The sequence below is a fragment of the Amblyomma maculatum genome, chromosome 4, assembly GCF_055883805.1.
Source record: "Amblyomma maculatum isolate TAMU_Amacu chromosome 4, ASM5588380v1, whole genome shotgun sequence".
Classification (NCBI taxonomy): Eukaryota; Metazoa; Arthropoda; class Arachnida; order Ixodida; family Ixodidae; genus Amblyomma; species Amblyomma maculatum.
The window spans coordinates 48,507,335-48,649,596 of NC_139347.1; the positions used below are offsets into that span (position 1 = coordinate 48,507,335).

Sequence of the window (142,262 nt, forward strand, 5' to 3'; positions counted from 1 at the left end):
TTTGCCTCCTCGCACTCGTGCAGACGTATTTTTAGAATCGTGAAGAACCCTCAGTCGGCCTGTCCGATCGCGCGAGCATCGTCTGCGCGCATTACGCGACCATGCAGACGAGGCTGTGTGGCAGTGCCGTGCTGCGTCGTCTGCTGCCAGCAACAACGATATGGCGTATTACCCAGCATGCATCGCTCCATGCAAGCTCCCTATAAGAAATAATTGCTGTTTAACGCCACTCACGTAACGAAGACGTGGAAAACTTAAAACTAGCGCCTCTCTATAGTATAGTATAGCAGATCAGCACAATATAATTGAGCCAGGCCGTGAATTGAACACACACCGGGAATTTGAGTCCATCTGTGCTCAACACTACACATGTGGAAGGTGTATTTTGGAGCTTTGATATCAGTCATGACAATTTACATTACCACACACATACACACATGATTACAATTGAGAATTGATTGAATATGTGCAAGCACGAGCAACGAAGACAAAATCTAAACGAAGACATCACCATGTGCTTTACTAAGAAAGAAAAACTAAACCGCCAGAAATAAATTGCGCATTCTAAACCGCATTCCAAACTGTTGATCCACCTGGCCTTCTTGTTGTAACATATCCCACGACTTTAGCGATAAAATGTGTAAAAAACATGTTGGTCATTGTCAGTGACATCTCGGGCGTCTGGTAGTTCCGGGCCTTCAAAATGTTTGTTGTCAGCAGCTCATTGGCGTGGTTGGGGAGAAAGCAGCTCCGCTCTGACGACAAAAGGCGGTCGTCCTATTCGCAGTACTTTCGTGTTGAAGTCTCGGTTTCTTTCATCACATGCCAGCTATGAATGATGGGATGATGTTTCCTGCTTATAGCCCCGTCTTCCTGAGCTATTAAACAAAACTCGCCGTAATGTTACGAATTAAGGTCGTGGTTTAGAAAACATAAGGGGAGGTGTACAGCCCCCCAGGGTGTGCGTGTAGTCGGCGGTGTCGAACTTTTAAATGTCTTCCGGCTTTCGTCGCACGGGCAGGCGCGGGGTGGCATTCGCGACGGGTCATAAAAAAACGTTGCCTCAACGGCATTGTAACGGCCGAATTGGTTTTGTGCGTAAATTTATGAAAGATCCAGTGACAGTGCCCCGCGGCCAGGAAAACGCTGCACCTGAAAAATTGGGTCCTACTCTGTATTGGGCTTCTGTCCTAGCGCATAAAGGTTGAGCTTAAAAAGACCTTGTGTTTTTTTTATCCTAGTACCGGCTTGGCTGTTCTTTTAACATGCGAATGCTGGCTTAAAACAGCTAGTGTTTTGAGAACACGTGCACTATAAATGACTGGACAAGCCCCGTGATCGCGGCTTTATATCAATAATAACGATCGATGAGTCTAAATCGTTTTGGTAAAGATTGATTTAATGTAACCAGGCAGGCAAGGAATTTCCTTGGGGCAGTGATACTTCAGCCTAAATTGAGTTTCTTCACTTTATAATTGCCCAGGTGTTTCAAAATTAACCAGATTGATGGCCAGGACATACATGTCTGGGATGGAGCGCAGCTGCTCTAAAGGGCTCAAAAAAATTGTTTCAAATCATATTTCGACTTTGAACACCACTGTACGCGTCGAAGCAAGCTCTCTTGGCTCAAAATTTTTGACAAAAACACGAAGGGCTCCGCGCATGTCTGATCGGATTTGCGCCACCTGCTTCGCGCTTTTGGCCAAAATGGCCCCCATGGACAGCGACACGACTGTAGATTATGGTAACCGCTCATATATAACCTTATTGGGCGTACTTGATACTGTACGCATCAAATGACCCACGCGATCGCCGCGAGCACGTGCGCGGTCGATGTCGCCGCCGCCGCTCGTCAAGATCCTGGCAGGATCCAAGGAAACAGCGTAATTGCTTAGAAGTGAGTGCCAGAGTTAATGCTCGTTTCGCCTCCTGCCGCAGAGAAGGCTTCTCGAAATTCCTTTTTGTGCGGAGAACCGCAGCTATAACGTCACACGCGAGAGATTATATCGCTTCCCGCAAGCTCAGTTCCACGGTGCAAAATAGACGAGCTCCATAATGACACGGAATCTGCACGTCGATGTGATGTGAGAGAAAGTTTACGAAGCGATGCTGACCTCTTCAACTGAAGCGCCCTCCGACGGGACAAGCTCTTGGTGCACCCTTCTCGTCGCATTGTTTCGGATTCCATAGCGCGTGCACGTTCCGCTGAGTGATCAAGGTTGGTAGTCGAGCATGTTCGAAGAAATCGGCAGTCAAACTGTCTTTGGTGCTCACTCTGTTTACAGAATTGATCATTTAGAATTAACTGAAGTGACGCGCCACAGAAGGCATTTCCACGGCAATGACACGTCACCCCATTGGGGCCAAAGAAACGCTGCCACTTTCTTGGCTACTTCCAGAATCGGAGGGATTGGGATAGTACAGTGACGACTAGTAGTATCTTTTTTTTTTTTAATAACGTTGTTTATTTCCTCAGTGCATAAAGGAATATGTAAAAATAAGAAGGGTATTAAATGAAAGAAAAAAAGGTTGGCAGTAATAAAGTCCAAGAGGGAACGATGATGAGGCCCTCGCGTGCAGGCAATGTAGGATGACACGTAAGATAATGAGGTTGGCAGTAATAAAGTCCAAGAGGGAACGATGATGAGGCCCTCGCGTGCAGGCAATGTAGGATGACGGGTTGTTTGGCGAGAGAGAGAGAAGGCAGAGAGGTTAACTAGGAAAGCTTCCGGTTTGCTACCCTGCACTGGGGAAGGGGAATGAGGAGTTTAAAAGAGAATGATAGGAAAGGTAAGGTGGCGAGGAGCACAGTCACAGTTTCTCAATCAAGTTTGTGTCTCTCATAAAACACATAAGTGCTTTGAAGGCTTTGCCGTTAGACGCCTTCTGTGGCCATGGGCCGAGGATTTTCTCCTCTGTGAAAGGACGGCTGTCAAGATGGTCCAGAGCCGAACGCAGTGCATATCCCACTGCTGTCAGGTACTGATAGTATCTGTTCGTAGGTGTCATAGGAAAGTGCATACTATTTAATAATTTGCTTATTTGTATGTTTATATGTGTTATGCATTGCCAGACAAGAGGAGCAGGAACAGGTTTACTTCCACCCACTGCGGGAACGGCTGGTCAAGCTTCAACAGATGAGTATGATGAATGTTTAAAGGTCAAGATAAGGTTCGCGTACAGTGCTTACATACATGCTGCTACCCGTAACTCAGGTATGTCATAAAGCAACGACTGGTACAAAACAAGCACGTATATAAATTCACATGTATTAACAAATCACTGTACGTTACTAGCACAACTGACTTTTCTCTTGCCATTAAAGCAATTATCTTACGTGTCAGCTGCAAGTATATTTATTCAAGCTGTTTGAAAATACGTAATGCGATGGAGGTCTTCGACACTGGCGCTGCAGTCTGCTCTTTTTTTTTTTTTTTTTCTTCGCAAGTTTTTTCCAACGCTTTTTGCCAATTCTTTCCGCAGGGTGCAGAGATGCGCATCCATGGCGAGAACCTTGCTCGATCGATGACGCGATGACTTTTCGCATTAATCAAACAGCAAAACTGTCATTCAAAATTTTGGGAAGGGGAGGATATATCGCCAGAGGCGGCCAAAATCCTCACCCAAAGAACGCTGAATAGGAAAATTCAGTTAATTTGGACACTCGCTCACGCTGCCGCCCCTGGTAACGAGGCGGCTCACGAGCTAGCCCGAGCTCTCTACTTCCGGGTAGCCGTCGAGCCCCCCGAACACTGGGCATACGACGAGCGTCTGCAAAATTACGGAGAAATCATCGACTGGGACGTAGGCAGGTACCCCCGCCAGATGTTAGACTAAATAATAGAGCAGCTGTCGCGTGGAGGCGGCTACAAACTAATACGTTCATGAACCCAGTCTGGGCGTTTCACGCGCTACCAGACTTTAGGGACAATGATCTGTGCACACACTGTGGGGCGAGAGGGACCCTCGACCACATAATTTGGGAGTGCCCACAATCTCCAGGGATAGGACAAAATATTACAAGTAGAGTAGCCTGGGATACCCTGCTACGAAGCGCGGACCCTGCGATCCAGCACCGCACCATCTGGCGGAAGAGGCCGCAACAAGCCAAGGGCTACCTGCCAGCCTCTAATCCGCGGGCGCACGACTCCCCGTCTTCCCCGGCACGCGTGCCGGGGGCGGGGAAGAGGACGCCCATTTCCGATGGAATTAAAAGTTGTACAACCAACTACCTTTCTTTCTATTTGTGTCTTTCTTATAGGGAGCAAGTTGCATTTTAAACAGTAAGGTGAAAGGTATTATTAAGCAGTTCCTCTATGCTGAGTTCGGAATGTACCGACTCGGATTACAATTTGAAAAGTGCTGCACGACGCATCACTCTACCTTGTACACGTATCCATCTGCAATTTGCTGCTGTTTTACCCCGGTAAGTATATGGCAAGTATATTGTATGAAAAATCTTGTCCTCACATTGCATGCACGGATACCTTACATGCTGCACAGCCACTGTGCGTCCTCGAGTCGGTTAGGGCTTAGATAATGAAGGGACTGCACTTACTGCTAATAGACCTTAAGATTCGTTTTGAAGTTATGACTTGCAGTAATGTGAGGGGAGGACTAATTATTGTTGCAGTAAAATGAGGTTATAGCTTGTACGGGGAAAGTAAGCGCAAAAAAAAAAAGGAGACAAACACAACGCTTACTTTCCCCGTACGATCATGAACCAACTAGCCCAGCAACAAGTTCTACTTCAGGTTATAGCTTACCTGACTATGCCACTCTGCGAATGGCCGTACCGTGAGCCTAGAACAACGGTGGGATCTGCCCAATTTGACAATAAGGGCTTTTCTTGCGGTAAGGGTGAAAACGTACGCGCACGTGGCATATATTGTACTGCATGTTTACGGATCGTGAGGGACGCGAAATTACAGGAATTAAAATGCGCTCAGATACTGAACGGCATCTTCCCTTTTATTTTATGCGCCTATAACACCGTGTACCTGTTTCAAATGGGCTTAGTTTCTTCTCCCCTCCGGGAGCTAAAGAAACTGATCCCCTTTATCAAATGGAGTCCTACACCCGAAGCCCAAATGCGGGTGAAAAAAAGATCGTCCTACGCCTGGCGGAGACCTCTGCGGCCACGGCACAGGAGAGCCGGCATGGAGGATATCCTCCCTTTGGCTGAGCCCCTGCCCCGAGGTCCACGTCGGGGTCAATAAAGTAATCTCTCTCTCTCTCTCTCATAGGCTCGTTATGTCCCGCAATATTTTGCTTGAAGTGCCAAAGCGGTCCCATTTTGATATGCGCCATAAACTACTTTCTCGTCATGTGCTTAACGGAATCTGTACACGTTGGTTCGACAAGCTCATTTAGTCCTTCCATGCGAGATATGCGCTGACACTTAAACAAAATACATAATAATAAATAAATAAAAATAAAGAACAAGAAGGCTTTACGAACGAATGACGCGAGATCTTTCGGCTCCTTTGTAAATGCGCTTGCATGTTCCATTGTCCTTTTTTTTTTTCTCGTCATTCCGTCCGTGAAGCCTTTCTCTTTTCTTTTCTTTTTTTTTTCTTACTTTCGGCGCTCATATCAACTGGAAGGGGTAAATGTGCTGAATGTAAGGGAAGCGGCAAACTAGGGCGGCTTCCCAGGAAAGTTCTCTCTAAATAGGGTTAAAAGGTTAATAATGGTTTTCACTGCCACCACCAGTGAGTGACAGAAGAAAAAAAGTGTTGGAAAGGAAGTGGGGGGCACAAACTTTAATCACATCCCCCTACGTGGGTATGAGCCATCAAATTAGAGGAGAACAACAACAACTGTAATCACCGCCATGGTCGTAGCCAATCCCCCTTGTGGGCATGTGCCATTTTTATGAGGACGACAAAAGCAACAACAGTCATTTTTGAAGCCTTTCATAGTGCTAGGTAATAATCTAAGCGTTACAGTTGCGCATATAAACGTGAAGCATTCGGCAGCATCGGCAGCAGCGTGATCATTTTATGACCCCTTGATCGCGGCAGCAGCTTTCGAAACCTTGTTATTGACGTTTATGCAGTTGAATGAGCTTTGTGTCATCTGCTAGGAATGGTAGCAGCTAGGGCAACGAGCATAAATAAAACTTTCAATTTGGCTACTAGAGCGAGCAGCCTTCGGATGCACTCTTTCGATGCAATCCGCGGCTTCACAAAGGCGTCTCATCGGCAGCGTCCTACATTCCTGGCACAAGAGCCGTACAGCTTTGTTGTTCGAATTAAATGTTTTTCACTAGTTACTGGTTCAGTCATCAATTGCGGTTTGCTGTGGGACAACCTTTTACGCGCTGCCTTTTTTATTTTTTGTAAGCTTCGCGCCTGTGATAGGCTTAACCACGTGGTTTGCCTGAAACGATCCGAATCACAGCGTTTGAAAGAGGCAGGGTCAACGGGCGCCATTTTGCAGGAAAATGGCGTCAAGGGAGTTGCGTGTGCTCGCATTCGTCGTTCGCAGTTGAACGCAGAAAGGGGTGCGCGCTGCCTGGTGTGGTCCTGAAGTGAAGAACGTGTGAAAGGTTTATACGGAGACTAAACTGTGGTAAGATTTCAGCGTTCGAAGCATCGTTACCTAGTGAATGCAGTTAACTTTCAGCCAACATACGTTGATGGAAGATTCTTGTTTGCCGAACGTTCTGTACGGCAGCGTATGCGAGGCTGCAGGCCAGGACAGGGCATCTGCTATGACCGTAGACTGCCCTGCGCCCATGGGCTGGTCTATCTGTTCTTCTGAAAAATGCGAAACGAAACTCTTATAGTTGCGCAATATGGCAGCGTCGAGAAAGGGGTCTGTCCAAACATCGATTGCTTTAACTTGTACGCTGACGCGCTTAGCACGTTATAGTGCTTTTAATGTGTACCAGACGTCCGCTGGCGTATATGGCGCGTCTGTCAGCACCGGCGTCGACCTGCTGGCCGGGGGCCGCGCTTGAATGGCGGTTGTTTGTTTCGCATAGGTTCGATAGCCCGCATTTGAGGACGCGCACTGTGGTAGTGCGTATATATACCTTGATGAACGTTGCTTTTCGCGAGCACAGCTGGGGGCGGGGGTGTCGAGCTGTGCGTCTTGTCGCCGACATGCAAAAAGTACACCCCAAGAAAATGTGCCGTCAGAGGCGTGCACGTTTTAACTTTGTTTTACTGCCCATACAGCTGCTTTGCATTGTGGTCCGCCCAGTCGCCATACAGGTTTAAAACACGATCTACGTCGTCATGATGCTTGATTTGATGTCCCATTAATACACATTAGCTAGCATAATTATGCCTTGCATGTCCGGCTCTATAGATATAGTTGCCGTACGGTAGGGCGATGCTAAAACTGCGATAAATTTAGCAGCGTCACGTCACCTAGGTACGTGAAAGGGGCCTAGGCAAACGTGAAAGCTGTAGTAACGGCAACGCGCTGTACTTTCCTTGGACCAAATTTCACGATCGACTGGGGCTCTGGTGCGGAATTGGGAGAGATAATCCTTAGCTCTTCCCTGTGCTACGAGCACGTACGCACCCGTTATGGCAGCGCAAGCTTCGACCACTCTTGGAAAGAGAAATATTTGGTGTCTGTACGCAACGAAGAGCTGCCAATACCTCCCCTTCCTACCTTCCCCATTCCCCTGGGCACTAAAGTGTCGCCATGAGTTTTAGGTCGATCATAACATGTGCCCTCCCCTCCCTGTAAATAATCCAAAGTCCTAACCACCACCACCTCGATCCTGTCACTTAGCTCCGTTCCTACATATGGGTACGTGACCGCGGTCTCCTGATGAAAATTGTCATATGATATATACCTGTCAACTGGTCCTTGACCGACGGACATATCAACCAATAGGACTGGGACTGAACAGACAGGTTTGTGACAGTTTTTCTGTGATAGTTGCATAATTAAATTTTCCCCTGCACGTTGTCCCCTGCACGCGATCGTATGCGAGCTGCACGCGTGGTGCTGTGTATTGCTTAGGTGCATGCATTCACGATACGATCGACTGTTATAAGCGTGAGTAAACACAGTATAAATTGTCTGGCACGCACCGTTATAACTTCTCTAAGTTTTAGCAGTTTTAGCTCGCAACGAATCCGCACCACGCGATCACACGCACGCGCGCGTCGTGGACAGCTATACGTTAAAATTGTTCGACCTTGACTGTAGTGGATGACACATATGTAACTATATATGGGGGTTCCAACACCAGCTTTATATAGTCTGATTTTGGAATATGAGCGTGTATCTTTATCGGTTATTTAATTCAGCTCTGCTTCCAACTAGCGAGCATGTATGCATGCATAAGCGTACCGCGGGTCGGTTAACATCCTTATTGCGCGGAAAACACAGGAATGAGTCATTATTCTGACGCTAAAATATATGTGTGATTATTTGGATATACAGGTTGTGGTCACTGACCCACACGAGGACATTAATGCACACAGCAACGGCACTTCGCACGCGAGCTGCGAGCACTGCGAGCACATGCTCGGTGCGCTCCCAGCCATGACAAAGAAATAATGAACAAAAATATATCTGGGGAAGAATAGCCAGCAAATAAAGTTTATTATAGCAGCTCACACTGCGGCTGTAAGGCGTCGGTTGCAGAAGCGTAGACCTCCGCAAGTCTGGCAGGCCATGCGGAGCTTCGGGGGGTGGGGGTCGCCCATGCTTCGCGCGTGTGCCCGCGGTGCGCGAGCTGGCATGCCGTGGTGTACGCACAGCGGAGTCGTGTGCGAGTTGTTGAAGCTTACGTGGGTGGCGCCTTTGCATGAGGGACCTCGTGAATGTAACGTTTTAACTTTGGGATAGGTACCAGAGTGATCATGAATTGTGAAACGGTCCAGGTTGCAACCCAAGCCACCGCAGGAGCGGCCGGCGGCCGATCTCGTCGCTAGGCCTAATAGTGTGTTGCCGTCGTCGTGTTTTGCGTTCGCGCGTCGCGCCTACTGTTGGATATCGGATCTCATCAAACCGTCAGTCTCGGTATGTGAAGGCCGTTATTTATACTAGATCGCCTTGTCGTTTGACGTTTCACTTTAGCGTGCGCATAACGGCAACAGTTTATCGATTTATTTCCATTGTGCATTGTACACAATTACTGATGTGAGCGAATGTCTTGCCGTGCATCGGCGATGTTTGCTCATCAGGCATAACCTTTCTTCCAGTTTTGTGTGCCGTTTACGAACGCAATATGCGTTTTGGTGTGTTTTCCAAAGTAATGATCAGCGTAGTATTAAAAGGCTGCCGTTTAGCGCAGTTTTCACCTGGCCAAAGGCCCAGTGCTGAAATATCTACGTTCCGCGGCCATTCCGCATACTGTTGTACCAGTTCTTTGAACTAGATGTAGGGCTTTGTACCCACCATTGCTTTCTGCACGTTTCAGATGCTAGTTGACAGCGAATTTTATCTGTAGACTTGAGGCTTTACAGTGTGGATGTTTGTAGATATCAGATATATTTCGGGATGTGCTCAATGGCCGTGGTCCGCATGCCCGCTGGCGTTTCCGCCATGCTTCTCGGACCACATGACAGAGACCTTCATTCTTATGGCGTTGCCGTCCCGAGTACCTAAGAGCATCAAACACCATCGTGCAGCTGGCAGTGTTGCATGACGTTCCATAAGGCTCAGCCGTAGCTGTTCAGTGGCCCACGTACACGTCAGGGTTAGCGGGGACCATGACGAAGACTGCACGTGGCAAGGATGTGCACTCAAGGACCTCCTTGAGCAGAGCGTTCGAAGTGTCAGTGACTGCCACTGCCGTTGGATTTCTGTGCACAAAGCACAGTACTGGACTTGATCGTGTCGCCTCGCCAGTGAATGCGATGTGGTCGTGATTTTCGGACGCGATATGCCAGGGACATTGCCTCAAACTCTGGAGGCGCTCCAGTTATCATACCAACAAGCGATTTGAGAACACGTCGATTCTTCTATTTCTTCCGTTTTTGCTTTTGCTAGCGCAAACTAGTAGACAGATTGGTGCATTCTCGTTTTCTTCGCGGTCGCGTCGCATCCGTATCGCGGGTAAAAAAAGACAGCGTGAGGGTAAACAAGGAGTGCCATAGCTGCAATTCGGGTTACAACGTGCACTCTGTGTTAAACGTGGAACACATTGTTCCTTTGCTGGTTGACCAGTGACAAAATTGAGCCACATAATTACAAACCGTGAACGAGGTGCATGTCCTTGCTGCATGCATGTTTATTTCACTTTCTCATTGTAGATGACAATGCTTCTAGTTTGTCCTACACATTATACAAACAATGAAGGCATTAAAGTTGGGACAGTGAGAAGAAAGGTCGACATGAAGTGTGTCTTCTAACTCATGCTGACCTGTGCATTGTTTTGGCCATAGACAAATTAATCCAGCTTCATATACTTGTAGCCTACCACAGTGTTTGCCATTTGCAGTTATTTTCATGACTGCCAAGAGATTTTAGTTGGATTTTTAATGTGTGTTTACAAGGAAGCATTTTCGTGCGCTTCAGTAACAACATGTTTAGAGGAATTGGGATTGAACTTCTTGGCATAATATTTAGGTAGTAGGGTTAGCTGTCACTATTTTTGATGTAGGGCATCACTTTCTCATAATAGGATCATTGTTGCAACAAAAAAGGTCAGTTAACTTCTGAATATTACTATTCACGTACAGAAGCTGCGGTGGCATCTTTTAAATTCAGGAGGACATAAGCAGTGTTGTTGGCATAGGCCTCATTTTGAGTTTGGGACATAAGGCCATGAATGCCAATGGAAATGAAGTTTCTTTCTCATCATTTGTGACAAGGACATTGACTTAAGGTGTTGCATTGTGGTTGGCTGTCCTGGGTTGTTTCCGCACGACAGTGATATTTGGTTGGAGTGATCGTAGCCATATATTTCTTGAACCATGGATGTTTGATTTTCCACTTTATTTGTGATTATCACTACTACCATGCCATCAACCATGATTGTTTTCTAGTTTATCTGAACTGATATATTTTGCTGAAGAAACCATGTGTTAGTGAAACTCTGTATGCACTCTACTGAATTTCTACTAGCAATGTTGTTTAAAAATGTAGTGTGCCTGGATAGTTATAACGCAGGCAGGTGCCATTTCATCTTGTTTCTGTAACATTGTATGCATTGGGCTTGGATCAGAGCCTTGCATGCCAGAGCTAAAGCTGGGCGTTGTTGAAAAAGTGAACTCACTTTCCAAGGAAATGTCAATGCAATAGGATTTAATAGATTGTCACAGTATCACTGGCAAACTGTTTGAAAGCCGTTCGTGATGTCTTGCTTAGAATTACTGCTAAATACAGTATGCCCCGACTACACCTTCATATTCAGCCAATTCACTGCAATACTATACTTTGCAGTGAATGGATTGATCATGGATGCTGATGCACTTAAAGCAAACAAATCTTGCCAAAATATGCAATGTAGACAAATTGGAGTATGTATGAAACCAGTGGCACTTCTAGAGTGTCTAGGACACTTGTAGACAGTGTGAGCATTGAAGCAAAATGTTGTAGAATTGGGCTAACACAACTATATTACAGGGCAGCTGGTTAAGTTATTTTGTCGGCCTACTGAAATAAATTTTTTGGATACAGTTAATTTTTTTGTATATGTAAGGCTTGCTCAAGTAAAGGCCTACTTTGCTTTGACCAGAGTGCTGAGAAAACGGTGTTATTAGTAGCTAATAAATATACTTTTAGACAGTGATAAATTGGGGTGAAAAAATGTGCAGAGAACAATGCCAAAATGTTTTTTAAGATTGTTTACTTGGTCATCGTCACACTCTTTATTGCTCTCGTTTGCAAGTGTGTTGAAGAGGAAAGTGCAAGGTTGCTAAAGACAGTTATGTGAACAGCATTAGTATCAAAGAAAAATGCAATTAAAGCGTAAAACAGGGTGAGTTAGCACTTGACATATGATGACAAAATTGTGTGTAAAGAGACATGGACCAGGGAGTAAAAGTTACAAAAACTCGTCCTAGCTGTAAGCTAGTTTTATCGGCTGGAAGGCTTGAATATGTCAACATGGCACACATTCAGATGCACAGCTTGACATAACCAGTCTGAATGTATATGTACCAGCACTCTTTGCTTCCAAGATTCTAAGAGGAATCAGTAGAGTGCTTATATGCCTCTCCAACACCAGTCATAGAGTGTATCCAGCTGATTTTGTTCCTTTGCCCATGTGATTTTATACTGTTATCTCCGATTATTACGCTGGTATATATAGCTATATTTAAGTTATTGCATGATAATGACAAATTACAGTCACTACATTGTCTGCTGTAGGGCCATTTCATTTACCGGATAAATGGGCAGAAAATTAAATGACAAAATGAATTAGTATTGCATTTTTATATGTAAATTTTGTTGATCACTAGATATGAAAAGAGTTTGAGTAGAAAGTTGTGCTTTAGCTGTCGGTAGATAATGGTAAAGGCACACTCATATGCTTTAAAGCAGACTTTGCCTAATGCAGTAATTTTCAGTGCAAATCAGCCCTTTGCAGCGACAGATATCTTTTTAGCGATGAGGTCCTTTTTTATACTAGTGAGGGGAAACTTGATCTTTTCTTAAGCTCTGATATTTAAATTGTGATGTTGTAAAGAGTTTGTAAAAATTTAGCCACACAAAAATGAGTGCTGGGAAAAGTTGTGTTCGATGGAAAGGCAAGCAACATGTGTCGCAGGTGCCAGCGTTAATGTTAAGTTCAAAACTTGAGTTCATTGTTATGTGGATACAAATACATTTCAGTAGCTAGTCATTGCAGATGTTCTTAAATATATGCGGCTTAATAAGTACAGTCTGTAGTGTATTATTACTCAGTGTAATGCAATCCATGTAGCCAAAAGTGACATTAGTTCATGCGGGTCCTTGAAACCCTTGAATTTGGATGAAGTGTTTTCAAGGGCCTTGAGAGTCCTGGAATTTTCGTGTGGCCCTTGAAAACCCTTGAATTTTGGTGTGATGGGGTAGATGGTCACAGAAAAATGCTAGTATCCTTTAAATTTTCTGTTTTCACAAGTTATCTTGTTGCAGATGACTTTACTGGAAGACCACCATGAGGCAGCAGGTGTTTTGTGTGGGTGTGTCAATGCGGGTGTGTGTTAGTGTGGGTGCAATTCGAAGCAGACAAAGTCCCATGTCATTGCTCGACGGCACACATGACTACCGTAGCCTGGTAACCTACTCCAAGAGCATGGTTTTGGTGTGAAGTGAAAGGAGACAGTGCAAATGTAGTTCAGGCATGGCACCCAGTGCGCCATAAGCGTGGGGAGCTTACACAGTAGCGACGCAAGTGGTTCACCAGCACACAGCAAGCATGCGTTTGTCGCTCTGCAAGAGCAGCGCAGGCTTCACCTAAAGCCATTCCATAAAATTTTCTGCCCACTGCAAAAAAAGTAAAATTATATAGACTTCAGCATTGCCAACAGCTGTGCTGCCACATAGGAAAGTTTCCTCCATACGTGCAGCAGAGGTCGAATACTTCTTGGACGTAGATGGGAGCTGGGCACCTTGCTCTCTAGTCTGTGCATGCTTTTTCACAATTCTTCAGCACGTAGGGGAGACTTTGTTCTTGTTACTGGACAGACCCTGTTCCCCCTGCATATTTGTTGCCCACCAATGGATCGAGAATGTTGCAGTCACATTGCAGTTACAGCTGTGGTATGCCAGGCTGTGTCTTTGGTCAGACATCAATAAGTATGTGCAGGCAGCAGTGAAGAAAGAAGTGAATCTTCCAAAATGTGTGGCATTTCAAAACATATTAACATGCTGTCGAGAGCCACTTGTGCCAACAGAGCTCAACTTTGCATTAAATTTAGCCATGGTCTTGCAGCATTTTCTTCTGTTATACCAAACAGACAAGTCATTGGTATCCTTTTTGGCGTAGACCTTATCTGTGCAGTTAAAAAGCTCTTGCGGAATTTTGTCAAGGCCTTAGTTCTGTGTTCGTCTACAGGGATAATAAGCATTTTTAAGATGGCTGTAGAGCATCCAAGAAACCACACTTCACTCAAGAAGGTTGATATTGGCCACAGAGCAGAAAAGGTTCTGAAAAGCTGCAAGTTGAGCTCGAAGGAGGCGTTCACATTTAAGGGGTTCACATTTAAGCAAGCAGTTCCTCTTGGCAGTAACGAAAAAAATACTAGACAAAACCCCACTGCAGTCTTCTCTAGTTCCAGGCCTTACCTCGCTAGACCAAAGGTAGATGTGCTCAAAGCCTGCAAAGAGCAAAGAGGGCTTTAAAAGAGCTTTGGATGCATTGATAGCTGCAAAGAGGCTAACAGAAATGCAGAGGGACACTACAATTTCAGAATATTACAGATATTCTGCTGGATCACAAGCACAAGCTAATACTTTTCAACAGAACTTCACATAGTTTGGACAATTTTTATTACAATTATAACTTCATGCTACAGGGAGCTCTGGAGAGTTCATAAACTATTGCTTATTCTCAGTTATGGGCAGGCAAGTGGAGCGAGGGTTCAGTGTGAATCGCAAGCTGTCATGAAAAATATGAAAGGTGTTTCTTATATATCCCAATGGATAGCATGCGATGCTGTGGAAAGAGCACGTGGCATAACTAACGTGAACATTTCAGAAGAGTTGAGAATGTCCGTGGCTTCTGCAAGACAGTATTACCGTGCTTTTCTGGAAGCTAAAAAGAAGCAGGAAGATGGAAGTGCAAAGTAGCAGAATAAAAAGAGATGTCTCGGAGAAGCTGTCGAAGTCGAAGATTTTAGGAAAAAAGAGATTGGAAGCGGCTCTTGCAGAGTTGAATGCTTCTGCAGACACCAATGCCAACAACGCAGAAGCTAAATATGAATTGTTAAGTCAAACAGTTATAGGAAGACTGCTAAAGAAAAGGCAAAGGAGATTGTGAGCATCAGTGCTGAACTTTAAAAAAAGGCCAGACTTTCATGAAATGTTGAACTAATGTAGAGGAAATTAGCTTCTTTGGTCTTGTGAGAAGTCTCTTGTGCAATCAATGTTAGATACTTGAGATGTAAGAAACATTTCTTAAAAAAAAAAAATGGTTTGCTTGAAAAAAATAGTCTTGGGTCCTTTGAAGTCCTTGAAAATCCTTGAATTTTGTGGCTGAAAATCAGCATGAACCCTGCATTAGTGCAAAAAAACGAGCATTACAATCGCTCTTGGTATTTACTTCTATTGTTCATGTTTGGCAGTTCAGCATTATTGTAGCAGAGCGTCATCAAGCGGGATACCACGGTTAGTGGTATAGTCACTAGCCGAGAGGAATTTCCCATGAAACATTGGAATCTTGTACATTGTCAAAGTCTTGAATTTTATAAAGAAGCTGCAAGGCTTTAGTAGGGAAGGCTTTAGTTTCTTTGGGTGTTTCATTTGCACTAGAAGTAATGCATATTATGTTCTGTTGGAATGGGAATTCTGTTTGCACAAATTGGAAAGAGAATGGAACCTCTGAAGTTTTTGGTGCATATTGTGTTCTGTGGAAGCGGGGATGCTATTTATATAAACTAGAAAACTAACAGGTCCTTTAAAGTCTTGCGAATACAATCTAATTCTGGTTTATAAGGAGGTGTTACTAATACGAAGACTTTTCTAACAAATGCTTCCTGGGTGTTGCCGTGTGCAAGAACGGTGGAAGCAATGGTATTAGTAGTTATTAAATAAAAAACTGTTGACTGGCGTTAATGATTTGTAATATTTATGTTTGACTATTAGTTTGATAAATGGTGGTTAGTGTTATTCAAGATCTTATAAAAGCCTTGAAAGGTACCATCTATGTTTGCCAACAGCAGTCTGTGATAGAGAGTGAGAGAACAGACATGTCATTAATGCAGGACTAAGTTGAGTGTCAAGATAAGTCTGTTTTTGTTTTTTTTTCTATGGCTTACGAAAAGAAGTAAAATTATTTTACTGATCGAGTTTATTTATATTTTATTCAAAATACCTTACGGGCCCCTGTTTGGAGTATTGATTGGTGGTTTGTAGATTTTAACGTCCCAAAGCAACTCAGGCCATGAAGGGATGCTTTATTGGAGGTATCCGGAAATTTTGACCACATGAGGTTCTTTAACATACCAGCTGGAAAATAATAAAAAATTCAGTTCATAACATCGAAACATAACATGCAAAACCTAGTGCTGGGATGAAAACAGTAGTCGTCAAGTGCAGCTCAAGAAATTTGTCCGAAAATGTAATTGAGAACTGCAATTCAGAAATTGAGGTACAATTGTATCGATGGCTTGGATGTTTGGGCAGGCCCAAAACTTTTGATCATTAACCAAAGGATTTTTTGAAAAGGCAGTGTTCAAATGCAAATTCGGGAACCATGAGTAATTTTCTAATCCTTTGGTACAGCATTTTGCCTAGTGACCAGTGAAGTGTATTTAAAAGAAGCATTTGAGCTGGAAGTTTTTCAGTGCCAGCTTTGTTGCAGTGTGCAGGCCAGAGACAGCAGAGCAGGGGAAGGCGCCCAGGAGGGGCTGGGCGATGCAGCCAGCGCTAGTGTGCTCGCCTCCGCACAGCAGCTTTTCATGCGCCTCTGGCTGGCGCCTGTGGAAGCACGCCGAGGCCTGTCACCCGGCCTTATTTGGGCTCACATCGTGCCATACTCCTGTAGCCATCTCATTGCGCCAGAATCTTGGGTGAGTCACTGTGTGCTGTAGAGATGCGGATTCCATGCATATAGAACCGTCCACCTAACTTCATATGGCACTCATGTTCTGTTCCCATGTGTGCTGGCATAAAGCAGTGTCGCTCAGCGTAACAACGCCTGCAACGTGTTGGTCACCACTGCTGATCGAGTTGCCTCTGGCCATCCTCTGTTGCTAGTCGTAGTAAGAGCAGCAGCACATGATGAGGAAATTTACACTGCGCTCCGGGAATGCCCATCTCAACAGTTGTCTTTACAGTTGTCTTAAAATAAATCGATGAAATGTGCTTTGAAGCATATTTTCACTCGGGAACAGAAAAAATAGTGGCCAGTTTGGCGTGGCTTGGCCAAATATGAATTGGGTGCGCTGGCACTCCAGTCTCGGGTTGCACTTACTCACTCTCGGCACACAGCCCTAATGCACCGCATTTCGTGAAAGAGCAGCTGACACACTCAGAAAACCATTGTCAACATTCAATGGCTCTCATAAAGGTAGCTTCACAACAGCCTTTGCATAGCCACCAAAGTGGCGCGTGAGACTTTCAAGAAAAGTTTTTGAAAAACATCGAAACATGGACATGCACAACAGGTACGCTGTGTGGGACAGCATAAAACGTCACTTTAACCAAGTCTTACGAGCGTGCATGCGTGGCAAATGGGTAGCATGTCTGACTCGAGATCCAAGGGTCTCAATGAGTTCGATTCTTGTCTCAAGGGTGTTGCCAATGCTGGCGCCTCCTTTGGCTTTGGACATGCAGACAGACATCGGTGATATTGGTGAAAGGACGCTGTTCCGGTGGGTTTAATTCCCTTCCCAAAAGTTTTGCCCAACTTGGCAGTGGCTTCTGAGAGAGAATTGGCAGAATTGGTAAATGGGGGCTCAAGTAGTTGTGCGCTAAAACAATAAGTAAAGAAACCTTTTATTCACAGACTACGGATGTTACACAACTGCAACAGTGCTGTGGTACCTTGACCCTACTGCTTTACTGAAATAAGGTAAACCTATAGTTATTTCAAAGGGGGCAGGCCTTCAAGGTTGTGAGCTACTGTAGCTCAGCCCGCCAATGCTCAAAAATAAGGGTGGAGATCAATCACAGCATATTTCTTGCGAGCACTCTGATTGTGTTGGCGATGTGTGCCCCGACAAAGAGCTATGGCCCTACTGTTTATGCAGAGTGCAAGGGTGGCTTTTGCTGGCTTTGCAAAGCCTATAGACAAATAAGCACCATTTCTAGCATCAGATGCATAACTGGTAAGGCACGAAAGGAAAAATGGATGACAGAAAGAAAGCAATACGGACAGGCGCTAGCTCGGAACTGAAGTTTATTCAAGAAAGACTTTAAAATAGGTAAGAAAGCGAATGAAAAAATCAACAACCAAATACGAAAATAAACACCCAAACAAAGGCTGCAATCTTCTTCAGACACCCACACAAAAATCTAAAGAACAACTCTGGATTATCTTTGAAACCCCAGCGATGCGGTCAAAAGTTAAATTTTTCCTACTCCAGATGCCGCACGTGTACAATTAAAGACACAGAAGAAAAAAGAGCACTCTACTACTTGGGAGAAGTTCTTTTCAGACATCGTGACCAAATTGTTTGCGAGATAATGGAAGCATTTTATATACGTCCAAAAAAGGGGGGGAGGGGGGGATAGGCAAATCAAACTTCAGCATGTTTGGCTAATAGGGGGTTTGAATTTTTGGCTGCATTGTTGGGGTTTCAAGGATAATCTAGAATTGTTTTTTATTCTTTTGTGTGGGTGTCTGAAGAAGACTGCCATCTTTGTTTGGGTGTTTGTTCTGTGTTTGGTTTGTTTTTTATTCGCTTTCCTACTTATTCTTGTTTTTCTCTAATAAACTTCAGTTGGGAGTTAGTGTCTGTCCGTGACATTTTTTTTGTGTCATCCACATTTTCTTTTGCACTTTACCAGCCGAGCATCTCAACCAACTGGCCCAGCTTTCTGCCCTTCTAGCATCAAAAGTGCAAATTGAACTGGCTGCTCTGGAGAAGCATATTTGTTATTGCTCTGAACTTGCTAGGTAGGGATGCCAAAGAACAAGTTACTTCACCTGTGCTGAAGTGATCAGTGGAATTTGCTGCAGTGAGACATTGTCGCAACAAATGTTATAGCGGGGTGGCTTTGGCCAAGGCCTCTCTGTATGGTGTGATTAGAGGATTGAGCCGAGTGATCTGAGCTGGACATGCATGTGCATTTTGTATGATCTGGATATGCGACATGTACAAAAGACAACATTTATGCAACAAGTTACAGATGCAGGCGGCACATACGCTAGCCGCACCCGGTGAGCTGTGACAGTCCGACACAGTGCCTCTCTTCTTGGTACCCTGTGATGGCCGAAACAGGAGCAGTCTTGTTCTGATGTGTTGCTTTGGCCGCTCTGTTTTTTTCTGTGTCTTGCTGGGTTGTGGGCGAGGCTCCTCAGGTAGTTTGTGGTGTCTTTGCAGCAGGGTAGCCGCTGTTCCGTGTGAACCCTCTGCTGCCCAGGGTCTCCAGGCACCAACTGCTGAGCACATCCTGTCTGCTGGTGGTGATGGTTGTGCCAAGAGTGATCTCCAAGGAATGACTGGATTGGTGACAAAGCACTCAAATCCTGGCTCACAGGTTAAGGTGAGTGCGTCTCACTGTGCCTAGCTGCACTTGTAGGGTGGCCTTCTGACGAGCTGTCAAGTTGTGAATGAAAAGTTGCCTTAGGCAGTCCTTATGTGGCTGCCTCCTCACCTTACTTTGCACTCACCCTTGGCCTTCATTAGCTTTTTGACGGCAAATCGCTGGTCTTGTCTGATTTACGTTTCTCTAGCTTCCAGGATTTTTTTTTGCGCTGGGATTTTTGTGATAACTTAGGATGTACTAGACTTGGCACAGATACATTTTACTGGTTGGCAATCACCTTTATGAATCAGTAGTACACTGGGGAGAGGAAGGAAAATAACAGCATAGAAACCATTTTCGTGCTGTTCACTATGCCATGATGATAGCTTGGAAAGTCATTCACTCAAGGTAACATGTGACAAATATCACTGAGCATTTGAGACCCTGACCACTGTCTTTTAACACCGGAAATACTTACATACTACCTGCATGTGTGGGATTCTGCAGGACATTCAAATTCTTGGAACCACAGGGTGTGCGCTCATATGTGTAATGGACTTTTTGTTTGAGCATCTGAAGTATGATTAGAGTCCGTACTTTTACGCTTGCTCATTTAACTCAATGGACTTCCTCATGGTAATGTGCCTACTGTGATGTCGTTTGTATTGAAAAATCAAAACCTAACTTTTGTTAACAGGCCACCAGCTTGCATTCCACTCGTCTGCATTCGCTTTGCCCTTCCATCACACTAAACGTGTGAGCTCATCATGGACTTCTTGCTGTTTGTGCGATGGAGCCTTCTTACAAGGATTCACTGCAGTATCTAATTTTTGGCAGTTTCCTTTTTCTTTTTTTGGCAGGTGGGGGTAAGGGGAGCAGTTAACCTCGCTGTCAGATAACTATACCATTCCTCCTAGTCTTGTGAGGTCCTGATTAATGAGGTCGTACTACCCATAATCCTGTCTTTAGATTCCAGTCATGCATGTAATTTTTCGTTTGCGGATTTTATTTTGTGAAACATTTTGTATGATCATGGCAAGAGGCTGCATGCATTTATGCTGGCCATACTTTTCTGTTATGGTGCTAAGTCAGTCCAAGTTAATTTCGGCTCAAAGGCCAGGGCCTATTTAAAAAAGAAAATGACAAACATTTATCTACCTATCTTATTGAAGATTTTTTTCTTTGGGAAACCGTTGAATAGTATTTAGAGCATCCTGCATGAGCGTAGCAATGTAGAACAATGGCAACAGCCCGAGAGCACTGCAAATTTGAGGGAAGCACGGCACGCTTTCATGGAATGAAAAAAAGAGAAAGATTCATTAAAATCTTGGTGATACAAACCTGGCTAATATGAACTTTGCATGTTCTGAACACATTTCCACGACACTGCGGATTTTATGAATCCTCGAACCGCTATCGCAGCCTTGAGCCTTGAACATCATTGACTCCACTATCGGCAGTTGCACTGTACATTCCATGAGCAGTTTTCGGGTGCACGTGGCCCGCACGTCACCACCGTCACGCTGTACACAGTAACGTTGTGATCCTAAGTTGCACCACGCTGCCTGAGCAGTTTGCAGTAGCGGCCGTACATGCTCCATACACCGTTCATTTCATGATTGCTGGTCGCGCCACACCCGCAAGGAGCAATTCATGCTGGTGCGTGGCCTCGTGTCGCACTTGTTGCATTATTTTTTCACACTGTACGCACCGCGAGGTTTGCACCATCATGTAACCTTAACATTACTCATAATATTATGATCGTCTGGTCACACTGCATGCACTGCAGGGCAAGCCGTCCATGATTGGAATAAAGAACAGCGCGCAGAAGACTAGGGACTCGAAGAAAGGTAGACATAGGACGAGTGCTGATCCATTCTAATGCCTCTTTTGTTCTTCATACTGTTTTTATTCATTTTCATTTTGCGAATTTCTGGATTATACCAGTTTTTTTGTGACCGTGTGCGACTCATATTACCAAAATTCTACTTAGCAGTGTACAAACTACTCATGCTCTGCTATAGGCTGTTTCTTTGCTAACACATTCTTTTTTTTTACCGTGGTACCATTTAAGAAACTGGGATGAAGGAGCTCTTTGATATTAATTGTGCCCCAAACATTCTAACTTCCCTTTCTTTAGTGATTTGCTAACCACACACTCGTCATGCAGCAGAGGCTGATCCTATTGACGATAAACTAACCAGCAGCATGGGCAGATCGAAACAACTTCAGCTCTTGTAGAAAGTGAGAGATGTTTCCACTACTAGTTGTAAACACAAAATATGGAAGTGCGACTGTTTGGATGGAGTAGACATTCGTTAGCCTTCACTTTCTGTTTGAAAACAATTTAACTTTTTATCCTCGCATTAGCATCTTGATCCGAGAGTCAGCAAGACCATAAACGCAATGATGATGCTATCATTTTGGTGAGGGTATAGTACATCAATCTGTTTTGGTCCTGATGGCCATCTGCAGCGAAACTTTTTGACCTATAGAAAAATAATGTTTTTCTAGTACTCTGCCAAGTCATCAAACCTATAGATATGATTTTTAATAGGAGGGATTGTGCCAGGAACTCCTAGCAGAATTTGTTTTTCGAGCCCAAACTCGGAAAAAAGTCACTTTTACTAAGTGTTAGGAGCCGCGTAAATGGGGTCCACTTGGTTCCACAGATGTGGGATTGTAGGGGCTCAGTGCTTTCCATAGAAACCGCAAAGCAAGGACTTGTTCTAAATGTGGACAATAAGCCTGCGCGAATAGGGGCTTTCTAGTTTGAAGTGAATTTAAACCATATAGTAACTTAATTTCGAAGTGAATATTTGAAATACTACTTGCACACAAAAATGCTAACTGCCTCAATGTGCATTTCCAATTTAAATATTTTCTAAGTGTGTGCGGGTATTTGAAATTTCAAATATGGATCGAATATGTTTGTTATTCAATTCATATTCACATTAAAAAAACTGATATCTGGAAATTTTAATACTAGAAAATTACTGAATACACAGATAATTTTCAAATTCACCACAGTTTCACCGCACTGTATGCTTCACTGCAATGCTAGAGCGTGTGTACTATGCAGTGAAGCGTCCTCAAAATGTGACGAGTCATTTTGTGAAGCGAGCCTTCCTAACAGTGTGCGCAAAGTGAAGCGCTTGGCGAAACTGGGGAAAAAATGTCATTCTGACTTTGGTTTTATCTCAATGCAGTGCAGTTGTTCACCAGATAAAAAAGCACATGAAAACAAAGCAACCGCAGAGCCGCTCCAGACTTAAATCGCAAGATGCGCGGCTGTGAAAAAGTAAACAAATTGTCCAGTGCAACGTTTGGGCTGCTGTACACCGTTCATATTTGTCCGGACTGCTGTGAATGCCATTGTCTGCTGATGCGTGTAAGCCTCTCTTGTCTGCGACATTCGGATCGTTCCTGGTCTTGTCGCATTCATGCAAGCATACCTTTGGTATTTTGAAAAAGGTGCAGAGAGAAAGAGAGAGAAATAGCTTTTATTCGCACCCGTCAAGAATGACGAGGAAGAAGGCTTTAGCCAAAACCCTCATTCATTCCCCTAATCATTAGCTGGAATCCCTTGGGACTAGGCGGCGACCAGGGTGAGACCGATGACTTTGCATTGCTCTTCTGCTTCGGGATTGAGTAATAAGGTCTCCCAGGATTCTACATTCATCTTGTCTGAAATTCACCTTTTCCGCCTTAATATGTGTTCGGCTGTTACAGCCCACGATCACACAGGAAACCATCGCTTTGGTGCAATTTGCACGGCCCGCTCCACGGTCGACTGCTGCACTGTACAGGAAAACAGCGCTTTCGGTGTTTAGTGCCATCATCTCCTCTAGAAAGATGCCTGCGGCATCGCTCGCTTACCCATTGGAGTCGCTGTGCCTTTAGTTGCAGGTGGTTGTTGAGAGATGGCGCCAGATACGCTCCTATCTCCGCAAAGAGGGTTGGGGTGGTGTGGTGTCTAAGTTGCAGTGACTGTACGGAAAAGGCATGTGCAAATGCGTGTTGCCGGTGGACTCCGTAAGGATCGCAAGCTACCACCTCAGGTGGAAAGGAGGCATACAGCAGGCATCTTTCTAGAGGAGGCGATGTTCATGCAAGCTCCCTATAAATGCTTAAATTGCATTTATTTTTTCCTACAAAGACATTTCAATAATTTGTTCTTTCTTGGGGATGCGACGTCTGAAAACCGAAAAATCGCGAAACTGTCGATTTTTGGAAGATTGTATATTCTGGTAGTACGTTTTATAAACTATCCTTTCTGTAATCCCCAGTGCCGAACTCGTCGTAGAAATACTTGTAATTAGGTATATAACAAGCTGTGGCAGCTGCGGAGCTGTGAGCAAGCGCCGAAAATGCCCAAACTTTGCGCGCGAGCCATTCCTCTCCCGTGGTACCCATGGTAGCGAAACGCGAAAACAAGCGCCGCCATCTTGGCTTTGTTTTGGTTGTGAATTCTTGCGCTGTCAGAAGAGGGCGAATACGGGCTGGTTGTTACATGATCATGAATGAAAAGAAACTGCTACTAAGACTGGACCCCCGGGACCCCGTCTTAGTAGCGCTGTTTCTTCCCGTTCGTGATCTTGCGGTTTCTTATGCCACCCTTGGCGACGGCAGCACAGTCAAGGTATGGCTTGCTTCCGACTGGGAGCCTCTAGGCGGCTTTCGAGTTTTCCTCGCTCGAATTCAAGGCTGTGATTGGGAAAAGCACATGCTCCGCGAAAACGTCTATTGGCTGCTGTGCCCGCTGACACAATGGTCTCCGCCTGCAGCCCCCGCGCGTCGTGTGCACAGGCTTGCTCTCATTGTCGGCTGTCTTTGCACTTCGTGCGTTCCCTTCACCTTTCGCCATTGTTGCAACCGCTGTCTTTACGATCTCTCGTCGTGCCCTCCAAACGGTTTCGTGCATCATGTCAATCGTTGCGTGGTCGCTCACAATGCCTCGAGCCGTGAGTCTGCAACACGTGTTCGGTGCATGGAAATGAAGGTCGTCCACATGGCGAATTGCGCCGTCAGCGACTTCGGCATCTGAGCATCTGCTACAATGGAACTTAGAAAACAACAAAATTAAAAAAGGGCCTTGACTTTCCCTGTGATACCTATCCAGAAATTACCACAATTAATTTCACAATACCAACACATTCTGCAAATTTTCCAGGCATAGACCCATGTGACCCATATGATATACTCCTGTAACTTAGAACCAGCGTGCATAGTTCTATGAAAAAGTAGTTATTCAAATTTTCTGCTGTGAGGCTATCCTAAAAATTTCATCGAGATATCTCGACATACAAAAAAGTTGGCATTCTCTCAGTCTTCTAAGGCCGTTTTCTCAGAATCACTTTTTTGCCTCATGTGGCATGCTTAGTACAGCTGTATCTCGGGAACCACTTAACAAATTTTCATGAGTTTGCCTTTTTTTTTTTTAATTCCATACCACAATAAATTTCTGAGGGCAAGGCAATTTCATTTTTTTTTTTCAAGATATTGTGCCTGGAATTTATAATTAAAATTTGGCTAATGCAGATCTAAATAATAATACTGATTATATGGCTGTGCTAAAATATTTCAGCAAAGAAATCCAGAAAAGGGGCTTTGTCAAGCCCTGGGGTAACTATCCAAGAATGACCGTAATGAATTTCACAGTGCCAGCGCATTTTGCAAATTCTCCAGGTCTGTCCTAAGAAACCTATGTAAACCATTTTGATATACTCCTCTAACTTGAAAACTAGTTAATCCAGCTCCAAGAAACTTGGCAGTTCTTCAAGTGGCTGGCTGTGCTATGACCCTACCCTGAAATTTTCATTCAAATATCTCAAGAAATAAGAAAAAATTGGTGCTCAAGTGTAGCTTCCCTCCTTAAGAGATAGTTGGACATGCACTGCATGCTTGTATCTTGCTTTTGGAAGCACTCCTTTTAAGAGAAACTTCTTGACTGATTCAGTCCAGTAATGGCATACTAAATAATGCCGCATTCTTTGCATAAAACTTTTCCACCATTGTTTGCCAGCCTAGGAGATCCACAAATTAAATGCGTCTTGCTTTTGGGTGCGTCAGGATCAATGTGTTATTGATCAAAAGTGCTGCAGGTTAGAAATGTTAGTGCTCTGAAAATTGCTAAAACTTGAATTTTTTTTAGTGGTCGCGTCTCACACGACTTGAGGGAGCCTTGTTTTTCTGGCGTACCGGCTATGATCCAGCAGGCTTAGATCTGGGTGCCGCGCTCGCTCCTGCTAGCATCTGCTGAACACGTAAGCCCGCTCTTACATGTGTACAGGCATGTAGGTGCATGGCGCGTATGCCTAAGAAATGTCCATGGAGTCGGGGTTGTGCATGTGCTGCAGTGCAATTCTGGAGGAGATGCATTCAGTTGAAACCAGCAAGCGTTCTGCAAGCGTTCGCTTCAAACGAATACTTTGAGGTTTCGAATACTAAACATTGAAATCGAATTGGATATTGAATACATGATTATTAAATGGAAATTATAGATTATCAAATATTCGCACGGGCCTAGTATACCGTGAGCTACATGAACGTCAGTCACATGAACTTGCAGCACTGCATATGAGTGATTGCATGTGATCAGAGGCCATCTTTTATTTCATGTCTGCTTTCATCGTCCTGTCACAGAAATGTCCTACTGCTGCTAATGCAGCTTTAGCAAAAACAGTCTTTTTTGGCCATAATCACAATACACAATGGAGTTTTTTGATGATTTTACGAAACAAAGCCAGGATTCTACCGGAGTGGCATGTGGAAGAAAACGGAGCACCATTCTGCCACTCTTGAGAAACACATGTAGCGGGAGCATTTGTGTGCAGCATGCTCATTTGTGCCTCCAGTGTCTATGCAACGTGTCGGTGAAGTAATTGTGCCTGAAACTAAAAAATAAAAAAAAAAAAAGTTTTTTTGTATAGTATTGCAGTGGGACTGCCATGCTGCATTTCAACCACTAGACCTTTATTTCACTCTGTCCGTTGTTTGTTCATTGCCAATGGGTTCGTCAAGATGAGTGCTCTCTGTGACTCGTACATACTTTGTATAGTATACTATGCGGTATGCTGCCAGCAGGACATGCGTCGCCTTATAGAGGGATTTTTTTTTACATTTTTGAACAAAGCCATGAAACTCGGGGTTATTGGGATAAATAATAATAATAGTAATGACAAATATATTTCTGCCTGAAAAGCTGCACATATCTGCATATAGTACCTTTAAAAATGGCATATCACTAGAAAGAAAAATTGGGGCAGGGTCAGGTTCATCATTGTCGAAATTGTTCATGCTGCCTTCCTCTCCTCAAACTATCACTCCAGTATGAGAGGGATATTTCACAGTAGGCACATTACCATCCACCTCTATGTAGTTCCAAGACGTGCCACACTTTCCAAGTTGTTTTCCAGTTGTCAGTCAAGTGTTATTTTTTTTTTTTTGTATACATTCAAACCTCAGTATAACAAAATGATACATAATGAAACAATGGGTATATAAATAAAGGACAGTAGAATTTCCTTGGTTTAATTTCGCTGAGGGTCAACACGTGTCGTATCGAAGTAATTGTGGGGCTCTGCAACTTCGGCTTAACAAGGTTCAACTGTATACTCATGTAAGGGCTGCGCCTGTGTAATGGCCACACCCCTGATTTGGGGGCCTGTAATATGAAGGGAACAAAAAAAGAGAGAGAAAAAAAACGTTTTTATCTGTGAAGAATTTTGGGTATATGGCATGTTCTGCTGGAAGCTAATAGATGATGACGGCCTGCATTACTTGGTGCAACCACTGACTTGCCGTCCCACACGCCAGACTCGATCTGGAAACCACGGTCACACGGTGCCAGTGCTAATTTGTCTTTAGAGCTCAGCATTTGCACTTGAATGAACAGTTCATTACGCTGTGCAAAAACACGAAGGGGATGCATTTATGCTAGTAGCACATTTTCTTGCAGCACCATGCTGGCCCCCAGGCTCGGGCATCAGCAATACATGCATTGCGGTAACTTGTTGTTAGCCCCGTGTCACGAGGCCTAGCATGCCTATCAGTGAAGCCACAACTGAGGTGTTTTGAATCCAGCCAACTGTTACGCATAAAACATCTTGCCTTGTCGTCAGTTCATCATCGAACAATAGCCTCACTGCAAATTGAATGTGTGATAGATCTCTTCAAGGACTTCGACGTCGGCGCATGAGGAAAAAGGGGGTCGACCAAAGGTCATCCCCCACTGATGTGTGCAGGTCACATATATGCAGTACCACTCAAAAACCATTGGCCAAACAACATTCGCCAGCAGAGTAATGCTATGATCAAGCAATCTCTTGTAAACCATTTTGCTGTCTGCAATTAACTCTTGTTGATTGTTGGGCACACGTCATGTCTATGTTTTGAGTTCATTATATTTATTCGAAGGATTGCTTGGGGTTGTGGCGATTTATCATAAAAACCTGTGTCGCAGCATAAAAGGGTGATGTGTGACTTAGGCTGTTCTATAGTGAGAAAACTTTAGTGGAAAAGTTCTGGCCTCGTATAAGTAAGAGGCACACCGCGACAGAATCGCAAAAAGGTGCTGCCCTTACATGAGTATATATCGCAGGTTTAACTAATTCCTTGAACTTTGCTGTACATGAGCAACTAAAGTGTTTTAAGTATTGCTGTATGAATGAAGCGACCATATCAGGCTTATGTTGGTGGTTCCCTTGTGCATTTTATCAGTTAATTTAAGGAGGCTGGTACTGCCAAAGCTTTTTTCTTTTGATAGGCGGTCTATGGTGAAGTGCGTTGAGCAACAGGGATTCATGCTTGATGGCTCTGCTGTACATGTTTTGAAAGAGGAGAAAGGGGAAGCATGAGTGGTGATGGCTCCCATGTCTATATGTGTGCATGCATGAGGAGGGAGTAGCAGCGACGCTGCATGGCGGTGGTGGTGGTCAGGCGGGTGGTGGCATGGGGCCTGTTGTTCCTCCACCGTGCGCGTGTTGTGCGTGTGGGGCACCCAGGAGAGCGGTGCCGCCATGGCAGGTGGTGCTGGCCGGGAAGACGACTGGCAGATGCCCTGCCTGGAACCCTCGCCCGAGCGCCGGTCTGTGCGCAGTGCTGCCAAGCGTTGGGGTCCCCGTTCACCCGAGATGCCCATGCTCGTGCCGGCCATAAGCAAGGCAAGTCTGTGTCCTCCTCTCTGCCACTGCTGCCGCTGCTGGTCTACGGGACTGGCTTCGTGTCTGCGTGAGTAAGTACTCCACGGGCGACTACCCCCTCTGCAACACTCGGTGCGGTGCGTCTCTTTTTTCTGTGGGCACCCATCATGTGGCTCTGCACTGGGATGCACTCTGCAGTCACCAAATTCACTGAGTGCACCTACAATGCTGTTTACTTACCGCGCATGCAAGTCTAGCATTGCGGACTATTTCCTCTGGTTTCGTAGAAAACGGTGCAAGAGAATCTGGCATGGTTGCATATCGTATTTCATTTATGCTTTTCTTCACATTGCTTGTGCATTATTTGCTGATAAGTGAAGGGAAAAATTTGAGAGGACTTCATTGATGTGAACTTCACTTTGTTTTACTTGATCCATTCAAATGAATTTTGGTTTACTTCAAGAATTGCCAACAATTGACAATTAAGCGCAGCACTGACAGTACACATTGGAAGAGGTGTGTTTGCTGGTTGGTCACGTAGACCTGCTGCGACACTATGAAGCCAGCACTGCTTCTAAATTATTGCCTACAGTAAGGCCGAGAGGTTGTTGTGAAGGGAATAGTTATGGTTGCACAACCCCTTGCAGCCTTTTTTTTTTTTCTGTAGGGCAAATCTATATTTTTAAGTTGGAGCTGTTAAAGAGACACATTGAGGGGATTGCTACATGGAGGCGTGCACAGAAGATGTGCATCTCTCGCCTGACTTTTTTGCTCACTTTCACTGACAAAGTAGTTGTGGATACCAGTTGTACATTCAGCTTGAAGTTATTGCACTGGTGGTAACTGGTAACAAGGTTAGACCTTTGGTAATAAGCGATGACTAGTTCGAAAGCACCTTTGCTCATCTTTAGTGCAGAGCACACGAACCTTAGCCGCAGCAGGCAAGTGACATGGCCAGTCCGTTGTTGTACTGGTGGGCATGCTGCAGAAAATGTGCTGCGCACAACAATTGTGGCCACTGTGCAAGGTTTCTAATCCTACCTGCCTTGAATTACACAATGGTAGTGTACAGTACCCCTGAAAGTCTTTTTTCAGGGTTTTGCTACTTAACTGTAAGTGTGTATAAACATCCAAATGTGACAGTGCAGCATTTGCCTGCACTTTTGCTTCTTTTAAGCTGTTTTTTGTACACATTTCCTTTCCCCTTTTCTGAGCTAGGAGTGTCTCAGACAGGGGCGGATGTGACCGCAAAGTATGATGCAAGGGATTCCTTCCCCAACTAGTGTCGAGGGGGAAGATGACCTAGCAACGAGTGCTGGATCGAGGTAGTGAAGCTGGCTCTTTTTGTGGAAATTTATACACACACAAAGTGCAGGTATTATAGTTTGGCGCTGAAAACCCGTCCACTAGACACCTGTATTTGTGCGTGCCGCTGTGTTGGAATACTGGGCCACAATCTTAGGACAGTGTTTTCTCTTTCCTTTCTGAGCACACTCTTCATTTTGTTTTGTGCTGATACTAAGAGGGTAAAAGAATTTTTTTTTTTCCAACTATGGAAACGTTTCTTTTTTTTTTTGTGTGTGTGTGTGTGTGTGTGTGTGTGTGTGTGTGTGTGTGTGTGTGTGTGTGTGTGTGTGTGTGTGTGTGCTAACATATGAAACACCAATTTTGAGTCTGAAGCAATATGACATTGCTAATGCGTTGTAGCTGCGAGGCAAGTGTCGCGTGAAATGCAAAAGGGGGGCCAGAGCATAGCTGCTCTTGAAAATGATTGTTCATGGCTGATGAGCAGTAACAAAGATATACCCTTGCCAGAGATTCGTGAAAACCTAAAGTCATAGCTTCCAAAACAGTACATATGGCAAAAAGGTTTACACTGACGAAGAGGTGCCTTGTGAGCAATTTGTCCATCAGAGATGTGTGGAAGGGGGCTCGTATGGTGCCAGTGGCAGCTTTATTGCTGTTTTTTTTTTTTTGTTTTAACTACCATATATATTTTCTTTTTCCGCGGTTCGGACAAGGTGCGGCGCCTACACAGCTGGATCGTTGTTCTTATGCGAAATGTTTTGGTTTTTACCCTTTTTGCGACAGCACACATTTTTATGCCAAATTATCATAGCTTTGGGAATCCAACTATACAATGCATTGTAAAATAAGTGGTGGTCTAAGTGAACAAAGCACAAAATATGATGGGTACTCAGACTTCCAGGTTGCTCTCCGAGGAGCGCCGCTGTGCTTGAAATGTGCCGTGTTCAAGCTTGAATTCAGCGTTTCATTAAATTTATTTTTAAGCACGTTCGAATTTATGAAAAAGGTCATCATGATCTCTGTAAAGTATTACATTCATGTTCAGCGTTCTGTACCTGGAAAAAAGGACAAAAATGCGTTGTGTGACCTTTTCAGCCCGTATCATCTGTTCATGCTGAGTATAGCATGCTCCATTCGCTCACTAAATGTTTGTGAAGGTTACCTTTATCGTGCAGCCTCTGCATGGGTGTCTAATATATAGTAGAGTGAACATTTTCTGGAGGTTCTGCACCGCGAGGAAATGAACATATTGCATATGGGCTACTCCGCGCGATTTATGGCTGAGACAGCGAAGAGCTGGACGCATACAAATCACAAGAGGACTTCTGTACAAGCCTTTCACGTGTTACACTGCACAGCACGGGAGCGACAAGGGTTCCCCTCTGTGCAGTGAACTGTCGCAACCGACATGCGCATCACATTTTAGTAAATCAGCTTAAATTGGGTTATGCGGTGCACCGAGCTTCTCCTCTCAAAACGTCTAGTTTTACTTACCACCGCTTCATAGCCATAGCTGGGAATACAGCCTTGGCTATGTGCTCTTGACAGCTCAGATGCTTTTGTTCTTAAGTTATTTATTAAGTAAATGCGGCAGAAGGTGGCATGCATGTCAATATTTTCATGCTTAACATCAAATCAATAAAAGGATTTCGAGTATTATTAAATAAGTTTATTTTACTGTACTAACTGTATTGCAAAAAAATTTAACATGGCTTAGCTCTGCTATGCCTGGATATACGTAGCAAAAAGCAGTGACTACCTCGGGATCAGAAGAAGTTAATTTCTCCAGTCTTCTGCGCCATTCGTCAGCAGCTAAACTCTCCTTGGGTTCCATGTCATGCGCATCCAAGTTCGTCGGCGTTCTATATGGATGGATGGGAAAACATTTATTTCATCAGCTTTAAGAGGTTCAGTTTGATTGCTGGCTGCGCCAGATGGCCGCCAGTTGTGTCCTGTCGGCGATCTCTTCGGCCCACTCAGTGACCCGAGCCTAGATGACCGGGTCCGAGCAGCGCAGCACGGCCTCCCACTCCTCCAGAGATGGAGCTGGCAGCAAATCGGTGGGTGGCGGATAGGCCGCGCACCCCCATGTAATGTGGTCTAAAGTAGCGTCGACGCCACACTCTTTGCATTCAGGGTCAACCTGCTCTTTGAATATATATGCCCCAATAAACTTTGGGGCAGGGGAAGGAGCGGGTTTGTAGCTGGCGCCAGAGTATCTCCTGGGCCTTGCTTAATGAATTATGTGGTGGAGGGAAGATGCGCCTTCCCAGGCTAAAATGGCGAGTTATATCATGGAACGAGAGCAAGCCCTCCCTCGCGCCCGCGGGAAACGAGGTGCTCACCGCCCGGCCGACGAAACCTCGGGCATATTCGTGAGCCTTCTCATTCCCGGGATTGCCTGAGTGAGCCGGAACCCATACCAGTTCTATCGTCCTACCAGGGACTGGACGGTAGCTTTTAAGGATATTCCTGGCGGCAGCCGACAGACGGCCCCTCCCGAAATTCCGTACGGCTGTTTTGGAATCACTGACTATAACATCTGCTTCGGTAGAAGCGATAGCCAGCGCGATGGCCGCTTCCTCTGCAGCCTTGGAGGTTCTGGTGTGTACAGTAACTGAAGCTAAGATTTTGGTAGGCGTGGACTCACGGGCCCCAGTCACCGCACAAATCGCGAAACCGCGGTCCGTCTCTTCATATTCGGCCGCATCTATTTAAGCAACCGAATGGTTTCCTTTGTATTTGGTGTGTAGTGCACATGCGCGTGCTAGTCGCCTGCCTTCGTGGTGAAAGGGGTGCATATTCTTAGGGAGGGGCGTGATAACAAGCTCCTTCCTGATTGCTGTGGGTATTTGCCTGGGATTGTCCGCCAAGGGTTCGGCATTGGTGCCTAGACTAGCCTCAGCAAGACAAGCCTCCCGGCTTTGGTGCGCGCCAGTCTGGAGTACTGCGCTATTAAATGCGCTTCCTTGAGTTCATCAAGTGTGTTGTGCATTCCAAGAGCTAAGAGCCTATCGGTTGAGGTGTTTCTCGATAGTCCTAGTGCTGTCTTGTAAGCTTGCCAGATAAGACATTCAACCTTTTGCTTTTCGTCTTGGTAAAGGTGCAGATAGGGCAGGGTCTAGACTAGCCTGGTGATGACGAAAGCCTGAATGAGTCGACAGGTGTCGCGTTCTTTCATGCCCCTCCTCTTGTTGGCTATTCGCTTGATTAGTCTGGCTGTTTGGGTGACTGTTGTGGTCAGTTTATCTAATGTTCCTAAATTTTTGTGGTTACTCTGAATGAACATGCCTAGGATTCTGAAGGTGTCTACTTGTTTGATTGGCAGTCCTTTGAGCTCTACCCTGATTGCAGGAGGCGGAGGTCTGTTCTTTCGATTGGGGCCTTCTTGAACTACAAGGAGTTCGGACTTAGAGTGTGAACATTCAAGACCCACCCTTAGAGCGTAAGGCTCAATGGTGTCAACTGCTTCCTGAAGCACACTTTCTATTTGGGCATCACTTCCCCTGTTCACCCACAGGGTAATGTCGTCCGCGTAAAATGTATGCTGTAGCCCCTCGATGGCGGCGAGTCTGGGGGGCAGTGTTATCAGTGCAATGTTGAACAGGAACGGTGACATCACAGAGCCTTGTGGTGTTCCCTTTCTGTCCAGAGATATGGGGTCTGATTTGATCGCGCCGAGAGTGAGCTCGGGCGTTCTATAATTCGTTTACAGGAAAGGAAAGGCGCAGCATCTGTCACTTGCGGAATGCAAGAAGCGCCGCCCGGCAGCGTTGGAGCGCACTCGTTCCCGCTTGGTCCTCATAGCTAACGGCAGAGAGTGACGTCACATCCTTGACGTCACCCTAATTTAGTTGTACTTTCAGATTGCGCGCCAATGGCAGTATCTGTCACGCGCGGAATCCCGCTATCATTCTTACGGTACACAAGCGGAATTATGAGCAGCTCTTCACGACCCATGGTGTGGCACAGCGGTAAAGTGCTGGCCTTAGGATTCAAGGGATGGAGGTTCGATTCCCGTATGGATACTAAATTTTTTTCTTAATGAGGAGGAGTCGCACACCTCTTAAGCGTTGCTAGGCAATGCCGGCAGAGCTTTGTGAGGGGGCTGCGCATTTGGCCTTGGCTGTGACGTCACGGTATACGTGAAGTTTGGTTCTGACCCTCGTGGTGAAGCTTTTTGCTTCAAACACCTGCGCCTCTCCTAGTGATGTCACTCGGCGAGTTCGCGAATGCGCAGCTGTGGCTAAAAGTGATCACACGCACGCCAGACCCGGTGCTGACTAGTCTAGTGAAACGTTTTGCTTCAAAACGCAAATGCATGACATATATGTTACATTTCTTAGCACAGCAATGTTCAATATGCATGTATGTATTATGCTCCAACATTCATGCATCCAAGAGTAAATGGCTGAAAACTTGTATTAATGTGTGCTGTGCTGAGGGCCTGCATGGGCAAGCTATTCCTGACCTGGGTGCCCGTGACTAACCCAGCAGTAAGAGAGATATTCACTGGCCAAAGCATTTTGTGCAAGGGAGAACCCCAATTTAAAGGTAAAATTAACCAAGCATGGTGGTGTATGCAAGATATTTTGAGCCATTTATATATAGCTGTTGGCGATCTTCATTTTAGAAAACTCCCATGCTTTATTTCCCAATGCTACAATGCTACATTATGTGGTTGAAAAGAAAGTACTAAAGTGAATACTACTGTGTTCTTGTGGCACCTCTTGAAACCTATGGTATTCAGGATGTAAAACCCCTGCTATTGCTTCCCATCAAGGCAGGGAAGAGCCTGTAGCCATTTTGCTGTTATGTACCTTAGGCTTGGAGCTTAGTTAAATGCGAACCACCAGCTTGTGTACATACAGACACCTTCAATAGATGGCAACTCAGCTGTTGATGCATACATACAGAAATGTGGAAAATGTGTAACTTATGCCTTTTATACAATGTGTTCAAGGTAAGGCAGTTAATTACAAACAGCTTGGCAAAAAGTGAGCTTGTCTTGTGGTTCTTCCTAATGGAAATCTGAAACTGAGGGAAAGTATGTTTGAAAGCTTTGCACACAGCTTTGCTACAGGCAACACAAGAGAACTAAATTTGGGCACAAGGTCAAGCAAAAGAAAATAGCCAAAAGTTAAAAGTAACTCATTACACAGGCAGCTTTATCATGCAACTGGGAAAAGGGAAAGTTTCTCAGCTGTTAATGGTAAACCCTTATTTTACTTAGGGTAATAACACCTTATAAGGACATTCATTTTGCAGTATCGTAAGCACTGTGCGTCAGCTTTGTAAATATTCATCATCATCAGTCATCTAGACACAAGAAGAAAACAGTGTTGACCGAATGCTGCTAGTTGGTAGCTGCTGCTTCAGCCTGTCTCACAAGTGGTGGGGGTGCTGGGTCTCACAGTATATTTTCCACAGCATGTAATAAATTAGTTCAGACTTTACTTAGGGTAATAACACCTTATAAGGACATTCATTTTGCAGTATCGTAAGCACTGTGCGTCAGCTTTGTAAATATTCATCATCATCAGTCATCTAGACACAAGAAGAAAACAGTGTTGACCGAATGCTGCTAGTTGGTAGCTGCTGCTTCAGCCTGTCTCACAAGTGGTGGGGGTGCTGGGTCTCACAGTATATTTTCTACAGCATGTAATAAATTAGTTCAGGGCAAGTCTGTGAAGGAGAGGTATTAATTTTGGCACATCACTGTGGCTGACTTTGAATGCCGTAGTGAATTTTAGTAAACCATTACCAAGACATTGGTGACACCAAAATGTCTGGAATATCTCAACACAATGCTTTCCTAGATGTTTAAAATGAGGAATTTTATAACATAACTACTTAGGGTATACTGTATTATTATAACCTCCTTGAGCGAACCACCGTATGGACGCGATGCGCCACATCGTGGCATCCTATATGTCTGCGAACCGCAGCTTTATGTGGTGAGATATCACAGTTGTGGTTGCAAGTCACTTTGCTAATATTTTTTACTCGCGACTGTACACATTAACCGTTCATATGCATGTTCAGCCCCTAGACTGCAGTAAATAAACTCTGCTTTGCTACACAGCGACAATTTGATTTTATACCATTTGCCTCAGCTGACACTTGCAATGAAACGCGGAAAATTGCTGGACAATGTGGACTTGCGTGTGTGTTGTCTGAACTGAAGCTTTTTGTGACTGCATGATTGACTTTGAGCATCAAAGGGATGCTAGTACATATTTCTTATCTCTTCATTACATGATCACCTTGCCTGTAACCCTCTGCCTTCATGCACAGACCATGAATAAACCTAACTACACCATCCACATCCACACGAACAGAAACTTATTGTAACATCTTGTAATTTCTCCACACTTGCTGCTTAGTTGCTCATATGCAGATTGATCTGCTAGTGAAACATTCATTATTAGGCATTAAATTATCAAATGAGTTCTCACATAACAATGTATAAATCTTACATAAAAACATGCATTCGCAATGCAGCCTGCAGTCAGGCAATGGGACTTTCGATCGACAGCTGATGGTGGCATTGTCGTATAAGCCTTAATTCAAGGCACCTTGCATATAGCACAGATGCATGCTGAAAAATTCGTTCACTGCTTATAACGCTTCATCACTCTGTGCTGGCATAAGCCAAGTGAAACATATTTGCGAAGCTTTTCAAGACATGTAAAGACTGCTCTCACTGCTGCCGTTGTGAAGCATAGTCTATATGTTGTCCGAGCGAGAGCTTGATGCTAAGGAATAAGAAAAAAAAACTTACTCTGTCAAATTTTCTAGTCTTCTCAACACTATCAAGCACTTATTGCCAACAAAATGCTGAAGACAAAGCCTGAAGTTGTCCACGAAGCTCACCATCGGCAGTCTGCCAGCAGGTCGAAATGGCCCACTGTTTCTGCCGCATCAGCGGTCTCGGAACGTCATCCCATCCCAAAGGAGTCGCTGCTTTTTGAGGTAGCACTCAACACCACTTTTCCAGCGATGTGAGTGCTAGTATAAAGAAAGTGGAGGTCAGAACTGCACGCCAGTAAGCAGTGGGTACGTTCTATCTTCCATTCCGGGCAGCCCCGGACTACTTGCTGACAGGAGCTACAGGAGCACGGAGGACAGGAGTCCAGCTTTTGATTTTTCTTGGGCAGCCCAGCAGCTCCGCCCACGAGTACAGCTCCCCGGAAAGTAATTCCAGGCTGGCGGCCATATTGAGTTAGACTCCACGGGCGTTCTGAGTACTTTTCATGCTCCTGCAGACGATATTGTCACATTCTGTGACCAGGGAGTGAGACATGAAAGCACGGAGCTGAGGGAACGTTGGAAGCGGCAAACACATGAAAGCGTGAGCAGCTCTTCGTTCTTTCTCGTTCAACGAGGCGCCACCTGGTAATGCTAAATGGCATTGCTCTCCCTTCTGTAAAAAAAAAAGGAAAGCATTGCCAGGTGGTGATATCATGCATTAAACAATGACACAAGCTCCGTAGCTGGTTTCTAAGCAGCTGTAAGACGTTTCAATCTTACACCTGCTCTTTTTTGCCTTGAATATCACTACACATGGAAGCATCTAGGGCCCCGAGCACGGACTGTTCGTTCTGTCGAGAAGTTGCAGCCCAGAAAGTGTCGCAAGCGAATCACTTAACAGTTGTCATAAATACTTTTGCAAACGCTTTTGTCTATTTTCGAGTGCAGCAAGCTGGACCCTTGGAGTACTTTGCGGGCATCAATGGCAAGAAAACTGCTAAACTGCGTTGTTTAAAATGCTTCACATTCTGGCATGTCACGCTATATTCACACCGCCTCTATTATCTATTTTTAATATTACATGCACGGCAAAAGATAAACTTGCATGTGGCGTCACTGCGAAAGAACCACGTCATGCAGACTGGTGGTCGGCATTGTCCGCTATACTCCATTTCATACATAGCAATCAATGCAGCCGAAGGTACGAAAGTAGTCTGCCACAAAAACAAAAAAACAAACATACACAATGTATCGGGGCTGAGTGGTTTGAAGCGCAGACATTTTTATCTTTGCTCATTTTATGAAGAGTCGATATTCGACCCCTCCCCCCACCCTTTAGTGTAGGTTCTTTTATTTCATTTAAAATTTGTCTCCCTTCCCCTCTTCCTTTTAAAAATCATTAGGTACTAAATTGCAATGCGAGCTATATATAATTGCCTATTTTTCGTCAAACTGAAATGACTAGATTTAAAAACACTACACTGTTTACTTTTTCCGAAGGGAGAACACAGTCTGGTGTGTTGGCGAGGGACATAATGAGAGGTGGGGGAAACTTATTACCTGCGTGAGCAACATCTGGTTATTGTTGGGTGGAGCCACATGCTGAGCAACTGCGTCTTCCGCCCAATGTGGCTCCAGAATCAAGGACTCCATGCACCTGAAATTTGGCAGTATTAGTTTCTGCCATCTCAAACCGCATTGCGCGTGCCAGCTTCTGAATATCTCGGTTTGCAGCCAAAATCGATATTTCTACGTGGACCCACTGGTAACACACTTCTGGTTGTGTGCACACGGCGATTTCCACCCAGGGAGCTATCTTTCAGATGGCTTCAACTCCCTTCGCTATCTACTTTGCCACCCCGCCTCCTCTCGTTTAACCCTGCTGAAATTACCACAAAGTTTCTCCCTTTCTTATCCTGCAGCCAACATCTTACATGAGCCACAATTGCTTCTGCAGTCTCGCCTGAAAGTGCTGTGACCTTGACAAATTGCATTGTCTTTCAGCCGTTCCTTTATAGCTGCTTCACATCTGCGCATATTGTAATTGCCTACGTCAATGACATGGTCATTTCCGCTTTCCTGACCTACTTCCTGTGCGTCACCCTCCTTTAGGTGCTGTCCAGTCTTTTCTTTCTTTTGTTGGTCATCGCCCTGACTTGCCCTCGTGACTCCTGCATAGCTTTTCAGCTCGCTTTCCTTATCGCCTTCCCCTGCTTGTTCAGGCTTGTCGAGGGCAGGAAATCCGCTGTCCTGTTTCAGGTTTCCTCTATTTTGGAACCGAACGGCATGTCCGGCTAGCTCGTCGCAGCTCTCTCATCTTTCTCAGTTTGCAGTTATTTTTCCAGGTGTCGAGCATGTTCCGACAACATCTTGTGCTGGCCCAACATTACGTCCATTTTTCTCTCCATTTTACAGTGCTCACAGACATACTTGACCTCATCTTCTCGGACACCAGCCTGGCTCTTGATCTTACAATCTCCACCACATTCTTCACACTTCACCTGAGTCATTTTCTCTGCCATTGTCAGCTCACGCTCAAGTTAATTGTACAGAGTTAACCGCACAGTGCAAAAGCAAAAAAAAAAAAAACCCCGAAAAGTGTTACACGTGGTTGAACACACGGTTACGTGCTGTAGAATCTAGACAAAAACAACCAGCCACAAAGGAAAAAGCGCTAGAAACACCAAAAGCGTAAAAAGAGGCTAAAAAAGAATAACTTTTACGATATTAGGCTGACTGAAGCCGGACCTTGACAAATAGCCTAGTAAATAGCAAAAAACGCCACACATTACACGTGGTTGAACACGTGGTCACGCGCTATACAACCTAGGCAAAGACCACCATTGACACAAAGGAAAAAAATGCTAATGAAACACCAAAAATGTAAAAGGAGGCAAAAGAATGACTTGTTCAGCAGAAATTAGGCTGACTGAAGCCGGACCTCACTCTCTAAGCACTGCCGAGAAAGCCCGGCCGATCTTTTTTTCTTTTTTAATTCTGATAGATTGCCGCGTCATGTAGCCGCGACCATGCCGTAGCGTTTCGCTAAGTACGATGGGCTGTTCATACTACGTGCGCTCACTGCGCAGTACTGAAACTAGGTAATGGCTAGCGATTTCTTGCTCATAGGGCTGATACTCTTCTGGTAACTGTTGTGTGACCCTAAATTATTAAGATCCGACATTTGTGACGGCTTGACCGGTAGTTTGGACCTAGGCTCATATTTCGAGTTTGCGTCGTTATCGAAATGCTATCTCACGTGACCTCGAGTCATCTGATTCGTCGAAACGCCGGAACTGGGTGTTCCCATTACGGAACCGTAAAAGGTAGCAGCATCACATTCCGGCGTTCCTCCAATACCAGTACACACCGAGAACGATGCAAACTCGGAATACGGTCCCTAGTCTAGTAACATTGGTTTGGACCAGTGCTCCACGCATGCGATCATCGTGGTCGACGACTTTCAGCAGGACGGCTTTTCTACGCGAGTAGTGGCAAACAGTATGTTCATCTTGATGAGAGGTTCTTTGCCACTGGCAACAGGGTTAGGACATTTTAAGGAAAGCACTGTACTCGCGTCTTTGGTGCGTAGCATGTTAGGCCTAAATGGTGAACGCCACACGACGCTCGAGCCTCTGGAGGGCTGCGCATCGCCACAAGGTAAAATCACCCAAGGAGTTATGTTCATTTTGATGTGAGGTTCTTGTCCATTGCCATACTGGCAGCAAGATTAGGACATTTTAAGAATATGGCACTATACTCGCATCTTTGGTGGGGAGCACGTTCCTAAACTGGGTGAACGCCACACGACGCCCGAGGCTCTGATGTACTGCGCATCGTCGCAGGGTAAAGTCACTCGAGGAGATGCTGTGCTCGTGTGGGCGCGCCTCTGTATGGCTTTTTTACAGCATGTCTTGTCTTCCTGAAGCGAAAGCCGATGGGTACGAGGCAAGTTAGCAGACTTGAGACACTGTGTGCTCGTGGTTCCAGGCTGATACCCGTGTTACACGGGCAATTTCAACTGCCGTTCAGTTAAATCACAGTTCAGCGTTCCAACTGACGTTAAACTGAACGGCAGTCGACTGTAGTTACACGGAACATATCGCGAATCTCAGTTGACCCCCAGAATCACGTGATCCTCCACATGCAAGCAATTCTTACTAAAAAAAGTGCTTTATTTTTTAATATATAAATTACTTTGTACAACATTTGCACACTTTATATTATTAAATTGCACATTTTGCACGCGTTTTCTTTTTCGAGTATGGAACAAATGAACTCGACACAAAGCCAAGTCAATCCATTTGAGGTGCGTCTGGCTTCGCTGCTTAATCGTCGTTTTTTGGTGCCGCTTCGCGCGCTTGTGTTTTGAAACTCATTTGAGTATTTAAAGTTGCAGGCTGGGACTTGCGTTAGCTAAGGCAGCAATCTTTCATGTGATTTTAGAACGCACAGCGGTTGAAAATGCCGCCGACTCGGTCGATGCGACGCGTCCGCTGACAGCCACCTTGTCAGTTGACTGGTTCAACTGGGACCGCCGACCTCAGTTGAACTGAACCGCAGTTGAGATTTCAACTGCAGTTGGCGCTGCCGTGTAACATCGCTAACTGCCGTTCAGTTCAACTGACCGCCAAATGAACTGCCGTTGAAAACGCCCGTGTAACAGGGGTATGAGTCCGACGTCCGACGTGCAGGGCCACGCATCCACACGGACAGTTTCAACTGCCGTTCAGTTAAATGACAGTTCAGCTTTTCAACTGACATTGAACTGATCTGCAGTCGACTGCAGTTGCACATAACATATCGCGAAACTCAGTTGTGCCTCAGAGTCACGTGATCCAGCCACATGCAAGCAATGTTCACTAAATAAGTGCCTTATTTTTTATTAGAATTTACTTTCTACAACATTGCACAATTTATGTTGAATTGCTCATTTTACGCGCGTTTTCTCTTTCGAGGACATGAAAACTGAACTCGACACAGAGCCAAGTCAATTCATTTGAGGCAAATCTGGCTTGGCGCTATCCGCTGACGGCCAGTTGACTGGTTCAACTACAGTGCCTAGAATATACAGTATATTTTAGGCACTATAGTTCAACCGTTCAATTGCGACCGCCGACTTCAGTTGAATGGCCTCCTCAATTTGGCTACACTTTTTGCACCAGTTCAAAAGTGCTGCACTCTGGCACTCGATTTGAGAAGTGCAGTGAGCGCTACCTGCACTCGCGTCCTCGATTTGGCAACGAATTGGAATTCCAATCGCAGAGCAGGAGCACTTCCAGAGCAACGTTTTCTGCTCCTTTCGGAGCAATTGTCTTTTAAACGCAGATCCGGAACACGGATCGCGTCTTCCAAACGCAGAACGGGAGCAATTGCCGAGCAAGGGTCGCTCCGCGGAGCAGTCAAAACTGCTCCGCCGAAATCGGGGGAACCGACCGGAAGTTTGCGTGACGTGGCCTTCCGAGCGACGCTTGCGCGCATCCATTTCCGGTGGCTCGCCGCGTTGGCTTCTGGTCTCTGCAACGAGCCGATAGCAGACGATCAGTATTTGCCGCCGCCATGGATGGTGATTCGCGTCGCGCTCTTGCGTTCGCTTTGCTTGAGGACAGCGAGTCTGAGAGCAGCAGTTCCGACTCATCTGTCGAAGAATCAAGAATCAACTATTTATATGTCCATCGTCCGTGTAAACTCAAAGCCGCGCACGTTGGCTCTGAAAGACTGCAAACATTCGGTACGTGAACCGAAGTTTTCTTCCATATGAAAGAAAGTGCTGAAGGAGTCTTACCGTGTGTGTCCGCGCTCGGCTCTTCGAGCAAGAAGGACATAATTGCGTAAACGGCTGGTGTAACCTCCATATCAAAGGGAAGAAAGGCTGCAGGCTTGCAAAGCATACGACGCGAGTGCACGAAAAGCGCGGGCAAGTGCAAGGAATGATGGGTACTTTCTCCGTCTCCGTTAGCTCGCGAGCGCCACCTACTTGCTCCGGCCAGAGCAAGAGTATTCGAAACGCAGTCTGGGAGCGTGCTCTCCGCTGGATTGAGGCGTTTTGTGATGGAGCGTGCGCGCTGCTCCAGTTCTGCGTTTGGAATTCGCCATAAAAGTGCAAACGTTCTCTGCACGTTGACACACTCACCGAAGCAAGTGCAAGCGGTGCACGCGCGACAGCAGCAGTTGACACAGTTGACATGCTCATCTGTTTGAACGGCGTGGAGCGGGAAATATTTCCCGTGTTGGATGGTAGCGGCTGTCACGCACTGGGACACGGAGGATGGCTACTCTACGATACCGACGTGTTCTGAAAGCAATACGTTCTTTGTCGGCCAGCTAAGGATTCTTTTTGAAACTACAGACCGCCTCCGCGTTAAGCATTACTTTCGAGTGCGACAGTGCGGGCAGGCTGGAAGAGGGCCGAGATACGGCTGCTTATGCAGCACCCCGACCACCAGTACCTTGGAAGCCTGTGCGGCTGCCGATGACACGGGCACAAGCACTGAAGGGCAGCTGCTGCCCGAAAATGAGAGGGAGACATAGCCTAAACACAGCGATGAGGCGAAGCACGAGAGCTAAGTTATAGGCAGTGCTTTTTGCCTACGAATCAAGTAGCCTTCCTCAAAGATATTTCTGTTTCTTCATGCTCACAGCCAGCGGCATGCGGTGTTATCACTGTTTTTGCGACGCGAGACGCGCCCAGATTTATCTCGTCTTTGATTCCGCTCGCACCTGCTTCGACGTTGTTCTAGTTGTAGTTAGCCCTTTCTCGAAATTTCCATGTCGTCGACTTAAAATTGAGCCCAGCCAAAAGCAGCGAGGATTCTGTTCTCGACGACCGCCGAGCGCGCTTGCTATCGCCGCCACCGAGTGTGCAGTTTGTGGGCCCACAAAAAAAAAAAAAAGTGTCTCAATTCATACAGAACGAAGGAAATGGTGTGGATCAGGCTCATTACGGATCGATATCATTACGCCGTCAACGCAAACTGATAGCACGCCGTCGCCGCCGACATTTCTGAGTAGCATTTAAATACGTCATTTCGGCGCTAGTTCCCGCCTAGACACTGGCCATCTGCTCTTTGGCTCGCGCGCATCGGAAGTATTGCTCGCGGTCTTCGACCGACACCCTCTGTCAGCCTTTGACCTTTGGGCATGTGCGCATCCGGACGTGTCGGCGCTATAAAGGTGCCGTTTTTCTTTTTTTTTTTTTTCTTGGGGGGGGGGGGGGGGGGGGGTCAATTTTAGATTGGATTGTCAGACTGAATGGGGCATACAGTTGTACAGTGTTGCTTGGGAGCGGTGCCGGATAAGAGCCAAAAATAGAAGGGGGGGGGGGGATCACGAATTTTATAGTGCATTTTTTTTAGTGTGTGTCATTTATATGGAGCATGCACAGTGTCATTACATAGCTGAAGTTCGTCCAAGGTCGCTAATTAAAGACAGAAAAAATAAAAACAGTCATTCGATCTCGCTGAGAGTAGATGTAAGCATGAAATAAATTTAAAGGAGGATGGACAGTGCAGAAATGGGCTTTGTTTCTGCTTCAGCACGTCTGTTCTGGTGGCGAGCGTGAGGCGTCCACAAAAATATTTTTGTGCCCTTTCAATCCGCCTTTTGCGGGAGGATGTGGCACCATCATGTGGGAGCGGGCGAGAAACACATTCGACGGCAGTGTAGCAGACGACGCGAAAGCGCACCATACGAAATGGCCACGCCAACGCTGGTAGAAAGTGAAAGCTCCCCCCTTTTTTTGGCTTCGGGGTGGAAAGTAGTGACAGTGATTGCTGTATATCATGTTCACGCAGTATGGGGGAATGTTACAGCGTTTCCACAATCCACTCATAACGCATGCATATACTATCTTTGTATTGTGAGAGCGTGTAGCGCAGGCCGTGTTCGACGTGACAATGAGACGCTCTCAGCGTGCAGGTTTTCGGCAGACAGGAGAGCGCGGGGGCAGAGAGAGAGAGAGGGATCTCAAAGGGCAAAGCAGCCAGGGGTTTGTTGATGCTGCAGAGCTAGGTGGAATTGTCTCCTGTGACATACGAGCGGCTCATATGCGTGGGGTTGAGTTACCGAGCACAATGCGGTCACCGCGGCGCCGGCATGGTGCAATGAGCTTCGCTTCCTCCTCGCGTCATCTACATGCAGGACGAGCGGCATTTTTCTGGATGGATGGATGGATGGATGGATGGATAAGGCTGAACCCTTTGAATCGGGCAGCGGCGCCACAGGCTGCCTAGCCGTGAATAGTAATATATAGTGTGGACCTATTCTTGCCTTCCTTTCAGCCACCAATCAGCTAACCTTCGTTTGGTTATTTCTACCCTTTTAAAGTCTATTTTCCCTTCATTATCCTTAAACCCCAAGGCTACGGATGAATCAGCGCTGCAGCCGGTTTCTACCCTCAGGAGACAGAACGGATGTGGTCGCAGTGGTGATAAGGTTCTCGGTGCACAGAGAATGGTCATTCTGTTGTGAAAGGATCCACAACCTTTCTGCCTCCGCCGCGATTTCTGCGGAATCAACGACTTGGTGACACATGTGAATCTGCTACATATCGGATGCGCATCTCGGTGAGGAACCAACCTTGTTCTACGTCCAGAGCGATCCACTCTGCAAGTGAATGAGCATGAACCCTCCAGGAGACTCATTTGTGCCGGGCGGTTTCCTTGCCGTTGCAAACAGTTGGACGAAGACGACGATTATCAAGCTCCCTAACAAAGTGCATCTGATTGCGAAGGAACAAAATCCGAATGCTTTGGCGTGCACGAAGGCGAGCCTTTAAGGTAAAAAAAAAAAAAAATACTGTGCGTCGTGCAAAAGTGTCGAGTGTGTCATATGCTCCGAACGGCAAAAACACCGATACTACAGGTATGTATGCATCTAAAGGAATTATGCATGATGAAAAGTACCTACTGGAGTTTGCACCCAACCTGTAACGCACCAGTGATAGCTGCAATGAGGATTTCTTCGGTGCGTGTTTGCTTTAGTAGCGCCGGGGCCTGGTGGAGACGTATTTTGTTGTTTCTTTTCTTTATGTGCGAAAGGGCTAGGTAGCTTAGATGTCACAGGCGGCTGTGTGCGCTAGGCTGTAATATTTAGCATGTTTTATTGTGACTGCCACCTGATTAACAAGAAAAAAATACAGCGTTTTAATGCACTGCCTTTCAGGAGCCTCATGACCAGCTCAACCACTCGACTCGCGAACGGCGGTGTGTCACAACAAACGCCCTTTTTTTTTTCTTTTTAGTCAGGCGGCAGTCTCGATAAAACCTGCTAAATATTACGGTCTAGCGCACACAGCCACCTGTGATATCTGCGCTACCTGGCCCCTTCGCACATAAAGAAAACAAACGACAAAATACATCACCACCAGGCTCCGTTGCATATAAAGTAAACACGCGCCGAACAAATGCTCATTGCGGCTATTACTGATGGGTTACAGGCTTAGTGCAAACTCCAGTAGATACTTTTCATCATGCACATCTCCTTTAGATGCACACATACCTGTAACGAAGTGTTTTTTGCACAATCGAGAGTATGCAGTCGGTTGCTAAGGTTGGCCATTCACCTCTTGACGCTTGGTGTCATTAATTCAAGCTTTACGTTGTTGTTGGTCGCGGCTCGCCGAAGGAAACCTGAAAATACGCGTCTTGCATCCAGGCACGCCTAGAGAGTGGCAACCGTACGCGGCAGATGTGGTTGGCATCGCTTTGTCAAGCCTGTGACGGTCACCGTGCCGCCCGGTGCCGCCAGCCCTCGTGCACTGGCGCCGCCGAGAAACGCCGTCGACGCCGTCCAATATGTTTCCATCGGTCGCCACTCCGACTTCGCGCATGCGCAGAAAACTCGCGCTAATGGCGGATTTGGCACTAAGAAACTATTGCGGAGTGAATGAAAATGCTTGTTGGCACATGTGCTTCTTCAGTAGTGGCCAGCAGATAAAGTAGCGCTTGGGAGACTCACTGCCACATGCCGCAAAGGCCATGAACCACATCAGATCATCTAAGCAGTTCTTTTCTTCTACTCCCAAGTGCTTGCAGCTCTGAAGTGATTGTATTCAACAAAAGGGAGCACCGCCAAGGTTCCTTCTGTGGGTGGTTGGGGAAACAGCAAACCTCTGTTTCACATGCTGTATGCAGCATGATGAAAATAAGGGCAATTTGGCCCAATCAGTGCAATATGCACATGATTGGGCTCCTAGCAGTCTGCATGCATTCAGTAGAACAATAGTGAGCAATTTATGCAACACAGGTTGACTAAGTGGAGCGCTTGCATTTCATGCTATGTTGATGGTTGTGTTTGGTGCAATTGCTTTGCTAACTGAGCTACGGCCTGGTCAATGTGTTAGACAAGAGGGGCTGCTGTGATTGCTCAGTCATATATTGAAGACCACGCACACTTTGTTACACAGATCTTGCAGAAACTGCTCACGCTGACTGTTTAACTATGCCTTCTTCAGCTAATATTTTATTTTAGTCCAAAATGCCTGCCTGTATTGGGCTTTTAGTGCTTGTATTTCCTGGTTCCAGGCACCAGTAATCAAGACTGTTTGTCCTGTTTTGTTAATTGCTGCCATTGGGACTGCAGGTGTGAAAGGCTAGACTGTGCTTTGCTGCAGGGGCCTGTAGAGACTGAGGAGACGCTATCCAAGGAGACCCAGCTGGTCTTGAGCCAATTCCAGGGTTCTGTGGAAGTGGACAGCATTGACGGTGTAGCGTTTTTTAGCTTTACTAGTGCGGAGGACCTTCGGGAGTTTGCCCGTTCTATGGACCAACTTAGAGAAGAGCAATATCGTGAGCCACATTCACCGGACGGGTCAGCACCTTCGTCTGTGGCTCGATCGGGTGTGGCAGAAGACGACTGGCGTGAACCGGACTGGGCAGAGGAACGACAGTCGTTGGTTGTTCTTCCACGTAAGACAACAGATATCACTAAAATAAAGGGGTGGCGCCGCAAGGCATTTGGTTCTGATCAAATGGCGGATCAGACAACACGCTGGGTCATGGACCAGATCAATGAGAAGGCCTGGCACCCAGAAGAAACGCCTGAGCCACCTTCATCACTGATGACTCGGCAGGCAGCTGCGTCACTGGCAGCTGCGGGTCAACACTCGGATTCAGACAAAGTAGCAGCACCACCACTGGCTACACCAAAGCGGGAAAACTTGCCAGGTTAGTATGATTGCGCTGCACGTTCCTTGTATACTTTTCTCTTTCTCTGCACTCATGCTTCACAACATTTATGGTACCACTGACCCCTACTGTTGAGCAAGCAAGGGTAGGGAAATTAGGGACTCAATATGATGTGGAAAGGAGGCCAACAGTTCATGAAACCAAGTAGATCAATTTTTTTTTGTTCTGGAACAGTGGAAATTTAGTGGTCTTATTATTTTCACTTGGTACTAACCTTGATGGTATGAACACGGTTGATACCAATTTCAGGGTGATGTAAAGTTTTAAAATGCTGGAGCGCAGTGTGTACAATGTGCAGAATATTGAGCTTTCAAGCGCTATATGCGGCCTGCACATTATCGACTCTGTGATTACTAGTCGCACAGTATACACAGGGAGCCGTGAGTGGTGGCACGCAGCCTGCAAATTTGCCAAATTGTTACTGACACTTGAGCTGAATGTATTGCAATTGTATAGTGAGCTACAGTTATGGGGTCATAAATAAATCTCGTCAGCCGTAAACAGATCTGTGCTAATTTCACCAATTTTTTTAGATGATACAAACTGTTTTGCTCCTATGTGATACTTGTTTTACATGTAATTCTGCTGTAATTATTTAGGAAGGGTGGAAAAAAAAAAACTACATGCCACCAATAGGAACCAAATCCACTGCCTCCACATGTTGCGCATATAAGGTGCTCGAACGACTGAACTGTGGCAGCAGCTGTGAAATCTACTTTAAGGCACGGGTTTTTATATGGCATGTAACCTAACTTTTAGAGTGTCAGTACACTGGAGCTGAATTGCAGAACAACGGAATGATCTAGTCGGTCGCAAAACCAGTCATAACCCAACCCAAAACCAGTCGTAACGTTCACGATGCGGCAATCTTTGTTTCAGTTTCTTGCTTCCATTGATATAAATGTAAATATTTTTACCCTCGATTTAACGGAGCAGTTCTGCGCCTTTCGATACAACAAAGTTTTTGCCAGCATAGAAAGCAAATTTTGTCAAACTATACACCCTGCAACCAAAAAATACTTGTTTTACTTACCACAAAGTGTAAAGCACGTTTCTAAGCTACACAATTTAAAGAAAAAAAAAAGGAAAATTTCTCTCTTCACAGAGAAGGATGCTTCACTCGGAGAGCGATACTTCGACTTCCTGGATTACGTTCAGACTAGAGCAGCGCGGTGTAGAGTGTATATTTTATTCGCTGGCCCGCAAAGACACGTTGAGACAGTCATTTCATCCTCTCGTCCTAACGTAAGCCTATCTCGCACTGCCACGGGGGCCAATTATTACAGCGCTCGACTGCGGATCCTGAGGGCTCGGATTCAATCCCTGCCACACAGAATACTTTGCGTTGGAAGTGAAACACATGGCGTTTGTGTGTTATAAGGGTGCCGTTGTCAGATGGGGGGGGGGGGGGGGAGGTTTGGCTCCAGAAGGCGCCACATTCCAATTCTTAGATGTCTAGACCAGTCTACGCCTGGCGTCACCTCGCGGCATAAAAGCTGAACTGAAACGTTTGAACATAGCCTCCGCGATGAAGCGCGGCACTGCACCGGAGCCGGTCGCGGCAGCCATGGTTTGACTAACTATTATAACGTTGCTTTCTTTAAAACTTTACGCACATACTATGTACAGGGTCCTTCAAAATATGTGCGAACACGGCGAAGCGTTCGCAGATATTCGCCTATTCGCACAAATTCGCATATTCGCACATATTCGAAGCGTTCGCATGCGCACATAGCGTGCGCATGCGCCACATTGTTTCGATGCGCTACCGCGCCGGATGCGCTGACGCTCACGGAGCGCGGGCACGCTTTGCCGTGTTCGCACATATTTTGAAGGACCCTGTACATGCTTAACTTAGCCTATCTCACACAGCCACGGTGGCCAATGATTACAGCGCTCGACGGCGGCTCTCGAGGGCATTGATCCGATCCCAGCCACGCAGGATACTTTATGTTGGAAGCGAAACACATGGCGTTCATGTTTATAAGGGTGCCGTTGTCAGATGGGGGGGAGGTTTGGCTCCAGAATGTGCCGAATTGTATTTCTTATGGTGCGTTCCAATACCCTCTTGTAGACGTCTAATTAGATGATTAGCCGGGCAGGCGCCTTCTTGGGACGCGTTCCAATTCTCACGAAGCAGTCTCACGAAGACGCTTCGGCGAAGTCAACATCGATGCAAGCTACTTTGCTGTCTAAACAATATAGCGGACAGTGTGCGGTTCTCGCTGAGCGAGTCATGCTTGCAGTGGTGCAGTAGCTGTACGCTGGTCGTGCTCTTTGCTAACGCCATAGTATGCACATGCACGATCTTTGAAATGTGAGTTGTTACGTCAATGTGTATGCTAGACTCATGGATTCACGGAAGAGAATGTTATTCCGTTTTTACTTTTTTTATTACTGATACTGAGGTGTACATACATGCTTCTCGGATGTCTCATGCTCACAGCTGTAAGCATGTAAACATGCAAAATGCTGTAAACTTTAGAGGATTATGGACGAAAGGTGAGGACCGGCTACAGCAAAAGAAAAACTTTTTGGCGTTACACCTGTCGTCTGCAATCACTAGGTGAGGAAACCAAAGACAGCAACTCGTTTTAATATACAGGCACACTAAAATCAAGGCGAGTTCTTTCTTTCGAGCTGAACTGAAAATTCATGGAAGAGTTTGCCACTGCTACTACTGCAAGAGGGAAACATGCGTACCGTACAGCAACCGTCCTGACTCCCGGTGAGGTGCCCAGAAAGCGACGAGTTCGTCGATAATATCAAAACTCAAGAATCTTGTCAAGTAAAAAATAAAAAGACCTACAGCATCCAAGTAAACAATCTCAACCGCACGCTTTAGAACACAATTCAAGAATCTTCAGTGCTGTGAATCTCACGGCCATAAAATAAAGGCAGCTAAATTAGCCCCTAGCTAGCGTATGCACTGATGTTGTAAATCACATGTGAAAGATTGTGCATACTCCGGGGTCAACATTTCTAAAAACGTATCCTGCGCTCCACACAGCTATACGAAATAAACGCTATTTCGCGCTATTTTGCGATTGTGCGGCGACCAGCCTGCGCGATGGCGATGTGGCCGTACCCTTTTCAACTGGCGATCACACCAAGAGATCTGACAAAGAAAACGGAAAGGAAAAAAAGGTCTCAAAAGCACTTAATGGGTTGCAGGGTTGCTTGACGCCTTTAATGAGCTGCCGCAACTGTCATTAGTTTAGTATTCGGTGACAGTGCCCGCCCGGTGGCAGTCGCTGCATCGACATGCGAAGCTCGGATGGCGTTTATACCTCCAGCCATCAATAAATATTTCGAGGTATTTATAATTTGGTCAGACAGTACCTCAGTGCTTGTATTCAAGGGGATTATAATAGAACTGCTGGAGTGCAGAGGTGAGGCCTGGTTGAGTACCTAGCGCTAGAGCACTGCACGGGCTCGGGCCGCCCCAAAAGCCCAAGCCTGGGCCGGGCCTGAAAATTGCTGCTTTGCAGGGCTTAAGCTGGGCTCGGGCTTAAAGCTGCTGGCCTGGGCCGGGCACGGGCTTGAAGTGGTGGGCCCAGGTTGTGCTGGGCCTGGCTGTGTACGGCTAGTTTTGTTTATAAATAAACCACTTCCTAATTTTTAATACCATTTCTTAAGGCCGAATGAGAGAAAGCTCAGCAGTAGACAATTTGATCAGATGCACTCAATGGTTTGTTCAAGTAACTTTGTGTGTCCATGCCTCTAGGCATTCAACAACACAAGCAAAAAAGTTAAAAAGAGAATGTGCAAAACCCTGCAGCATATTCTACTACAGTGCAGATCTTGTGCAGCACCGCAGCGCATGACACACGGCTTGTTTACATGAGCACGCACTTACTAAAGTACACAACACTGCTAACTTTGGATTTTTCAGCCATCAGTGAGCACATTGTGTTGGATCTAGCAGAAGGCACTCTTGTATCATTTCTGTTTTGTGTTACCGCCAACGACTGGACATTTGAAGCCTCATAAGAGCCACTGGAGAAGACCTTTAGTCAACTGCTCGGCGGACAGCCGTCTTTACCTCCCCTACGCCCCACCGAAAAAAAAGAAAAAAAAAATCTCTATGCCACGAGAAACTCCATTGAATAGGAGTGTATTGTATTAGAAATCTTCAGGTATTCGAGCACAATGATGCGCTTAAACAAGCGCTTTTTCATATTGATAACAATGCAGAGAGCGGCCGTGAGTTCTTCAATAGAATAGTGTTTCACAGGAATCTGTAGAATTTGTTTTCCTGCTCTTGATCACACAGGTTCCTGTGGCCTAGTTCCCAGGGACAGTCTCTGTGTGTGATTAAGCAAATACTTGTCTCAAGAGCTAATTGATAACAAGGAGCCATGTTCAAAATTCCTGTAATCTATACCTTTTACACGTGCATGAGCACAGTTGCTTTAACTAAAATGACACGGCAAAAATTTCTTGACCAAGCATTTGCTTCTGCCGATACTTTAACACTGCCCTCCTCTGCTTGGAAGAATATTTTGTCACATTTTTCTCCCATCTTGATTTGTTACTATGTACCATTTAAGCAGTATTACTTAATTAATTTAACAATACTATCATTCATATGCAGAGGGAAGATAGGAGTATGTTGCTTAGATCAAAATTGCGCTCGTAGTAGTAAACTAAGACATTACACTTGAAATACAGTCATGACCATACCTACTGTCGCGGATCCAGCAATTGAGACGACAGAGAATTACGGCTCTTAGCATATACAATATTATTCGTAAATTTATTACAACTTCACTTCGGACATAGTGGCTAGCACACGTGAATTGGATAGCTTACATCAAGAATAGGCCTTTAAGCACTACGTGTCACAATTAGTCGCAGCTATTTGCTAATTGTGATAAAAAATTCAACTCTATGCTACAACGTCATATATCGTTACAGAGCTTATGTCGAGTATAATTGTAACGGACTAAATGCAGATTTTAACTACTATTCAACCATGGTTAAACCGCTACCAATTTTTCATTCATCTTGTGGTACATCCTGATTTTCTTGTCAAGTTCCACTATATCTTCTCGCACAAGTTGAAAATGAGGTTGTCCAGGAGAAGTGGTCGCTTCCTTTATAATTGCAATAAAAAAATGTAATCGTTTATGCAGACTACAAACACATGAAGCATGACCAAAATGTATGCAGCCATTTTGTGTGCGCTGAAAAGTAAGATGATCTTGAAGACCTGTAAACGAAACTGCACATGGGTGCAGTCAGAGTACAAGATGACAGCAGTGGCAGTATATATTGTTTTTATTAGTTTTAGTGTACTTACAGGTGGAATGTAATCCCTCAACCTTTCTTCTCTTCTTGTGCACATTCATATGCAATGCATGGTGCACCATCATACTCACAGATCGGCATCAGTAAGTGTAAAATCAATGTAACGAACCGACTGCGCCAAGCGAAATAGGCGCATTTTCTGCCTATGGTGAGATCGGGGTGTGCGTATTAAGCTCAAAGGCGCCTCCTCCACTCCTGCAGTACTATTATAACCCTAGTTATATCTAAACGCACAGCGCTTGGGGGTGAGCGACTGCTACGCTGAAACCCTGGAATGACGATATGTGTTGAGGTATGTGACTTCGAGTTAACGAATCTCTTTCCTGTTTTGTTTTGTGTCCCTTCTAAAATCTCATGTGTTACCCTCAAAAATGCATGTAGGCAAACTAAAGTGGAACAGGAAAGCTCCAGGGATGCACAGTATCATTTGTGCCACTAGAACCTCAATATTACGAAGTTTGTGATATAACAAGGTTTTTCCCGGACACTACGACATCATTATATTGAGGTTCAAAAAATGTGTACATGGCTACTGGATTGGTTTGGGACTGGTTTTATGGTTAGTTCATTCTGTAATTAGGCTGCATAGTAACTCTCACCCATAGCGCTGAACGTGGATTATTCTGTTTGCAAGTCATCTGGAATATGATTGAAGGCAGCTGTGTAAGAACCCTTCCTTGCTACTTATGTTATCAAGACTCAGAATTGAGGTCTTTTTTGAGCTATTGAGCATACAAGAGTAGCAAATTAGGGGGCGTTTTATTGCATTAATATTAAGGAAGCCAGCAACCACCGAAAGTAAAGAAAGCATTAGGGACTGTTGCTATTGTGGTGCTGATAGGCGGGAAATTAGTGTTTTAATTCTGTGGCACGTAATTAGAAAGGAGGAAGAAATGCATGGCAGCTGTGGGATCCAACTCATGTCCTCCGTATGTCTGGCATCGTGCTCAACTAATTGAGCTCTTTGGCTGTTCAGCCTTATACTTTCCGAGGGTATTTATGTTGCCTGTGACGTAACCTTGAGAGTTTCCACTAGCGCCATCGTCATCCATCGTGCTGGAAGCGGAATGCACTTTAATGTGTAAGGCCACAGTTGCCACGTGCGTTGTAACCAAAGAGGTAACAGCTATGCAAAAGCCCTTTTATGCTGCCTATGGCATCAAGGCTACCAAAACTGAAGCATCCTTCAAGCTATACAGCTGGCTGGAGTAGGAAATGAGGTGCGTGTATGGCTTTTGGCGGTCTACTTTGATTGCTGTTGTGGGCTTAGTTGTGTCGCGCACTTTTCTTACATATGAGTTGTGTTGCAGCAGCATAGCTAGTTTATTTATTATCATCCCACTTACCAGTCGCAGCTACTGAGGCATCCCTGTCTAAGGGCGTGCGTGGTGCGTTCTTGAGCTCCTCCCTGGACGAGTTCTTGGAGCACCGAGCGGAGTTGCGGGTGGGCCAACTGGCACAGCTCAACCCCAACATTTTGCCGCCTCCCGATGGCCAGGGCGTGCTATCCCTGAGCAGCCCACCCGTGGTGGAGGAGGCCAAGAGGGTGCCTCGGCAAGTGGGCCCAGCTCGGCAGATGACGGCACGTCCATCACGTCGCTATGGCCGGCCTCAGGTCTGTTGCTTCTGGAAGGCTAAGTGATGTGCACCATTCTGTTGCACACTTAATCCAGTGTTGCTGGAATAATTTGCATGCAAATTATGTAAAGACGAGCCACAGGGCCAGCACAGGGACCTTTGGGATATGTATCTCATATGCATAGAGAATGGCTTAAGAACAGAAAGCTATGGACCGGGACAGGTTTATCTTGTCAGATAGTTGTCTTATAAAAAGTGTTTTTGAAAAGGATTATGAGCACAGTGGCTTGTGACTTGAACACAACACATGCTGTTAACAGCGTGGAAGTCGGACTACAGCTGCACACGGGCTCGGACCGGCCCAGAAGCCCATACCCGGCCCAGTCTAGCCCGCGGCCCGGGCCGCTTGGAAGCTTTTGGCTCCGGGCTTGGGCTGGGCCCTAGTTAGGATACTTTTTCTCAGGCGGGCCAAGCTGGGCTCTCACTCAGTTTTTCCACCAGAGCAAAAGTGGCCACGGTGCGCTAGGCGTTCCTTTTACAAAGCAGGATGTGTTCTCTGGCATCCTCTAAGCGCAAGACGTCCAAGATCTCTGCCGACGTTAATTGCCCTTTCCTCCATGCGTACTCGCTGTGTATGGATCTTACCTAGCCATCATTGACTGGCCAGGACTGTTCTTTGGTTATCATTGTAGACTTTCGTGTGTCCCGCTTTGGGGACACTAGAACTGGTGTAGGTGATGTAGGTCCACTAGTACAAATGAGGCCCTTAACAAGAAGGTCCATAAAAAAATAGCGGCAGTTAAAAACAGTTAAACCAAGTTCGATGAGCGTTGTCTGTTTTTTCTTGGTTTTGCTAATTCATACCACATGTTCAACTGACGTCAATGAGTGCCTACCATGTGATCTCAGATGTTATCAAGAATTAATCACCTTTCAGGGTCAAAGGTCATTAGTCATGGTCAAGTGGTCATGCACTAGCTTATCATGCATAACACAATAGGCGAGATTTGTCACTGGAGATACTGTCCCGGTTTTGACCTTGGCTTACATGGTTGGAATCAAGCGGTCCCTGTGTATCTACATGAAGTAATAATGATCCTCACCTGCTTTATTCTGCAAACATTTTTTTTCTATGGTGAATGTGAGGTAACGCAGATGAGTGTGGCTGTCACCATACGGTCCCTGTGTATCTACATGGAGTAATAATGATCCTCACCTGCTTTATTCTGCAAACATTTTTTTTCTATGGTGAATGTGAGGTAATGCAGATGAGTGCGGCTGTCACCATATTCCGAGATTATTGGTTTGATGTAAAGAGAGGGGGAGAAATAAGCCAAAAGTGCCAATTTGCCATTTTGATGGCCAGTTGCAGTGTCCTTTTGGCAGTCTTATTGTCAAAGCAACTGCATTTCCTCTGTTGCTTGTAGCAGTAACATGTAAACCACCATGCCCATGACTTTCAGGCTGTGCCGGATCGGGACGCGTCACTTGCGGGGCCATCATCCCTTGTGGCGAAACGCCGTCGCCGAAGTGCAGCAGCCACACCACCGCCGCCATCGCCATCCCCCCCTCTAGTGGTGGAGGACTCCCCGCCAAAGGTAAGGTCTGTGTGTAGTACAGGAAGAGCTCAGAAGTGCAGCCATCATCATCAGTGACACCCACTGCGGAACGAAGGCCTCCCACATATTGCTCCAATTAACCCGGTCCTGTGTTAGCTGCATCCATTTGACCCCTGCGAACTTCTTAACATCATCTGCCCACCTAACTTTCTGCTGCCCCCTGCTAAGCTTTTTCTCCCCCTAGAAATCAATTTTTTACCCTTAGCGACCGTTTGTTTTCCTTTCTTCACTCTACATGCCCTGCCCATGCCTGTTTCTTCTTGATTTCCACTATAATGTCAATTAACTCGATGTGCGGAGGTAGCTAGCACGCATACTGTGAAACAAACCGCAACGTAACATTGTCTGAAGAAGAATATGGCTTCGCTGGAGGAAAGCGCCACTACAGAAAGCTGCTGAGGCGAGTGCTGCAATGCGCACGACTAGCCAGATGGCACCACCACTGCCTTTCGCTGGAAAGCTGGTGTTGGTCTCTCTCGCTCTCGCTTAGAAACCAAACTATTCTAGTTTCTCATTATGCGCGGCCAAACCAGGCAAGCACCACTGTGACATTTACTAGGGAAAAAAGGGTCAACAACGCACAATTTCTGTGCGCAATTTCACCGCAAACGAGCCTCCTGTTGAGGTGGGAGATTTTTTCAGAACAGTTCAGATAAAGTTGCAGAACACTATTGCGGTAGTGCATCTCGTTCAATTGTTCCATCATTTTCGCTCCTGCTTGTACCCGTCTGTGCATCTCGTATACTCCTCATATGCATTGCTTGATCAGTTTCAGTAACATGCATGCAGTGAGGTCACCGAAATGCGTTGTGGATGCTTTTGAAGTTAAGCTGTGCTGTATCACAGCTTTATCGGCTTGGACACCATCAACACAGCGGCGAAGGCTATGGGACCAACGCTTTTCGTGCTTATTGCGCAAACAAAACAGATAACACTGGCCATTGTGCAGCGCGAAGAACTAGCAGAAAATGCCTTGAAACACTTTCCAACACGTAGAGAAAGATGGTGGTGGCAGTGATTTCGGCACAGCCGCAGGAGCATAACTACAAATGACCAGCATGCACCGCGGCAGCGGTGGCTTAGAAAAACTCCTAGTGAAATTGGCCTGTTGCTCAAAGCACTTAGGTTTCCCTTCCACACAATGAGAGCGTATGTTTTTCAGAGACCATGTTTTCCATCTGCCATGTTGTTCACTGCCCTTGCAGTACTTGTGGATGCTATATCACTGCGACCGTATGTAACATCGTACTGCGTCAGCACCTTTTCATTTTTTATGTATACCTTGGTCTACAAAAAATGCTGCAGAATCAGTTTTATGGAAGTTCTGCAAAATCATAGGTGGTGTGTAGCATGCTTTTGAGGTCATAGTGCAGTTTTATCTTTGCTCTTTTTTTTTTTTTTTTGAGGCAGTAGTGAAAATTTTTTATTTTAAAAGAGTGACATTATTTGCTTCTTTATATTGAATGGTGCTCAATGGACACAGTGTTATGGAAAATGGCGTATTTACTCTCATAATGCTCGCGCTTAATTTCGCGGAAAATTGATGCGAAGTTAGGGGGTGCGATAATTATGTGGAAAAAATTTTCTAGCACATGTTTTGAGCACTAAAAGCAAATTTTAATGTAGTGTTAATCGGGATTCTTAGGCCAGCTGTTGTAAATATAACCAAAACTACCTTCAAGCAGAACTTGCCTTCGTTGTAAAAGTGCAGGGTTGCCAAAAGCACTTTATTTGCTGTACGCAGCCTCACCATCACTCCCCGCATTTCGTGGTATAATGTTCACAGCAGACCGTACAGTTCTACTCTTGATCAGAGTCTTGATCTGAGCCCGTGTCGACACTGCAGTTTCTGTTAATAACGTGTGCAGAACTTGTTTAAGCTGAAGTGCCTGTTGGCAGTGCAGTTACCATGCTTTAGCGCTTACTCGATAGCTTTAAGTTTTGAAGTAGCTGTATGGCTTGCGCACCGCCCCATCGCGATGAGGCACTAAGAACATGGTAGATGGTGGAACAAAACAAGTCGCACGGACGGAATGAAGGAACAGTGACGAGACACGGAACTTGACAGAGTGCCAGCAGCCTTGAGGGGCACGGGCGGTGCTTTGGCTTGCTTGCTTCATCCAGTTGGGCAAGCCTGGTGTTCATTACATTTGCTTCAGCACATTGCGATTTGACTGGCATCGTCCACTGCCATCATCACTGCGATCACTGGCATCGTGATCACGGCTCACCAATGACTGTCCTTCGTATTGCATTCAGTGTTTTATTGCGTGCACACTGTTAGGAGCATCATAGCAGACATGCTCAGAATCAGTAAGGGCCTCCCTGGCATCCTTCACGGTGCAAAGCGGTAGTTGCTGTGCTCGTTCACAAGCAGCCAGCGCCGCATATGAGGCTTCTCCGCTTGATGTGCTGAATAGCACTTACGGCCGCACAATTTGGGAGCAGCGGAAGAACCAAGGCGTAAGCGTGTAAAAAACCCACTATCGCCGTCCAAAACAATGCGCAACTGCAGTTGGTTAGCTGGTTGATGCTGGGCCAATGAGCACTGTTGCCGCAGTCTTGCCCGGGACTCATAAAAGCGAAATTGAAACTAAGTACTATGAGGCTGACTACTAAGTTGGCCAAAAAAAGCCAACATAATGTTGGCTTTTTTTACTTTACTTTTACTGCATACTTAAATATGAGGCTGTTTGTGTTTTGCAACACATGGCTTTGCGCGAACGTTAGAGGTGCGCGGTCAACTGCGCAACCTGGCTACGCAATCGTGGCCTAACTGGTGCGGCACCGGTAGCGGCCGTCGGACGCAATAGCCTTACATGGGCGTCAGCTGGGATCGTGTTGACAGAAATGTTTATTCGTATGTCTGAATTACCCAGGACCTAACTAAAGAGCATTTAGTTGCAAGTCTCGGAGTTCATGGGGAGCAGACAGCAACTGCTGACACGGCCTCCAATTCCACCGGCTGCAGTGCATGGCCTCACAACTATGCAGCCCTATCACAGGGGCATTTCTTTGGTCATGTGTTGGATGCCAGGCTGCCTAGACATGGCGGTGCATAGTTTGAATTATCCGTAGCAGAACCGACTGGCTTTTTGTACACAGACCTCTGCGGAGCTCGGCCGGACCAAATAGTATTTGAATTACACAAAAATGTTAATTATGAGGGTTTGAATTGATGAGCTTTCACTGTATACATAGACAATTTTACCACACTGAAGCCTGTCATATTGATGTTCCTGAACAGTGCGCCTGTAAGCCTTGACAGTGCCCATTGTCGATGGGCTCATACATGGGATCTCTGGGCCCATATTCTGAGCTTGCATTGTTTTGAAAACGTTGGTATGGCCCTCGTTTGATTGATGGAAACACCGGAACTGGATGTGGTGGCTCGGATGAAGCGAAAAGTGCCAAAGAAACCAGGTGGTTACCTCATTCACATAGCATAACGGGGTAAGCTTCTGTCGCAGGTGCTCAAGGACCCAAATGAGGCACACTGTGTAGCCAGAGCCTCTTGCTTTGGGGTGAACTCATTGCCGTTACTGCGTTTTTCGGTATGTCTCCAGGCTGTAAAGTTGGTGCAGGGCTTTTTCTATGTTTCATCTTGCTCATAATAAATTGAAAGATGACAGTTCCGGCTGGCTTGTCATTTCATTGGATGATCCAGTAGCTCATAGGTGTAACCTGAAACACCAGTTTATTGCTGAAATTGTTGACTCTTAAAACCAGATGGTGCCACTACGTGTGGAGCTGTCGTCATGTCTGCATATGTGAATGCTGAGCAGCGATGTGACAAACAGCATCGTGTTCCGCAAAATGCTAGTGTTTCCTCCAAACATGCATGCTTACCCTATTCTAGAACACGACTGAGGAGCGTCTCACATCGAGATTGTGTGCGTACCATGTGTGACAACATGAACACACTCATTATGTGGATGTTTAGTCGCCCGTGATGTCTTATTCCACTGACATGTTGGACGTGCCAGAAGTAGTTTTTTTTTACATCATTTAATAATAGTAATATAATAATTGGTACCGTAAGGGGAGGAAGGTGGGAGTGAAAGCAGAAAGAGAGAAAGGGGTGCCATAGTGGAGGGCTGCGGAGTAATTTCGACCACCCAGAAGAGATCTTTAACGTGCACTGACACCGCACAGTGCACGGACGCCACTTCGTTTCGGAAACGCAGCCGCCAGCGGTCGTGATTGAATCCGGGCACTCCGGCACAGTAGACGAGCGTCTTACCACTACCACCGCGATGGGGCGGACATCGTTTAGGGTTTTTGATAACTGCAGTGCTGTGGCTCTGAATTCAGCTTACAAGTTGGTTTTCAAGCGGCTGAGAGGGGTATGTGCATGCTTCACACCGGGTGAACCTCTAAAACTTTGTCTGCCAAATCACAGTGCACCCACGCCGAGCAACACAGGAAGAGGGTTTCAGCTGATTCCTTTTTTTTTCTTTCTTTATGATGAGGCAAATAAAGTCATAACAGCAGTATCTAGCTGTACTTGCAGCACCTGTGTAAACAGAGTGCAAAACGTAAAATACTGCCTGCACCAGCAGCGGCAAATCGTTTCCAGTTAGTACTGTGCAGACAGCCCAGCTTTCGTTGTTCACTATCGGTTGCAGCCACAGCCACCATCTGTCACAGCCTTTATCGCCAAAGCAATAGGAGGAATACTGCAGCTTGGTGCTGCTGGGCGTGTTGCTTGTGCAAATGGAATGCATTCACTTCCTGTCGCTGCTCGCAGTGGCAACCGAACTGACGTCCGGCTCTGATGCTTCACGAATCGGGTGAGGGCGAAAACGTTCTTGAAAGCAACGCAAACTCATTTTCGGTGTGGAGTAGTACAGATGTGCTGGAAAACCAGCTCATTGCCGGGAAGGCTCATGTGATTAGGCATACACTGAAGAGCGAACGGTTGTGGGCACAAGGCTTTGAGTGCCACATCTAAGGTTGACTGCGCAGAGAAGGCGAGAGCCCTGTTATGAAATGCTTGGAGAGCTGCTTTCAGTCTTTGTAGATTGTGTATGGAGGAGGGAGGTGTTAGGCTGGTGAACAGTTTGGTGGCATCGGCAACTCTGTCTGAACTGGAGAGAGAAGGTATACAGGGTAGTTGTGAGATTGCTGGCTGTAGGAAGGGAAGTGTGGAGAGCGGCAATTTTAAAGTGGCTTAAGGCACAGAACCGGGTTAAGTGGAAAAATATGAGAGAGGCCTTCGCCCTGCAGTGGGTATAATCAGGCTGATGATGATGATGATGATGAAGGCTGTTGGAAGTGAAAAGCTGACTGTTGTAAAAGGTGATAAGCACACGGCAGTCCACTTATAATGATATTGAGAAAACTGGAAAATTCAATCATTATAATCGGTTATCGCTATATCTGAACGAACAAAAAAAAGCACGCATCCACATTTTTTTTTTCCATGCATGTAGACTTGCCTACTATCCACTGATGGGTGAATTGGGTTGAACAGCGCTAACCATCGTAAAGAGCACTAGGCACTTTGTTACGGGATCAATAGCCATGAATAACTTAAGCATGCTTTAAAAAGTCGGAAATTCCCGCTCGCTCGAGCGGCAGCTGAAGCTTGACAATCGCTGAGCATTGCTTCCAGTAGCGCACACGCTGATGACAGTCTTTTTTGCGTGCACAAAACCGATCAGCGACTGGATGAACCACAGGACATCCGCAGCCTTGATCATTAAAATCGTACAGTGCGAATGCCCTTAATTTTTCTCTAGGCTTTCAGCCTTGAAAATCTGCAAGAAATTTCGATGAATCTGCTGTTTCATCTCTAGAGCTGATGCACCGTCAGCGTGGTCGGCGCCATCTTCCATGGACGCACAGTCGGTTACGGCCCCACTCTTTTGACGTTACTTCCGCACTCTTTTCGCGACGACAGGAAGCGATTGTGATGATGATAGCACTCATTTCCTAACCACACACAATGGCCCTCGCGGATTCCTCAACACCGGTCCGTTTCTTCGCTTGTGTCGAGTTTTCATGTCATTCTTTTCTTAGTTTTTATTTTTATCAAACATTCACACAAATTTTCGTGGTAAAGATGCACCGGACGGCGATAAAGCCAGCATTATATCCGATATGGCACTGATAATCAATCGCTATATCTGGTTTATTTCTACATTGGGGCAATGGGACAACTGATAAATCCCAAGAATGTGATCATTATAAGCGATATATTGTTATATCTGGTATCGTTATAAGCGGACTGCACTGTACTGCACATTCCAACTTATTCTGTGCACACTCTTGTTCATATTTAGGGGTTGGATATTCACATAATCAAACTTGTTAACATGTTTGTGCACCTTTGCCACTGCAGCCTGCAGCTAAGCGTCTGAGGTCAGAGCCTGAGGAGGAAGCACCTTTTCTGGCAATGACAAGCCGAAAACTGCGTGGCAGCCAGGGGGCTTCAGAGCCGCCAGAAAGCAGAGGCGCTTCCACCAGCTCCACCCCGAAGAAGGACACTGTGGGGCAAGCTTCCAAGCCCAGTGGTGTGGCGGCCTCAAAGAAATCGGCTGCACCTTCGACCTCTGAGAAGAAGGTGCTAGACTACGGTGTTAGTGCAGATGCAAAGGATTACCCACTGGTGACCGAGACTGTTCTTACTAATGAGCAGAGGCGACTGCTGCAAGCCCTAATAGTGAGCACCCAGAGCAATCTGCCAATCCAAGCTGCACAATCTGTTCAGCCTGGCTTTGTCTGCCCTCAGCTGGACCAGGAGGATGCTCTGGCAGCTGCCCTTGCTCTTGGCACTGGCGATGATGGTGGTACAGATGGGAAGCCAATGGCATCTCCTGGCAAGTCAAAGGCTTCTCCTCAGAAGTCAGCGAACTCTCCTGGGAAGCCAGCGGGCTTTCCTGGGAAGCCAGCGAGCTCTCCTGGGAAGCCAGCGAGCTCTCTTGTGAAGCCAGCGAGCTCTTCTGGGAAGCCGGCAGCCACTTCTGGAAAGCCGGCGGCCACTTCTGGGAAGCCGGCGGCCTCTTCTTTGAAGCAAAGGGCAGCATCCACTGCCCACCTCGAAGAGGCAGTACAGTCGGTGGGTGCCCGTTTTCTCGTGCTTCTACCATTTCAGCAGTGCAGGGTGTCACGTAAACGTGTAAGTGCTCTCTAATGGGACAGTCTACTGCCGGAGAGGAGTATAAAATTATTGGCATAATCTGGTTGATCTTACACTTGGTGGCAGTATCGAGGGAACAACTCAGTTTAATCAGGAATTCATATTTTAAATTGATCAGGAAAGTCAAGTTTTAGCAGGTGGTGGCATCACGTGATGTCATTTCGTTGCTACTGATATTTCATCTGTTTGGAGCATCTGAATGAATATACTACATTTCGTGATTATGCCACAGTGTCATACAGACTGGTATTTGTGTTCACATTAATTTAAGGCAGCCTACTTACAGTTACCTTTATTCTTTAATGTTCCTTGATCCGCTTTTAAAATGTGTTCAAAGCAGAAAACCGCATAACCAAAGATGCCGCCATATTTGTAGCGGTGCTGGCGCTGCCATCAGCAACGCTGCTATAAGCAGTAATGGTTGTGGGTACCTGCAGTTGGTTTCACCAGGTTTATTTAGTTTATTTATTCATTTCATTCAGTTTCAAGCTATCTTAGTATTCTAAGTTATAGTCTTAACAAAATCTGTGTATTGTAGTTAATGAGATGTTATGTGCACTACTTCGGCGGTATGGCAGTCGTGTTCATAGAGCTGCAAAAAGTTACTGCCCTAACTGTACGTCGTGTCCACGTCGTCGGTGTTTGTAGATGCAGACTACCGCTAAGATAACAAGACTGTCATATAGAAAAATTAAGTTTTAAATGGTTCCACCATGTTTCTTAACTCCACAACCAGGTATTCATTAATTTGGGTATGGAGCTTTCTAAAGAAGCAGGAAAAAATATTGAACAAGTCAGTAGACTATTCCTTTAAATGGGAACATGGGTCTTAAAAATTACTAGTGTAGTCAGAGTAATGCAGGAAACATTTTTTTTTTTGTGCAGGTTCATTTTATTCCTTATAAATTAATTCCTTGAGCACTTATTTACAGTCGCTTACCTTTTTCGGACTCTGAGGGTGAAATGGTTCACATAATTGAGCAGTCCAAGAAAATCCGTGAATTTAAAAAAAAAATTACTTCTGCTAAAAATCAGCTCTACAGGTCACAAACTCGCCCCCACCCTGCCTCGATGTTCCGTTTATATGCTATAGTCGTTATAGCATTGTGCAATTCTACTGTAAGCTGCTTCTGCCCACCGCGCACGCGCTAGCGTGATCCAATGTGGTGGGCGCGGCCGTCGCCAGTGTGCGCGCGCTGGCCGACGCGGCAAGCATGCAACTCGCTCAAGGCAGTCAATGCTGATGCCCCGCAGAAGTAGATCATGCTAAGCCGTAACCACTACAACCCTCCCATTGGAGTATCTCGGCCAGCCATGCTTTCGTCATGCTCATGCTGCGAACGAATGTACGTGCCACAAACAAGCACGCAACTGGTGGCACGACAGGCACTTCACTTTTGCAAAATTTTCTGAATTCAGAGATTTTTCGATAAGAACAACATATTTGTTTTCATGTGACAGTAGTCTTATCATTCCAGCCTGACTTATTATTCCCCTTTAATGGTCTCTTTATGGGGTATTTAGTGTGGGCAGGCTTAGCAAATGGTCCTCAAAGTAGGCCTTCTAGCCAGTGGCACTATCTGGTCCTTATGATGTTGTCATTGAACTGCCACCTGGTAGTATACATTGCAGCAGGCTGGCCGGTGCAAAGGAAATAGCCACGGAATAATGGATCAACCACAACCTAATAATGACCGGTTGACACTATTCACTGGACGACCTCCTCCTTTGCGGGGCATTTGCGGCTTTGTTCTTGAAATATATCCAACTCTGGTGCGTGTACGCGACATTTTATTCTCGGACAAAGAATTAGAAGTTTTCTGCAAGTTGGGCTGAAAAATTAGAAGAGTTCAACGCTGCTGAACCAAATATTGAGCGAGAGCAATAGCTGCGGGTGACCGAGCATTCTTCTAACTCTTCTTCTTCTTACGCAGCCCACACATAAAGCCCCGGCTTTAACCAAGCCGTATGAATGTGCCTTAGAGGCCTAGAGGATTAAGGAAATGCCAAGGTCCTGACAGGCTGATTCTAACATAAGCGTCCCATGTGAAACGAGAGACCCAAGTTGGCAGCTCCTGCCAGCCCACGTATAAAGCCCCTCTTTAACCAAGCCGTTTGAACGTGCCTTATTGGGCTCTAGGAGTAACATGAATGCGAGGGTCGGGCAGGCTGATTCTGACATAACCGTCCCACGTGAAACGAGAGACCCAAGTTGGCAGCTCCAGCAAGCCTGGGGTCGTCCACGGGGGTCGTCTAAAGGTCAAAGGTCAATGGTGGTCACCTGAAGGCTCAAACTGCGAGCAGTATTGCTTTCGCAATAAAATTTCATCACTGTACTTGCTTGTTGCTGCTTATGTCGCTGGGAATAACCGGTTCATTATTTCTTGGTTCTCAGCAGACAGCTGGAGCACCAAAGGGAGCACAGAAGGTGGCTGCCTCCACCACAGAGTCAAGCTTAAAGGGGAGCAGCCCCATAGAAGCTCCGCAGACGCCACGGAAGACTAAAGCGCGGCTCGCTGCTGCTGGGACCTTGGCCTCCCCAACGGAGGCCACACAGAGTACCCGTACCCGTCGGGAGATACGGCTCCCGGCCCGCTTTCAGGACTCAGCGCTGTATTTTTCACCAAATGGGGACCTTTATGACCCTGCACCATCCACATCCTCTTGGCAGCGGGGCCGCCTTCTGGCCACAGCCAGGTCAGTACAGGGGGCACAGATTGTGTTGCGCGTTCCGTCGACAGCTGTTGCATAATGCTGCAGGCTTGGTGAGATAAGTTTGGATGGGCCAGCAAGCTACCGCTGAGTCATTGAGTAAAACAGCTGGGTTTTTTGAGACATGCCTGCCAACTCTCGTGAATTATTCGGGAGATTTAGAATTTCAATTTAACCTCCAATTATAGTAAACCCTTGTTAACTCGAAGTTGTAAAATCCGGGAAAAATTTCGAGATAAGCAGAGTTTCGAGTTAAACAAAATGCCGAAAATTTCTAGCAACAACCCCTGGCAATCCGTCGTGCGCCGCCGCAACCAACGCTACCGTTACCGCTGGTGCACACTGCACGGAGCGACGGGACTCTGCGACAGAGGCACATTGTCAGCGTTGCTTTACCATCCCGTCGTCATTCGGTCACAGGGAGTACAGTTACGCTATATCCCGTTTCTGACACTACACAGCTTGAAATACAATAACACTAGATAAATTTTCTACGCATCGCGTTTAAAAAAAAAAATGGTCGCAGCGCAGCGGTGTGCTGCTACACAGCGATGCATACTTGCATTGCAAGCAGTGGCTTTCTCCTCCTTTCGAAAATTAACAATATCTAGCCACACTAGCCTTTTTATTTTTCCTTTACTACCCTACCAAGCTTTTACTGAATCGTCTCGATGCGCCCATATATGCATGGATCAGACGAAGTGAGCGTCTGCAGGTTTTTCACTCAAACCGGACTAGAAAAACAAACTTTGCTTGGAAAAAAAAAAAAAGCCAGGACGGAAATTGAGTAGCCTAAAGTCTTCTGTGATTGGCTGCCTTGCGAGCTGCTTCCGGGCGTTGCTCATAGCCTGAGTTGCTTTGGGACGTTAAACCCCACAAACCAACCAAACCATTTTGTTAGTGGTAAAAACACGGATACAAAGAACACGATACGCAAGGGACACCCGCTACACTGCAACTAGTTTTTACTGTACAAATACATTACATATATACGGTGAACCCGGATATATCGAATTTTGGTTATATCGAACTTTAGGAATATTCCCTTGAAAATCCCATGTAGAAGTATAGAAAAGCTGCGTCATATATCGAACTCAATTTCACCGATTGTTCGATATGCCGAACTCCGCACCACACACTGAAAAGTGTGCCTTCCCCAAAGACGATCGCATCGCCCTGGATATTCACTGGATTTCTGCCTTCAAGCAACCGTTTCTTTACTTGAAGTGTAGTGCCACAATGCATGATGTCATCGTTGCAGCCCTAGCCTGGTGTCATGCACTCTGGAGAAGTCTGGACGCCTATGCCACTTTTATTTGGCGACTGCATCGCCACTTCAAATGCTAGCTAGCTTCGCCTACGAGTTCATACATTTGTCCTGTTTAAGCTCGTAGAATTATAAAACTTCTTCGGCTGCCTTTTATTGATGTTATGACTATTTTGTATGGACAACGATAGGACCTATCTTGGTTCAGTATACCAGGGATTGACTGTACTTTGTCACTTTTATACTTCATCCGACATTACTTCCAGAATCTTTGTTATGAATGTTGGGAAAACTTCCAAGAAAATTTCCTGTGTTCAGTAGATCACACAGTACATTTGCCATTTGTTTATTGTACCGTAAAACCCATTTAAAGTAAAGTCACTCATACCGGCAAAAAGTTTTTTACTATATCAGGGTTTTTACTGTATCAGTCGTCAGTCATGGTATGTCCTTGAAGGTGCTGACTGGTGATAAATGGCTGCTAACTAAACAGGTCTTGTTGCTTCATGAAAAAAAAAAAAAAAAAGCTCTAAAGTAACTTTTATCCCTCTCTTATCATCTCATGTAATTTCTTTTTTTTTTTTTTAGTATTAAGATTTTTGTTTACATCTTGTGGAAGTATACCTCTTTAGCATGAGTGCGATGTGGCTACAAATAATGCAGCTGAGTTTGATTTCATGTGAAAACCAAATCCTTATGTAAACATGACATCATCTTCCGCTGTTTTTGTCATTTAAGAGGCAATAGATTAGAAATGCATGCGACAGTCAAGCATGGCAAGACCGCACATGCCGATCCTCTTCTTTTTGTCGCTGCTGCCTCGCGCTTTCCGCTGCACGGTGCTGCGAATGTTCGGCAATTTCTTCCTTTCGCTCCTTCTCGCTGCATTTTTACTCTTTTACTGCTGCCTTCTTTCCATGTTCGTAGCCAGCTTTATTCATTCATTTTTTGTGCGTGCCCATGCTTTCCTTCGCGGCTCCAAGGCCTATGTAAAGTTGACTTCTCCTCAGTGCTGGTAAGCCCGGTGGTAAAGCCATTTAAAAAGCTTTTCTTTTTTCTTTCAGAAAGAAAAGCTTTCCTCGTGAATCGCGGTTATAGGTAGCACCCATGCAACGATGTCACTTCATGGGAACTACGTCTCTTGGCCACACGCACTTTACTATAACTGATTTTTATCAAAAGGTCTTTTTACTAAGAAGGGAGAAGAATAGAAAGTTGTCTATGGAAGATTAACTGGGACGTCAGTTTCACTTTACTTGTGTTTTTACTACATCCAAATTTACTATTGTGGGTTTCTGCTGTACTTACTACGACATAGTGGCTGTTATTCGATGTTAGAAAACACGTTTGATTTTTGCTTATGCACATTTGTGCCGGTCCCAACTTACTCTGCAATCTAGCTCTACTGCCAATCTTTTTGCGGCGTGAGCCCGACAGAAAATCGCAGTGTCGGTGAGGTGTGGTTTTCTATCGGGCTCACGCCGCAAAAAGCTTTCAACGGTGCATGGCCGACAAACCGCAGTCGTCGCAACTGCCGTAGCTGGAGGCGGCGTATACGGCAGGTGCCCATGGACCAAACATCGCTGGCTCCGCGATCACGATCCGCGAGCAGTTTGCGGCGCCATGCAGCCCGCATGTCGCCATCTCCAGTCATGCTGTACGCGCCGTGAGAAGTACGTAGAGGCAGGCGGATCGAACATCGTCGGTGCGGACCACGCGTCACAGCAAAGTGTTCGTGATGCGTACATACAACGCGGCTGGCGATTGCGGAATCAATGATGTACGAGTGGTGTGTAGTGCTCAAGGTTGCGCTCGCAGTTCGTGCGTTCGTATTATCTGTTGTGGCGCAGGAGAGTGTTCGGACCATCTGAAATTTTGCACATTGTACACAATGCACTCTGGCGGGAGAATTTCGCGAATTCGTATCGTCCCGAAACTTGTATCAACCAGATTCATATCACCGAGATTTTACATACCACCATGCATTATAAGGAGAGCATGGTCTGGCTTTCCAAATGCGCAAGTTGAAATGGTAGACATGGTATTCATATATTCATATGTAATGTGGAGGTGGAAAAAACTATCTAGTTGCATGTCTAAATTTGGCTGGCCGCAACTAGACCACATTCTTGCTTAGGTTTTTGTGGAAACAAGCTAGATGTGGTTTTGAGATGGGTGATACTGTAGCAAGAGATAAGTGGAGATGACATTGCTCTGTCTGGCAACTTGGTGCAGCACCTCGAAGGCCCCCCAAGCAAGCCGTCCTCCGCCAATGCCCACTGTGCAGACCCAGGCTCCCACAGTGCCATCGGGGTCTTCATCACCAACTTCGTGGGACTCCTCATCATCATCTTCATGTTCATCATCGCCATCATCATCTCGCTCGTCATCTCCGTGTGACAGCTGCTGCAGAGATTCTGCAGATACATCTCAAGCTTCTCGATCATCCCACGTTAAATTTACAGGCAGTTCGCAGGTTAGTGCACCTATCTGTGGCATTCTCTGTATCTACTTGAAGCCGGCTTTGAATAGTGAGAGCAGTGGAGTAGTTAGTCATTGTTGGCCATCATTTAGGTTGTGCCATTTCCTGGTTCATTTTTACGGTGTTCGTTGGCTTTTGCACGCTGAACCTTGTTGGTTTCAAATTTCTGATGGCTTTTTTAACAATGCTAACTGATTGAGTAAGCCCCCCCATCTTCCTGGGGGTTTATCGATTCCTACACCTTGATACGTCCACTGTCAGGCAGTGACCATGACGGGCAAAAAGGAGGAGAGTTCAAGGACAAGAGGCATCATACAGATAGATGTCACATGTGTCATTGGCCAACAGTGCAGAAGGATGACGGAGGCGGTGGAGCAGAGAATTGGGACACCCTCATTTGGGAGGCCAGCTGTGTTAAAAGCAGCACCATGGGTGAAACACTATTTCTTGAGCCCAAGGGAAGAGGCACGAATGTGGCACCAGGCAGACTATCAGAGCTCGGCCAAACTTGAAAGCTGGGCCTGCAAAGGGGGGAATGGCATGAGGTGTGCAAAGCCCTCGCAGACAGGCTTGGGAAGGAGATTAAAAAAACCTTCACTGGGGTCCCTAAATCTTACTTGCTGTGCATGCACTAGCATTAAATGCTCTACTGCCTCATTTCTGCTGCACGTTTCTTTGAACAGAGTTAGACGAGTGGTACATTAGTTTAACGTGGCTTTTACATGGTTTAGCATTTGATTTTGGATTCTACTCACGGAGATCTTTTCAATGATATACGAGTTGACAATGTAACCTGAAGTTCAATTGTTCATTGCAGTCAACTAATTAACAGTTATTAACTATGACCTACAATTAGTGTAGTACAATTGTGCTCAGTATAAGCTATCTAACAACACAGGACTGATGCTATAGCATTAAGTTTTAATTTTTTAATCATGGGTAAATAGTGGCAATTATGACCTGCTACTAATCCAATGTAGTTACATGACTAGATGTTTTAGCATGAAGTTTAACGTTTAATCACAGTTAAATAATTAATGGTCCTGAAGCAAAAACCTGTAATCAGTTCAATACAATTATACTTGGCATAAGCTATTAGTGTATAGATGTAGCATAAAGTTCCATTTAATCATGATTAACCAATTAACAGTGATTAATTTATACCTGCAATTATTTCAGTGCGCAATTATGCTTTACACAAGTTATCCGAAAACACATTTGTGGCGCGATTATGCTCCACAGGGGCATAGCCTGTGGTAGTACAGTCGCCGGCCGATTTTTCGGACCCTCAAGGGCCAAGATAGCGTCCAGAAAATCAGGCAGTCCGAAAAAACGAATTCACGCAAAAAAAAAAGTCACTTTATTTAGCGAGCGGCTTGAAAAAGGGGTCAATATGCCTCCGTGGGACGCTACGTTGCCGTACAAGTAATACCTCTGTCACACTAGCAGATTTAATGTCATTCGAATCGAATGTCATTCGGTTTCTTTCGGTGCTACATAGTGAAATATAATGTCATTCGCAAATGGTGACAATTACGATCAGGTATGAAAGAATACTGCATTTAAGAAACATCAGTGCACATAAAAGGCATTTGAAATCACTGTGTAGCATTTTAAAGCTGATTCAAACATTTTTGTACGGTAATTCAAGTGAAAAGCATTACTTTTGGCTGTGCTGTAGCCTCTTGCTGTACACAGCCGAAAGCACCATCAGAGCTCGGGTTAGTTCACTGCTAGTTGGCAGCACAGCCTCTGGCTCCTCACTGTCGGAGCCCGAGTCATCACTTTCAAGCACCTGGCGAACAATTTCGTTGTCGGTGAGTTCAGCACACATAGCTCGCTGTCAGCGTTAGCAAACTGCTCCTACGTCACTTCCATGGGAATGGCTCCTGCAGCGCGCAAGTGCTCGATGAGGTCAGCAAATGAAGACAGCTGATGGGATTCACTGGTGCTATCATCGGATGACGACGGCACTTCATCTCTGATCACGAAACCAGCGTGGCGGAAGCAATTCCGCAGTGTCTCCTCGGTCACCGACTTCCATGCATCGGAAAGTATGCTGAGTGCAGACAACAAGTCGACACTGTAGGTTTTGCCGCTGTACATGCATAACACCATGCAACTAAGCACGCGTGACCGATAGAGGTGCTTGAGTTTCCGGATAACGCCCGGCGTTAGTGTCCGCTAGTTGATGCAGCGATGTAAACGGCACAACACACAACATGTGAATGGTGACCGTGGCGACTGACAACTGTGCAGGACGGCAGCACGGCAGAGCTGGCACTGGCGGGACGGTGCAGCAATTCATATCATCATAGCCTGCTACCAAGGCTATGATGATATGACACGTTGGTTCGAGATAATAGAAAACCAAAATGGAACCGGCACTGTTTGCATTTTCGGTAGCTCTTGAGTTGCGAGTCGAAAGAAAAAGTCCGGAAAATTGAACGAGAAGGATTTCAAACGTTCGAAATTTTGGTTGGTGTTATACATTGACTCTATGGAGTGCGTGGCGGTGCCATGGCAAGGTCCGGAAAATTGGGTGTCCGAAATATTGGTCGGCAACTGTATTCAGGTGTCAGAACACCCCCCATGATATTTTCTTAACCCTCCTTCGTCTTTTGGCCTTTTTATTATTTTTGTTTATTTTTTGCCCTTTTTTTTTTTTTACTGATGGCGTATAACACCCTGAACAATATTTCTCGCCACACCACAGATACTCGACAACCTACACAGCCACTGCGGACACATTCTGTACACACATTTTGTACAAGCCACGCATGAGCCAAATAATGCTACGCATTGAGAAATCAGTCATGCTTTTCATGCCAGAAGCTAGCACTAGTAAGACCACATCAAGGAAGGAGTGTTGGGCATTTGCTCTTCTCACTCAGCAGTGAGTTTGGCCAAAGTTTGCTTTCAAACTGGTCAGAGGCCACACAAAGAGGGGCTTTGCGGTCTTTTTCAGGCTGCCCACATGAATGGTGGCCGGACCCTTAGGCAGCTGTCACGCCTCAAGACTGATGGCTTTGTGAGCCTAAACTCTATCTCAAATTCACAGGCATCCACCACTCCTGAAGGCTCCATTGACATCGACGTGGAGTCTGTGTCAGGTGAGTTGTTCTCTACTCAAATGTTTGAAGAATTCATACTACGACGTTTGATTACTTCTCGTACAGGTTGGCCAATTGATTGAGTGGAACTGAGAAACGAAACACGCTTGGTGCACCAGCAACTTTATGCTTATTCATTTTCCTAGGATGAGTATTATCTAACAAGTCGTGACCATTAACTAACTATAATTGAACCCATTTACGCTGAACTTAAACAAGGCAACACCTGCGAGATCATTGTAGCATCTAATTCGATACAATATTGATGGTGAAGCTGACATGAAAAGGCACTAGATGTGCAGCTCTCCTTACTTCTTCTTTTCGCACTCTCTCTTCCTTCCTTCATTTTTTTTTTTTTTTTTAATGTATAGCAGATGCACCAGCCCACATAAGTGTCGTTGCCTATGTTACAGTCTGATGTAGCTCAATAATGAAGCACCAGATGCCCCTCAAGAAAGGTCCTTCCAGCCAATGGTTTTTACGACTCCATGGTTAATCAGGTCAAGCCTGTGACCTCTGATGTCCTGCGCTGTCACACTAGCAGGTCCAAGGAGTTATCTATGATGTCTTGAGAATTGAGCAATGACATTAGCTAGAAAGCTTTCGTTGACTGGTATTAGCCGTGTTCTCAAGTTGTATCCCACTGTCGCACTCTTCGCACTGGAGATACTGAACATCTTTTTTTATCGTTGAAATTAAGTCTGGATGTTATGAACACAACTGTCATACCGTATTAATTCATAATGTATCCCGAAGCCTACATGCTGGTGGTGTGCCCTACATGGTACTGAATGTGGGCATAGCTATGGTGACACAACAAAGGTCTGTTTATCGCTTGATTTTCATTATGAGATTTGGGTGTTCATTCCTGAGACGTCATTTCGTGCGTCAGTTGCTTAGTTTATTTAACAAGTGTCATTGTGGACCAGAAATTTGTGTGCACATATGCTTATTATTAGAGTTGAACCCGGATATATCGAACTCGAAGGGGATCACGAAATAGTTCGATATATCGATAATTCGATATGCAGAGATCGAATTCAGATGCCACTTGCGATCGTGAAAAACGATACTGTATTTACCGCGTAATCAACCCACTCGCAAAATGAACCCACCCTCCACTTTTGCCTCCGAGAATGTGGAAAAAAAAAAAAAAAGCATTCGGAAGCGCGTCTTTCCGTTCTGACCGTCGCATTCACAGCTTATTTATTGGCAGCGCGCCAAGATGCTACGCAGCGATAACGTCAGGGCATGTTTATCTTTTGACTGTACTTATGATACATCCTGCGGTGGCAGGCAGCGAACTTGGCAGAGTGCCCGTGATGGCTTGATTGCACAAGCCTGGTCCACCGGCACAAAATTATTGGAAGCGTGATAGCTGCAAATGCCGTTTGAAGCGAACAATGCTAAAAGTCTGTGTCATGATCGCAGCTGACCGTATGCTTTCATTAATTCATAGATGCAAGAATAAACGACTCTCTCAAAAAAAAAAAAAAGTTTGCCGCTTGTAACGTCCACAGTCGCCATGGCTTACGCTGCGCCACACGTTCAGCACTACAAGTAACGACAACTCTCGCAAAAGAAAGAAAAAATGATTCAGCTTCTTAACGTCCGCAGTCGTCATAGCATATGCTACGCCACACGTTCAGCATGACGGCAATGACGAACGACTCCCGCAAAAAAAAACAACAAAAAAAAAACTGCCGCTTCTTAGCGTCCGCAGCCACCGTAGATTACGCACGTGCAGCACAATGACACGAGATGCGCATCGCACGGCAGCCGCCGCACGCAGAGCGTTCGCAACACACACTGGAGAAAGCGTCTTCCACGGGCTGAGCTGGCTTTTCAGCGCATGTGTAGTGCGTGCTGCTGCTAACGAATACCGGGAAAGATAGAGGAAGGGGAGAGATAAAGCTCGGAAGAAGAGTGGGCACATCCTTGCGCTTTGCTCTATCGCGTTTTTCCTCTCTCCCGAACACCGCGTCTCCATTGGTTCCCTCGTTCCTTCAGGCACATGGCTTGCAAACGTCATGTGCTGACGGGCCGCAGCGATCACCACAGGTGCGGGCGCCTTTGAGGAAAGGGCGTGGCACTGTCCTAGACCAGGCGTCGCCGAACTGTGCCCTCTCATTCCTTCCGCACCACGTGTGGCTTGAAAACGTCAAGCGGCAAACAGCCGAGGGTGATGCGATTGTCTTTGGGGAAGGCACACCGTCCAATGCATGGTACGGAGTTCGATATATTGAATGACCGGGGAAATTGAGTTCGATATATGACGCAGCTTTCCTATACTTTTACATGGGATTTCAAGGGGATATTTCATGAATTCGATATAACCGGGTTCGACTTAGTAGGATTGGACTCTGGCTTTTATTTTTGAAAATCTGACAGTCTTTTATTGCTGTCCTTTTTTCAGAAGTCTAATGTGTAGACATCCTGTGTGGTCAAAAGTTGCTTAAAGTTTTTCTCATTGTTTATGTCAGCATGAAACAGTTTATTACAGTTAATATGTAAATTACAACGATTAAGGTGCAAACTAACGTGGAACTGTGTTTGTACAAGGACTTCCTGTCACTATCAAAATGCAACTTAAGTTATGTTAGGTATAGTCGCCTTTATAGCGAAGCGCTTGGGACCTTAAAATCCTTTATTGACACTTTGCTTCATTGTAAAAGTCGCAGATGGTATCACGTGCAGTAGAGAAGGTTAGGCATGTTCAGAACAATAAAAGCATAATTTAACATTAATTCAAGTATTACAGTCCGAACATCAGGTCATTTCATAGGCTCCCAATTGGTACGGGGCAAAATCCGCCACTGCTGACACCAGCTTTTTCACCCTGTTTGCGCTTGTTGTTGACGGAGGTCGCCACTATTGGCTTCCATGTCTAAGCTAACCACAGTTTACTGCGGTTTACTACAGCTTGCTACTTAGCGCAACATCCGAAAGAGAGCACGAGGACTGTTGTGCCTTTAGTTTTGCTTTTTGCCGGCAGGCTACTCTGGCGCCATTCGTCAAACGTTTCGGTAGCTCCGCCCTTCGCGCCTTTTTTGTTGTTTGATACCAAATTTCTTCCTTGTATAGGCAAATTCGCTGTACTGGTCTTCGTTGTACAGGCGTTCACAATACATACGAAAGGTGAGAACGCGGCTGGGACCTACAAAATCCTTCGCTATACAGGTTACTTCGCCGCAGAGGCGTTCGTTGTAGAGGCGTTCGACTGTAGCTAGAAGACGAAATTCAAGTGGAAGTTTACTTCCAAGAATTAGATTGACATGTTATCTTTATTTACAATACTGTTAGTCATGGGGCTGTTACAGTCATTAGACGTGACACGAAAGGGGTCTACAGGATCACTTGCAAATGTCATATAAATATGCAAATTGATCATAACTTACAATTACAACTGGCTGGAATGTGGGACTCATGTGCTCTATGTGTTCTATCTGCTGATGGTGGCGATGAAACTGTCACTCCAGCGTCGGGATAGCTGCATAACACCCACGCATGAATTAACATAATAGTCCTCTATTCAGCTGATAAGTATACTTAACGGAATAACAGGCCCATGTCACTTGTATTTCCCAGTCTTGAGAGGTATGTAAGTGAACAAAGCATTACCATAAATTACATTACTACACTGCTTATCCGAACCCCTCCTGGTTTCCTGATTTAATTAATTTTCGACTTTGATTTAGCATAAAATATAGTCAGCACCTGCTAGCTGTGCCTTGTAAGCCAAGAATACTGACCTCTCAATTCAGTGTATTTATATTGATGTCCGACATCTTTGTGGTATCATTGCAAACACCACAGAACCAGCACAACTTGATTGCTAGAAGTTTGACGCTCAGTGCTCAATCTATTAGACCTCATTTAGGCTTACTGCAGCAATGCGGTTTGTGGCTAAAGTGCCACTTGTGTGTATATTGCAGAAGCTTACTATTTCGAGCTTCAAGGGAAATTAAAAATGAGTTGTAATAAAATAGGGTTAGAGCTACTATTTAATGGGGATGACATTCTTTATGAATTTCACATACACAGATCACATTGTGCACATCTGATAGCTAGCTTCGTTGCCAGGTGTCTCCACTGTGCAAACTGGAGTCCCCGCAATTTGTGGGGCGCTTCTGGGCCAAGTCCTTACAGCAGAAACGTGCAAAGAAGTAGCAGTGAAGCAGATGGGAATTGTATGTGGCTGTGGCTGTAAGAAAATGGCAACCTGTTTTAATGGGAAAATTTCATATCCATAAAAAAAAACATGCCACTCTCCCAACTTTTGTACTATTACAGTATCAAAGGTGACTGATTGCATGGCTAAACAATAAGTTAGGTGTGTGAATATAGTAAAACCTCGTTACAAGAGACACTCAAAGGACCCGAAAAAGATTAAGCGAGGCCTCTTGTAACCAAAAATTCTTAAAACACTGTGTTGATCAGTTTATTGCAGATCAGCATACAAATGCATTCACTCGCATTAGCAGGAAATTGGTCAGGAAAGCTGAAAAAGAAGTCCTTCATATTAGTAGTATGTCTTTTTGTAAGTGCAGAGTGTATTCCTTCTCAAATACTGGAGGTAAAGCACTTTGCTTTGCGAGCCTTACTGTTGCTCACAATGCCTTTTAAGCGCTCTTACGTGCTCGTCACCCTCAGATGCTCACACGTTTTCCTCTGAAATGTCCTCGTAGTCATCTTGTATGGCACATCTGCCTTTTACTGGCGCGAGAATTGCACAGTCTGTAAGCTCTCTCTTCGGTGGCACTCAAGGTCCACTATCTGTAGATACGAATTCCTAAAAAAATTCTGGTACCTCAGCAGTCTCTTGGATGCTTGCCAAGCTTCATATTCAAGGAAGCTCTCCACAGTATCCATATATGGGCCCTCCTACATCATGTCATCACATTTAAAACCTGCTTGTCTGAAATGGTTCTTGCAGCTTCGCTTCTCAGGCCATTCCAGACATTTGAAATTATCTGACTTGCAAAATTCGCATCAATTACTATTGTACAGTCTTGCTGCCTGTCGAGTGTTCTACCAACCTTGTTTTGTACAGCAACTTGACAGAGTGCATAATCCCTTATTCTATTGGTTGAAGATAGGGTGTAGAATTTGGAGGGAAAAAATAACTTCGGTGGCCTTGAGCACGAGAACTTTGGTGCTGCAAGAAGCATTGTCCACAAAGAGAAAGACATAGGATTTTGAGCTTTCATCTTGTGATAAAATTTTAACATTGAGAAGTTAAAAAGGCTGGATGTCATTCATGTATATTGGTTTGCTTCCTAGATGACAGTAACACAATGCCAGGGACTGAAACAACAGGGCCGTTTTGACTTTCCCATCATGGGGAAGCGTTCCTTCTCAGTTCCTGACATATTGCAACAAAAAGGATGCTGATATGGGACAGAATTTAGCTAAAGGAATCTGAAATGCAGCATGTACGAGTTGAGTTAGCATGCTTCAGCTTTATTGCATGAGCATACGTGGGTTGTGTCTCTTTTTAAGTAAGGAAGAACTTACTATAGGGTCTTGAAACAGTTGTCCTTAGTAACAGAGTGTCTCTTGTAACCATGTCTGTTGTATGCAATATTGCTGACATGGCAGACATAGGAAAACCAACCAAACCATTTTCAAATGTCTCTTTTAGCTGAGTGTCTCTTGTAACACTGTCTCTTGTAACAATATTTTACTGCTGAATTTTTAGTTTGAAGGGAATACGATACAAGCTCATTGACTCTCATAAGACCACAAAAATTGTCAAATGTTTATTATTTACAAATATACTGCAGGACACTTTTTGCCCTAGCAGAAGAGATGAGCGATTTGAACAGCATACAAAGGTAATGTTATTACTGGTAGGAACAATACAGTCAAACTCTGTATACTGAACTCGAAGGGAATCTCAATATTGTTCGATATGCAGAAATCAGCTTGAGACGTGTGCTTGTGATCGTGAAAAATGATACTGTATTTGTCACGTAATCAGCCCACTCGCATAATGAACCCACCCTCACCACTTTTGGCGCCAAGAATCCGAAAAAAAAAAAAAAAAAAATTAGTCGGTGAAAAAAGTTAGTCGGTGGCGCATGTCTTCATTTTGGCCGTCGCATCCACAGCTCATTTATTGGCAGTGCGCTGAGATACAGTGCAGTGGTAACGTCGCGGCATGTTTATCTTTTGACTGTACTTTTCATGTTAGCTCCTGCGGTGGCGGGGAGCGAACTTGGCAGAGTGCCCATGATGGCTTGGTTGCACAAGCCTGGTTTCCTTAACGTCCGCAGCTGCCATATCTTACGCTACGCTGCACGTTCAGCACGACATTAATGATGGACGACCCTCGCAAACAAAAAAAATTGCAGTTTCTTAACGTCTGCAGCCACTGTAGCTTATGCTATGCCGCACTTTCAATACGACATGGATGGACTCCGCAAAAATAAACAAAAAAAATAAAAATAAACAACCTGCCGCTTCTTAACGTCCGCAGTCGCCATAGTTTATGCTGTGCCGCACGTTCAGCACTACAAGGATGGTCGACTCTCACGAAAAAATGAAAAATCTGCTGCATCTTAACATCCACAGCCGCCATAGCTTATGCTGTGCTGCACATTCAGCACTATGACACAAGACGCGCATCACACGTCATCCGCCGCGCACAGAGGGTTCACACACTGGAGAAAGCAGCCGACATTGTATCTGCCACGGGCTGAGCTGACTTGTCAACGCATGCGTAATGCGTGCTGCTACGAACAAAGACTGGGAAAGAGAGGAAGGGGAGAAAGAAAGCTCGACGGAAGAATGGGCACACCTTTGCGCTTCGCTCTATCGCATTGTTTCCCCTCTCCCGAACACCACGCCTGCATTGGCTACATCTGCTCCTACCGGCTGTTGTTGTAGTTGTCCTCATAAATGCCGCATACCCACAAGGGGGATTGGTGACGACCAGGCGGTGATTACAGTTGCTGATATTTCATTGTGTAGAATTGAGATTAAAATTTTTATAAAATGCCAAATTGGTTCCCTCTCGTTCCTTCACACGCATGGCTTGCAAACGTTATGTGATGGCACGAGCAAAAGATCACCTTTGTTGAAAGAGCACGGCATTACTGTAGACCAGCCCTCGCCGAGCTGTTCTCTCATTCCTTCCTCGCGTGGCTAGAAAGCGTCTCGCTGCAAACGGCCGAGGGTGATGCAAATGTTTTTGGGGAAGGGCGGAAGGCTCACTTTCCAGTGCGTGGTGCGGAGTTCGATATATCGAACGACTGGTGAAATTGGAGTTCGATATATGGTGTAGATTTCCTATACTTTTACGGGGTATGTTCAAGGGGATATTCCGTGAGTTCGATATAACCAGATTTTAATTACCTGGGTTCGATATATCTGGGTTCGACTGTAGTACAAAAATAAGCAACACAATAAAATACACAAGGCACAATGTAAGAAGGGATCAGCTTCTAGTCAACCGAGAGCAGGCGCTTTTCATTCAGCCATGAAATTTGATGACTCAAAATTCCTAGGCAGTAATGAATTCTAATGTGAGGGTATGGTAAAGTTTCATTAGCGATGTTGGAGAATCCTGCCACATATATTTTGAAAAAATTGATCTGGCATCTTTTCTCTGAATATTTTTTGGTCACTTTTTAGGTGAAGATTCCACAGGACAGCTGCATATTCCAGTTTCGAACATGTGCATGATTTTGTTTTTGTATGTACCAAAAGTTTGGTGTTTATTGGGGAATTTTTTAATCTTCTCTTCAGAAACCACAGCTTACCTAGAGCAGAATTTGAAAATCAGCTATACGATCCAACCAAGTGAGCTTGTTTGTAAGCGTGACACCAGATATTTGTGTTTACTAACTCCAAGATTGTCCTAATGTCGAAGTATTGAATGAACAAAATCAATAAATTCATCCCAGTTTAATATATCTTTATTAGTATTTAAGAACTATGTAGTGATCGCCGTTTAAGGGGTAGGGTCACCAAAATTTTGTGCTGTACTCATGTTGTTAATAGTGCGTAGCGATTCCGTAAGCATAGAGCACGGTGTCAGAAGCTCAAAATCGCATTACCGTATTCATTATCGTATTATTAGTGCACAGCAGTTTCGGTTTGTTTGTAGTTGTCAGGTCTTTACTGGACGTCACAAAACAGAAGACATAACATTGAAATGCGACGTGGGCCAAAACGTCAACTAGTAGGCGCATCGTTTGCTCTGTTTCCATTGATAGTCCGCCATATGCTCTCATGGCGGAGTCACACTGCGAAAAGGGTTGACCAACTGTGTCCGTAAACATGTTTGCGTCATTTTGGTGATCCTGTTACGCCGTGCCAACACGAAATATTGTCGCCTGTGAACAGCTGTCACCAACTCGCTCTCTGACAACTTGTTGCTTGCTGATGTCGGCCACTCACTTCGCTACAATTTTGCCCAAATTCCCACTCCATGCGAGTGGCTGGGAAAAATTAAAAAGCGAAGAGAGGCTTTGACTATGAAGGAGCATGCGCTAATACTCACGAGTATATAGATTGAATTGCACTGATCGGGGCACTGCTTTCGTGCCCGGAACAGTTGTTGGAGAGCAAATTTGGTCGATTGAGGACAGTCGTCATACGCACGTTTTATTGAGCTTATTTTATTATAAGATAGGCTTCCTATAGTAAAGCGGTGACGGAAGACGACTCTTTATTACAGCGTTGATTCGCTGACCCTTTCCGAAATGCTGTCCAGCGAAACCGACCAGGCCTAGCGACGAGTAGGGCAGGCAGAGAGCAGCGCGGTTCGTTGCTTGGCACGCTCGCAGGAGGTGCCGTTGCCAAAGGCTTCGCCCTTGTGCATGCATGGTACTGTTACACGAGTATATCAGCAGTCCTGATAACATTTGTCTTCTGGTACAAGGTCAAGGAGTGCTACACTGCCTCACTCACTGCTGCGCCATGGGCCACTCCTGTCTCGGCTACGTACAGCGACCGACAACAGCGCCGCCCGCAAACCGTTGCCGCGCTGTCGGTGGCAACCTTCGCAGATTTTATTGAATGGACATTGCCAGAAAAAAGTAATTTGGCTACAGTGAGCCGTCGTGCTGTCCGTGCATTAGAATTGTTAGAACGCTGCCACTCTGGTATACGCATGGATGCAATAGAAAGAGCAGCCGATACGAGCTGACCAGCAGCACCGTCTCTTATGTCAGCAAACTGTGCATTGACATCATTATGGTTTTTTGAGTGAAGCTATGTCACAGTTGTTGCGCTAGCGATGGGTCCGGAATGTGAGAGTGAGCATTTTCACAAACTTTGAAAAGGAATGAAAATATTTTCTATGCCCCCTTCAGGAAGAGTGTGACAAGCTTTTCACGGCCTTGTAATTTGGTCTCTACCTCTTTAACATGCACTGAGCCTTTCTTTTTAAGCTAGGGTTTGGGGAAAAGAAGGTGCGGCATACTTCTGGGTGGACACCACATAATCATGGACACCCACACTTATTTAAGTTAAGGTCACTTGAAGGTCAATTTTAGTGCCATGCGATGACTGGCTCTACCTAGCATAGTGGAGCCTTTGCTTCAGTTGTAAACTGGTTTATAAGAAAAGAAAGATGCACTATCTGTCAAAGTCACTTGAAAATTAAACTGAGGCTTGCACATTACCTAGAGTAGTGAAGCTTTCGTTACAAAAAAAAAAAAAGTAGGCCAGTGCCATTTTCAACTGTGCTCTCTGATACACTATTAGCAATCATCCCTCCTTCTTTTTCTTCTTTTTTTTTTTTTTTTGGACACCTCTAGCAGGCTGAGATATATTTTCTTAGGGAAACTTCTTATACACCTTTTCAATAGCCATTGTGCTCACTGGACTGCATTTTGCGCTTGTCACTAGCATGATAGAAGCTGCGGCGGAACTGTTTCGTTTTTTTTTTTTTTCTGCAGTCCAGAGATGAGGCTTTTCGGCATCTCCCTCACCCGATGAAAGGGTCTATGTATATGACGAATTTCCTGGTTACTTTAGGACAGCCTCAAAGAGAGTATGCTGTACTTAATGCATCCTAAGACTTTTAGGGGGATGTGACATCAGAATGCACACAGAACTATTGACCCTTTCATCTAGACATCAATCAATTTATCAATACTGCAGTCTTGAAAACAAGGCCATGATAGCTTGGTACACACATAATTATGTGCAATATCATATAAGACAAGAAGAATCTTAGCAGTGATAAGTAAAGAAGTGCATTTTCTCTTTTTTGGGGGGGCGGCGGGGGGGATATTGCTATGGTTTCTAACAGTTAAGAGACTTTAGTGCTATCACTGCGCATTTATAGTTTCAAGAATATGTCAGTAATGTTTGGTGAAAGGAATCCGAGCTGTGCAAGTTCTACTAACTTCACCTTGAACAAGTTCTGTAAGTTCTACTTGCTTCACCAACTGTTGTCGACCATAAGAAACAATGTTGTAACATGCTCTATGAGTTTGTTTTTTTTCTCTCTTTTATTGATGCAACATGCAGGTAGATTACCTTTAATTTGAGATTATTCACTGACAACCTGTCATTGTCTGCTTCTGCTGGAGAGCGTGCAGTCTTGAGAGATTCACAGGAACGCTTGGGCAACTTTTTTTCTTTATGTCACAGTACACTTTTCATAATGGTAGATATTTCTTCACAAAGACTCGGGCGGCACTGCTTTTTTCATACATCCAGTGTAATGGCCAAATGATTAGTGCTGTCAGACGAAGTTTTAAAGCTTCATTGCTACAAACTTAGAACAAGCCTTGCTTACATTAATGAAGGAGATACAGTGTGTGATATAGGCTCATACTATCTGCCGACTACAGCCATTGAGCAGCAGATGACAACATCTAAATTCTGTCCATTAAAAGTTCATGCCATGGTTGGCACCAGCCCCCCAGTAACATGGTTCCTTGGCCTTGGCAGCGTAGCTCCTGAGCCAGGGTGCCTTGTCTGGAATTGTTCCAAGAAGGTGTAGTGGAGCAGGCAGCAATCAGAAGCCAGACTTCTTTAGAATTGTGTACCTGCTTTGGTGGCTCAGTGGTTAAGACACCTGGCTACTGAACTGAAGTGCCGGGGTGCCGGGGTTCCAGGGCGTCTATGGGCTGTGCAGTGTCTATGCATGTTAAAGATCCAGGGGTGGTTAAAACCATTCCTCAGCCCTCCACTATAGCACCTCTTTATCATTCCCACCTTCCCTTAGAACACGGTTCAGGTGTCCACCAAGAAGTGTGGCAGATACTGCACCTTTCCTTTCCTCTAAACTAATTTACCAACTTGAGAAATTTTATCTGTTCTCTCTGAGTGGTGCGTTTGGGAGCGGAGAGAATGAGAGAGAGAGAGCATGTTGGCTGTGTGCAATGTGCTAGACAGAAACGTTCAATGCCTCAGCAGGCATCTGGTCACAAGATAATCATGGAAAGAGACAGAATTTTTGTTGATGAATTCCACTCTTACACAAGTGCAATAGCAAAGAGTTGGCGGTGTCAACAAATAAGAAAATTACAATTCCTTTGTTGTTCATTCCCATCTGGTCATGCACATATGCTGTGTCTCCTACTGGGACTATTTTTCTTCCTCTGTCCCTTTCTCTTCTCATCCCATGACATAACAGAATGGTGATGGTTTGGCTTGGTTTATAGAGTTGAGCATCCCAAAGCGACATTGGCTATTGCCACAATGGAGGGCCTCCGATAATTGCGACCACTTGAGGTTAACATGCATTGGCATCGCACAATACACAGGTGCTTCGTGGTTTTCCTCCATTGAAGTATGGTTGCTGCGGCCGGGATTGAACCTACCAGTCTTTAACACACTGACATTATGTGGATACACGTGAAACCCCTGTTCAATTATAATGGCCGCGTGTAATTATCACGTGAGTTTACGCATGCTGTTAGGGAGGATGGTGGAAGGAAGGGCACTTTGGCCACCCCCCACTGCCTTGCAGTCTCCGCAGCAACGCCGCCGTGGGTTTTCCCTCTTCCTCCTGGCATAACCCAGAAACCTCTCCACAGTCCAAGACGAGCGCGCCTCTCGCGACTCTCGATCGTGCACGCGTGTGGTTCTGATTTTTCGCCGGGGAGACCGCCACCATCACCGAGTCACCCGGTCATCATACGCACTGACCGCTGCGGGCCGTGAGCTCGAACCAACGCGTGGTGAGCAGAATGTTCCTCTCTCCTTTTAACGTGTGCTTCCCCATTTTGCTGAGTTTTTATTTCACCCCCTGTATGCAAGCGGGACGTTCGCTCGCTACGGCGATTGTTTCTTGAGCGCTGTGCTTGGCCGTGTACTCGGACAGAATAAAGCCTGTTCGAGTACACAACTCGCGTTTGTTCCCTCTGGCCCGTACCTGCCGCAGTGCTGACTCCTCGCACTGCAGGATTGGGGTCCCAGCTCTGTCTGTTAGGGCTGCGCACACTGGGGCTAGAAGGCGACTTCCGCTTCTAGCCCCCCTTTGGTGCATTATTTCAAGAGTAATCCCCCATAGCATAGACTGGTGAAGTCACAGGTGATGCCATGACTGGTGATGCTGTGACCTCAAAAACTAGTCATGTTCAAGTTCATTTCCTTTTAGATGGTGTCCTGGCCCCCTTTAAAAAATTGGCAGAGCAGCAGACAGGAGAAAAATCAATTCACATGTTTATAGCTAAACACATTTATACAAAACAAAAATGTTTAAAACTATGTACTATTCCTTCTTTAGAAACGAAGGAACTTAATAAAGTACACCACAAAGATACAAGCAAATAAATAGGAAAGCACTGCTGATACATGGAACAATAGTACACAAAGATGCAAAAAAATACAACTTCATTACAGCTCCTCTTGACAATAGAGGCTCATTTCGTGGTTCGATATGCAAACTGGATCGAATGTGATGTACTTGTGATTATGGTGCCATCTTCATGAGCAGTTGACAACATCTGCAGAAGCATGGAGTCGTGTGGGCATCTCACTTTCACCGTTGTTATCTCTTTACACCTTTTAACGGTATAGTGGAAGCAAGTTGCAGGTGTGGAGTCATTGCTGACATACAACATGCTGTTTCTTTTGGTTTCAGTCTCCGACGAGGATTCATTGTCCATGGGTGAAGAGCCCCACATGAAAAAGGCGGACAAAAAACATCAGAAGAAGGCAAGCCGAGAGCGTGTGCGCCGGAAACAGTTGCTGACACTGTTCATGGAGCTGCAGAGTCTGGTTTTTCGGTCACCTGGCTCAAAGCCAATCGCTAAAGTCACAATTTTGGCGCAGGTGAGCCAGCAGCTTTATCTGTCATGTTTGAGGAAGTTTTGTACCAATAGCTAGAGCAATGTTTGGAATTGGGGCAGCATGAAAGATCTGAATTAAAACTTTAGGATACTGCATGAGCACATCGTATAGGCTTTAAAATTCATTTAAGCACCGAAATAGTGAGAACTTCACGGAAAATGCTTGGTACAGTGCAGTGTACAAACTTCCCCCTCTGGCTACCCGTAGAGCGAAATTCAGTATCTATGATAAAACTGCGCATTACATAATTATATGCACCTTGTAGAATGCTACTTCCACCTAAACTGCTGAATTGTTTGAGCCGAAATTCCACAAAGAGATAGCATTTGGCGGGCGCTATTGTTTTATGGCATATTTGTTTTGGGGTATTTGCTTGATTTGATCAGAAACCATATCTTCGCATCATATTCAGTGACAATGAAGCAGAACAAGCTGCTGTCTGAACGATGATGCTGGTGGTGCAATCTCTGTCATTTAGAGCTTTTTTTTTCTGTTTTGTTTCGATGATCTCTGAGGTCTAATTTTTTTGCTGTGTTTAATTATTTTAACCATTTGTTGGTCCTCCATAGTCTGCAGTCAGCAACTTTATTGCTGTTTGTACTGTCAACTTTTTGAATTTGGACATCAAAAAGTCTAAGAATTTCATTTTTCTTGAAAAGGACCACATTTTCTTTTTCTTTTCTGCGTGGCGCATAGGGTTGTTAAACGAGACTTGAGCAGCGTTTTGGTGCTGGTCACAAAAATGTTTCGCTTTGGAGTTTGAAACACTTCACTCGCAAGAGCGTTAGCAGAGATCACCACGAGAAATTATATGCAATGAATGAACTAGGCATCTATGGCCATTGTATAAGCTGAGCGGCCGAGTGCCACAATTGTGGGCTGGCACTGAGACATTCAGTGTCCCCACATATTATTGCTCTGTGTGTTGGTCTGGTTTGAGGTGGTGCACAGATCTTTCTCTGCTGGTTCTTAGGCCGACCAGTATCTTCGCTGCCTCAGACTGCTCTCGGAGCACTTGAGTGAGGAAAAGGACTGGCAGCAGCGTCGGCGGGCGGCCCTTCAAAAGTGCTTGGAGGTGAGCCTGCAAAGCCAGCAGCCACCCCAGCTGCCCAGGCCTGAGCCAAAGGTACCTCCGCTGCCAGCCAGCATCGGTGAGGTGGTCGACTTGAGCCAACCCTCAGTGCCGCCCTTGCGTGAAGCAAGTGAGGAATCCACCTGCGTCCCTTCCAGTGCCCAGTTTGCAGCAATGTTTGGCAGTGTCAAGAGAGAAGTCGGCGGTGAGTGTTGGTCGCTGATGCAATTGAAACCATTGTATGTGACTGCACATCATGTAATACACACTTTTCTGCAAAAGAAACGGTTGTTTGCTTTTGAGAATTACTCTCAGCATTTGAAATATCTTTATGCTGGTTTGTGCCATAGCATAACGCAGACAAGAAAAGTTAATGTCCTTGATCTGCGATGCTTTCAGGCATTTCAATTATGAGGTGCTTTGGTTCTACACTCACACAAAAGGAAAAGCAGGACGAGACAGGCTAAATGGTCCTTTCTGAGGTTGCTGATATCTGGCTGTCACCAAAATCGTCTTTTTCACCTAACTCTCAAGCATTAAAAGTACTCATCAAGCCGGGTCAGTCGGCAGCACGGGTGGAATTGCAAGCATTGGTGAAGTGGGCAGCACAGAGAACACTGCGAGTTCTGAAGGTCTGGTAAGGTGCATCTTGTGAGTAATTCTTGTCCTGTGGGATCGCATATAGCAAAGACTCTACTTCCAAGGAAGTGGGGAGCAGGCGCTCATGATTGGAAAGATGTCCGCGTTTCCTTCCAGCCGTCTTGACGTGACTGTATATGGTACTGATGGTCTGAAGACTCTGGGTTGGAGTGGCAAGGAGGTGGTCTGTGGTTGCTAGGGCAGGCTGCACCCAGATGGAGGTTCCTTGGATGAGAGTGAAGCTGGCGTGGGGGGTGGGCGATAGAGGCGGCAAAAGCGGGTCTGCTTTGTCGCAGAGCAGCAGCAGGGAGGTACGCTGCAGTGAACTCCCTCATGAGGACAGCCGCGATAGTGATAGCTTGTCTTATTGCCTGCAGTCCAGGGCAAGGCAAGGGAGTCATTGCAGCAGGCGCATGATTCAATTCTCTCAATGGTAGGGCCCTCTGAACAGCGCCACCTGGCGACAAATAGCTGTAATATTGTTAAGACTGAGAAGAGCGCAATTAATGCCAGCTGTTCTCGTTGCTTCTGTGGCACGAAGGGTAACAGTGTGTTTTTGAACACAGAAACAGCAGTTCGAATCCACTTCCAGCTATTGTTTTCTCTGCTGTCTTTTTATTGCGTAAGTAATACTACTATGCCAGGTTTTAACCCGTCGCGTAAACCTGGCCAGTAGCCATGTTTGACCTTTACAGCGACCGCAAATAGGCCCCCTCTTCAAGTCGTCGGGTAAACCCGGTCGGTAGCCACGCCGTGCCGCAGCCTAAACATATTACACCACACTTGGCTACACTACTGGCAGAACCTGAGCGTAGCAATGCAGTATTGCTTACTCAACCTACCGGGTCTAACTAAAGCTAAACCCCAGCTAAGTTTTTATTTTACAATTGACAATTGTGAAACTAATAAATAAATGGCTAACATATTCCGTGGGGGCATGTTCCCTTTTAGCTAGAGTTGCAGTGTGTGATGTTTTTCATTATAAGTAGCCGTGAACGAGCCCGGAGGTGACATCAAAAGCTTGCGTAATTATTTTCGTAACTATTTCCTGCCTTCAGTGCTTGTGTGTTACCTTTAGGTTGTATTCAGAAACACTTCTGTTCTGCAATCATTATTTTTTATTATGAAAGCATTACTACCACAGCCAAAGCGAGACCTCAGGTAGCCGCAGCTACGCCGTGAAGAGGCGTAGCTATGGTCTCCTCATAAAAAAATCAGCCTTCCATGATATTTGGATTTATATTACCCCTATTCCATGAACAGGAGCTGCCAACTCGGATCGCTCCTTTCATATGGGAGGGTGATATCAGAATCAGCTTGCCAGAACCATTTGCATTCTCATTACTCCTACGACACGCAAGCACGTTCATACGGCTTGGCTGAAGCATGACTTTATATGTGGACTAGTAGCTTATGCTCTAGCTTCATACCCTTAAAGGATGAGCTTAAGGGTCCCCAATGATGTAGCACCTTACACTGATAGGGCGTGATAAAGGAATAATGTAGCAGGCAAAAGAAGCTTCTGCCGTTGCATTCGCAATTCAACTAGGGTTAACCAGTGCTAAACCACACTGTTTTTTTTTTTTACATACAACCAGTGAGGAGAAAGAAATTATGGGACCCTACATTGAGAGATCGCACAGCAGGTTAGTTAGAAGGAAGACACAGAGGATTGTGCATTTGAACAGCTGGATGGTGATGCTGTTGAGGTAGTACAATGCAGACTCCAGCAGGGAGAACCATTCACTGACACCTCGAGATTGAAATGCAGGAAGTGGTAGGTCAAAGGCCGGGTCCTGTCAGCCTGCTATCCTGGAATGCCATCTTTGCCATGTGCTGTACTGGATCTGGCCACACGGGCACTGCATAAAATTTCTCGGGGAACTCTTTTTTGAGGTTGAGGTTGACTTACATTCCCGCTCGACCTACATGCGATTTATACGGTAAGCTTTTAGTAACAACTATTAAAAGAGAATGATTATACTTTTGATCAAGCCTGACCGCAAACCCATAAAGCATGGTTTGCTGTTATCTTGAAATGTCCCCTTTCTTATAGCAAATAAACTGAATAAGAATTAATATTCTTTAAAATAATGCATAGCTCCAGCACTGTTAACTGCAGCACTACAGATGGAGCACTGCTGCTGTGATCCACCTCTTCCACTGTAACAAAGATTATGCAAGAAGATTATGCAAGCTAACTATCCCAACAGACTGTCTTAATCTTATGCACATCTCTAAGCAGGACATTATGCACCAGGAACAGAAGGGAGAAATGTTAAAATCACTGGTGTGTGACAACAATTACCATGCAGAAACAAAGAACTAAAAAAGCTCTTTTGAAAAAGTACAAGTAAAAGCCTAATTTTTGTAGCAAGGTTAAACTAACCTGAACTATCCTGGATAATCTTACAGATCCAATAATTTAACCTGAGTAGGTTACACTATAGGAAAGAAAGTAGCATGCCAAACTTTTCTCACACCAGTCTGCAGCCAAAACGCCACTTATTTGTCATTGAAGGAATCTATAAAAATAAATAAAGCTTGCAATGTTTCCTGTGTTCCCAGTCAGAAATATGTCTAAAATTTGCTGTCAACAAATTTAGTACAGTCAAGTATTAAATTCTGTCAATATTTTATTTGGAAGATATAGAGTGCCTTTTCAGTAAGTGCTATTAAGAGCAGAGTAGGGAAAATTGATGCATGAGCTAGATAATGAATATCTAGCTCGTACACCTAAAAATAAAATATTGACAGAATTTAATACTTGACTGAACTAAATTTGTTGACAGCAAATTTTAGGCATATTTCTGACTGGGAACACAGGAAACATTGCAAGTATTATTTATTTTTATAGGTTCCTTCAGTGACAAATAGTGGTGTTTTGGCTGCAGACTGGTGTGAGAAAAGTTTTGCATGCTACTTTCCTTCCTATAGTTTAACCTGCCCAGGTTAAATTATTGGATCTGTAAGATTATCCAGGCTAGTTCAGGTTAGTTTAACCTTTCTACACCTTCCTTGTAACCTTGTACTTTTTGAAAATAGCTTTTTTAGTTCTTCTTTGTTTCTGCATGGAAATTGTTGTCACACACCAGTGATTTTAACATTTCTCCCTTCTGTTCCTGGTGTATAATGTCCTGCTTAGAGATGTTCATAAAATTAAGACAGTTTGTTGGGATAGTTAGTTTGCATAATCTTTGTTACAGTGGAACAGGTTGGTCACAGCAGCAGTGCTCCATCTCTAGTGCTGCAGTTAACATAGCTGGAGTTATTCATTATCTTAAAAAATATTACTTCTTATTCAGTTTATTTGCTATAAGAAAGGGGACACTTCAAGATAACAGCAAACCATGCTTTATGGGTTTACGGTCAGGCTTGATCAAAAGTATATTCATTCCCTTTTAATATTCGATACTATAAGCTTACCATATAAATCGCATATAGGTCGAGCGGGAATGTGAATCAACCTCCTTACAGTGAAGTGAAAAAAGAGAAGAAACTAAAAAAAATATCCAAAGTGCATATATCTACGATATCGGCATCCCCGTAGTCCCTGCATCACCGGAGCTATGATCTCACCGTGAAATTTCAGTAGCGTCGTTGAAAGACGGCTTGTCACTTACCGCCTTCCACACACGTCATCTAGTTCAGTCAAGCGTGTCGGTTACGCAGCATTCCTTGAAAGGTTGCACACAAACTGCTGAACCTGTCCACATAAATACGGCACCTTCATTTCTGAAATGCCAAACTCTTGCTGAGCGAGCAACCATGTTGTCGCTTACTTCTGTGAACTCAACTTTTTTCTAGAAAGTCGCTGTAAACTGCCTCCACATGCTGTTACTCATTGCTAACGAGATATGATACACGATTATAAGTCAACGAATGAGCGCAAGCGAGGACAAATATGCCAGGGACTGAAAAAAAAAGAAAAGAAACGCAACTACTGGATTTCAATGTGGCTTTGGCTGGCATTAATGAACAGGCATGCCCCATGTTTCCAGACTGTGTTCACAACCTGCTAAAAACCGCCAGACAAGCTGATGGTCAAATATTTAGGGGAATCCCCCAAGGTGGAGTAGATTTGCAATAAGGGAGTAATTTCTCATTGGCATCCACCCAAATGCAAGCCGTATTGCTACAAAGGTCTCGGAAAATTCGTAGTTCAAGAAAAATTCGTCCTGGTCTGGGGATCGAACCCGGCACCACCGCCTTATCGGGGCAGTCATGATTGAGCTAACCAGAACGGCCAGCAGATCAGATGGTAGGACGAGAGCGAATTGATCTATAATTCGAAGTGGGAAAGGTGTTCAGCAGTGACTTCGGCCTGGGCAGCAGCACTCGATGCTTCGTCTCCTGCCATAGAAGCTAGTCGGGCCTGTCCTTCCGTGTCTTGCCGTCGCTGCTTTTCCAATCACTCTGCACGCCATTCTTCATTTTCTTCAGCCTGCCACTGCTTCTTGTTTTCATTCCGATGTGCAACAGTGGTTTCAGCCTGGGCAGCAGCACTCAACGCCTCGTCTTCTGTCATAGAAGCTAGTCAGGCCTGTCTTTCCACGTCTTGCCGTCGCCACTTTTCGAATCGTTTGGCACGCTGTTCTTCACTTTCCTCGGCCCGTCGTCACCTTTTGTTTTCATTCCAACGTACAGCAATCGCTTCGGCTGGGCAGCAGCACTCGACGCCTCTTCTTCTGTCATTCTGCCTGTTCTCGTTCCCGGCATACAGCGCACGATGCCACGCCCATGGTTTGAAAACCTAGCACAGTGTCATTCTTCTCCTTCTCCTCCTTCCTGGCACACGGGGCCACGCCGACTGCTTGAAAACCTAGCGCAGTGTAGCTTTCGCTACAAAAATAGTACAAAAGCCATGCCTTCAGGTATATAAAACTCAGGCACGAGCGATTGTTTTTGTTTTGTTTTGTTTGTGCCGCTTGCGGTGCTAACATCCTGAATAAGAGCAAATTTTCAAAAGGCACATCCCAATAAATATGCTTTGCCATGAGCCAGTCTCGATGCATGTGCATCTTAATTACGGCATCTGGTGCAAAACGCACATGATCACGACTGGAATGTCAGCATGTTTGCTTCTAGATGTGTTGTGATGCATGCATTGCTGCTTCCTTGGTAAACTCTGGCACGTACCATCCTCGTTGAGACGAGTGGAAAACTCGAGTCCCTTCATCGTTTATTGCAATGCGCGAGCCACATGCATCAAGGCTGGTTCATGGGAACACTTCGTTGCCATGTGTGATTTATTTTAAAATTCGTCACGTTATCCGGGATGTGGTTGCCGGTTGCTGAGAGTGGCACATGGCCAACCACGGCTTGTTAGCGATGCCAAGGCTAACAGACAGCATGGCTTGCACTCTACCATGTACTTAGGAAACATCCGGTGCTGATGCTGCACTTGAACCGCCGGAACTTGCTCTGGTACATCCATGCATCACTGCCATCAGAACATTTCCAAAACTGGTGCACTGAGTGCGGCCAAATCAAACAGACCAGGTGGACACAGACAAGGTGCTGCAACTACACTTGTCTAAACATGCGCATGTCTAAACGCCTATCCTAGACTTCTGGGCAGACATGTGCTGAAGAAGGCTTTTGTTGTTGTTTCTCACATGACACTTGTGCCCGGTTTGACAGCCGAGGTGCCTAAACTGAGCAGCTGTGTTCAGTTTGCATATGAGACCACATTCACAACTCATCGCTAGTGATTTGACTTTCGATTTTCCTCACGCTATTCGATCCGAGTTGGAGCTGGCAGTGCTCCTTATGAAAGTAACAGTAATTCATATTTTGTCAAGCCAAGTTCGTGTTGATCATGGGATTCACTGACGTAGATTTTTCTTTACAGACCACTCTTGTAGTAAAAAGAAGAAACGGCATGCAACCAAGGACAAAGAAATTCATGGTGCGAAATCAGGTTGGTGGCGGCTTTGTCTATGGCTCGTGGCAGTATGTGGAAATTTTGTGCATTTGTGCGAGAAGCCACAGTATGCCTTGCCCACTTAAAGCGGGTTCAAGTTTGAGGAAATCTGAAGCCAGGGGCAGCCTTCACCAACACACCTGTGCCTCCATTCTGAAGGCAGGCACAGTTAATTTAAAGTGTAAATATTCATTAGGCAAAGCTGCATTACAAGCGCTAAAGCATTGCACGGGCCCGACTTTCCAACTCAGGTCCACCGCCTGACGCCTGAGCCCAGCCTGGGCTCATAACTTCAAGCCCGGGCTCATAGCTCCAAGCCTGCACCCATACTAACATGGACCAGGCCCAGACTGGGCCCGCGCTTCCGCGAGCAGGCCCAGATGTGGCAAAGTCAGTCTGAGCAGATATGCACAGTTAAGGCTCCTGGCTGCTATCTGTATTGCTGAATTGTTGCGCTTGTGGGTATTTTGTTCATGTATTCTTTTTTTCCTTTCATCATGACCGTATTTCATGTACAATTTTTAAGTTACTTTGGATGCACCTTACCCACTCCTATCTTAGTCCTGAATAACTGCTTAACTGCTGCTTAAAGGCCCACTGTCCACCCATGGAATGTAAGATCTATGACGCAAGGTAAACTGGATATCGTCAAGCGAGAAATGGACAGATTGAACATTGATATCTTGGGTATCAGCGAGCTCAAGTGGACCGGAATGGGAGAATTTAACTCCGGCGACCATTATGTCTTTTATTGTGGGCACGAATCCAAGAGAAGGAATGGGGTCGCTCTCATAGTAAACAGAAGAATGGGCAAAGCAGTGCTAGGGTACAACCTCAAAAACGACCTAATGATGTCACTTCGGATCCAAGGTCACCCTTTGAACGTAACAGTTATCCAAGTCTATGCACCGACCACTACTGCTGAAGAAGCTGACGTTGAGAGATTTTATGCGGACCTACAATGCCTTTTAGACCGCACCCCATCATCAGACGTCGTTTTTCTCATAGGAGACTGGAATGCTAAGGTCGGGAGTGAAGAAATATCCGGAATTACAGGCAAGTTCGGTCTTGGTAAGCCAAATGAAGCTGGGCAGAGGCTAGTAGAGTTTTGTCAAGAAAACAACCTGACCATAGCGAATACTCATTTTCAACAGCACAAGAGGCGCCTGTACACGTGGATTTCACCGGACGGTCTGTACAGAAATCAGATCGATTATATTATTTGCCGGCAGAGATGGAGAAGCGCTATTCAAGCAGTAAAAACAAGGCCTGGGGCCGATTGTGGCACCGATCATCAGCTTCTTGTTGCCAAAATTAAGCTTCGATTGAGGAAAACGCAGAAAACTAGAAGGCCTTTCAGGTATGATCTGGATCAAATTCCATTAGAATATGCTGTGGAAGTGAGGAATCGATTTCAAGAATTAGATCTAGAAGACAAAGAGCCCGAAGAGATGTGGACTGATGTTCGTGATATAATACAAGAAGTTGCTACTAAGGTAGTTCCAAAGCAAAAGAAATGCAAAAAAGCAAACTGGTTATCTGAAGAGGCTTTTTAAATCGCTGAGGAAAGGAGGATGGCAAATGTTATGGGGGAAAGAGAAAGATACAAGGTTCTCAGTGCGGATTTTCAGAAAATAGCAAGGAGAGATAAGAATGCCTTCCTGAACATACAGTGCCAAGCAGTTGAGGACAACAGCCAATTAAGGAACACAAGAGCTCTGTATAAGACAATCAAAGATATCAAAGGAAGCTTCTGTGCCAAGCAGGGCGTGATAAAGGACAAACGAGGCAAGGACCTCACTGAAGCCTCAGAGATAAAGAAGAGGTGGCAGGAATACACAGAAGAACTGTACAAGAAGGACCCGGATGTGCAAACCCAACATAAGACGGTTGTGATTACTGATCTCGAGCCGGGCATCCTGAAGAGTGAAGTTGAATGGGCCTTAGCCAGCCTTGCTAAGAACAAAGCTAGCGGAATTGATGGTATTCCAGCTGAGTTGCTTCAAAACCTCAACCACGACGCTGTTAACACTCTGCATACATTATGTCAGAAGATTTGGACAACCCTGCAGTGGCCACAGGATTGGAGGAGGTCAGTTTACATCCCCATTCCAAAGAAAGGCAGTGCCAAAGATTGTTCCAACTACCGCACGATCGCGCTTATTTCGCACGCTAGCAAGGTGATGTTGAAAATCCTCCAAGGTAGGCTGCAGCAGTATGTGGATTGGGAGCTTCCGGACGTGCAAGCTGGGCTTCGCAAGGGCAGATTAACTAGAGATCAAATTGCCAACCTTTGCTGGATCATGGAGAAAGCAAGAGAGTTCCAGAAACCCATTTACTTCTGCTTTATTGATTATGCGAAAGCGTTTGACTGCGTAGATCACAGCAGATTGTGGCAAGCTCTCCAAGAGATGGGAGTTCCAATTCACCTCATCTGTCTCCTCAGGAACCTGTATGAAGGGCAAGAGGCCACAGTCAGAACTGGGCATGGTCTTACTGATTGGTTTCCGATTGAGAAAGGGGTGAGGCAAGGCTGCATACTGTCGCCCTGCCTATTTAACCTATATGCAGAGTGCATCATGAGGAAGGCCGGTCTGGACGAGTCTTCAGCTGGAGTGAAGATTGCTGGAAAACGTATCAACAACCTTAGATATGCGGATGATACCACTTTAATGGCAGAAAGTGAAGTGGAACTCAAGAGACTTCTGATGCGCGTACAAGAAGAGAGTGAGAAGTTTGGGCTTAAACTGAACATTAAAAAGACAAAGATCATGGCGTCTTGCCCTATCAAGTCCTGGAGCATCAATGGACAAGAAGTGGAAGCTGTGACAGATTTTCTGTTCTTGGGCGCCAAGATTACCTCGGAAGGAGACTGCAGCCATGAAATTAGGAGACGCCTGCTTCTGGGAAAGAGAGCAATGGTTAGCCTTGATCGCCTAGTAAAGAGCAGAGACATTAGTCTGCCAACCAAGACCCGTATAACTCGTGCTATGGTCTTTCCAGTTGTGATGTATGGATGCGAGAGTTGGACTGTGAAAAAGGCTGACCGCCGAAGAATTGACGCGTTTGAATTGTGGTGCTGGCGAAGACTCTTGAGAGTTCCTTGGACTGCCAGAAGATCAAATCAGTCGATATTGTCGACCATAAACCCTGACTGCTCATTGGAGGGTCAAATTCTAAAGTTAAAGCTCAGCTACTTTGGTCATCTGATGAGAAGAGAGGAGTCGCTGGAGAAAGATTCTCATTGGAGGGTCAAATTCTAAAGTTAAAGCTCAGCTACTTTGGTCATCTGATGAGAAGAGAGGAGTCGCTGGAGAAAGATTTGATGTTGGGAAAGGTTGAGGGTCGCCGGAGAAGGGGTAGGCAGCGAACGCGATGGTTAGATGGCATCCTCGAGGCACTGCAGATGAAGTTATGTGATGTTAAGAAGATAGTGAGAGACCGGAAAGCGTGGCGTGACATGGTCCATAGGGTCATGAAGAGTCAGACACGACTGAACGCCTGAACTGAACTGAACTGTCCACCCTCCGGTCGAAAATATTTTCTTCCCCGGTGACTGTGAGACTTCGCCCCCAGAACGCAAGGCCGCAAAATGTTTTTGAAAAGATCAACTAATGACGCAGTTACAGCCACCGCAATCACCCGATTCTGTCGTGCTTCTCTCCTTCCGTTCCCTCGCAAATGTTTTTCACTCTCCTACCAGATCGTCTAGCCTCCGCAAGACAAATTCCCCATCCTCCGCCGCGTTTGGCGGGAGATGGGGCGTAACACTCTGCCTGCGCGAAAAAAAAAAATGGCGAGGGAGAGCTCGTCTCTGGATTCAGTCGGGCCATGGCAAGGGAAAAGCGCGCAGCGAGCGGTAGACGCCCATCCTTCACCCTCAGACAGCGAGACGGACCAATGGACGTCGTTTTCGAGAAATACGTCATTGCTGCGGCACGACGGGCCAGCGCAGGGAACGGGGAAGCTGGCTTCCTGAAAGAAAGCATGAGAGAGCTTTGATTTCTATTTTCGTTGCTTTGCGGCGCGCGTGTGACTAACATTTTGCACAGGCTATCTCCGGTACCTGATCGAAACACTGGGCTCCTTCGCCTAAAAGGTCCTTCCCTGGACAGTGGCCCTTTAAGAACAAATCAAGATGCATAAAAGCTCGTTAATTCAATTTTTACGGTACTGGGAAAAAAGTTCGAATTATCCGGTGTTTGAATTATCGAATGGCCTCGAAAAAACTGACAAAAACCATTTGTATTACGGTAAATGTACCGTATTTAGTCGTGTAACGAACGCACTTGCATAATGAACCCACCCAGCCCCAATTTGTGCCTGCGAATCTAAAAAAAAAAATTGCTCTTGATTATGTTACTTCCTAATGCGAAATTTGAGTGCAGCTCATCAGCTGTTTCACCTTTTCGATAGATTGAGGCAAAGATTTCGAGCAAAACACGTATGTACAATTACAGACAACTTTTTAATTTTTCACACCTATTCCTTCAATAAACACTCCACTGACTGTTCTTGGCTGTCATGAAAGAAGTTTTGTGGTCGGAAATATGAAGAGAGCAATTGAGTTATAGGGAGGTGTGGGCCCCATAGGAACGTTACGCAGCGCGGCAGCGAACAGATCGAACAGATAGCAACATGAGCTGACGCTAGCAAGTGCAGCGAGTGAGAACAGGATGCAGCAACTGGAGAGCACCCTCGCTGCCACGCAGGAGGAGGGGGGGGACTACCTCCTCCTCTTTCTTTCTGCACGGCGGCGATGGTGTTCTACGCAGTCATGTTGTCTTGCTAGTGGTGCTAGTGGCGGCGGCGGCCACTAGCACCACTCTATGGACAGATCTCTATGGAGCTTGGCCGGACCAAATAGTGTAGTTCGAATTATTGAGGTTTGAATTAACGAGCTTTCACTTACTACAAAAACATTAATTCTCAGCAGAGAAAGGCACAGTTTAAAAGTATCGACAAAAGCAAAGGCTTGGTCAAGAAATTTTTGGCAAGACATTTTACTTAAAGCTAAAGTGCACAATGTACATTTAAGAACTGTGGATTGCAGGCACTTTAAATATGGCTCCTTATATGCAATTAACTCTTAGGGCAAGTTTTTTGCTTAGCCACGCACAGAGACTACTGCAGGCAAATATTCCACAGGAACATGAGTTGGCAAGGAAGGGAAGGGAAAAGAAAAATTACATATTCTTGTGCAACAATACAATTAGGTCCTTCTTTCTTTCTCCTGTTCTACCCAACATTCTTCTCAATAGTTCATGGCCTCATGAACTATTGAGCCGTGGCCTAGTGGTTAGAGCGCCCGTCTCGGCTGCGGGAGGTGGTCAGTTCGAAACCCACCGCCGGACACCCACCGGTAAAAATGGGTACAAGCGTCCCCCGGCCTGGTGCTCGGCTTTTACAGGGGTGTACGTTTGGGAGAAGCTCCGTAAACCCCGCTGCGCGCCCCTCCTCCGCAGTGGGTCCAAACCCAGTTTCGAACCTCGCAGCCTGCAAAGGTGGTTCTGTTTGTCTTGCAAAGGTACTTCCTTTGACCCTCACCTGAAGTGCTCCCTTAGAGCCTCAGCTGCAGCAGTCCTAAAAAAACAAAACGAAAAAAAAAGGGCCACATAATGGGCTGTTGCCGCGCAAGGCGGGCTTATTGTTGTCCGATGGCGGAACGAATCACTGCCACATCGGCGCAACTATTTGGGCCGTGACCCCTTTCCCAAGCATTTCTCCCCAGAAGAGCCGAGCACCAGGCCGGGGGAAAGCTTGTACCCATTTAAAAACCGGTGGGTAACCGGCGGCACCAGGGATCGAACCCGGTACCTCCCGAATGCGAGGCGGATGCTCTACCACAAGGCCACCGCTTCGGTGGAGGGGCACCTCTGTGGAGACTAAAAGCAAAACTCCTATATATATATATATATATATATATATATATATATATATATATATATATATATATATTATATGCCTTTGAATACTCGAAGATTACTAAAGCAGTGCTTTCTAATACAATGGCACTTCTCAGCTTAGATATGTTTTTATTTTTATTTTCTTTTGTCCAGTTGTTAGCAGTAATACTAATTTGAGAACATGCAGAGCATCTTCTGCTAGATCCTACAAAGTGTGCTCACAGGTAGCTGCAAATCTCAATCTTGTGGTGTTGTGTACTTTAATAGGCATGTGCTTGTGAAAACGAGCCGCGTGTCATAGGTTTTTCAGCGCCCATAAGGCCTGCACCGTAGTACAGCGCGCTGCTGAGTTTTGCGCTTTTTTTTTAACGTTTTTGCTTGTGTCATTGAACGCTGCCAGGCGTTTGCGTTCCATGTTACATGTGGCAATGTTACTGAGTGGCATTGATTAAACTGAGTCTACAAATGAGCTTTCTCTACACTTTGCTTAAACAAAAGTACTAGTAATGGTTTATTCATAAACCACTGGAACAATTTAGCACCGAAAGAGGCTGTACGCAGTTAGCCCCAGCCTGACTTAGGCTTGCCACTTCGAGCCCAGCCTGGGCTAAGCAAATCAGCTCAGTCTTCCAGCCAGCCAAAGCCCATGCAGGGCTCTAAAAAGCGCTGCGCTGATCTCGCGACCTTACTACAACTCATTGCTTTGCTGCAGCACCCAAAAGCTGGTCGCTGGAACTATATATGTGAAGCAACAATTGTGTGTGTGTGTGTGTGTGCGTGACCATGGATATAAGGATGCGTACTGGCCCCATGGATATGGAAGAAGTTCACTCGTGTAACATAACGTGAAGGAGGACTGGGAATGCACAGAGCAGTTGTAGATAACACAGGTGTCCTGTTGGTATCTCTGTGTCACCACTGGCTCTGGCCGCAGAGGACAGCAAGTCAGACACTTCAAGCCTTTTCCGAGTGTCTTTGCATGCACACACAAGAAACGGGACTCTGTTTTGGTTTCACTCTTGACTCTGGAGTCATTTGGACTCATCTACTCACTGATTCAACTTCTTTAGCCCAAGTAGTCCTTACTGAGGCAGTCATCTTTAGGCAGGAGACTTAGATGTTCTTTTTCCTGCTTTGCTTTGGTTGATCATTTCTTATGTGAGTGAAGTGCCACATGAGATTTTTGCTTTGTTATCAAACAGAATCAAAATTTAAACAAGATGTCAGGAGGCAGTCTATAACATCCTCTTATGCACTAAGCACAAAGAAGTATGTTGGGGAGTGCACGCTAGAAGACGTTCCACAGAAGTCTCTTTCTGGTCACCGAGAGATGTCACTAAGCCACCGCACGTGCAAACGTGCTTTGTCGTGGCAATATATCTTTCCTCCTCTCCACTGTCAGTAAATGGCGAAAGAAAGCCGTATACTGTCATTGGCAAAACACAGATCAAGATCTAAGCCTGAGCCCAGACTCTTGATTTGGGTCATGATCTGAATTCGAGGTCGAGCTTCAAACTTGGATCATGATCTGAATTGAGTCCAGAATTAAGACAAGATTGTGATCTGAACAGGAGTTCGTACTTGCTTAGAACCCTGGTCATGATCTGAATGCGAGTGGGAGCGAGCCCGAGTAAATTGACTCATGAACGATTCCATTGACCTATGCCTGCATGTCAGTAGAAAAGTAATTAAAACATTTGGTATGATGTGACAGTATTAATGTTATGACAGCGGCTCGAGTTATGGATTTGTTTGCGTATGTGCACTTTGCTACATGTGTTGTGACTGATTCCTTAATTTAGGCCTCTGTTATCTCATAGATACTCACTAGCATACAGTCATAAGCATGTGCATGCATATTTTTTTCTCGATCATGCTCAGAGTGCCTCGAAGGTGCCCAGCAGGGACGTTGCACGTCTCTCTCTTATCTTGCGCCTTCTCCAGCATAGCTGTTGCAAACTCCATGAGCAGGCACGCAGCTCCCCTCTTTGTACACCACAGGCAATGCATGCAATGCCTCTATATGTAGGCATCTCTTCACCACAATAATTGGTGTTGTGGCGCCATGTCAGTTGAAAATGAGGCCCCCCCCGAGTTTTCTAAGCGTCAAGTCAAAAATTGGATCTACACTGCGCATGTACATCTTATAGTCTGAGGCAATGCCTGTGTGATTGATCTCTGTCGTACCTCTGTTGTATATCTGTCGGATCTCTGTGCCAGTGCAGCTACGATAGTGGCTGGCCTACCTTTTCTGCACTAGCAGAAAAGCATCCACCAAAAACACGCTTTCTCAAGACAGTTCTTCACAGTTTCACACAAAAGCACACGAGAGCCATTTTGTGGGAGTGCGCTCTCCTGGGCATGAGTATTTTATATGCTTTTTTCTCAACCTTCACTGTGCTGCATGAGCGCCAAGTGATGGTTTGCAGTCCACTTGGAAATTCTTCCTTACTGAATGATACGTCAAGCAGTTTGCTGCAAATGGCCTTTTCTATTTGCATTGAGTCCTATGGGGAAACTAACCAATTGGTCTCAGATTGTTCATCTTATCTGAGAATTATCTTAACCGAGTTCATTATAAAGGGAGCCTACCATAGTTTGATAGGAGTCCACATAGATGTGCACTATAAATAGAATAATGTGAGCTTGTTTCATACTGTCTTCAGTTCACTTCATGCATATTGGAATAAATGCTTTTTTTTTTTTTAATACAAAACATTACTTCTCTCATTACACGAAAATCTGGCAGTGTTGATGTGTACACGATATGGTTGGAAAAATATGTCATCAGCAGCTGCATAGAAAGAAAAATGGATTACATCATGATGACGTGTCACTAGGATGCATTCGAATCTATCCGTGGCGAGGCCACTGCCACATCAGACAGTCTAATACATGTTCATTTATGCACTACATGTACTCGCCACTAGGATCTCCATGTGGCATCAGTTTTCCTAACTGTCGTATGAAAATTGTGATGCATCCTTTTGTCATATAGTTCTCTGAATGCTATTTGTATATAGTTTTGTCTGTTTGTATATAGTATAGCATACATCTGCTAGTCAAGTAGGAAGCCAGCTTCTGACATGAATTTGTTGAATGAAATATGTACATAATTACATGGTTTTAAATAAAAGTGTGGGCAAATACAGTTCGCCGACGCTGCAAGACGCATAGTGGTCTTTTTGTAGCACGCAAACACATGCGCATGGAATTCATTACCAGCAGAAAGAACTCGCTCACATGATAGCATTTTGCCCACAGCACTACAATGCTTTTGTATTCATGTGCATAAAGAGCCTTTATTATCTGTGTTGAATTTTTTTTACCACTTTCCTGTCTCTGAAAGGCTAGTTATTGATTGCATGCAAACTATGTATGGACACACCTAGCAGGCTCACATATACTTTCTTTCTGGTCCCTTGAAGTCCATCTTGTAGCATGCAGACAAAGAGGAGAACACATGTCAGGGAGGGCTAGAAGTGGTGAAAATGGCACTGAGCACAAGGCACATATGAATAGGCAACTGTAAAGATGAAATGCTTTATAAATAGAAAACTACCATTCCTTGTCTAGTAATGGTAAGGGAGGTATGCTGATGAGCGGGAAGTTATGAGCAAAGAATGGTACTTCCTTCCACAAGCACCTGTAGGAGCAGGTGCCAATGGCAGGAGAAGTGGCATGCTTCTTTAACTCATCACTGACACATATGCGAAATAAGGTCAAAATGAGGTCATTCAGAAGTGAAATTTTTAAGGTCACTTCCTGAAGGACAGGGAACATAGAGGTTTCAGTGCAGCTTGCCTTAATCTTGCCCAACTTGAGTGAAATATGAAGAATGGAAAGCCTTCAGGTGGTGATTACATATAGCTTACTTCCATTTGGCAGCTGCTCCTTTTACAAAATCAAACTTTTAAGAACATCAACAGTTGTGTGACCACATGAGTGAAGAGCAGTAGAGGTAATGTTTTTCTTTCATTTTTGTTTTTTTAATTTCGGCAGGTAAGAAGCACTCTTCAAAGCACAGGCCGAAAGCTGAGACACCACAAAAAGTGGGAGAGCATAGTGTTGCCAGGCCGCCAAGTGCTGCAAGGGTGGAAGCTGCAAAAAGTGAGGAGCCTGTCCTGGCAGAAGTGGCTGCTGGGAACGGTGAAGTGACACAACTTGCCTATACACTGAATGGGGGTCACATTGGTGCTTTGCGGAGCATTCCAACACCCTCAAATGTGCCCAAGAAGTACACCCTCTACCCTACCTCAGGGACTGCACTGACGGATCTCTCGAAACTCGCGGAAGCAGCGCAGCACATAATTGGGCCGTGCATCATTAAACGGGTCAAGCTGCGTTCAGGCCAGACCGTGTACGTTTACCGGGAGCCAAATGCTGACGGCTCGTCCACTGTACCGGAGGGCACCAGTGGTTGTGCTGTGGAGGACGACATCCAGGCACCGCTGTCGCAGTATCGTATAGAGTATGAAAAGGAGCTGCCACAGACTGCTGCAGCTTGTGCGTCTGAACTGCAACAGCCTACTTGTCAAGACGACGAGATTTCAGAAGTTATGTGTGATTACGAGAGTCAGGACTCTCTGTCGCAAGGTCATGAAGGTGGAGTTCAGCAGGATAATGACAATGACGATGCGGTACTGCAGGACACTTCAGAGTGGATCTCTGGGGATGGAGACACTTGCATTATCATGAAAATTCCTGTATGCTCAGATGAGGAAGAAGGTGGCAACTCATCGGCAAGCGAGTCGTAGCACTGGTTTTTATTGTTGGACACCTGTGGTGCGAACATTTTGTGCAAATCCATGTCTAACCAAAGAACAGTTTTTCACACTGCCTTTGTGACTCACTGTGGCCAAGACCGGTTGGCATGCCCTGGAAGCAGCTCTTTCAGCCAAGCTGTTCAGTCATTTTCAGTGTAAATATACATGTTCAAATGTTTTTTTCTGTGTGATTGGGCATAATTAAAATAATTGTAGAAGTGCCTGGGTTCAATCTGCAAAAGCCTTTTACAAGTCCCACTATTGGCAGAGTGCAGGGCCATGGGTTGATAGCATGCATTAAGCATTGCACAAGAGCATACTATGTGTATAGATGGTCATATAGGTTCTCTGGAGCTGTTAGGATGATTTGATAAACGTTGGAGCACATGTGAGGTTATTTCTGTGACTTTCATCAGACTGAAAAATCACTGGAGGGCATTCTAAAACTGCATGTTACACTTCATTGGGAAGCTTTCAGTGACCTAGTTTCTTTCTAAGGGTGGTGAACAACACGATAAAGACAAGGATGAAAGAATATAACATACGTCAAGTGCTGAATGTCCGCAGGGATCACCAATTGTTTTTCTCTATCACACTTCTAGTGCGGCTCATATGACATCCTTTTTGCTGTTCCGAAAATTTTGATGTGCCATTCCAGTCGGTGAAAATGTCAGCATTGTGCCCTATTGAAAAGTATCCACACAACGAGATTGTAAGAGTAGAGGTGACAAGTAAAGATAATATAAGGGTAAAAGGGCTTAAGATATGGGTGAGTGTAGCCCTCATATGGCTTGAGATGTAATGCACTAACATTCCTGCACATTTCATGAGGGATTGAACTAGCTCTTGGGACACCTAGTCTTGGAATGACCTAGTCTTACTGGGTCTTAGAAAACCAGTACACTTAAAACAAAAATAAACTATTTCATGAATCTGCTTGTTGCGTGCTCATGTGGCGCCACCTCACAGAGGGCAGTGAGGAAACAAAAATGCGACTGCATATAACAGATGACATGAGATCATGTCGCAAAGAGATTACCGAAGTGCTCGTAGCAAGAAAAACATGGTGTGAAAACCAGTAGACAACTACGCAGAGCAGATGGGCTGCATTTTACCTTTCTCGAACATGACAAAAGGGAATGAAAGTCCCAGGAAAATACAGATTTGTGGTGCTGGGGCGAGTAACATAAAGAATAATTGGCTTGCTGACTGGAAGTTTATAGGCTGGTGTCTGCTGCAGCTGTCTTTATGTGGTCATTCTAAAGAGAAAGATCAATTGCTTTACTTCTTCAGAAGTGTTATTAAATACTGATATATTGTAATCTGAGACTGACGTCAGCAATTGGGGGAAACTTGCAGATTAAGTCATCTAGTGGTCTGTGAACCTGCAGCACCATCCAATGACAATGCCAGCACGTCCGATGACTGATGCAGCACAACTGTGTGTCAGACGTTCAGGGTTGCGGCACCAAAAAATCTGACTTGTGGAATGGCACACAACAGTCTTTTGGCGAATTGAGGTTGTCGCATTTGAAATGAATCAAAGTTCGGAAAAATAAAAATGTTGAATTCTTTCAAGTTGAAACAATGTTTAAAAGTTGCATAAAGGGCTAGCTAGTATTTTTTTTTTTTTACAGGAACTGGTAATAGGCTTCATTTAATGCAGTAAAAGAACACTGCAGTAAAAGTACATTGTTCTGCACTTTTCTGTTCCTTAAAGTTGCATATATTGCAAAGTGACAAAACAGAATAGTATATGACTTCTGGTATATACAATAGCGCTCAGTGTGAGCTACACTGCATCAACGCATGGCTGAGCGTACTCACAGGTGTACAGTGGTGTCGACCGTATTGTATTTTCTAGTTATCAAGAGAGTTTGATGCCCTTTTTACAGCTCAGCTGCTAATTGCCCCTCTTGCATGGCTCAGGGGTGGAAGCGCTGCTCCAATTGCTCCATTCTGCTCCAAACTGCTTTCCCTGCTCCATCCTGCTCCAAAATGCAATATTGCTCCAAAACTGCTCCGAACTATAGCTGCCTTGATGTTCTGCCGTCGAATTTAGCAGGACACATGAACAAGGTCACAGCACCAGGGGCGAAGATATAATGCATCTAGAAAGGTTAATGAACTGTTGGCAACAGGCAGTGAAGTAAAAAAAAGCTGAAGGATGAAGGTTACCCTTCTGTGCCGTCTATCTTTCCTAAAGGCACTACTGTCCAGTGCTCATCAGGAATTTATCAGCATAGGGGTGAGATCAGAAAGGTTTGGTTTGGTTTGGTTTGTGGGGTTTAACGTCCCAAAGCAACTCGGGCTATGAGAGACTCCGTAGTGGAGGACTCCGGAAATTTCAACCACCTTTTAACGTGCACTGACATCGCACAGTACACGGGCGCCTTGCTTTTCGCCTCCACCGAAAAGCGGCCGCCGAGGCCGGGAATCAATCCCGCGCCCTTGGGAACAGTAGTCGAGCGCCATAACCACTGCGCCACCCCGGCGGGAGGAGATCAGAAAGGATATGCACAAGATAGAGAACGGAAATGTTGTGCCCGTTAATCTGAACTCCAAATTAGTGTTGCTACTTTAGAGCATCTAAGTGATAGACTCGACATTTGATTCTCTCAAGTCATAATAGGCGAACACTTCAGGCCAGACTGGGTGTTCAGTTATAAAGTGCACCAGCAAGTGTTCTGTTTGCTGCTAGTCTTTTCCATGTTGTTGCTAAGCTCAGCCTGCATTATATATCTTTACATGCTTTGGTCGTTTGTCTTGTCAGAGAGGAGTGCAAAGTTGGAAAAGCGTTGAACTTGCATAAAAAGGAATCAGATGGGAGATTTTATATTTCAAAAACAAAAAAAAAACTACAATTATCAAAGGAGTATGCCTTAGAAACACGCTCCAAAACATAATTCAAATGCTCCAAAACTCTCGTTTCGTTGCTTCAAAGCTGCTCCGAAATGGCTTTATTACTGCTCCCAAAACTGCTCCAAAATGCTCGAGCCTGCTTCCACCCCTTATGGCTTTATTCTCATCCCTGTGGTTCCTGTTAACTGCTTTCCTCCGCATTTTTAAATACTAATCACAAGTTCCTTTGATGTTTGGTTTGATAACTTTGTTTCTTTCTGAGAAATTAAAGGAGCAAGGGGGAAAAGGTGGAATGCTTGACAATTGCTCTTGCCCCTTGTCAGTTCTGCATTCCCCTAAAATAAAATGAAGCAAAGTGTTAGACAAGATATTTCAGATATCAAAAAGCAGGATTAGACCGAGCACAAGCTTGGATATCAGGCCATAGTTATCTTCGAAACTGATATCATCATAAGAAAAAGTGCACATTGGACCACTAAAGTGCAATGAGGCGAAAGCCATTATAGTGCATAGCCCTTCACTACAGCACCTCTATCTGACTCTCTTCTTTCACTGCCACCTTCTTCCCTTCCTTTACAGCGTGGTACATGTGTCCGCGGAGAATTGTGACTCATAATGTGCCTTTTCTATCCGGTAAATCAATTTAAAACGCCGCTGATGCCTGCTGTATTAATGCCTTCTAGACATCTGGGTCTGCTTCTGTTTGCTGTGTGGTGTGGCGTTCGAGGAAGCGGCGAATGAAAGGCGCCGCACAGATGCCTGGATCGGACGTCCGGCGGGGTCAGCTTCATCTGTGCATGTCGCCTAATGACATCATGACCAGTCGTGACGGTACATGGCGCACCCCTTGTCGAACACAACCATTTCACAGCATTTCATTGAATGCATCAAAGTTCTCTGCCATTCTATGGGTCGTTTACAGGAAAGGAAAGGCGCAGTATCTGTCACTCGCGGAATCCCGCTATCATCCAGGCGGTAGACAAGGGGAATAATGAAGAGTGTTTCACTATTCGGGGTGGGGCTCAGTGATAAAGCACTGGGCTTGGGGATCCAAGGGATGGAGGTTCGATTCCCGGTGGAGACAAGATTTATTAATTTATTTTCAACTCTCGCTCTCGAAAGCGTGACACCTCTGCTGATAACCTTCTGTCAACAATGATGAGGCATTAAAGGCTTTCGCCTTAAAACAAGGACGATGGTGATGAGCAAACAAGTGGTGGTGATGTATGTTCACAATAATAGTTGCATACCCTCCCCATAATTTAAAAGCATCATGATCGGCGCCACTGTACTACCACTAAATGTGCTCAGGCACACGCTTGTCTGTGGTGTGGTAGTAGTGTTGCACTACTTTAGGCACCGCGTGCCTGCCAGCCGCCTCCATCGGTGGCACCAATTTTGCATCCGAAGTGAGAAGGCTCCTCGTTATTCAACAATGTCAGTATAGTGCCGACAAGAATCTATGCGCCGCTGCTATATTCAAGTCTTGTGGCTGACTATTCTTTTAGTGGGTGGCTGACTACCTTTTAGAGGGGAGGTGGGGAGCTTGGTGAAAAGCGCCAAGCGTTTTGAATTCAGCCATTTCCACGATGTGAAGCATTTTTTTTTTATGAATGCTAGACTGAAGTGCCAGCTGCAGATGCGCGTCTCTTCACGCTCAAAAGCAAATTAAAGATAAGATCGAGGGATATTCACTTGTTCAATTTTCTGCTTTCTTAGACGCATCTGCCACGAACAGGTACGTATTTGGTCGAAGCAACCTGCAGCTGCAAGGCAGGCGTCACAAAAGAATGCAAAAGTACTGCTGCTGTGGCTGCTTTTTTTTTTGTTTATTTTTTTTAAGTGGTTCGAGGACAAAGTTTAAAACTAGTCGCCCCTCAAACATGGGGAATAGTAATTCCATTCCAATAATGGATCATTCGCGCAAATCTCGAAGTTAGGCTCTCGGTAGAATGTTTATAATAACCAAGAAATGCCTTTCCCAGAAGACATTGGAATTCTTTGAATTATGGGGGGGACTAATCAAAGCCCAGAACGTAACCGGGTGGCTTGAAAAGGTATAGTCTTGGTCAAAAGTTTGCACAATGCGGAATCTGGGATAAATATGCATGCATATTTCCTCATGTTTCAGTACTTTTAGTGCGTAGCACTACTAGCCGCAATCACGCATTTCGCCGATGTCTGTCCGAAGCTGCTCACTCTCCCTCCCTGCGTGAACTAGAAATGGAGAAAGAGAAAGAGGCAATGCTCGTCTCGTCTCGTGGCTTAGCGAACGCTACCACCGCTTGCTACGTTTCGAGGAGAAACGGAGAGGTACCGCGTGTGCGAGGTCAATGCACGTTAAAGATTCCTAGGGGGTCTAAATTACTTAGTAGACCTCCACTTTGGTAACTCTTTCTCTCTTTTCCCTTTCACTCCCACCTTCCTTCTTTCCCTTGTGGCTCGTTTCAGACATAGAGAAAGGACCAGGTGTCCACAAAAAATGCGTGTCAGCTAGATACCTCAATAGATAATATTCTGTTTTTTTTTTTTGTGATATCGTCACAGTTAGCATTAAAGATATCACACAGTTTTGTGAAATATTTGGGAGCCCTTTGCTGGGGGGGGGGGGGGGGGGGGGGGGGGGGGATTTCTTGCAGGATTGGCCAAAAAGTTGCACCGTTTTCACAACCAGTTATATACAAATGAAAATCTTTAAAGGAATGAAAACAACACATCAGACAATGCTAGTATGTTTCTAAGTGCAAAGTCTATACCACTCAGTCATAAGTATAGCGTGTTGCACAATTAGAGGCGCGATGTAGAATGCTTCTCCCAGCTAAACCGCGGCATCCTCGCAGTTCATATTTTGCGCAGAAGTCATATTTTGTTGCTAGTATTTTTTAATACCAAATTTGTTTGGAGTACTTGCTTAATTCGATCAAAAGAAGTCAGATGTTCCCATCTTATGCGGCGGCGACGACGCCAAACAAACCGCTGCCCCAGCGATGGTACTGGTGGCGCCACCTCATGCTGCTTACAACAACTTAAACCTTCTGTCAAAACGTTCGCCCCTTCATTATAGTGTTCTAGAATTGGGAAGTGTGCCGTCTTCGGCGCGCGGCAATGGGAGCGACGTGGTCGCCGGAGCGATGAAAAGCGTAGGTGGCGCTGTCAGCCGTAGGAGCGCATCACAAGCGCGCGCGCCGCAGAGGAAACGCTTGGGGCGTCTGCTTCTGCGGCTCGTTTCCTGCGTGAATTTTGTTGCATCGCGTTGCTTCTCTGGCTGTTGTACTATGGCGCGTTGTTGAGCGAAGAGCGATGATTGGTCAAGCAGGAAAACACATGTTTTCAGACAGCATATTAACAGTTCCGTCCGTCTCGTATAACTTTCGCCCCCCCCCCCCCCCCTTCTTTTACTGAATGCTCTTTTCCTTCCTTTCGTTCTTTCTTCTTGCTCATTGCGCGCTCTTTCTGCTGCCTTCCCTATTCGATCCCTTCCCTTGTCGAAATACACTCAAAGCATGGTTGACTCAAAGCATGTTTTCCTAAGCAGCAGCACCGCGGAAGGCCTTCGGGTAACTTTGCAGTCCACAGTCGACCTCGCTGACTACTTATCTGCAAAATGCGGCTTTACATACATTATCACATATCGAGACTAAGCCAAGACAAACTAGAAAACCTCTTCGGCATCGTGAGGCAATTTAATGGCTGCAACGATCATCCCACGCCGGCTCAATTTTTTAGTGACAGTTAATGCCCTGACAACTTAGCGAAGCCCCCAAAGACAGGAAATTGTAATGCTGAGATTGTAAATGCCTTACTTGGAATTAGCCTTACAAGCGAGAAACCTACCCAGCTTCTTTCAAATCCTATTGATGAGCTTGACTGTTTGGTTGACGAAAGAAGGCTCGAGGACGTCGAAGCTACTTTGAATTCCCTTCCTTCAGATGACCGCAGATACGTCACTAGGCACAGTTCTAGCCGTCTCATAGCTTATATTGCAGGATATGTCGCTAGAAAGTTCATGAAGTCAAAATGCAGTACTTGCTCCGCTTATCTCATTTCCAGCAAATCGTGCGCGGTACAAAAAGAAGAAAATCAATTTATCTCAAACTTCGACCACGGAGGTCTTCTTTATCCGTCCTCGGAGCTTGCAAAGCTCGTGCACACGCTGGAAGAGTCTTTCACGTTTTTTTTTTTTTTTTTAGTTCAAGAAAGATTAACGCAAATAGCATGCGTGAACTTGCTTTGTTTTTGCAAAGCGCAGAGGGTTCCAAGTTTGGTTGCACTACTCATGACAAAGAAATGACACTTAACATAGTGAAGTTCTACGTCCTCGTGCGATTGCGTTTTTATGCCAAGTCGCTAAACCAAGAGCAGACCTCTAAAGCAGAGCAGGTAAAGCACCTAAAGCTGCGAGGAGGTGCAAGTAATCGTGTTTAAGGACTTTAATCACTCTGCCTTTCTCTTGTGTGTTTTCAAATTTAGCAGCTTAATTTATGCACGGCCTAGTACAGTTCATTAAATTCTCATATAGTTCTGTACAGTTCTATACGTTTGTACCATATTCTTGCACTAAGTCGCGATTATTTTTTCACGTCGTCCATTGTGTGGTTTCGTTCATTGCTATGTGCTCTCATTCATTCATTTCGTTTTGAGTAGGACTGCCAGTTCATATGTATTCGCCCACATTTAAATAAAGTCATCAGTAGGCGCTGGCATAATTTCTGTCTTCAAGCAATCTTCGCATACCTCTATTTACATGTGGCGCAAAAAGTACGCTAGCCTAGCCTAAAACACCATTCACTGCGTTTTCAGTACATGCGAGCGTCGATGGAAGACTTCAGTCTAGCCCGCATAAACCGGTGCATCCAATATTAAAAATTTACATGATCATAGAAATACGTTAGACATTCGTCATTGAACCTCCCGCTAGTGTTCGAGAAATAAAGTACCCAATACGTTCAGGAAATATATCTTGCCGTTGCTTGGCAGTTCGTCGGTAATCTGTATCTTACATTGCCTGTATGTGTATTGCCGTTCCCTGGCGACGGCCGCTTATTTTATAGGGAACTAGTTGTTTTGTTCATGAACATAACCGTTTTAATACATTTAGACAAGCGTGTGGGAGCTAAAGCGACACAATTTATTGCGCCTTCGGAGTCCGATTGAACTAGCGGTGACGGTTCACCCAGCTGTCTGCTCCGCGCTCACTGCGCTCCTCCTGCACACAGCGCCCTCTCTCCTGTCATCGCTGAAACGACCAGCTCGCCGGCGGCAGACGGCACACTTCTCAATTCTAGAACACTATACCTTCATTCATTCATAAACCTTTATTCATGAGGATGACCTGAGGCCTAGAGGGGAAGGGGGTGGGTTAGGTGAGGTTGAGGGCGCCAGACTCCGACATGAAGTCTAGTAGAGCACTAAGCTTGCGCTTGGCGTTGGTATTGGGGGCTGTCCAGTCTTCGTAACTCTGAATGTGGTGAGCAGATGTGTAGCGTGCGCGGAGGCCAGCCGTGCCAGGACAGGTCCAGACCAAGTGCTTCAGGTCAACGGAGTCAGCAGGGCAGTTGGGGCAGCTGATCTTGGTTCGGCGCCATTGACTCAGGATGTCCGGTGTGTACGCTACACCGGCTCGCGCCTTGTGAGTTAGAACTTGGGCTGGACGAGAGAGGCCAGAAGGGATCGGAGGAGTAATACCGGGGACAAGGTCCCGCAACAAACCCCTCCGCTCATGTTTAAGCCGCGTGATGACAGAGTCCGGTAGTAAGGGTGGTCCGAGTTGTACGGGCCCACATCAAGTCTATGCCGGCGGTCTTCCTCTAGCTGCGCGCCAGCGGCCTCGTGGGCCGTTCTGTTGCCGGTTCCTTGTGCGTGATGTGCAGAAATCATCCACGTGTGGATACAGCAGACATATACTACTATTTTGTCCACAGCACAAGCTTTTTGACCAGAGAACATCTAAAATGCAAAAAAAAAAAAAAAAGTCGCACAATTAGCGTCAAAGGGATAAAGTGCTGCACGATAGTAACGTCGTTGTGATTTCGAGACAGTCCTGAGCATACGCTGAATTTCGTCGTTTTCTGTTCTGTGCGTTTTCAGGTGCGCCATTCACAGTCATTTCGCGGAAAACCGCTACCACTACTCATTGCTCCTTATCAAGATTGATGGCGAAGTTGATCACGGCCACTGTACCTGCATGCATGAGACATGCTCTCACATTGGAGTGGTCATTATTTTTGTAATAAGATCGAGCTACATTGGCCACAGTCTCTGCTTTCGCCGTGCCTGCCCGTGAGAAAAAGAAGACAGGTAACTTCGTGTGTCCCTAGCAAAAAATTAACCCTCCGTCGTTGCACTCCACAAATCAGCGGCTCGATTGCTACCTTTCCCCTTTTATCTCATTCCATATTTCTGTGCAAAATTCTGGTCCGCACCTGTCATTTTCAGTTTCCCCAAAAAGCGCGGTCGTCTTGTAGTCTAAGTTTAAATTCGGTGCATAGTCAGGGTGCCCCTGGTCCATGTGGTACGCACGTCGTCAATTTAAGTTTGAAGCACCATGTAGGACCAAATGCATTCGTAAGAGCTCCAAAATCAAAGGCTCTGTCCAGATACTTTCTCAACTATAGTGCGCACCATACACGCGGTAGTGGGTCGCCAGTCGTTCGGGTCATCTCTACGAATTCGTTCCAACCATATAGCCCTCCGCTTTAACGAAAGCGCTGCCGTTTTCAAGCACCCTCCCTGCCTTGGTTTTGATATCGAGAACATCCCCACATGCGGCAAATTGTCATCGTTGCGTCCGTTTCGTGACTGGTTCGTGCAGCCGTAAACTGCGCAGAACACCGTCACGAACCGTTGTTTTCTAACTGGCTGCAACGCGCAGTAGTTTAAACGTTGCTGTCCAAACGCCACCTCTGGACCATGGCCAGCAGTTCACACCACGAGTCGCAAAACTCTTCAACCACAAGACATGCACCAGCACGAGGAACAACACCCGCACCAGCGATTTTGCACAAAAATGGCGGGCGGCATTGGCGCACCGCGGCGCGGCTGTGCGCCAGTGCGTACCTTGCTCTTCATGTTGTGATTGGAGTTTCTTTTGGTAAAATATGTGTGTCAAGGCCAGACAATAAAGGAAAAAAAAAAAAAAAAAGCCCGGCGTGAAGTAGTTGTTTGAGCGCTCCGCTGGGATTTATGGGAATAGGAATTCCTCCCGGTGGAGATGACAGATCTTTTCTTGCTTAGTGACAGTGAGATGGACGTTTTCTCACCACACTTTCTGCACGAGGCAAGAAAGGTTTTTTGACTAAAAGATTAAATCCCTGTGAAATATTTAATTTTATATGCTCTTAAGTGTGTAAACCTGTAATCGTTCTGTAAAAAATTGGAGGGTGCTTAAGTTTCGTCTTGGAGACAAGATAGCACGGCTTCTGTGTTCACCATATCTTAAAGCAAAGTGCATGTACAGCCTTTGTCAAAATTGTAGAGCCCAGGGGGTCTGCTTGTGAGCCATGTAGTAATGCTGATTTAGCATTAATGGAGGGTCTTCCCTTCGGAGAGGGTAGGACGAAAATTCTTACCATCAAGAGATTCGGAACCCTGGAAATGCATTACAAGCCGCACGAAGTGGCTTCGTGCGGCTTGTAATGCATTTTCGACCACCTGGGGATCTTTATCGTGCGCTGACATCGCACAGTACACGGACGCCTCTTCGTTTCGCCTCCATCGAAACGCAGCCGCCGAGGTCGGGTTCGAACCCGGGTACTCCGGCACAGTGGTCGGGCGTCCTACCACTGCACCACCACGGCGGGGGTCAAACCATAAAAACTCCGCCGACGCATGGTCTAGTGGGTGAGGGGGAGCCGATACGCCGGCTTCAAAGAATGGGTAAGGGCCCCTCCTTCTTTCTTTCCTCTATCACGGCCGGCCTCGAGGAGAAGCGCGCGCTCTCATCGAGGCCGGCCGTGCCTCCGCGCACTGTGCTCAACTCGGCCGCAGTGTGACGCCGGATGTTACGGAACGCCCATAAAATCAACATAGAAGTTTATAAGGCTTCACGTGCATGGATGAAAAGAAAAGCAACATAGGAGGTAGCGTCACGTTGCCAGCTTTGAAGCTGTCACACACAAAAAAAAAAAAAAAAAAAAAAAAATATTGAATGGAAATCATCACGAGTAGGCCGTCACTGACTTTCGATTGCCGCACAGCGTCATGCCTGCACCCGAAATTTGAGATCAACCTCATACACAGCTCACGAAACTCGTCAGTGTATATGCATGAAACATGAGAACCTCGGTACGCATTCCATCGGACAGGCGTTGCGTCATTGCATGCGCGTCCATTAAAAAAACTGTAGTAATCAAGCTGGCAGCCTGGAAACTATGGACCACGGTGCTATATGTAGCACCTAATTTTTAAGTTTCAGTGCGTAAAGTGACCCTCGGGGAGGGAAGGCTCATGCTTCCCTTTAGCGTTTTTTTGTTCTCTCTGTTTTTCCTTAATGCGTCTATCTCGCACTGAGGCTTTGGCTTCGTGCTCATTTGCGCATGCGCAATGAGCCCAACGAAACATTCTGTAGGTGGCGTAGACTACTGTAATATTGTGCGAGTGTTCCATTGATGGTTTCTATAGCTTCGTCAACGGGACTCTTGTGCGCATCAGTGGTGCCGCAAAAAAAGAAAAAAAGAGAACCAACAACAACAACAACAAAAAAAAGAAATTTGTGCCGTCGCAACTATAGCGCCGCGCGCCACGTGGCTGCGTAGCGGGTCGCTGGCCGGCGCACATCTAAAAATGTCTCCGCCACCCTACGCTCTCGGCAACGTCTCGGGGGACCCCGAAAATACCCGCGGCGGTTGCGTCACGTCCGCTGCGGGGCACGCCTGTGATGCCACCGGTATTTATAGGGCCGCCCGCAGGAGTCTTCTCGCGGAGCGTATGTCAGGCGAAGCGGACTGGTATAGCGTGCGTCGCGGAACTGGCCGCCTACTTCGAGGTTACTGCGGCGGCAGAGTGAACTGCTCACAAGTGTCAGACCGCAACCTCGACCACTCATTCTTGAGATTACAGACGAGGCCTCCGTCGTTTGGCTGCCGGAAGCTGGCAACATAAGATTCGAGGATATCCTCCATTCAGCAATAGAGCGTACGCGATAGTCGCGGTGACCGAGCAGAGCTTAGTCGTGTCCAGTGTGACAGTAAAAACTAAATCCTCAGAAGTAGCTGAAGAAGCGGCAGTCGCACTGGCGGTAACCATTCCTACAGCGGCAATAATAATTACCGATTCTAAAGCAGCCGTTGGTAACTTCGCCAAATGCAGAATCTCACCAATCACAGCAGAAATCCTCAAAAACTGCCCATAAGACAGGAAAAACATGGAACTTATTTGGTTCTGGCTCACTCCTCTTATACTCGGGGACGAGGCAGCACGCCACATATAGCTCTGTCGGCCGAGCTGTGGTCGAGCGCTTGTACGAAGTGGACGATCGAGGAACTGAACTCATATCACGACATTACGCCACATCATAGGCTAGAAAGACTGTCCCTCCAGCCTGCACACAGAAACCTAACGAAAGAAGAGGATCGAAGTGCTTTAGAGGAAAATCCAAACGAAATCAATTCCAAATCCCGCCACCCTTATAGTCACGTGTATAGATACACACCGAAATGCAGCAGATGTGGCAGCAATACCACCGTCGATCACATCTTCTGGGACTGGCCGGCAGACCCTTCCTCACCCCCTCCCTACACACCCCCACACCCCCGCATCGTTCTAAAACCTTGCTCACCCGGGCCCGTGGGAGCTAGGACTTGCCGCTCAGCTCCGACCTGGAAACCCTAGTACAGGTCGTCACGAGAGCCCAAGAGGTAGATGCCAGAATATACTGACGGCCATCTAGTATAAGGAGCAACCGAAATGTTAAGCCGATGATAAAAATTTGCTGATCCAAAACCCAAGTTTTGGTATTGTATGCGAAGCTCGGAAGTGCTGCAAATGATAGGATTTTCACAATTGGCCGAAAGTTGGCGCCAATTATTTCCAGCAGTTCAGTTCACTTTGTGGCGCATTGACATCAGGTTAAACTTCATGAAAATGTCTAGCCTTATTTCACAGCGTCATCCAAGGCGAATCGCCTATTATTAGCCCTTCAGGTAAGTTCATTTTAAAATGATTTCTAAAAAAAAAATGGAAGCAATTGAGCTCCGTCTTTAAAGGTATGATGGTTTGACTTAGTTCGACGTGACAGTTTTTATTTACGCCTCTGTTATCTCGTGCATATACTCACTGCCATACCTGGGTAAGCTACCATATTATGTTATGGACTATGCACAGGGCATGGATGTAAGGCCCCTCTTTAACCACGCTTGGAGGAGGAGAAGGAAAAAAAGAACTTTATTGAAACGCGGTATGAAGCGTCGATAATGGCAGGGCCACCCAGGTCAACTGGTACTTCAGCTGGTCAGAGGATAACCAAGCCCGCCACGTTGGGGGAGAAAGGTGTGATATGAACATACCAGTGATAAGAAAATACCTGCATGGTCAGAAGTGCGTGTCTGACTCGGAATTCCAAGGTACCGGGTTCAATTACCATGCATATCACCCTCTCATCTGGAAAGAGGTGCCAGAGTTGGCAGCTTCTGCCAATTCATCCATGTCATGTGATCTCATGGCGCCACACAACGCGCCGACCAAGCAGTATGTCATCTGCCAGATTCATGCTCGTTATTTCAAGGCAAGAGCGCTACTAGCCTCGTTTTCGCACAAATATGTCTATCGGCGTTGCTGTCACTCAATGGTGTCCCTAAAGGCCGGCCCCGCAACAGCCGTCTAACCACCAAAGCTGCGAGTGGAATGAGGGTATGTACAACGCACCTATTGGACAGGGCCCCTCCGCCGTCTCCTATGACGTACGCCATTTGTTCGTACGGCATCACTAGCGGACCTCCATGTAGCGCCGGATTCCGTTCTTCGGGCAGCGTTCCGAGTGGTGTCTATTTCGCTTCCCCAATTTAGCATGCATCTTCGTCAAGTTGGAGGCTGGTTAGCGTTAGGAATTTGAACTGACGACATATATATATATATATATATATATATATATATATATATATATATATATATATATATATATATATATATATATATATATATATATATATACCTTCAACTGTATTCCCTCTCACCACACTAGTCACCTAGCGCAGCGCGCACCTTCATTGCGCTTACTGGTCACATGGTGCACGCGCCACAGGAGGAACCATGGTGAGTGTCCGTCGCGGTTGCACATTGTGCAGTAAGCTTTTGCATTCCTACACGCAGACGATCGAAGTGTCTGTTGATTTTGCTTTTTTTTTATATCTCCTTAAAACAAACATATTACGTGCACGACCGTATGTAACGCGAAATCCGGTATACTGTACTTATACTGTCTTCAGTCATAAACGCCCTCTAGCAGCGTGCGGTAAGCGGCAACCTTAGTGTGTGTGTGTGTGTGTGTGTGTGTGCGTGTGCGTGTGTGTGTGTGTGTGTGTGTGTGTGTGTGTGTGTGTGTGTGTGTGTGTGTGTGTGTGTGTGTGTGTGTGTGTGTGTGTGTGTGTGTGTGTGTGTGTGTGTGTGTGTGTGTGTGTGTGTGTGTGTGTGTGTGTGTGTGTGTGTGTGTGTGTGTGTGTGTGTGTCCTGAGCGCGGTGCCAGAAAGTTCACTTCTTTCACCTGCACATACGCAGCATCGTCATCATTCACCGGTATTCGGAAGGTCACGCACAGAGTTCCAAATTCTGGCTGGAAAAAAGACGTTTGTTCGAGTGGTAACGCACAATATATATGGTAATGCAGTGAGGCTGCTATGGAACTATACAGGTGACATTTTTGAACATAGTGGCTCCCCTTCAGCTTTGATTGATTGATTGATTTACAGGAAAGGAAAGGCGCGGCAACTGTCTCACTTGTTCTCTGTGAACACCTCAGCCACGCCGTAAGGGAAGGGAGGAAGGTGGGAGTGAAAGTGGAAAGTGCACCACCTCGCCGGAGTGGTGCAGTGGTAAGACGCCCGACTACTGTGCCGGAGGACCCCTTCAGCTGTGAAGAGCCTAGTGTTGGGCCAGTTGGTTATATGCACTGTAGAGAAAAGCGCTTCCTTGTAGTTCCTTGTACGTTGTCATCTGCAGCGGCCCTTTCCTTCAGCGTTATTTTTACTCCACATTTCCGCGCGCTTGTGCGGCACACACTATGTGCCCTTGACGCCGAAGAAGTATTGCCTCGGCTTCAATCAGGCGCATCAGTCTTCACGCCGCATCAATTTGCTAAAATGCCGCAAGAACAGCACGCGCGGCCGCGAAGTGAGGTACAGTGAATGCTGTGCCTATAACTCGAGTCCTTCAATACTCTCTGCTATTTCGTTCCCAGCTGTAATTCGAGTCATTGGCACTTCGTACTTTATTCATAGTGCAGCTGGAGGCAAGAGACGTTGACCTACTTTGCCTGAAAGTGTGCGTCGTGTGGGTTATAAATGAAAGACGTGGTAGCATTTGTGTCAGTAGATGAACAGGTACCTGGACAGTGAAGTGACAGGGCCGCCTCCCATATGCCTCTCGGGCGGCGAAAGGGTAACATTTGTCTGACATTTCCACACAATGGACATCAGAAGTGTTCCCACAGTGCGGGCACCATCCATCTATCCTATTGTTAAAATACCTTGCTACTGCAGGACACTACGAGGTGTTTGTCTGCGGACACCTCAGGGTTCGTTAATACGCCCTGCTCAACCCCTTTGCTGGAGCTGGCTGCTGAGGCTGATAAATCTTTATTCACAATAAGTGGGAGGAATAGGGGAAGTCAGCTAGCGTGCCGCATGCCGTGGAGACTTTTGACAACGCCGGCCCATTCGACGGCCTTGAACTTAGCTTGTCCCAAGCTTCTTTAGAGGGATCAGGCAAGAGTTCTGAGGGAGGCTTATGGACTTTGCATGCCCAGATCATATGCTCGAAGTTGTCTTTTTCCCTGCAAAAGCGGCAGAAGGTATTCATATCCTTATTTATGAATTTTGGTATGTAGTTTGGATTGGGGAGGGTCCCCTCTGTAGCTGTCTCCATATGACTTGTTGTCTGGTCAGTGTTTTATGGGGTGGTGGGAGTGTTCTTATTGCTTTGTAATGTGCAGTGAGTTCGTGGTGTGATACGGCTGGCTCACCGAAGGGTTCCGGTTCCTGATTTTGCGCCACGTATAAAGCTGTAGTTGTTCACGATAATCAATAATAATTGCTCGAAACCGCATGAACAGTTGGTTCAGAGCCGAATGAATCTGTGTGGGGAGCCCGGTATAAGTGAGCGCTCGGGCAGCCGCGTCAGCGGCTTCGTTGTCCCGCAGACCGTGGTGGCCCAGAGTTCGAACAACGAGTTTGGAAGAGGGATCTGATTCCCTCAGAGCCTGCCTTAGGGGGTGGTAGACTAACGGTGAGACCTCGCCGGCAACATATCTCACAGGCTCGCCGTGAGTCTGTAACGATTAACTCAGGACCGAGGAGGACAACGCAATGGAGCTGCCATATAGAATTGGGTTTGACACGTCCTCATAGTAGACCCCTGTGCGAGACCCGGGTTGATGTTCGAGTGCCCGAACGCGTGCGGCTCGTCTACTCTCTTGAGTTCGCTTGTCGATATTTCGAGGGAGTGGCCGGACCCAGAGCTTGTGACGCCTCAGCTCTGGTAGCCGAAGTGTCTCCTCTGGGGCCATTGGCCGTTGAAATAAGCACACTGGGTCGCAATGCTTAGGAGGACGACGTTTGCCCAACGAGGCTTTCTCGCGTCTCTCTCGCTGCTCCTGCCGCTATCGTGAGGTCGACTGCTGGGCGTCATTAGCGTGGGCGAGATTATAGTCCAATGCATATGACAGGATGTTGATGCCTAGAGGAAATTTGCTTTACCCAAGGCCATCTTCGTGGCTCACTCGTTTGCGAGTCTGCTTGCTACTGCGTACTTCAATACATCTAGAACATAAGCGGAAGAGAATGTCGCAATGCCTGCCTTTTATTTTCCTTTATGTTTCGCATTATGGGCAAGGCGCGTTAGAGAGACCGAAAGCGGATATTTAATAGGCGTAATTCCTATGGCGCTACTCGGTGTTCAAAGGGCCCGATTCAGCAGTGGTTTGGGTTGGAAACCGTGTGAAGCACTTTAAAGCTGTTTTTTCTTTTAGAAACACTCGGCTGCAGAAGCTCAGCGACCGCGATAATGATTGGACGCCGGCAAAATTGAGGCAGCGGAAACAAACGTGGCGCCAGTATAGTGACGCCAGGCAAGAATGCAGTCTTTCCTTATATACGGTACCATCGTGGTCGTATAGCGCACAGCTTCAAGTTAAGAGTGCATTGCAACTACGCTTGTATACACACGCCTGCATGTTCCTTTACGCATATTGTACTCAAGAGCACTGGGGCGTGCTGCGTCTGCTGTGAGGGCTGCTGCTTTTCGGCTTTTAAGATTTTGTAATAAGGGAGTAATCACGAATTAGCATCCACCCAACCGTAGCCATACGGCTGCAATGTAAAGCTCTACCTCTTTCACAGGAACTTTGCAATGTAAGAAAAAATTGCCCTGGTCTGGCGATAGAACTCAGAATAACCACCAGATCAGGTGGTAGGGCGATAGCGAATCTATAGTGGCTGCAAAGCGAAGTTTCAAGGAATGTAATATATATATATATAAAAAAAAAAAGACTTCGTGAACCAGGCCCGTTCGGCTACCATGCGCAATGAGAAGGAAGAAAGCGAGAAAAGAGCTTGAGTCTATCGTCTCTATGGGTCTTACTATACATCTACAGTCATCGGTTTGTCGGGCCTGTCATAAATGTAAAGCAAATATTACATGATTGCACTTACTTCTCTTACAAGCGAAAGCCTTTCCTCGTTCTTCTCTTATTCTGTCTACCTCTTCTCTTCTTCCTCTATCTTGCGCATTTGTGTACTCGCTATATTTTCATTACTTTCTTTTTTTTGGATTCGTCTTCAGAACCCACTGCGTTGTCCTTACCGGGGTATCCTTATCATCATCCGATGCGTTTCTCTCTGCAATCAGTTCTTGCCAATAAGTTTAGTGTGCTCGGTTTTATTTTTTGAGCATATGTTTTTGATTCTTCTGTTTTGGGTTCGGATGCAACGTGCTTGCGTCTTGTTTGTTTCTTCCTGATTCGCTCCGCAGTAACTTTTTTTTCCTTTTCTTTGCTTTGTTGTTGTTCTCATTGATGGATCGTAATTTGATAACGTACGTGATATACCCACTCCTGCCTTGGCTACCAAAAGGCGGCCGGCAGTATTAAATAAATAAATGAAATAAATAAAATTATGTTGACGTCAGAATTTATTGCGAAGGCACGCTGACACATCTCGCGAACACATCTCGCAGACGCGAGATATTCACCATGAGCCTATATAAGGCTTTCGCCTTAAAACAGTTTGTAGGTGGCCGCTCTAAACCCTCAGCACAGGGTATAGTTCCGAAGCAATTAAAGGCTTTTAAGCACTAAACTAGATGTCCAAGATTCCAGAGCGTTTTTAACTATTGCAGCCTGTCTATTGCGGCCAATGCCGAAAGGTCGTGAACATGAAGCGCCACCCGTGAGCTGTGACATCAGATCTTCGCGGCGCTGTACAACTGTCAGAGCGTTGAACAGTTGTCATGGATGGCAAAACAGTACAGCGACATCTGAATCGGCCATCATGTCGGCTTCTGGAATGTGGTGCCGACGGTTCCTGCAACGTTTCGGTGCATGTGCCAGGTCCTCGTGCACGCGTAGGCCGCGAGCCGCAACCGAAGTCTGACGTCTGGAGCTGACGCGCGTGCCAGTGCGTCGGCTCGTTCCCCTGCGCACACGACTGAGCGCGAATCCAGCGCGAACTGTATACTCGGAGCGCTTGGACACGAAAGCTGTTTCCCAGCTGGCTCTTTATACGCAGCCGGTCGCCCGGAGCAGCCAGCGCTTGTTTTTCATCCTCTCTGCCTTCGTTGCCTCCGCGCAACCTCGGCGGACGGTGGGGCGAGAATTTGGCAGCGGCACTCGGCGTATCTCGAATCTTGAGCGTGACTGACGCTGTTGCACGTGCTGTTGGATCGCCAGGCTGTCACCGTCTGTCGCCATAAAGTAAATGGGCCAGCGTACAGGCCAGAGCACTGCCGCCATAGCCGTGCGGTGCTTGCCAGGCAAAGAAGCGTTAAGGCAGCGCAGAAACGGCTTTAGAATAAGCGGCAGGCACTCGATCAAACTTCTGATTCAGGATAATTACTCTCCTTCAACTTGTGCCAGGCAAACGTACAGGCCCCACGGTGGTTGCTTAGTGGTTGGAGCGCTCGACTGCTGATCCCAGTGACGAGGCGAAAAGCAAAGCTATTTCCAAACTACTTCAAAGCAGATGAAGTTACATGGCGACGCTTACAGGCAGATACATGCAACTCAACCGCCCGTTTAAGCATAGCACACGCCGGGCCTTCCGACCCCAAATGGTGAGAAGGCAAGCCTGCCCGACATGGTGCAGACCTACTAAAAAAAAAAGGTTCACCCGGTATATACCGCGCAAAGACTGCGGTATATACCGGGTGAACCTTTCTAATTTCTACAGCTTTATAAAGCGATGACGCTGGCGGTCACTCATGGTATACCTTGAATGGATGTGTATTGGACTCGGCGGATGCAAGGCCAACAGATAGTTGTCTTGGATATGCGGCTTATTACTCGAAATTCGTCAAATCAGTTTTCAATCATGCGCTTTAAGATTGCAATAAAAATTTCAAGGCACCATTCTTCGAGACCAATGAATGCTATATTTACAGAAGTTCTTGATAGAACATCGGGTCTGTCAGTTCCCGGGCAAGGAATCCGATCTGCAAGCTAGCAAGTTGTGCAGTGTTCTTCAACCCTTTCCTCTCGGCGCCTATCCAAATCGTTCAGTTTGATCGATAGTGTGAAATCCCCATTCCTCTCGGTGGTTTGGTCCGAAACCCTTTTTCCCAAGCATTTCCCCCAAGAAGAGCCGATCACCAAGCTTAGAGAAATCTTGTACCGACTGGAAAACAAGTGGCTACTTGATGGAGTTGGGTGTCGAACCCAGCACCTTCCGAATAAGTGGCGGATGCCCTGCCACAAGGCCGCGGCTTCCATACTACGATGGGCTTTAGCACACGAAGTGGACTGAAGCTGTCTGACGCCGGAACGAACCACTGACTCGTCAGAGAAACGGTTTGGCCCAAGACCTTTTTCCGTGCTCATCCCAGAAGAACCGAGCACCGGTGTAGTTTGGGAAATACCTGTAATTATTACAAAACCGGTGGGCACCCGCGGCACTGGGTATATGGAAACCGGCACCTGTCCGATGCGAGGCGAACGCTCTACCACAAGGGCACCGCAGTGCGAGCCGTATAGTCGGATTGTTCAAGCATGCTATTATAGACAAAATAATGCTATCCGGTATTTTGAAAAAACAATTGTGCATTAGTTTATGAACCGTTCTTTCTTTCTTTTTTTCGTCCGCCATATGAAAGGGCACTTTTAAACAACTTTCCACGAAACACCTGTGAACACGAAGGATCACGGCAAGCTTGGTACCAAGGGGATGTCCTAATCTCGCGCACGCTGACCCTGTTCGGCAACAACAGTATTTGATTGATTGATTGATTGGGTTTTATATTAAACATTACTTAATGGCATGTTGGCACCAACATCTGGATTCTTATCTAAGAGCTGGATTCATGCAGTTAAGTTTTTGTGAGAGTAAATTGCAGGCGTAACAAAATTTAATCATATACACATTGCTGCATAAGGCTCATGAATTTAAATAGTTTTACACTCTGTGGGAGCTCAGCGGTTAGGGCGCTAGGCTACTGAGGCGCGTTACCCGAATTCGAGTCTGGCCGCGGCAGTTTCGATGAAGACTAAAGCAAGGCGCCCGAGTACTATGCGATGTCTGTGCACTTTCTGAAAAAGCCTATAGCTGGTCAAAATTATCCGGAGCAGTTCATCATGGCGTCTCGCAGCCCTTTGGGACGTTGAAACCATACAAACCTATGAATCAAAACCAGAATAGTAAGTCCAAATATTTTTGTAACCACGTAATCCTACTTTGGTGGTTATATTTCGTCTAGATTGCTCTTCGCGCTGCTCTGTTGCGAGTTGCGACAGCTTTGCCAGTTGTATTCTATCCAAGGGGTATCGAGCCTTTCATTCTTGGGCGTTTGTTCATCAGATCTCCCTTATCGTGAAATAGCTTCACGGCTCCCTATGCATGCTGTCCTGCTTTTAGTGTACACTCCTCAATGATATCGAGATAGTCACTCATTGCTTGAACACTGTGGCCGTCGACCTGGGTTAAAGCGGAGCATCTGTTCAGCAGCGCGGTCCTATATTCGTCCACCATGTTCCTCATCGCTAACTAGCTGATGGGCTTCCCCCTTACACCGTTATCTCCAACTCTACAGGCTAATTTTAGCTCTCACCATCACCTGTCGAGCTATGCTGGGTGCATTCAGTCTGTAAAGAGGGGTAAGGGAAACGAAAAAGAAAGTGCTCTGATGTCTATCTGGCACTGGGAGAGACGATGTTCCAAATGACATACGTTTAAGCGCATTTGGAGAAGGAAGGCTCAGATTTATAGTGGAAAAGGTACAGGCGAGCTTGGGGGTGTTTCTGTGTATCTTGAAGGGAATGTACGCGCGGGCGGCGCCGAGTTGATGGGGGGGGCGGCGCCGAGTTGATGGGGGGGGGGGGGGGGGGGGGGGGGGTTCAGGAGTGTTTTGAGCAATCTTCAAACATTTTCAAACCTCACCCTCACAGAGCTATGATGTGTACCTTGAGGATGCATTTGTGGCGCAGATTTTCGTTACAAGTCGGAGAGCTTCACCTGAGGATCGCGGGCGCCCAGATGAGAGTTTCGCGGGCGGGCGTATGGACCAGCTCCGTTGCCTGTGATCCCATCATATGGCCAGGGAGCCACCGAGCTGCGACTGGGGCGGATGAGGTTATGGAAGGCTTGAATGAAATTATCATGCAGATCTACAGGGACAGTTCTGCATTGGAGGGTGTTGTAATGACATTCAAGAATCAGTGTGTATTAACGCGATAGCGTTAAGGTGTTGCAAAAAGTCAGTTGCCATCGGCGTTGTGAGCCAAAAATCACGAGCACGCTTCTGCCAAGCAGTAGTTGGCAAATGATAGGGCACTGATTTGTAGGTGGTTTCTGTGACGTTTCGAAACCACGTGACATCGAGTTGGCGGCAGCCAACGTTTTTAGGGTTGTTGGCAGGCGATGCCAACTCGAGCTTCCCCTTTGAGATGGGAGGTTGAAATGGAAACCGAGTACACCGTGGCACCTTTCGGTATAGAGTCAGGCATGCTACCCCTAAGTTCACACAAACACGTTCGGGCTTGCTTAAAGCGATCGGATGCAGATTGGCCCGTGCAGATGAGCCGTGCAGATGAGCCGTGCTAGGTGGCCATCAGACCACGGCTGACAGCGACCTGAGTAGCCTATTAAAGCGAGGTTTCATATCTATATCGGGTGTTCTGACACATAATATGATAGCGGGCTGGTGTATGCTAATGATTGCGTTTGAGATAACAGAGACGCACGGGAATGGATTTGTAGTTAAACGAGTAGCAAAATGCATGTACGCGCATGAAGGTCTGCAACATCCTTAAATGCGGAGCGTTAGATGTCCCCCATGTTTTTTGTGCATATTCATGTGGAGGTTAACTGAGTAAATTCGATGACGTTGTGCACAGTGGAGAAAATTTCCAGGGTGATATAGCGGTATGAAATCGACTTTACAGGCCGAAGGCAGCTGAGTGAATGAGTATGGGGGCTGTAGACGGTACGCTCCGCAGTGCTAAGCCCGCCCGAGACCGCCAATGCTCTCCAACGTCTGGTGTGAAGCCGCGCCGTGTGATGTACTGCGCGACCGAGCCACCTGCTCTCGTCTAGCGCTGGTGCCACGTCCACCCTTTTTTTTTTTTTTTTCAAGGCCTCCGTGAATGTGTGCATGCTACCTTTATTCACTTCTGACGTACGGCCAGGTAGTGTTAAGAAGGGCTCGACGTAGACCTCTCACTGCACAACGGCTGTTTTCCTGCTACGTGGACCAACATATATGATGAAACAAACATTGACCGTAACGTCCCCCCCACGACACTGCACATACTGGAACGAAGGCCCGGCCACGCGCTTCACGAAGTAGACCGCGTGCCGCAAACACCGCTCCCCTGCACCACACGGATGTGTGTAACGGGGCCTACTTTACCCATGGCCAAGTGTTGGTCTACATGATGAGCGTTGATGTGCAGAAACTTAAGCTTCGTTTCAGCACATCCTCTCGAAAACTGACGGAAGCGAGAGCCGCTGCGGTGCGAGCCACTGAATGGGCATTGCAAAGGAAAGTAGAAAGCGGGAACTAAAGCGAGGAGCGCGCCTCTTGGGAAGCAGCGATCTGTCGAGTGCTTCCTGTCGCTAGAGCCGGCTGCGTGTTGACACCTTCGCGGCCAGACGGCGAGGCACGGGTTTCGACATTTCGCAGCAGCGTTACCGGACGCGCCTCGGTTTGACGTCACGGGGGCCCGTTTCAAAGCGCGGTTGTTTCGTGGCTTGAAGCGTTCTGTGGCAGCCGCCTCGGGTTGCGTGTCCCATGCCAGCTCTGCTAAAAGCGCGCAGCGCTCTACGAGCCGGCGCCAAGGGATCAGCGCGGCAGACTGTTTGAATATTTGATAGTGATTGTCCTGGACACAGCTGGCCGACTAGGACACGGCGTTGACCAGCGAAGAACAGCTGTCATTTGCGCTGCGTTTGGCTTCTTCGTGGCTCTGATAAAGACGCTGGGGGTGCCCGTACGCGAATTCGATGAGGAGGCAGGGGGCGCCAATTTCGTCTTCGCTGTGTTCGCCGACGAACGACAGAGCGTAGCAGGACCCCATACCCACCTTAGCTGCGTCTGGTGGCCCACAGGGCACACACGTGTTGTGTAACCACTGCGCTGAGACAAGCTGCAGCCTCAGCCCACCGACTTGAAACAGCAACCTAGCCCCGCGGCGTAAAGTCTTCTCCCTCTCTCGAGGAAGGCGCCTGCACCGCGCTTACTGAGCAGAGGATAGCAGAAGGGGCGATATATGTCTTCACTGGTTGTCCGGATTTTTTTTTTTTTTTTTCCCTGTTGCTCGCGTTTTGGTCCATACTGCTTTCGAAATTATTTGAAGTTATAAATGGATTTCTTAGTAACTGGCTGTTCCCTGGACCGGGAAAACAACGGAAAAATATAGTAACCTGACCGCGCTGGCCAAGTGCCCGAAGCGCAGCACCTGGAGGGCTAGTGGTTGGGTGCCATAAAATAAAAACGAAAAAATTTCTTAGATGGGTCTCGGCAAGGAATTGCTTCGCCAGCGAGTTCTTTCCACTTTACTGCCATCTGTTGATCCCCGAACGAATGTCTTTGTTCACAGGGGTGGCCTGTGTGAGCGCTTCATCGATTTACTCAATAAACTTTTGGCTCGTTAGGGCTACTACCGCCATTGTTCGCGTAGTCTTTGGCGTAGTCGTCGGCCTAACCAGCCGCCTGTCAGCCATGCGGCTGGTAGTAGCAGATCGAGTGAAACCTCCTGCCATGGCTAGCAGGTGACAGTGGGTTGTGACTAAAAAAAAAAAAAAGAAAACCACGAGCGTGCATGTGTTATGTTCATGGTAGTTGGCAGGTCATAGGATTTGCAGGAATGGAGGCGACCCCAGCTGGCAGAAAGCCAGTTGGTAGCCGCCAAATGGGAAGTTGAAACGGGAATATAACCAGAAACTTTTTTTGGATTCCGAGGAAGACAGGGACGTTTAGAGGGCTTGGCTAAAGTGCGACCTTATATCTTCGATGGGGGCTCTTTCACATCTCACGATGGTGTGCGATAGTACGTGTGAGATAATAAAGACACGAATTAAGTGAACAGTCATATAGTCAGCAGCATTGTGTACACCCCTGCGCAAAAGTGGAGAGACCACGAGAACAAAAAAGATGCGCCTGAATAATTTGCCTCAGCAAGATGGCAAACTTAGTAATAACCGCTGCACCATCAAAAAAAGCTGGCGTGCAGTTTTCTCAAAACGCGTGGTCTCTCGCGGGAGCTGTTAACGCGGTCGTGTCTTACCATTGTGTGTGCGTGAGTGGTCGCGTTTTCTGTTTCATAAGGTACATTAGTGCGAAGAATCGGTGCTATGTTCTGCTCGCGAAACCGAGGAAGAGTTGAGGCGGAGATGTTACTGAGAATTTTGTTCCGGCTAGGTACCTGCGCTTGGTAGAGAGACAGAACTTGGCGCATGGACGGCGCCTTCAGAAACCGAAACAATGCTGACGATGGATGCGGCCACCATCCGGACATCTCCACTGACGTGTGTCGGGAGATGTGCCGATGATATCGAACAGAACACAGCGACAGCTACGACGTCGTATTGCGTTCGGCTACTGAGAATATCCTTTTTAGAGCGTTCGCCCATTTAGCGAGTTTGGGGTGATGCCGCGATTGATACTCTACACTACCGTTACAACGGTGTTTGCCGCAACGTTGAGACAGTGTGCCTACCACATGCCATCATGCATACCACGTGGTTACATCATCATAAAATTTGAAAATAAAAATAACAAATATCTCACCCGGACATGTACACGTGCCATGGTGATAGCACCAAACATATCAATGGACGATATGTGATTGGTGTGCATGCATGCCGTACAGTAGAATTAACGATCGTCCAGTGATTCTTGTTTCCACAGATGATGCAGCAAGATTTGTCATCCAACGTGTCGTATCTTCATTTCTGGAAAGTATATAGCATCAATTTATGCAGCAAAGCTACCATCGAGGTGTATCCTCAATGATGGTGTTTCATGGTGGTGGTGATGAAGATAATTTATTTCATGTACAGAGAGATTGCTTGCAAAGCCGGCCATAGTGGGCCGCTTTCCTTACAACGCTAGGTGGAGTCCCTTATACCGGGACCCCATTGGTCTGGGCCGCCGTTTGAGCTCACTGGACCAGTGCTTGTTGGGCTGGTAGGTCCAGGCAGCCGGCCAGTTACGGGTGAAAGAGGAGAGTTTAGCTGGCATCGTACCCTTTCATTAATGTGATGGTTGTGTTGTATATGTAGCCAGTCCAGAAGGCGATGAGCGGACACGGTCTGAGCAAGACGCGTGTATTGATTAGTGATCGCACGCTTCGCGTAGCTCCTGATAAGTGTTCACCACCCCCAATGCAAGCCTTGCATCGGAGGTAGAGATCGAAAGTCGAGCGCCCTCTTGGTCATCTTGTGGAGAGTAACCTCCAGGATGTCTTCACCATGCTTGCGCAAGTGCAGATATGGAGTCGAATAAGAAATTCGGCTCGTCACAAAAAGCATGGGCGAGTCGCATTGCATCCTTGCTTCTGAGGCCCCCACGCTTGTTGGAGACGCGGCGGGCCATACGGCCCACTTGGTCGCCAACCTTGAGACGCTTGGCTAGGGTTGTGTCTGCGCGACGATTATGGTAAATAAAGAGTCAGCGCTTGGACCCTAATCTCTGTGGCTTCGCGAATGTGTGCACTAGCCAGAGAGAGAAATACTGGGGTCTTGCATTTCGGCGAGGGGCGGATATGCATGAATTCAGATTTTCGAGGAGAGCACTGGAGACCCCAGCACGTAGCGCAGCGATTCATTATACCCGATGCTGTTAGCAGGCGGCCCTCCAGTTGACTAATGTCGCCCTCTGTTGCCCAAATGACAATGTCGTCGGTATACAGCGCATGTTGTACACCTTCAACCTCAGCCACTTGGGCAGGGAGATGAAGCATTGCCAAATTAAAGAGTAATGAGGACAACAGTGCGCCTTGTGGAGTGTTCCGCCTACCCATATTATAAGGACAGTGTTCCTTGTCCTGAAGGCGGGTAAAGGCTTCGCTGTCCGGTAAGAACTGATTTATATAATTGAAAATATGTCCACAGTGTGTCTCGCTGAGGCGAGCGAGGATGACGCTGAATTTCGCATTGTCAAAGGCATAGTTCAAATCCAAGGCTAGAACCACCTTGTCATTGTGAGGGTGCTCGACAGGCGTGAGTGCCTCGTGGTTGAGTTGAAGCAAAATGTCATGTGCTGACTTGTGAGGCCAGAATCCGAACATCGCATCTGCGAAAGTATTATGGGCTTAAAGATATTCAGATAGGCGATATCGGACTATGGCGCCCATGAGCTTGGCAACACAAGACGTTAAGGAGATAGGTCGGAGGTAATCAGTATTGATGAGCTTGCCCGCCTTGGGGATATAGGTGATAAGTGCTGTTTTCCATGAGTTATATCCATGTTCGGTAGCATCGAACGGCTTGAATTATTTGAGGGGAAAGCTTTACTGGCCTAGCAAAAGGCGACTTCCCGCTTCAAAATGGCCTCGACACCTGCATGTCGTCTAGACCCGGCTTGTCCTTGAAGTTCGCAGACAGCAGTGGAGGAGTCGCGCGCTGCAATCAATGCTGCGGCTGCGATAGCCTTGGAGTAGTTAAACTGCAGCAAACCGTGTCTAATTATGCTATGTCGAGCTTCCGCTCTTTAAACTAAGTTATCTATATGGGTACAACCTGGCTTAACAATACAACGTAACCAAGCGTAGCAAACCTTTCGCTTGTATAACCGGGCTTAGACGTGCTAAGCCGCAGCCATTTTTTCCTTCACTTTAGTCCCCTATTCGGGACGTTTAATTGTTATGGACATCCAGCAAGCATTGCCCAGCACGTTACGGAGGTGTTGGAAAAGATCCTGAAGAAATGGGGCGCAAATTTGGTTGAGAGGGTGTTTCTATCATTGGGCTAAATAGAAGGAAGTGTTACTGTAACGTTAAGAGACAGGAAGCGGGCCGAATAGTTCAGGCAACAAACGAGAGTTAATGACATTCTCGTATAAATCAAGAAGAAATGGGCATGGCCAGGACGTGTAGTGCGGAGAGAGGATATAAAATGGTTGTTAAGGATAACAAATTAGATTCCAAGGGAAGGAACGCGTAACAGGGGGGTGGGAGAAAAGTTAGGTGGGCATAATTGATATTAAGTTTGTGGGGGTTAAGTGGATGCAGCTAGAACAGGACCGGGTAAATTGGAGGGATATGGGGGAGGCTTTTGCCCTGCAGTGAGCATAATCAGGCTGGTAATTATGATGATGACGATGTTTGTATGTATAGTTTGTATAGAACGTTTGCATAGAATTCTCGGCTTGATGGCCTGGCCTGCATCTTGGCTTTTCGTCCGTTCTAGGACATTCGCTTGCCTTCATATATGAGTATAATGGTCTTCATGATGATCGTTCTTCAGAGAGCACTTCTATCTTCAGATTTATGTTGGGCTAGATTTCGGATAATACGCTTTTTTTCTGCTCTGTGTCCGATACATCAATGTAACTAACGCAGGTGACAGGATGGTGAGTTTTCAGTTTATGGCTGTAGAATGCCTGCCATGCCAGTCTTCTTTGTGCTTATCGTTTAATTGGCTACTGAGCCGTAGGACGCAGGGTCAAATCCCTGCCTCGGTGGCCCCATATCGACGGAGGCGAAGCATAAAAGACGTCCACATGATGTGCAGTAACAGTGTACGTCAAAGCTTTCGATTTTAACCAGGATTCTTCCTGTACGTGCGGCTCTTACACTAGCGACCAGCAACAGCTGGTTGAGAGGCACGTCATATATGTTGTGTCACCCGTCGCGGTCTTGGACATGGTACTCATACCATGAAGTAAAACAACACCCCCAACTCGCTCCTCCCCTTGGGGGCTCTATAAATAATTCTGCCACCCGTTCCACAATACCATTCCTCTTTCTCTCTTCCTTGTGTCACTCCCTCCGAAATCCCTTCCCCCACGGCGCACTGAGGTGTCTACAGAGTGGGAGACAGTTACTGGCATTTCCTCCCCTCAAAAACAGTTTATATTTATTTATTTTTAGCACAGTCGCGGCGTTTGTCTAACACTCCTAAACACAGGACATTGCCGTTTGTGTAAATCTTTTGCCGGTGCTCCTTTCGGCGCTTCTGTCAGTTAGGCTTTTGGAACCTGGCAGATAAAGCAGCAACGCCGCTCCACAGGCCGCGTATAGATTCAGACGTCTGCTCGTTGTTGTCTCTCTTTTGGGCTGTACATACGACAGGCATTGGCGTGACGAGACACGCAAACGCTCCCATCGAGAGGCTTTGTGCGCGCGGCTCTGTAGTTGGCACTCTGCCGTGGACGTCCGGGAAATTGAGGAGGTCCTCCTCCTCGTAGAATTTCGAATTATTTTATTTAGTATGCACTGACAAAATGTTACACAGCTCGATTGGCAGACTTCGGTAGTCCCGCGTATCCGTAGAATTATGTCCCTCAGAATTGCCAACCACCTTTATGTGCTATGTGATGGTAGGAAGATAGTGAGAGACCGGAAAGCGTGGCGTGATATGGTCCATCATGGTCACGAAGAGTAGGACACGACTGAACGACTCAACTGAACTGAGCTGAACTTTATGTGCTATATGTACACACACACACACACACACACACACACACACACACACACACACACACACACACACACACACACACACACACACACACACACACACACACACACACACACACACACACACACACACACACACACACACACACACACACACACACACACACACACACACACACACACACACACACACACACACACACACACACACACACACACACACACACACACACACACACACACACACACACACACACACACACACACACACACACACACACACACACACACACACACACACACACACACACACACACACACACACACACACACACACACACACACACACACACACACACACACACACACACACACACACACACACACACACACACACACACACACACACACACACACACACACACACACACACACACACACACACACACACACACACACACACACACACACACACACACACACACACACACACACACACACACACACACACACACACACACACACACACACACACACACACACACACACACACACACACAGTTCGACTATACGTACTCTTACCTGTCACGTCACGGCAGAGAGACTGGCTCTGCTGGCTATTGAAGGCTGTGAACGATTCTTAAAAGCATTTTTACGTTTCATTTCTGTTAATTAAAAGATGTTTATGCATTATTATCGCGAGCAGTTTAGTTTTGGTATAAATTGCCGGCTATATTCAGCGGAAACGTTTGATCGTAGCACTTGACAAGGAGAATGTAACACTCCCGTGGCCTCACATATCCTGCTATACCCTCTGCGCTTCTGGCCCCCATTTCCCTGACAAAACAAATCCGCCCCTCAAGGAGCTCGGCTATGTACTGCACTGAAAGTCAAAAAGGGATCAGTAGTATCCTTTTTATGCGAGCCATTTCTGCAATACTATAAGATAGAAACTCACAGTTGTTTTGACGAAATTCAAATTTTTGTTTTATCTGTTTGATTTAGATTGCAAATATAATGCATATCTAGCAATTCCTCACAGTTCTCTCTAAATCAAAAGTCTCGTTCCCACCTTTCCACAGTTTTGCGGAAGCTTTTGCATTTCGCTGTGTTTTGGGCCCATTCTCTGGTAACTGTGTATGTCGACTGTGCTAACCTTGCGCACCGTCGTACTATAACGCAGGAAAGTCTTACCAAACCTGAGTGTGCATCGAACTTACTACGCTGCAGCCGTTCTTCCGCTTTTCGATGGAGGCGAAAAGCAAGGTGACCGTGTGCTGTGCGATGTCAGTGCACGTTAAAGAACCCCAGGTGGTCGAAATTTCCAGAGTCCTCCACTACGGCGTCTCTCATAGCCTGAGTCGCTTTGGGACGTTAAACCCCACAAACCAAACCAAACCAAACCAAACAGATGGTACTGAGGCAGATGTCGTGTCTGTATGCTGTTTCATTGTCTCTTGATCGAAGGGTAGCGTGGGCCGTGTGCGACATCGGGCTGCAGGAACTTGGGCATATAGAAGTTGTCGCCCAATAGATGAACAGAGGATAAGAGAAAAACTAAGAATATAGTTACATGCTTACGTTACCGAAAAAGGCAAGACAAATGAGAACTTCGGTTCTTTTTAATGTGTCCCCTGCCCCCAAACACCACAAGAAGCGTCACAACACAATCTCTTTTCATTTTCGGCAGTGATACCGTTCCTGCGTACGGCAGGGACTGAAACTCCCACGTTGGAAGTCCGATCGCTGGCCAAGGTCAGGAACCATGCTCTGTCAACAAAGTCTCTGTCATCGCGCCGGAGTGCTGCGTGGGAAAGAAAGCAAAGCTGAGGCCATGTACTTCAACTCAGGGTAAGACGATGCGCTTTTTCGTAGGCGCAAGCACGCCGTTGCCACTGCACGTTGTTTATGAGCGGCCGCATTTGCCTCAACAAACTGCGGACGTCGTCGCCGACATTTGAAACCGCGCCACTGCTTACTGGATGATTCATGCGTCGTGAACTCACGAGAACAGCCGCGGGGAATGCTCCCCCGGCGAACAGTCTAATCTCCACGCCATATATGTTTGGAGAATATGCCAGTGCTTGGAAGAATTTGAAACGTTACGTTACGTGCTGCAGAATAAGCTATGCTAAACGTGCATAAGTCAAGTTCTCACAGACTTACAAATATCCACTAGGAGAAAGATCAGATTTGAGGAAACGGTACTACCCTGAAATCGCATATATAACTGTTCGCCACACAATACATGTGAAAGATAAAAAAAAAAAAAAAAAACGCAAAAAAAAAAGAAAGGAAAAAACAGCCGCCATCACATGTGAAAGATAACAAAAAAAAAAAACGCAAAAAAAAGAAAAGAAAAAAACAGTCGCCATGTCCTCAATTGCGCGCGAGCCCTTCTGCTCCAGGTTGGTGTGATACGGGCCGAAAGTGGATGCGATCGAGCTTTTTTTTTTTTTTTTTTTTGCTGGTGCGTGTTCAAATGCGCTTTTGTAGTAGCAAGAGGTCTGCTAGCTAAGCTCTAATATCTCTAAAGAGATTTTAGAGCTGAGCTCTAACGACCTCGCAATTGACAATTAATGAGCGTGCTTTTCTCGCAGCAAGCTGCAAAACGAAATATTGTATATGACGTGGCGCGGTACTTTGCTTGTGGTTCCAATTAGGATCCTGAGTCACTGCAGGGCGTCGCGTCAGCGCCAAGCTCCGTCCGCGTCGCTCAGTTATGATTTCGTTCGGATAAAGCGGCGGAAAAGCTTGGCGCCGAGACTACAAGAACGCCGCTGTTCTTGTTAGCGCTATCCTTGTTGTCTCATCTCAATCCTTATTCCTTTTTTTTTTTCTTTTTCGCGCTGCATGTGCATCTTTTGAAAACAAGTATGAGCTCTCCCGTTTCGCCACATTACTCAAATATCGTAGCTACCGAGTGGTTATCACATATTTTCCTCCGTCGTTGTTCTTCATACGAGCTTTTCATTCTCGCGTATCGAACTGATGTCCATCGCACGCCCCCATTCATACTACCCCCATACACTACATGATTTGTTTCCTGACGGGGTTACCATATATGATAAACTCCCAGCAGCTCCCCGCTTTATTTATAGCTTCCATTACAGTAAGCCCTGGTATACCATTACCTCTTTCCAGGTACCTCTCAGGACTCCATACTCAAGCATATCTCATAGCCCACGGCTAAGACACGAAGACATATACAAGCGCTGAACTTCCAACTGATAGAGCCTTTGTGTCCTCGTGTCTTAATCCTTTGTGTGTTGCGCTGATATAAACGCATAATAAAACACCAACTATCCCACACTCTTGCCCTACATATCAACCATCCATACCTATACCACATGGTGTGGGCCTGCCAGCAAAATACAAAAATAAAATCTATAAAACAGCCAACTAGGAAGGACTGGGAGGCGGCCCTGTCCAGCTCGGACCTGGAGGCCCAGCGTGTCCTGGTCCAGAGAGCTCGGGCAGCGGCGGCGGCCAATGGCGTCCCGGAATAGGGTCTGCCACTCAGCTCCACAGCCAAACGCACCTCCCTTCGCAAATCATTTCATCGTAAATAAATGTTTTCTCCTCCTCCTCCTCCAACCATGGTATGGTTTGGATCCGTTTATGGGGTTTTAACCTCCCAAAGTGACTCAGGCTACGAGAGACGCCCTAGTGGTGGGCTCTAGAAATTTCGACCACCTGGGGTTCTTTAACGTGCACCGGAATCGTACAGCACAGCACACGGGCGCATTGTTTTTCGCCTCCCTCAAAAAGCGGCTCGATGGCCCATGAATGTCCCTTCCGAAACGGGACAGGGGCGGGAGCCGCCTCGCTTGCCGCTGTCTCGTCGTGGTACGTCCGGCGTCCACGTAAGTGAGCAGGGAATACGATAGATGAGAGCCAATATGGATCACGGCCAGACTAGAATCGGGCTAGAAGCGAGCTAAAAGAGACAGCTGCTGCGTCTAGACTTAGTGGCCCACGAAGTGAGGTGAGTGAGTGAGTCAATAAACTTTATTGAATTAAGAGGTGAGGTACGCTGTAGTGGAAGCTGTTTCAGGGTTCTTTGACTTGCGCTGACATCGCACAGCACACAAGCACTGACCGAATAACGACTATTGCAGTAAACAGAACGAAATATCGCTATCGCTCACTGTGATGCGAGAAGTATGCTACAGTGTTGAGTTGTATATTCTCGGCGTCGTTGTCGTTCATGTGGGTGACGTTCCTTTCTTTGACGCTGGCGCGCAAGTCGTCGCTGCTGCGACCGTCGAGCGCGAACGGCTGCTGCCATTACCAGGTATAAGACAATGGTTAGTTTGGGCAATAATAAATGCCCTACCCGCACCAGGAAAGGCAGTCGGCATTACATACGCAGGTCTAAGCGCGTATATATAACGCAGGAAGAGCTTTAAATTGGCGCGACAAAGGTGCGCACCTGGCGGTGACATCACGGCCGCGTTAGAGGTAGGGCGCATTTACAGCATAAATTGGTGTGCGTCGTCTAGTGTTTCTCCATAGATTTTCTGGGCGTCTTTGTTTGTGGTGTACGCTTCATGGTGTCTTCCGAACTCAAAAAAGAGGTCATATATTGCTACATGTCGAATAAAAGGAATGGTTTATAAACATACTCGTATATTTATGCATGCTTCCCGCGAATTATTTACTTTAATACATAACCAAAATATCTTCACGGTTACGCTAAAACCTTGCATTAGCGAGTGTCACAATCGTTCGCAGAGTTTTTACGCTATTTCCTTGGCAAATTTCAACCTTATAAACTGCTGTTTCTTAATGGCTAGCTCCAATCGGTGATCCCGAGAAAGTTTCGAGCTCCGCGAAATCGGAGATCTGTTTCGTTGGGCGATTTCGTTCAGATCCTGAGTTATGATTGGACGGCGATGATAGTGTTCGCAGACTTTCTAGGCACCGTGCTCCCTCATTAATTGTGAGCGCTCCTGATCACTGGTTGGAATTCGCCATTAAATTCAGTTACCAATGATTGGTTCACTGCATGCGTATTCCGCCAACCTACATTAGTCATCTTCCTTTGTTTTAAGTCTCCAATACTCTAATCGAAAGCCTTTCTTGCCTCATGTGCTTCGTATGACCAGAACCTATTCGCACTTGTCGATCATCTAGAGATTGCTAATCATGAAAGCAGTCACTGACAGTTAATAATAATTATGATTTGATTAGTCATATTTAGTCAACTTTGGTCATCTGATGAGAAGAGAGGAGTCGCTGGAGAAAGATTTGATGTTGGGAAAGGTTGAGGGTCGCCGGAGAAGGGGTAGGCAGCGAACGCGATGGTTAGATGGCATCCTCGAGGCACTGCAGATGAAGTTATGTGATGTTAGGAAGATAGTGAGAGACCGGAAAGCGTGGCGTGACATGGTCCATAGGGTCACGAAGAGTCGGACACGACTGAACGACTGAACTGAACTGATTTAGTGATAGTTATGACTACAGTATTTGACATCATAACAGCACCATGCAGATGGCGCCACTGCATGCCCAGACGTGTCTGAACACGCCAGACGTTGGCGGAACTCCGTGCACAACACAACGTGCATTAGAAGTGTGGACACAAGCGCACAACTAGACCAACAACAGGAGATAATTAAATACGTTCGCAATGCTGCACGTAAAGAGGCTCAAGTGGCCTCCAGTTTTTCTTTTTTTTTTCTTTTTTTCTTTTTTTCTTTTTGCTTACGTCTACCGCAGTTTCATTCGCGTCCTAGCTGTGTCAACGTGCTGCGCCTCCTCACGAAGAGGCCCCGAACCTCCGTCGTCGGTGAGCCAGGTGAACAGCGTGCGCTGCGGCTACAGCAGGTGCGAACTTTTATCCGCGCAGTGAATGGGGACTGAAAAGACAAACTGTGGAGACCGTCCGTGGAAGCAGGCGGCGCATATGGAAACGACGGGCCGTATATATCAAGTTCCCCGCCCATTTGCCGACACCGCTTTTCACGATGGTGCGGACTCGCCGCTTGCGTTGCAACATACTGCGCAGTGGTATGCAGTCTACGCTCAAGGCGACCGTGTCTGCAGGACAGCTTTCTTCGTTTCAGTTAAGAAACTCGCGCTTTTTGTTCCTCGAGTGCTATGCCGCCATGTTTTACGGCCCTTGAAGGAGAGGAAGCGTGGCAGTGATGCCCTCTACTCTGTTGCAGTGTATTACACCACAGCCTCTTCAAGGCAGGATTATGTGAAAATAAATAATCCTAGAGCGCTTGTTCAGGGTGTCAAGGATCGCAGCACCAAATGCGGTTTGAGCGGCGGCAGGGTAGGCCCTTGACATGGATGACGATAAGAGACTTCCTGCTCAAGTTCCTACGTGACAGTATAGCCTCAAGGAGTATTGCTCCAAATATACTTTTTTTGCTTTTCACCGTTTATCGTTCGCGGCTTTATCAGTTTGCTTTCTACGTGCAACAGCGGAACAATCGTGATCACGCCTGCCGCAGCTATAGAGTGCGGCCGTGAGCAAAGGTCATTCTGACTTCGGCGACTGCATGTGTCTGTACGTGCACCTTCATCGCTCAGATTTATTTTGGGTGAAACAAATGGTGAACGAGCGATAAACGATTGAAAGCGTTATCTTGGGGGAAATACTGATTCAGGCTATACTGCGATGCAAGAGGCGGGGGCTTTAGCCAGGTTCGAATCCGCTGCGATGGTTTTTATTAGCGTGAAAGCAAAGCTACTAGTAATAAAAAAGTTGGGTCAAGATTCTTGGTCGGTAATGTAGAGCGTATGAACGCTTTTGCACTGCTACATGGTTCGAACTGAATGTAATCGACTGCTGGCCACGTTCTCTCGTACAAGCTATCGCCATTGTTAATTTCTAGCGATTTGAATTGGGATCAGATACCAGCTGACATCGTTCCTGCCCAAAGTGTATCTATTTTAATGGTAACTTTATCTCGGCGTTTGTGTTGTTAGGTGCCTTGATGGCAGTGCCTTAGGTTTTATGGCAATCATGGCAATCGATAACTGCGCTATTCTGGTTTGTCACATCCGGTGCATTCAGAGGGGAGTCACTGTAGCCAGTCTATTGTGCCTCTAGCAGGGGAAACGATGCTTTTTACTGCATCGTCAAAGCTTGAGCGACGCTATAGTGCACTGGTCTAGTTTCGAGACAAATCAGGAGAAACCTTCAGCTACGCGAGAAAAAAAAAAAAAAAAAAAAAAAAAAAGAAATGACTGGCTACACCCGATAGGCCCATGTGCGTGTACCAGAAAGTGGCACATCTTTTGGACTATAGCCTGACGCGATTTGATGGCGACCACTCTGGACTTGACATTCTCGCATCACGGTGCGATAACTTGTTTCTTTTTTTTTTTTTTTCGTTTTTGAAGAGGGCTGGACGAGAATATGTCTAATTTGCTAGCCACTTGGTCTCTTGTGTCATACAGTCATACAGCTCATGGATTACGTGGAAGAAAATCTGTGTTAAAATTTATTTGGGATACAGGTCCCTTACACTCACCCTATGAATATTTGTAGGTATGTATGCAAATGCACTGGAGTGACGATGTGCATATGCTATCTGCACCATCCTTTTCTCCCCCCCCCCCCCCCCCCCCCCCCTTTCTTCATCCGGAGTAGCCTGCCGGCAAGATTACTAGGCTAACAGTCCCTGAAGGCTACCTTCTTCCTGCATCGCCATTTTCGTTCGAGATTGTCACGGACTATCGCAGACGCATTCACTGTACATGTCGTTCCGAGATAAGTGCGTCGCCCCCCGAGTGGAGCATTCAGGAAGAAAATATATTTTTAAAAATGCTTTCAAACCTTTAAGTTCCGGTGTTTAAGTTGCGTCACTTTATTCGGAAGCAGCGCTGTGTAACGATGCGTTCAAATTTCATGTTGGATCCGCTGTTTGCGATTGAAAACATACACGAGACGGAACGTAGGTTTTGCTCGGCTCCTCTGTTGGTGGCCGCGTCAGACAGACAGCGCACCGCTCATCGTCACGCGCTAGCTCACTCGTGGATGTGACGCTTCACCCGGTCGCTTCCAAAGCGATACAGCAAATGAGCGCTTGTTAATTGCAGCGAGAGGCCTCTTTCAGAAAGCGCGGAACATTCTACAGGCGGTACAGGATGCACGCAGATAAAAGATAAACAAGTACAATCTTCGCATGTAATGCCTCATATGTGTGCTCAAAAAAAAAAAAAAAGAGCGTCGAACTGTCTTTTATGTGAATAGGCGCTGTATAGGAAATCTATATGCACAGGAAATAATATTTGCCTCGTTTTGTTTCCTTCTATTGTTGTTGTTGCTGCGGCCTTGCAAATTTTCTCCCGTTACCGTAACGCGGAATGCGAGCCTGCAACGAAGAGCGCAGCAGGAAGTCGCGGACGAAAAAGTTAGGAATGAGTCAGTCGACGCCGCGTCACACACGGTATCGCGAATCGCGAGCCTGTGCAGTCTCATGTGTCGTGTA

General features: G+C 46.1%; 1 protein-coding gene across 11 annotated transcripts; it reads left to right on the top strand.

Moving 5' to 3' along the window:
- Window positions 1-6,448: 6,448 nt before the first annotated feature.
- On the top strand, window positions 6,449-105,389 carry LOC146190948 (uncharacterized). Of its 11 annotated transcripts, none has more exons than XM_084601339.1 (15): window positions 6,449-6,576; window positions 16,433-16,640; window positions 19,119-19,281; window positions 28,269-28,427; window positions 47,080-47,632; window positions 54,316-54,581; window positions 56,008-56,142; window positions 62,510-63,226; window positions 65,703-66,004; window positions 69,522-69,762; window positions 72,737-72,881; window positions 85,936-86,126; window positions 87,118-87,421; window positions 93,710-93,778; window positions 103,690-105,389. In XM_084601339.1, the coding sequence occupies exons 2-15, from the start codon at window positions 16,486-16,488 to the stop codon at window positions 104,442-104,444; spliced, it is 4,155 nt and encodes a 1,384-aa protein (XP_084457465.1). In that variant the 5' UTR covers window positions 6,449-6,576; window positions 16,433-16,485; the 3' UTR covers window positions 104,445-105,389. The 11 variants fall into 11 exon arrangements, with proteins under 11 accessions (XP_084457465.1, XP_084457469.1, XP_084457474.1 ...); XM_084601343.1 differs by lacking the exon at window positions 6,449-6,576 and adding an exon at window positions 8,583-8,997 and having other exon boundaries at window positions 72,830-72,881; XM_084601338.1 differs by lacking the exon at window positions 6,449-6,576 and adding an exon at window positions 8,584-8,997.
- The last annotated feature ends 36,873 nt before the right edge of the window (window positions 105,390-142,262 follow it).

Excerpts from the sequence above, each read along its gene's own strand:
- LOC146190948 (XM_084601339.1), top strand. The coding sequence starts at position 16,486 with ATGCAGCCAGCGCTAGTGTGCTCGCCTCCGCACAGCAGCTTTTCATGC. Across the intron at positions 47,633-54,315 it reads AAAGCGGGAAAACTTGCCAG|TCGCAGCTACTGAGGCATCC; the intron begins GTTAGTATGATT and ends CCCACTTACCAG. Across the intron at positions 72,882-85,935 it reads CGACGTGGAGTCTGTGTCAG|TCTCCGACGAGGATTCATTG; the intron begins GTGAGTTGTTCT and ends TTTTGGTTTCAG.